Genomic DNA, 141,138 nt, shown 5'->3' with positions numbered 1-141,138 from the left:
ACAAAGGCAATGCCATGTTCACAACATGGACATAGCCTCTCTCCCTCAGAACAAGTTCTCTTGTGAATAGCAAGTGAAGATCCATACCTGAAGACCTTCCATATTCATTATACTAAAAGGACTTTCCTCCAGTGTTGTCCTCACATGTTGCATACAAGGATGAGTGCTTATGAAGGCTTTCACACCTTCTTTTGTGGAAGAAAAAAATATATGACTTTTCTGTGTGGTTTCTGCCCTGATTCTTTTGAGTTGAAAAAGTGACTTTTGCCAAATGGCTCTATTACATGTCTATTATCCCAGAGCTTCACACATAAGATTTCTTAAAATCATTTTCATAACTAAATTATGTTCCAAATCCTCAATAAAGGATGTTTGTGGGATGGGAGGGATTTGATTATAGTTTGTGTGCTAGTAACATTATTTTGTTAATGCTAAATTTCATCAGTGTATTAATGATATTTTGATTACAGAGGAAAATGTCTGTGGGAAGGCAATTCTTCATGGGTAGCTCACGTGTGCACATCTTACTCTGTTCTGGACTATGTCTCCAAGGATGTTTATATAACATCCTTAGAGCAGAGGGCAGGTTTTTTGTTGTTCAGTGTAATAAAGATAATGTCTCCCTCTGGGGCAAAGAACAAGCACGTTTGTTTGCAGCTCCTTAGAAAAGCTTGGGGCTCCAAGCTGTGATACAAACCCACTTCATGTCACCCCTGTAGGACTTGGGAGTCAAGAGGAATTGACAGCAATATGAAGCTTGTACTGCCTCCTGTCCTGTAATAAAGTCCTTGGTCTCTGACCCAGAAGTCTGGTGTCTTTGGCCAACATCCATGAAACTGTGGCAGGCTAACTTGTTAACCTATAAGTAGGGGGAAATCTCAGATCTTTGAGTTCCTGACAATGTCCTTGTTCTTAGGATAAATGTTAAAGAAGTCTCATGTCTGTAATGGCTCACCCATAAAATAAAATTATACACAAATGAAAAAAGCTGTAACTGTCAAAAAATGTTGACAACTGGTGAATCTAGGTGAAGGAATGGACTTTGGGAGAATTTTCCCAACCAGTATTATAAGGCCACCATATTCTTGAAACAATAACAAAAGGACAACATGAGAAAGAAAAACAGCAGGCCAATCTTACTCAAAGATGCAAAAATCCTAACATATTAGGAAGCCAGGAACAATGATGTGTAACTAATATGTGATGGCCAAGTTATTCAGGAATGCAAAGTTAATTTCACAGTGAAAAATCAATTAAAGTAATTTACCACACAAACATGTTAGAGATGTTACATGTATTCATTCACTCATTCATTCAACAAATACTTATTGAGTGCCTACCATGTGTCCTACCATTGTTCTAGGAGTTTTGAAATATATCAGTGAACAAATATAATCATCTCAGGAGATGCTGAACAAACATTTGATAAAATTCAACATCTGTTCATGAGAAAGGATGCCAACATCCTAGGAAAAAGAAAGAAACTTTCTCATCCTAGTAAAGTTATCTATAAAAATGTTACAGAGAACACCACACTTAAAGATGAAATATGAAAAAAAAAAAAGCCCTTTAAGATCAGGAAGAAGACAAGAATACGTAGGACTGGGCGCCTGGGTGGCTCAGATGGTTGGGCGTCTGCCTTCGGCTCGGGTCATGATCCCAGGGTCCTGGGATCAAGTCCCGCATCGGGCTCCCTGCTCCTTGGGAGCCTGTTTCTCCCTCTGCCTCTCTCCATCTCTGTCTCTTATGAATAAATAAAATCTTTTAAAAAAAAAAAGAATACCTAGGACTGCTTCTAGTCAATATGGTTCAAGTCCCAGCCAGAGGGCAACAAAAGCATAAGAAAGGTATACAAATTAAAAAGGAGCAGGGGAAATCTGCCTGTATTGGTAGATATGATTATCTACAGAAAACCTCAAAAGAGCTACACATCAGTTATTAGAATAAGAATATAGCAAGTTTGCTACAAGCCAAACTCAACACACAAAGAGAATTATAATCTATAAGGACCACAAGATACATATACCTCTAGCCCTTCTCCAGAAACCTTACATCCCGCTTTAGTTTGAATTACCCACAGCCTACGAAAGAAAAGCATTCAAGGTCTCACAAAAAGTCCAACAAGGCTTTTAAAGAACACAAGGAAGAGAACCAAATTAGGAAGTGTGGCATTGAAACTACTGAGTAAAAGGAGGAAGACCCTGAAAAAGACGACATCTCCAAGCTAAATAAATACCTCACCTGAATCCCAATAAATGAGCTAAAGAGGGTCATACTCTTCAGTCATGCACCTACTCCAAAAAGGATTCATCAGTTGAACTCACACATCATTTGAGAAAAGATCATGCTATTGTCCCCTACAAGGAACACCACTATTGCAAAGATGACTTCAAAGCTAAGTATTATGGACATATCCTACCACAATGGAGACTGTAGCTTGATTTATCAAAATGAATGCACAATGGAATCTCCTTCTATAATAGTTTTAGTGAGATATAGTTTACATACCATAAAACTCAACCATTTTAAATGTATAATTCAAATGATTTTTAGTGAACGTAGTTGTGCAACTATAAGCACAAACCAGTTTTAGAAACATTACTATCAACCCAACAAGATCCTTCACGCCTGTTTAATCAGGTTCCCAACCCCAGCCCAGGCAAACACGAGCCTACTATCTGTCTCTATGCCTTTCCCTATTCTGGATATTTCATATAAATGAAATCATACAATATGCGGTCCCTTGTGACTGGTTTCTTTCACTGAGCATGTTTCTAAAGTTCATTCATGTTGTAGCATGTATCAGAACTTCATTTCTTTGTATTGCCAAATAGTGCATTGTATGGATAGCTAGATTTTATTTACTTATTTTCCAGTTGATGGACTTTCAGGGTTTCCTCTTTTGGCTATTATGAAACATGCTATGAACATTTGTGGGCAAGTTTTTGTGTGGACATATCTTTTTCATTCTCTTGGGGGTCAAATGGTAAATTTATTTTAAGAAATCGCCAAACTTCTTCAAAATGACCACACATCATTTTACAATCCCACCAGCAATGCATGTTCCCTGAATGTTGGAGGCTGCTTTTTTCTGGTCCTTCTTTTCCCTCAAGACCCATGTTTGTCGGGTGCCTGGGTGGCTCAGTCATTAAGCGTCTGCCTTCGGCTCAGGTCATGATCTCAGGGTCTTGGGATCAAACCCCGCATCAGGCTCCCTGCTCAGCGGGGAGCCTGCTTCTCCTTCTCCCACTCCCCCCTGCTTGTGTTCCCTCTCTCGCTGTGTCTCTCTCTGTCAAATAAATAAATAAAATCTTTAAAAAAAAAAAAAAGACCCATGTTTGTCAATATAAATGCTTTTTTTAGATACTAAGAAGCCAATGTCCACACTTCATATTTTTAAGAAAATAACATTTTAAATATATATATTTATAAAATGTATAAAATTTTACTGAAAGACATTAGAGAATGACTAAATAAATGAAGATATTGAGTTTAAGGCCTGAAAGATTTAACAATTCTACCAGTACTGATCTAATGAAATGCCAATATGATTTTTTGTGGAATTGTGTAAGCTTATTATAAAATACATATGAAGAAATGAAAGGCACAGAAGAGAGAAGCTACTCTTGAAGAACAAGTTGTAGGGATCTGTCTCTCAGATGTTAAAAAATAGAATAAAGTTATTAAAGATGGTGCTATATTGGTACAGGATTAACAAATTTGATTATAACAGAATGGAAGGCCCAGAAACATAAAAACATGCACACAGAAACTTCAAACGGGGACTGACTTTCAGATTAGAGTTCTAGGAAAACTGGTTATCTACCAGGGAGGAAATTAAATTGGACCCCTCCTGATACTACATATAAAAAAATCAATAATGGAAAACAAAATATTTTAGAAGACATTTCAGAAGGACTTTTTAGAAACACTTTAGAGGACAAGAGAGTAGAACATATTTATGACTGCATGTTATTGCCCCAACACAATCACCCAAAGACTACCGGGACAAAATCTATAGTCTAACAAAGTCAGGTTTACTGGCTCATTGCAACAAGGGAGACCACACACCTAAGGAACCATGGGTATCCTACCAAACAAAGGAAGACCTATGGATATCATAAAATCTGGGGGAAGGAGAGAGTTCAGGTGAAATTTGAATCAAGTTGTATTTTGATAGGCTCAAAAAGGAAATCAACATTGTGAGTTAAAATACATCTAATAGAAACAGTATTTAGAATTAAACCAAAATAAAAATACCTTAGGTCGAAACCCATGTAATGTAGCTAAAGGGATATTGAGAGGATATCTATGGCCTTAAATGCTTTTATTCACAAATACGATCTGAAAACTAATGAGTTAGACTTCCATTTTGAGGATAAGACCCTGAAGAAAGCAATTCCGTATTTATAACGCTCATAAGGTTTCTCTCCTACCCTGAATTTCTTTGTGCAGGAACTGAAGTCCCCATGGAGGGCTTTCTTACACTAACAATATTCACAGAGTTGCTCACATGTGAGATCAACTGGGGCTTTCCCATGTGATTCTAATCCTAGGGCTTCTCTCCACTGTGAGCACTCACATGTTTCTTATGGGATGGGTGACTCCTGAAGTTTCCCACAGTAGCCGCACTGGTAAATCTCCCCTGTATGTACCCTCTTGTGAGCAGTCAGGTTAGAGCTCCTATTGAAGGCTTTTCCATGGTTGCTGCAATGGTAAAGCTTCTCCCCATTATGGGTTCTCATGTGTGCCATCAGATGCAATCTCCTGCTAAAGGCTTTGCCACAATCTTCACACAGATAGTCCCTCCCTGGTGTGCACTCTCTTATGCATGGTCAGGTTCCTGCTCCTGACGAAGCCTTTCCACAGTCATTGCATTTATACAGCTTCTCCCATTGTGTATCCTCTTGAGTATAGCAAGGCTCAAGCTGGATCTGAAGAGTTTCCCACATTGGTTAAACTCATACGGTTTCTCTCCAGTGTGGATTCGCACATGTGTCATAAAGGACGAGTGATGACCCACGAGCTTTCCCACGCTGAAAACATTCACAGGGTTTCTTGCCAGCATGAGATCACACATGGGTCTGAAGGGATGAAGGATAACTAAACACTCTCCCACATTCTTTACATTCATTTCATTTCTCTCCTGTGTAATTTCTCTTGGGCCAAACAAGGTTAGAATTGCTTCTGATCGCTTTTCCACACAAACTGTATTCATGGGGTTTCTCTCTGGGTTGAGTTAGTGCCTGTTGGTTAAGGGATAAGCAATAATTAAAGGCTTTCTCACTTTAATTGCACTCATGGGGATTCCCCACCACCACAGAAAGTCTGCACTAGGGATGCCTGGGTAGCTCAGTCTGTTAAGCATCTGCCTTTGGCTCAGGTCATGATCCCAGAGTCCTGGAATCAAGTCCCACATCAGGCTTCTTGCTCAGTGGGTAGCCTCAGTCGGTAGCTTCTCCCTCTGCCTGCCACTCCTCCTTGTGCTCTCTCTCTCTGACAAATAAATAAAATCTTAAAAAAAAGTCTGCACTGGGGCGCCTGGGTGGCTCAGTCGTTAAGCGTCTGCCTTCGGCTCAGGTCATGATCCCAGGGTCCTGGGATCGAGTCCCACATCGGGCTCCCTGCTCAGCAGGAAGCATGCTTCTCCCTCTCCCACTCCCCCTGCTTATGTTCCTGCTCTCGCTTTCTCTCTCTCTGTCAAATAAATAAATAAAATCTTTAAAAAAAAAAAAGTCTGCACTATAAAAAGCAAATTCCTACATGAGAAATTACTACCATTTTCAGAGCACATGTACCGCTCCTGCCCTATTTGAGTTCTTCCGAATTTTAAGTAAGGTGAATGCTCTGCCACAAGGTCCCATCATAGTCACAACATTCTAAAGCTGCTTATGTAGATTTTTCTTGATAAATACTTAAAAACTGAATTATATGTCAAAATTCATTAAGTCATATTAATGGATCTGCTTACTTACAGCAACTCTCCATAAATAAATACTAAAATTGGTTTAGAATGTTCCCCAAAGTCATGATACTCAGAGACTCTCTCCTAAGAAACAACTTCTTCTGGGTGAAGGTCACCGGACCCAAGTGTCTCCCCATGGTGGTCATGCTCTTCTTCCATAACACAGCAATCCCAGACTTCTTCTGCAGAGAACCAGCAATGTGCCCTCATGAGCCTTACCATTTCTCTGACAGTAGGTGTTTTTTCCAAACTTTATTCTGCTTTGCAGTGTTGTTTTTGGCTTTAAGTTGAAACTTTTGATCTGAAATTAATGGGGGAGAGGAGGGCAAACATTTAAGTTCTTAGAGAAATAAATGATGAGATAAAGTAATTAAAAACAAAAACGAAGAGCCAGGCCCATATACCTTTTATTCATAGACCGACCCTAAACATGAGACGTCAATGTGACAGTGAAGAATGCCCCAGCAGTTGGACAGACTTTAAGGATTTCAGCAATATGAAGAATTTGACAGTGACAGGAACAAGGGATGGAAATGCTAAGAAATGTTTTTGTCAAGAGTGAAATGGCTGCTAACAGTCTGACAGAGGGCACTATCAAAGTTTGGGGACAGTAGAAAAATGAACAAACTGGTGGGGTCATGTTCCAATAAAACTTTATTTACAAAAGTGGAAATGTTCAGAAAAAAAGGAAGCAGGACAGAGAGAGCTTTCTCTGGGAACAAAAGAAAGTTGGGGAGAAAAGGAAGAAGGAGAGGAAGCGAAGCCAAAGCTTCAAGAGAAATTCATCCCAAGTGGCCTGAGATGATTTCTCAAACAAGATAACATTTAGACGGCATTGTAATAGCAGTGTATGGTGACAGATGGTAGCCACACTTGTGGTGAGCATAGCATAACACAAAAACTTGTTGTGAGGGCGCCTGGGTGGCTCAGTTGGTTAAGCGACTGCCTTCAGCTCAGGTCATGATCCCAGGGTCCTGGGATCGAGCCCCACATCAGGCTCCCTGCTCCGCAGGGAGCCTGCTTCTCCCTCTCCCACTCCCCCTGCTTGTGTTCCCTCTCTCACTGTGTCTCTCTCTGTCAAATAAATAAATAAAATCTTAAAATAAAAAATAAAAAATAAAAAAAATAAAAATAAAAACTTGTTGTGTAACCCCTATGTTGTACACCTGAAACTAATGTAACACCGTGTGTCAACTATACCTCAATTTTTTAAAAATCATGACATTTTAGAAATTCCCTGAATGGAGTTCCTTTTGCCTGGGGCTCACCTACACTGGTTTCTTAGAGAGTCAGAACTCTCTTTTTCTTGGTCCCCAGCTCCTCCTGCTCTACCTAGGTGAGCAGGTCGGGTTTATGGAAATGACACCTGTGCACAGGGAAAGACACATCAAGGGGGATGTGCAGGGATGAAAAGGCAACTTCCCCTCAGAGTGGGGGCAACACTTGCAGAGGATGGGCATGTGTGACCCCATGAGCAATGAGGTGATGGTACCCAGGACTCACACAAACTACCTCACATCATGCCCTGTAGGGATTGGGGATCCCCAGCCCCAAGCTCAGAGACGCACTTCAGGAGCACCAAAGCTTCTAATCATGAAGAAAATAAAGTTGGCATAAAGATGAATCTTCAGGGGCGCCTGGGTGGCTCAGTTGGTTAAGCGACTGCCTTCGGCTCAGGTCATGATCCTGGAGTCCCCGGATCGAGTCCCGCATCGGGCTCCCTGCTCGGCGGGGAGTCTGCTTCTCCCTCTGACCCTCCCCCCTCTCATGCTCTCTGTCTCTCATTCTCTCTCTCTCAAAGAAATAAATAAAATCTTTAAAAAAAAAAAAAGATGAATCTTCATTCTCAAGGGAAGATGCTAGACTAGGGATTAGTGACTAGAGCCCGGAGTTAGCCACCTGCTTTTGTAAATACACTTTTTTTGGAACACAGCTCTGTTTACATACCATACTACACCAGGCACTGCATTAGCAGCATTGTGTCATTGCAACAGAAACTCTATGGCCCACTATGCAGGAAACATTTCCTCTCTGGCCTTTAAAAGAAAAGTGTGGCCACTCCTGTTCTACACTGTCACTCCTCAAGAGTGAGCCACATCTCCAATTCACTACTCTTTTCCCAAGACCAAAAACAGTTCCTGGAATGTAACAGATGCTTAAGAAATATTTGCAGCAGGGCGCCTGGGTGGCTCAGTCAGTTGAGCGTCTGCCTTTCACTCAGGTCATGATCCCGAACTCCCGGGATTGAGTCCTACGTCGGGCTCCCTGCTCGGCGGGGAGTCTGCTTCTCCCTCTGCCCCTCATCCCACTCTCGTGCTCTCTCTCTCTCTCAAATAAATAAATAAAATCTTTTAAAAAAATATTTGCAGCAGAAATCTACCAATGAAGAGATGAGGCTGACTGAGGCCAGTTTCCTGTAGTTCTTTAGCATCAGGTCTCTGTACTTAATTTTCTGAGCAGGGTCCAGCGCGGCCCACTCCTCCTGGGAGAAGTCCACCACCACTTCCTCAAAGGTCACTGAATCCTGAAACATCACACACATTCAGGCTCAGCCAAAGCTCATCTCCATTAGTGTCCCAGGAAGGCAGAGTGTGAGGAGGATGGCACCAGAAGACCAAGAAGTGGGAAATTCAGATGCGGGCAGAAAGGGTTCCTCGCTTCATCTCTCTCCACACACACATCCTCAGCAGTCTTGTCTAGCCTCATCGATTTATTAGCTCTTCAACAAGTGGTTGAACTTTTCTCTCTTCAACTAGTCTGTGAACCCATCTGGCCTGGGTCCCCTAGGTGAATTGCCACACAGCCCTGAGCTCATGGAAGCCTGGGACAAATACTTAGTAAATGAATGAATGATGTCTCCATGAATTCCTGAGACAAAGTCATCTCATAGCCTTTCTTGGTTTTCTGCCACAGCTCTGAAGTGACTACTGAGCTAATATGAACAAGGCACTGAAAAAAAAATTCACAAACACTGAGCATTCTCTGGGAAGTCCCTTAGCCACCATTCATTAGAGGCTAAGGGTCCTGAGGAAGTGTGGAGACAAGTCCTGGTCAGGTTGGAAGGCTCCAGGCCACCAGAAGGAGACACGGCCAACCTCAGGGAGGGAGACGTCACATTGGAAAGAGGGGGTTTCTGATTACCTGTAACCAGATTGTCAGCAACCCTGAGCCATCACTTCTGCCTCCACATTCCCTTCCTGGAGACAGGTAGTCTTGAACAGGCACAGCTAGAGGAAGGACAAGAGGGTGGATGTGAGAGGCAGGATATGCTCTAGACTCCAGCCAGCACATGCCTGGAAGCTGCATCACAAGACCCATGACCACACATGAAAACAAAGCAAATGCCGTATGCACACAGGTTTCCTAAAAGGCCGGGGGAGTCCTGTCTCTCACAGCCAGCAAAGAGCCTTGTCGGCCTTGCTGCCCATGAGGAAGCCTAGCAAACCCCCATGACTGTTAAGGGTACTCAAGTTCAGAGAGGTTTAGCAAGTCAATTGCCCAAGTTTATAAAAAGGTGCAAGGTATCATGTATTATTCCCCAAACAACCCAAACCCAGGCACCAACCCTGATGCAAGCAGATTGGAGGGCTCCTGGGCTCTACTCCCACCTTGTTCCTAGCCTTTGGAAGCTCTGAAGGAAGAGGGCCTCAGGAAAGTGAAAGTGGCCAGGGCATGATCTAGCTCCAGGCAGGTGCACAACAGGGAAGAAAGCCCATGCAGGTATGGCGGGAGCTTGGTGTGACCTGGGTGTCTGGAGAGGAAAGTGATGGGAGAGGGTGGCAGATGGGCCAGGAGCCAGGTCAAGATCAGGGCAAACAAGCCTAGATTGAATCTGAATTTACACCTTCTGATTGGCAGCTTCGCAGGAGTTCTGTAAGAGTTTTCCATTCCTATTTGTATTTTTAAAGATCAAAACTGGCAGCTGCTCAAAGGACAGAAAGGGGAAGGCAAGAGTAGAAGCAGGGGTGGGTGGTGAGGGCCAACAGCACAGTCCAGGTGACAACGGGGACTCCTTGGGAAGGGAGAAGCAGCAGAGATGATTGTATACATTTTGTAGGAAACGTCTAAGGATTTGCTAGGGACTTACACTAGGATGAAATGTGGGGAGAGAAGATGTGCAGCCAGTGAGAGAACTCAGAGAAACCACAGAATGATCCAGTCTTTACACTGACAGTGTTGAGCTTCACACCCAAACCCTGTGCTCCTAGAAAATTGTGATGGGTAAGAAATCCCCCAGCCCTTTTGTGTTCTGGGAAATGTCTAAATGCAATGAAACACCCTTCCCTATATGACTTAGATATCTAAGACAGGAGGATGACCCCTTACTGGCCAGGCACAGACTATCCAAATTCCCATTTTTGTCTAATGAATGAGTAGCTGAACTGTTCGTCCCCACTGAACTACCTAGATAAAATACCTTTGAATTTAATTTGACTTCACTGAACTTCGGTGGTTTCTCTCCTCCCCCAACCTACCCCTGAGCACTGGGACATAACAACCCTCTACCAGCCCCTCCCTGACAATCAGCTGACCTCCCTGATCAAAAAAATCCTATCACCCCACCCACTCGTCCCACTTCCCAGCCTTCTGAACTCCTTCCTATAAAAGAAAAGTTCTTTAGTGCCAGACTTTAGGGTGGGAGTGTTCTGCCTATGGCAATAGTCTCTCCTTACAGTACCAATAAACTGGGTAGGTAGTGGTGCTATCAACCTGAGAGGGAAAGATTAAGAAGAGGCAAATTTGTTCAAGGTGAGGTTTTACAGGGAAAAAAAAAAAAATATATATATATATATACACACACACATAGTATACGATATGAAAATTAATATGTATATATCATATACAATATACTTTATAAATATACACAGCATTTAACATATTTTACATACAGCATGTTAATGCTGTAACACTAATATTAATTAATACCCCATCAAATTAAACAGGGTATACAGCGACAGAGAGCCCAGGTACGAGGGATGCAGCTATCCATCTGACCATTGCCTCCCCACATCGTACACAAGAGGAAGGGGATGAGAGCTGGAGGGTTCAGGAAGGGAAGGGAAATTTCCTCCTGGGGCAGGGACACTCCCACAAGGTATGCTCCCCCTTAGAGAAGTTTGATAGGGCAAAGGGTTTTGGTGGGGGTTGGGGTTTTGGGGAGGATCTTTTTGCAAGAGGCATATCAAGGCCTGTTTTTAAGCTTGTGAGAATAATGTGGGTTGGCAGGAATAATTCAAAACATGTTAGACCAGCAGGCTGAGGCAGGGCTTCTAGGGTATATCTTATCTGGGCTCCAAGTTCAGGCCTCCTCAGCACTGGGTAGAAAAACTGTCTTAGCCACAGATGACAAAGGATGACTAGAGGCCTTTGGTAGTTGGGAGTGTCCTAGGGATATTGGAATTTATGTCTACAAAATTTTAAATAACTCCTATCCTTAAACCAGCAACTCATAGGATTATAGCCAAGAGAAATCCCGGCATCCCGGCATCGATGCAGAAAGAGAAAGAGAGATAGCTTGTCCACTACAAACTGATTATCATAGGTAAAAACTGGAACCAATCAAAATACACATTATAGCATTAATTATCATATATCGTACCATGGGATATGATTATGGTGTTTATTTTTTAAAGATTTTATTTATTTATTTGAGAGAGAAAGAATGCACAAGCAGGCAGAGGGGCAGAGGGAGAAGGAGAAGCAGACTCCTCACTGAGCAGGGAGCCCGATGTGGGGCTCAATCCCAGGACCCTGAGATCATGACCTGAGTTGAAGGTCTTAACCGACTGAGCCACCCAGGTGCCCTGATTATGGTGTTTAAAACAAAAACTGACATAGATCTGAAGGTAAAGTATAAATATATTTATATGACTTATAAAATATATATATGCAGAGAGGCATGTACCTGCATTAAAAATGACCATTAGGCAAAGAATTTGAATAGAAATTTCCCCAAAGAAAACATAAAGATGGCCAATAAGCACACGACAAGATGTTCAACATCACTCATCATTAGGGAAATGCAAATCAAACCCATAATGAGATGCCACTTCGTATCCATTAGGATGGCTATTATCAAAAAAATAAAAATAGAAATCACAAGTGTTGGTGAGGTTTTGAAGAAATTAGAACCCTTGCTCATTGCTGAGGGGATTACGAAACAGTGCAGCCACTGTAGAGAACAGTATGGTGGTTCCTCAAAAAGCTTAACACAGAATTACCATATGATTCAGCAATTCCATTTCTGAGTATATACCCAAAGAACTGAAAGTAGAAACTTGAACAGATATTTGTAAACTAATGTTCATAGCATGATTCACAATAGCCAAAAGATGGACAACCCAAATATCCATCAACAGATGGAAAAACAAAATGTACATACATAAGGCTGAATAACATTATAGTTGTGTTTATATATTATATATTATAAAACTATAGCACAAATAAATATAAGTGCATATATTTATATTTTATATTTATATTAAATATAACTATATATTTTATAATATAAAATGTTATAGAATATATATAAAATGCAAATATACCAAAAATATAAAATATGCAAAATATGTAAATATATAATGAAAAATATACAAAAATATAACATAATATATAAAATATGTAAACTATAAATACAAATATGTGACTATAATAAACATAAACATATATAATGTAAATATAATATTATTCAACCTTAAAAAGGAATGAAATCCTCATACATGCTATAACATGCATGTATTTTAAAACATTATGCTATGTGAAATAATCTGGACACAAAGGAACAATATTGTAGGATTCAACTTATACAAGGTACTGACAATAGTCCAGTTCATAGAGAAAGAAAGTAGAATAGAGAGTACCAGGGGCTGCGAGTTAGGGTTATGGGGAGTTACTATTTTTTTTTAAGATTTTTAAAAATTTATTCATTTGAGAGAGAGCGAGCATGAGCAGGGGAGAGAGGCAGAGAAGCAGACTCCCCGCTGAATCAGGAGCCCCCCCAGTCGGGCTCAATCCCAGGACCCTGGGATCATGACCTGAGCCAAAGGCAGACCTTAACCATCTGAGCTATCCAGGTGCCCCAGAGAGGTTTTGTTTTTTTTTTTTAAGATTTATTTATATGAGAGAGAGAGAGAGAGCCGTGCGGACGCATGCATGCACAAGAGAGGGGAGGGACCGAGGGAGAATCTTCAAGCAGACTCCCTGCTAGGGAGCCCACACAGGGCTTGATCTCATGACCCTGAGTACATGACCTGAGCCAAAACCAAGAGTCAGACGCTTAACTGACCAAGCCACCCAGGTGTCCTTGGGAGGTTATTTTTTAACTGGAAGAGTTTCATTTGGGGAAGATGAAAAACTTTTGGAGATGCATGGTGGTAATGGTTGCACAACAATATGAATGTACTTAATGCCAATGAATAGTACCCTCAAAAAAGGTTAAAAGGACAATTTTATGGTATGTACATTTTATCACAATAATTTAAAAAAAGAGGGGTGCCCAGGTGGCTCAGTCAGTTACACGTCTGCCTTCAGCTCAGGTCATGATCCTGGGGTCCTGGGATCAAGCCCCAAGTCGGGCTCCCTGCTCAGCCAGGAGTCTGTTTGTCCGTCTCCCTCTACCCCACTCATGCTCTCTCGCTCTCAAATAAATAAATAAAATCTTAAAAAAAATAAAAATAAATGAAAGCAAGGCCACACTGCTATTGGTAACACCAGAGGCCTCTAGAGAAAAGCACGACACTGTATTTCATGTGCACTTGGCAGGGAGAATGTGAAGGGAAACATTAACATTTTTACTCTATAGTTTTCTGAATTAGTTGAATGTTAAACAAGAAAAACAACACATCCATGCATCACTTGTGTAATCAAGAAAAATTAAACAGTCATGTACAAACAGAAATAATGCACGTAGCTGAATCATCACCTCTGCACACAGCTAATCTCACTGATCCAAGTGACTTTTACCTCACCTCCACACACACCAAATGCCTTCCATTTGGAACCCTGCCAACAGCATACTCTAGACCCACTCATTACTGACTACAGATTCATATTTCATCTATTTCCAATCTTTCTTTCCAACCAAGGAAGAGCTTTTTAATTTTTTTTCAAAGATTCATCTATTTGAGAGAGACAAAGGGAGAGGGAGAGAGAGAATTTCAAGTAGACTTCCCACTGAGCATGGAGCCCAACACAGGGCTTGATCTCACAACCCTGAGCTGAAATTAAGAGTCGGATGCTCGGGGTGCCTGGGTGGCTCAGTCATTAAGCGTCTGCCTTCGGCTCAGGTCATGATCCCGGGGTCCTGGGATCAAGTCCAGCATCAGGCTCCCTGCTCAGTGGGGAGCCTGCTTCTCTCTCCCGCTCCCTCTGCTTGTGTTCCCTCTCTCGCTGTGTCTCTCTCTGTCAAATAAATAAATAAAATCTTAAAAAAAAAAAAAAAGAGTCAGATGCTCAACCGATGGAGCCACCCAGGTGCCCCGGGAAGAGCTTTTTAAATCAAATATCTACAGCCTTATGAAATACATCCACATAATCTTACATTCTTTAGATGGTACAAAGCATACATCATTGTGCATTACAAAGGCAACATCATTGTGGTATATATATACAATGGAATATTATGCAGCCATCAAAAGGAATGAGATTTTGCCATTTGCAACGATGTGGATGGAACTGGAGGGTATTATGCTGAGCGAAATAAGTCAAACAGAGAAAGACATGTATCATATGACCTCACTGATATGAGGAATTCTTAATCGCAGGAAACAAACTGAGGGTTACTGGAGTGGGGGGTAGGGTGGGAGGGATGGGGTGACTGGGTGATAGACACTGGGGAGGGTATGTGCTCTGGTAAGCGCTGTGAATTGTGCAAGACTGTTGAATCTCAGATCTGTACCTCTGAAACAAACAATGCAATATGTTAAGAAAAAAAAAGAAGAAGATAGCAGGAGGGGAAGAATGAAGGGGGGGAAATCAGAGGGGGAGACGAACCATGAGAGACGATGGACTCTGAAAAACAAACTGAGGGTTCTAGAGGGGAGGGGGGTGGGAGGATGGGTTAGCCTGGTGGTGGGTATTGAGGAGGGCACGTTCGGCATGGAGCACTGGGTGTTATGCACAAACAGTGAATCATGGAACACTTCATCTAAAACTAATGATGTAATGTATGGTGATTAACATAATTAAAAAAAAAGAATAAATATACTATCTTACCCAGGAAAAAAAAAAAAAAAAAAACAAAGGCAACGTCATTGTATGGCAGAGAATGTGCCCAAATTGTGGCTTTTATCACCTCCTGCCTGGAAGATTCCAATGTTTTACAGACTGATTCCTTTGCTCTCTTGTATCTCTATGCCTAATAGTTAATAATGTTCCATGAGGTCAACAGAATTCTACGAGGGAGGAAAAAAGCCTGCAAATCTGATTGTGCCCCTTCCCAGTTTAAGAACTTCTAGAATGCCTCCTTTGGATACAGCACACAGTCCAAATTCCAATCTCAGCAGAGACTCTCCCACCTCTGGCCTTTCACACACCTGCCTTGCCCTCCCCTGGTGGGAATGCTTGCTGAATGAGAACGAGGAGGATAACCAGGGTTCTTCTGGCCTTAGTGCTGGGTTACTGGGAAAAAAACTCTTCTGAGAGCTTGCAAACGTTAACTCCACTCTCCCATGAGTATTGGTCCAAATCACAACACCTCTGTGGTCCAAACACCTCAGTCAAGGAACTAACATAAGCACAAGCACACAATTTCTGGAAAAACTCAGTTTCTACCAGGACATAGAAGAGACCCAGTCATGGGATTCTCAGAAACCGAACACTGACAGTAAAAAAACAACTTAAGTCAAGGAGCCACTGAATAATAATAGTTACAAGAAAGGAAAATAAGGAGCCCAACTCATTCATGAGCATAAGTGCAAACAGCAGAAAGAAGGTATTAACACACTGAATGTACTAGTGAGCAGGAGAATCTACCACAACCATGTGGGGATCCAAGTTAGGTTTAGGATCTTTATGAAAACACTTATAAGAATTCACTACATTTGTAGACTGGAGAAAAATCATATAATCACCTGAATTCATTCAGTAAAAGTATTCGATAAAATCACTATTCCAGGGGCGCCTGGGTGGCTCAGTTGGTTAAGCGACTGCCTTCGGCTCAGGTCATGATCCTGGAGTCCCTGGATCGAGTCCCGCATCGGGCTCCCTGCTCGGCAGGGAGTCTGCTTCTCCCTCTGACCCTCCTCCCTCTCATGCTCTCTGTCTCTCATTCTCTCTGTCTCAAATAAATAAATAAAATCTTTAAAAAAAAAAAATCACTATTCCATGGCTTTGGGAAAAAAAAGTTAAATAAGAAGGGAACATCTTGGGCGCCTGGGTGGCTCAGTCGTTAAGCGTCTGCCTTCAGCTCAGGTCATGATCCCAGGGTCCTGGGATCGAGCCCCGCTAGGGTCGCTGCTCGGCGGGGAGCCTGCTTCTCCCTCTCCCACTCCCCCTGCTTATGTTCCCTATCTCGCTGTGTCTCTGTCTGTCATATAAATAAATAAAATCTTTAAAAAAAAAAAAAAAGAAGGGAACATCTTTACCAGAAAACAGTTTTTTAAAAAACCTACGCCTTCCAGAATGTGGTAATTAGACTGAGGTTATAAAAGAGAACGTCTGTTTTTAGGAGACATATGAACACTGAGGTCTTCAGAAGTAAAGGGTTATGATTTCTGCAACTGACTCTCAAATAATCCAGCAAAAACAGTAATTATTATATGTACAGAGATACAAGAAATGTGGCAAAATATTAACAAATGCTGAATCTAGACAAAGAGCAAATGGGATTTCATTGTACTGTTTTGGTAACGTTTTCTCCTATAAGCTTCAGTGGTTTCCAAACAAAAAGTTTTATCTTAAAATAAGGAACTATAGCTTACCGGTGAAAAGTTGAAAAATTCCGGCTTTTAATCTGAGGAAAGACAAGGATGGCAGCTGTCACCACTTTATGTGGTGATGGTACTGGAGGTCCCACCAGGGCGATAAAGCTAAAAAAAAATGAAAAGTTTGAGGAAATGAAAAGTTTGAGGATTGGAAAGGTATAAACACAACTGTCATTATTCATAGATGACAGCTGTACATATAAAAAAAAATCCCAAAGCATCCAGCCTCCCTCTCCTAACACTCTCCCTACCCAGTCTGGTCAGGCCTCTCTTTCCTAGGTTCACCCAACACACCAGGCTCTCCTGCTTCTGGGATTCTGCACTTGAAGCTTCTTCCACCTCTCAAACACTCTCCCTCCACAAGCCTCTGCCTAATCAGTCCTACTTATCCTTCAGTTCTCATAAATCAGTTCTTCCTAATAGGTCTTCCCTGTCTGTCCATATTAAGCTCTCCTGTTTGGCACAGGACACCCTCCCCCCATCAATTTTATATCTGTTTCTGATCTAAATAGCCCACTCTCTGGGGACAGCACTGTGCCTCTTTTGATTGCCCAGGCCAGACTCATACCCAGTACTTAATGAGCTTCTGCTGTGGGCCCTGGAAAATGTTCATTTACAGCTAGATTGAGAAAGTGCACACCTCCAATAGAAACGCCAACACAGGGGCGTCTGGGTGGCTCAGTCAGTTAAGCGTCTGCCTTTGGCTCAGGTCATGATCCCCGTGTCCTGGGATGGTGCCCCTTGTTGGGCTCCCTGCTCAGCAAGGAGCCTGCTTCTCCCTCTCCCTCTGCTGCTCTCCCTGCTCATTCTCTCTCTCACTCTCTCTCACATAAATAAAATCTCTTTAAAAAGGGCGGGGGGGGGATGCTTGGGTGGCTTAGTCGGTTAAGCGTCTGCCTTCAGTTCAGGTCATGGTCCCAGGGTCCGTGGTGGGATCGAACCCCACATCGGGCTCCTTGCTCAGTGAGGAGCCTGCTTCTCCCTCTCCCTGCTGCTTCCCCTGCTTGTGCTCTCTCTCTCTGGCAAATAAATAATAAAATCGGAAGGAAGGGAGGAAGGCAGGCAGGCAATACAAACGTTAACACGTTAACTTAAATGCCTGTCACAATATAAACCACCAGTGTTATTTCTGAAGCTTTTAAGAAAAATTCTTAAAAGGCAAATGTGAGGGCGCCTGGGTGGCCCAGTTGGTTAAGCGACTGCCTTCGGCTCAGGTCATGGTCCTGGAGTCCCGGGATCGAGTCCCGCATCGGGCTCCCTGCTCGGCGGGGGGTCTGCTTCTCCCTCTGACCCTCCTCCCTCTCATGCTCTGTCTCTCATTCTCTCTCTTTTAAATAAATAAATCTTTAAAAAAAAAAAAAGGCAAATGTGAGAAACATTATTTTTAGAAACAAGTAGCCTGTGTTGCTGAACTTCCTCCAGAATTTTTCTTCCGACTTCCCATATGTGACTTTTTAACCTCACAAGAAAAAAAAAATCCATTTGGCCACCTCTTTTTAAAATTGGTAAATTCTAATTTCCGCTACTGGTATTAGGAAAGCTGCTTCCTCCTTTTTCCTGGAAATCCCTGTGTTTTAAAGACACACAATTTCATGTATTTCACTTATGCTTTAGACTTCTATTAGGCTTTAGCCGCAAGTATATGCCACCAAAACCCGTTTTAATAATATCCAGAGTGGGGGGCGCCTGGGTGGCTCAGTCGTTGGGCGTCTGCCTTCGGCTCAGGTCATGACCCCCGGGTCCTGGGATCCAGCCCTGCATCGGGCTCCCTGCTGGGCTGGAGGCCTGCTTCTCCCTCTCCCACTCCCCCTGCTTGTGTTCCTGCTCTCGCTGTGTCTCTGTCAAATAAATAAACAAGATCTTTAAAAAAATAATAATAATAATAATATCCAGAGTGGGGGGCGCCTGGGTGGCTCAGTCGTTAAGCGTCTGCCTTCGGCTCAGGTCGTGGTCCTGGGGTCCTGGGATCGAGCCCCGCATCGGGCTCCCTGCTCTGCGGGAAGCCTGCTTCTCCCTCTCCCACTCCCCCCTGCTTGTGTTCCCTCTCTCTGTCAAAAAAATAAATAAAGGGGCGCCTGGGTGGCTCAGATGGTTGAGCGTCTGCCTTCGGCTCAGGTCATGATCCCGGGGTCCTGGGATCGAGTCCCGCATCGGGCTCCCTGCTCCTTGGGAGCCTGCTTCTCCCTCTGCCTCTGTCTCTCTCTCTGTCTCTCATGAATAAATAAATAAAATCTTTAAAAATAAATAAATAAATAAATAAATAAATAAATAAATAAATAAATAAAATCTTTAAAAAAAAATAATAATAATATCGAGAGTAAGCGATCCCCATGTTTTAAAGCTCTGCCGCGGTGTCAGGCTCCCGAGGAGCTGCAGCCGACTGGGGAAGTGCGGAGCTGAATAATCTTTCTTCAATCCAAAGGCTTGTTGTTTACATTTTCACTTGCTCTATTTCATTCTCTTTTCTTGATTACACTTATTTATTGGCACTCGCGCTAGAATCCTGAGGAAGCATTTTCCCAAATGAATTTATCAAATTAACCGAAAAAAAGTTTTAAGATAGTCTCACCTCAACAATTTCCCACAAAAGCAAGCCGCAAGTGAAATTCTCTTGTGTTACGAAGGCAGAAAGGGACTTCCTTGATATAAATTTCACCAAGGCCTCTTACCCGCCGAAACCAACGGCATCCCCAGTTCAGAAAAACCGAAGCACCCGGAGAGGCGACCAACGGCCGTCGATCTCCTGGCCCGCGAGACCGAGACCCCGCGCCCGCTGAGGCCCCGCCCCTAAGGCCCCGCCCATAGCCCGTTGGGCCCTTCTGAGACCCCGCCCCCAAGAGCCCCACCCCCGATAAGGCCCCGCCCCCAGCGCCCCATTTATCCACCCTCACTGAGACCCCGCCTTCCGAGGGCCCCGCCCCCACAGAGATCCCGCCCCCGACCCCGTTTGCCCACCCTCACCGAAACCCCGCCTTCCCAGAGGCCCGCCCCCTCCCCGAGTCCCTTCTCCCAGCTCCCTCCCGGACCTTGCACCTGCAGCCACTCTTCTGTGCTGGAAGCAAATAACGAGAAAAACCGTGGTGCCGTTAGAGGGAAGATGGCGGCCGTTCGGGGGAGGCGCACCCCACTTCCGGTCTCGGGGCTTGGAAAGTAGAAGGCTCCCGCGGGGCCTAGGAGCGCAGAGGCAGCGGGAGGGGCGGTGGCCGCGTCCTCTGGCCTCCGCAGAGAAGTCCTAACGTTGGCCCAAGGCACTGCAGCTGGGCACGCCCCGCCGGCTCCACTCCAGGGACCCTGGGCAGGAGCCAGGCGGAAGGACCGGGGTGGGGGCGGGACCAGAACGGCCCGGAGTCTGTTGGGCGGAGCTTCGTGCCCACCCACCCCTGACCCGCCAGTCAGCTCCCTCTCAAAAAAATGCTCTTCTCTGAGTTCTCGCAGGAGCTTCAAGGATGTACTACGCTTGGAGGTGCTTTGTTATGCGGCAGTAGATACCTGATACATCCTTCCTCCCTATTCTTAAAAAACTTTCTTGCCCCTTCTCAGTTTTTCAGTATTATCTTGTTAATCTTGGGACTGTTGACTTTATTTTTTTAAACCTTTCTGTTTTTATATGACAAATAGTAAAGGACATTTAGTTTTTCCTTAGGTATGAACATGTTTAGATCTTTTATTTATTTCGATTGCTGGTTTTAGTTTTATGTGGTTACCATCATTTCCCTTAATAATGCTTTTCCTTTCATTCATTCATTAACTTGAGTCATACCTTCACAGAACTTTTGTTTCTATTGGGGAGGAGGACAGTTGGTAGAACTAACATACAAGAAAACATGCCATGTCAACGCCACATTGGAATATTTCTAGTATATTTACAAACTGAAACCTGTGGAGAGTCATTCAATCATTTCTTTTTAAACCATTCTTTAAAAAATAAGAAATACAATTTAAAAAGTGTTGACCTTAAAAATAAGTTATTTTACCAGCAAAGATAGGTTTCTTGAGGAATAGCCAAGAATTACAATTTGGGACAAGCAAACTGTGGCAAAACCATAGGCTAGTCCAACAAAGGAGAGGAATGTTATTCATGGAAAACAAGGAATAAGTTGGGAGGAGTTGTTTTGAATGAAAGTCAATTGGACAAAAGTAAGAGTTGAGAGTAATGAGGAGTTTCTCATTGGCTAGATTGCTTGGGTAGTCCATTTCTTGTAGGAGATGCTATGTACATCTTTTCCTGTTGGGGGACTATAATTGACAGTTCTTCCTATGGTTAACATGAAGTGGTACAGCATGAGACCTACCCCTTCTGGCCTCCTGACTCCATTTTAGTGAGGTTTCCCTTTCTAATTTTCACAACAGGAAGCAAATTTATAGTTTAAATTTTATTTTTAAAGATTTTATTTATTGTTAAAGATTTTATTTTTATTTATTTTTTTAGAGAGGGAGAGACAGAATCTGAAGCAGGCTCCATGCCCAGTGCAGAGCCCAACTTGGGCTCAATTTTATAACCCTGAGATCATGACCTGAGTCAAAACCAAGAGTTGAACACAACCAACTGAGCCACCCAGGCACCCCTAAAGATTCTATTTTTAAATAATCTCTACACCGAACCTGGGGCTCGAATTTACAACCCCAAGGTCAAGAGTCGCACACTCCACTGACTGAGCCAGCCAGGTGCCCCAAGATTTTATTTTTAAGTTCTCTCTATCCCTGCAAGCAGGAAGCCCAATGAGGGCTTGATCCCAGGACCCTGGGATCATGACCTGAGCTGAAGTGCAGATGCTTAACCGACTGAGCCATCCAGGTTGCACTGTTTTTGTTTTGTTTTGGTTTTGGTTTGGTTTTTTGTGGTTTTTTGTTTTGTTTTTTAAGTAGGCTCCATGCCCAGCGTGGAGCCCAACACAGGGCTTGAACTCATGACCCTGAGATCAAGACCTGAGCTGGTATCAAGGGTCAGGCGCTTAACTGACTGAGCTACCCAGGTGCCCCCCCGTGGAGACCACTCTTTAAGGGAGCCCTGGGTTAAATCACATAGGAGGTCAGCACACACAGCTAAGTGTAGCCCTTCCTAATACCCCAAGATGAAAGTCAGTGACTATGTAGCCATTCCAGATTCATCCATGGAGCACCAACCATTGTACCTGGCACCATGCTGAGAACTCCTTTCTTATGCATAAGTAGCTAGAACCAGGCTTCCCTCATTGGCCCCCTTCAGAGTTCAACATGATGCCAAGACTTGTCTAAGTGTCACAGCAAAGTAAAGGTCTGATTTTGCGTGAGATCCCCCTGAGATGTCTGGATCTGGCAGTAACCATTGTGCATGTGGTGTGATATGTGTATGACATGTGTGTAGTGTGGGGGTGGGTGGGTGGTGTATATGTGGTGTGTGTGTCTGGTGGGGTGCAGGGATGATGACATGGTGTGGTAGCGTAAGTGTGCAAATATGTGTATCTTTGGTGTGTGTGCCAAAGCATGGTGGTGTATTGTGTTTGTGTGTGTGTGTTGGTGTGTACATACAGTACAGTGTGTATGTAGTGTGTATGTGTATGGATATGTATGTGCTGCTGTACATACACACTCGTGCTTACTCCACCTGGACCAGTCCTGTTTCTCCATTCCATGGCCGGGCTGCCTCCTTGTCTTCCCTGTGCTCTGAATCTCTCTTCTGCTCCCCCCTATAGTTTAAATTTTAAACAACTTTTATTTTTTTATTTTTTTATATATATATTTTTTATTCTTATGTTAATCCCCATACATTACATAATTAGTTTTAGATGTAGTGTTCCATGATTCATTGTTTGTGCATAACACCCAGTGCTCCATGCAGAATGTGCCCTCCTCAATACCCACCACCAGGCTAACCCATCCTCCCACCCCCCTCCCCTCTAGAACCCTGTTTGTTTTTCAGAGTCCATCGTCTCTCATGGTTCATCCACCCCTCCGATTTCCCCCGCTTCATTCTTCCCCTCCCGCTACCTTCTTCTTCTTTTTTTTTTTTCTTAACATATATTGCATTATTTGTTTCAGAGGTACAGATCTGAGATTCAACAGTCTTGCACAATTCACAGCGCTTACCAGAGCACATACCCTCCCCAGTGTCTATCACCCAGTCACCCCATCCCTCCCACCCCACCCCCACTCCAACAACACTCAGTTTGTTTCCTGAGATTAAGAATTCCTCATATCAGTGAGATCATATGATACATGTCTTTCTCTGTTTGACTTATTTCACTCAACATAATACCCTCCAGTTCCATCCACGTCGTTGCAAATGGCAAGATCTCATTCCTTTTGATGGCTGCATAATATTCCATTGTATATATATACCACATCTTCTTTATCCATTCATCTGTCGATGGACATCTTGGCTCTTTCCACAGTTTGGCTATTGTTAAATTTTAAACAACTTTTAAAATGAGACCCCCACACACAACCCATGTACGCTTTCTCAATCACAAATTCCTGGCTCCCCACTTAAAAGGGAGCAGTATCCTGGGTTTTATGGTTATCACTTCTTTGCCTTTCTTTACACTTGTACCACCTAAGTATTCATTCCTGATTCCTAGTTTAATTTTGCATGTTTTTGACTTAAAGAAATGAAATCATACAGGATTTTAAAAATGTTTTGTGAGATTCATGCATATTATTACGTATACTTCTGTTCACTTAGTTTGGGGCTATTCCAAATAATGCGTATCTGCATATCCTTGTACTAGGACATATTTCTTGGTGCCCATGTGCAAGCATTCCTGTTGTATACATTCCAAAGAGTGGAATTATGGAGTCCTTGGGTGTACATATCACTCAACATAATAGGTCTGTTTTCCAAATGGATTATATTAGTTTTCCATGCTCTTTAACAAATTACATAAACTTTGTGGCTTACAACACACATTATCTCAGTTTCTATGATTTAGCTGGGTTCTCTGTTTTAGGGTTTCACAAGGCTGAGTTCATGTTATCCAGGGCTGGGTCTTCATCAGAGACTCAACTGGGGAATAAGGGTCTACTTCTAAACTCCATTAGGTTTGGCAACTTAATTGACAAACTTAATTTCCTTTGGCTGTACATTTGATGAGCACAAAGGCAAGAGAAATGTAGCTAAAATTAAGTCTCCTTACAACTTGCAGCCCACTGATAAATCCCCAAGATATGTAGAATGTGACATTCCTCAAGGAACTCATGGCTACTTTACTGTTGATGTTTCATTGAAGACTAAAAGCAACCTTATCTTAATAGCTAGCCCTCCAAGGTCCTGGAGACCTTGCTTTTAACATGCACAAATTCCTTAGAGATAATCAGTTACTCCTCACAATCCTAGTGTGGCTCTTTCTGACCATAGGTCCCTGTGCTATAATAAAAGCACCTTTTTGCACCAAAAACGTCTCAAGAATTCTTCCTCTTTTTTTAAGATTTTTATTTATTTGAGGGCGCCTGGGTGGCTCAGTTGGTTAAGTGACTGCCTTCGGTTCAGGTCATGATCCTGGAGTCACAGGATCGAGTCCCGCATCGGGCTCCCTGCTCGGCAGGGAGTCTGCTTCTCCCTCTGACCCTCCCCCTCTCATGCTCTCTCTCTTTCTCTCTCATTCTCTCTCTCAAATAAATAAATAAAATCTTTAAAAGAAAGATTTTTATTTATTTGAGAGAGAGCAAGAGAACACAGAGGGAGAGTGAGAGGAAGTAGCAGACTCCCTGCTGAGCAGAGAGCTTAATGCTGGGCTCAATCCCAGGACCCCAAGATCATTACCTTAGCCGAAGGCAGATGCTTACCCGACTGAGCCACCCAGGAGCCCCTCAAGAATTCTTTCTTAATCATTAGCTCACTGGCCCCACATCACTATTCATGAAAGCTTGCTGCTTCAATGCCAGAGAGAGGAAGACTCTAGAAACTACAGTCTGCTGGCAAGTTTTATATAATGCAGAAGAATTACAGGAGTGGCATCTGATCACCTCTGCCATACTCTGTTGGTTAGAAAGAAATATGATTGTGCAAATGTATATTCCCACACAGTGTATGAGCATTACTGTTCTGCATCCTTATCCATACTTGGTATTGTCAGCCTGTAATTTTTTTTTAATTTTATTTATTTATTTGTCTGAGAGAGAGAGAAAGAGCACAAGCAGGGGGAGTGACAGGCAGAGGGAGAAGCAGGCTCCCCGCTGAGCAAGGAGCCCGATGAGGGACTGGATCCCAGGACTCTGGGATCATGATCTGAGCTGATGGCAGACGCTTAGCCAACTGAGACACCCAGGCATCCCAGCCTGTAATTTTCAACACTCTATCAGGTGTGTACTAGCGTCTCTGGATGGTTTTATTCCCATTTCTTGATCACTGAAACTGAGCATCTTTTCATGTTTATTGTTTGGAAACCTTTTTTTGTGAACTGCCTACTCAAGGCTCTTGCCCATTTTTCTTCTGGAACTTCTGTTGTTTTCTTATGATAATGTAGAAGTTTTTCATTTATTTGGACAGCAGTGCTTTCCAAATACATATGTTACATATATCTTATCCCTCATAGCTTATTTTCCCTTTCTTAATGGTGCCTTTTTTTTTCTGAAGATTTTTATTTATTTGACAGAGAGAGAGCGAGAGAGGGAACACAAGCAGGGGGAGTGGGAGAGGGAGAAGCAGGCTTCCCGCTGAGCAGGGAGCCTGATGTGGGGCTCAATCCCAGGACTGCAGGATCATGACCTGAGCCGAAGGCAGAGGCCTAACGACTGAGCCACCTAGGCGCCCCTTAATGGTGCCTTTTTAAAAAGATCTATTTATTTGAGAGAGAGAGAGAGAGAGAGAGTGGTGGGGATGAGCTGAGGGAAAGGGAGAGGGAGAATCTCAAGCAGACTCCAGGCTGAGCATGAACCCTGACACAGGGCTCCATCTCAGGACTCTGAGATCATGGTCTGAGCAGAAATCAAGAGTTGGATGCTTAACCGAATGAGCCACCCAGGCACCCCATGGTGTCTTTTTGATAGAGTTCTTTAGTATATTCCAGTGGATCTATCTTTAATGTTGTGGTTACTGTTATTTCCTTATCTATAAATTGCCTATTTCCATGCCAATTCTCTATTGAATTGCTTGCCTTTTCGTCATTGATACATAGGAGTAAGTTGCATATCACATATGCCTTCTCCTGGTTTGCTTCCTATCTTTCAATTCTGTATTAAATTTTGATGTAGTCAGATATTTTTTGTATTTACATCTTCTTTTTAAAGATTTTATTTTTATTTATTTATTTGAGAGAGAGAGAATGAGAGAGAGCACATGAGAGGGGGGAGGGTCAGAGGGAGAAGCAGACTCCCTGCCGAGCAGGGAGCCCAATGCGGGACTCCATCCAGGGACTCCAGGATCATGACCTGAGCCGAAGGCAGTCGCTTAACCAACTGAGCCACCCAGGCACCCTACATCTTTTTTTGAGGGAGAGGGAGAGAGAGCGTGCATGCAAGGGGAGGAAGGGTGGAGGGAGAGGGAGAATCTTAAGCAGGCTCCATGCCCAGCGCAGAGCCAACAGCGGGCTCAATCTCACAACCCTGGGATCATGATCTGAGCCAAATCAGGAGTCAATGGCTTAACTGACCGGGCCACCCAGGCACCCCTCCTTTTGTATTTACATCTTTTTTTTTTTAAGATTTTATTTATTTGAGAGTGAGAGAATGAGAGAGAGCATGAGAGATGGGAGGGTCAGAGGGAGAAGCAGACTCCCTGCTCAGCAGGGAGCCGCATGTGGGACTTGATCCTGGCACTTTAGGATCATGACCTGAGCTGAAGGCAGTCGCTTGACCAACTGAGCCACCCAGGTACCCTACATTTTTTTTTTTTTTTAAGATTTAGTTATCTGATAGAGAGAGTGAGCACAAGCAGAGGGGAGGGTCAGAGGGAGAGGGAGATGAAGGCTCCCTGCCGAGCAGGGAGCCCATGCAGGGCTCAATCCCAGGACCCTGGGATCATGACCTGAGCCAAAGGCATACACTTAACCGACTGGGCCACCCAGACGCTCCTGTATTTACATCTTAAACAGGATTTCCATAAACAACATACCCTCCGAGTGTATGAGCTTTCCCCCTAACATTTTAATATCCAAATTTTCAAATATATAGATAGCAAATTTGTAAGAATTTTATAGTTAAACCTTATAAGCACCACCTAGATTCTACCATTAGCGTTTTCCTATAATTGCAATATCACATATTTATCTATCCTTCCATCTACCCATCAATCTTTTTACGTTTTTCAAAGTAACTTGTGACATCAGTACACATTTTCCCGTATTTTTCAGTATGTATATCATCCACTACAGTTTAATATTTGCATACAATATTTTCTTTTGAGGAAAAATTTACATAAGGTGAAATTAACTCTAAAGTGTGCATTAGTTGAGTTTTGATAAATACATCTATGTAATCCGATCAAGATATAATTATCCTCACTCGCAGAAGTTCATGTCCCTTTCAGAGTCAGTTCCCACCCAAAACTTCTGCCCAACCACAGTTCTTAAGTTTTGCACTACAGATTACTTCTTGTTTTTCTCAGAACTCCACCTAAACAGAATCATATAATATATACACTTGGGCAAGGCCTCCTTCACACAGCATGTTTAAGATCATCCATGCTCATGTCCTTTTAAAAGTTCTCATTTGAAACATAAAAGCACGCTCCTGTCCCCCTATACTTTTGGGTTCTAACATCAGCCAAGTGCTCGGGAGAAGGGGGCGAAGGAGCAACAGATGAGAACACTGAGGTCCAGAATCATCTGGGCACAGTACTCCCAATACAACCGAGCCACCCGCACCCCCGCAGGTCGGGAAAAGCCGTGGACCTGCAAGACTCTCGGAAAACGCGCCGCAGGGCCCGGACCGAACCTGCCCTTTGGCCCCGGATCCTTCCCGCCAGACCTAGCCCGCCGGCGACACCAGAACTGGGCGCGCCGGGAGCCGCGGAGGCGACACAGCCACCTGCAGGAGTCCAGCCGCCTGACAATTCTGCTTCCGGTTTTCTGAGCAGAAAAGGGGCGGGGCCCCAGAGCGCAGGCGGGGCGGAGTGGGAGGAGGGAGGAGCCCGAAGAAGCCCGCTTGGAAGGCTGGGTGCTGAATGGGCCCAGCCAAGGACTAGTACCAGGACGAGCGGGCGGAGCTAGAGGCGGGAACAGCCCCTGGGGGCGTGGCCTAGCTGGAGACACGGCCTGGGGCGTGGCCTAACTGGAGACACGGCCTGGGGGCGTGGCCTAGCTGGAGACACGGCCTGGGGGCGTGGCCTAGCTGGAGACACGGCCTGGGGGCGTGGCGAGGGGGGCGAAGACCAATCTTAGAAGGCGGGGCTAACAGTAAGCATAAGGGCATCGTGGGCAGGGATAGGTGGTTCCCAGGCTCGGGGGCGGAGCCCGGTAGGGAACTGGTGTGAGGGCAGTGCTGGGGCGGAGCCTCACTTCCAGTTGGCGGTCCTCAGGATGCCTAATAAAAGCTTTTTTGGCTCCTTCTCTCTGCCCTTCCGGGACCCTATGTGACAGAACACCAGGTGTACAAAGGTACCTGTCAGTCCACAAAGTGGATCACACCTCCATTCATCCTGTTTCTTCCTTAGGCCCTTCAAGTATTAAATTTTCTTCTTCAGTGGGTCGTATCTTTCAGTTTGATTTACTCCTAGACACTATATGTACATACATTTAATTTTTTTAAAGATTTTATTTATTTGTCAGAGAGAGAGCACAAGCAGGGAGGAGGGTCAGAGGGAGAGGGATAAGCAGGCTCCCCGCGGAGCAGGGAGCCCAATGCGGTACTCAATCCCAGGACCCTGGGATCATGACCTGAGCCGAAGGCAGACGTTTAAACGACTGAGCCACCCAGGCGTCCCCATATATTTAATTTTTTGTTTCATTTCCCATTTGATTGTTACTAGGGAGTTCTGAGAGATGAGGGACATGCTCTGATTTAAATCACAGATGTAAACTGGAGTGTCCAGCCAATACAGTAGCTGCCAAAAAAATACACTTTCCTTTCATTTTCCCTATTTATGAAAGGTGAAGAAGTATACAAATATTAGCAACTTATTAATTCCTGTACTGTGAGAGTAAAAATCATCTACATGACAAATTCGGTGACGTGCTGCCATCTTCTGGGGATTAAGGGTATTACATACACTCTGTCTCAAGCATCTGCTATTGAAAGCAACCACAAAACTGTACTTCCCTATTGGAAAGTTATGTGAAAATGAATAAAAGGAAACCTCATTTAGAATGGAGTCGGGAGACCATCAGGGAGAGCTTTCATGTCCAGCACTAGTTGTCAATTTTAGACCCAACGGAAGAGAGGGACCAAGGAGATACTAATTTGCTATACCTGCAGGAGGCAGGAAGATTTCTTCCTGCCCCAGCAGCAGCTCAGCCAATGAGAAACCACTATACTTCAAACTCCCAGTTTATTCCAATGGACTTTTAGTTTATAACAGCTCCTCCCTATTCCCCCTTTCTCCTCTATTAAAAAAAAAAAAAAAAAAGCTACGCTCCTTTGTTAGGGGGACTTATCTATGGTTTTGCCATAGTTTGCTTGGGCCTGGGGTAGCAACTTTTTGCTATCCCTAAATAAGCCCATCTTTTGCTGGTAAAATAACCGTCAGTTTTGTTTTTAAGGTCAACAGTTCTCACGTTAGAAAGCATTTTCTCTTACCACTATCCCTTTGGTTATAACATCTGCCTGGTGTTTGAGGTAAGGAGGAACAGTTTGACAGTTGAGAAAACTAAGGCCCAGAATCATGTACACACAGTATTTCCACTTCACCCCCAGCAATTTGGTGGAAGGAATGACTATGACTTTCTGGGGGAAGAATGGAAAGGCCCTGAGGTAGGACAGGTTTGGCATCTAAACAACAGCAGAATCCTGGTGTCTAAAATGTTTGAAGTGAGTTTGGCAGGATGGAGACTAGCTGGAAGAGAAGTCAGAGAAGTAATGGAATCATATAAAGCCATCTGGGCAACGGTAAGAATTGCGGGGTTTGGGACACCTGGGTGGCTCAGTTGGTTAAGCATCTGCCTTCGGCTCAAGTCATGACCCCGGGGTCCTGGGATGGAGCCCCATGTCGGGCTCCCTGCTCGGCGGGGACTCTGCTTCTCCCTCTCCCTCTGCCCTTCCCACCTGCTCCTGCTCATTCTCACATGTGTGCTCTCTGTCTCTCTCTCAAATAAATAAATAATATCTTTTTTTTTTTAATTGTGGGTTTTACCTTGAGTGCAATGCAGGAGCCCTGAAGGGTTTTGAGCTATAGGAGCAACATCATCTGATGTATATTTTTATTTTATTTTATGTTAAGCTTCTCTTTGTCTGGTGTGACTCTAGGAAGGCAAAGATAGAATCGGGCAGGACAATTAGAAAGTTGAGGCAATAATCCCAATGACAGATGGAGATAGCTGGACGCAGGTGGCTGGGAGGAATCGAAGGAGTGGGACCAGCTCTGATGCTAAAATTAAGGCAGAGCTGATGGCTTTCTGCTATCTGCTGATGGATTTGTGTAGTTTTAGGGCAAGGAGTCAAAAAAGACTCAAAGGATTTTTGTTTGCTTATCATCGTCAAAAATAATTCTGGACATTGGTAAAGAGAGACTTCATTCAAAAGGATTATTGCAAGAGGGAGAAAAGGCCTATTGAAATAACACTCCAACCATAAGATCTATAAGTATCTCAGAGGTTAGTTAGAAAAAGGCTCTTCTTTTATAGGGAGGAGTAAGTGAAGCCCAGAGAACATCTATTTAAGGAGGCACAGTGTAGGTGCCCGACATTAAGCTTTTGATTGAAGAGGAGTCCATTTTATGAACCTGAATAAAGGAAATCTCATTTAAAATGGAGTTAGGAGTGGGGTGCCTGGGTGGTTCACTCAGTTAAGCATCCAACTCTTGATCTCAGCACAGGTCTTGATCTCAGGGTCCTAAGTTCAAGCCCGGTGTTGGGCTCCATGCTGGGTGTGGAGCCTACTTAATAAAATAGGATAAAATAAAATGGAGTCAGGAGGCCAGAAAGGGTGCCATATCACTTCTTGCAGCCCTTTGCAGAATGAACAGGAAGAGACATACCTTGTATTCTCAACAGGAAGAAGCCAGCACATTTACTACCCCAGCAGTTGGAGGAAAGATTTATTCTGAGCTCAGTGACAGCCCAGCCAGTGAGAAGCCATTATACTTCAAACTCTCAGTTTACTCCAACGGACTTCTTTTGCTTATAATAATGCCTCCCAAGTCCCTTCTTTCCTCTATAAAAGAGCATTCCTCTCCTTGTTCCCCAGACTTGCCTATGGTTTTGCCATAACTTGCATGTCCTGAATTGTAATTCTCTGTTATTCCTGAATAAACCCAATTTTTTTGCTGGTAAAAGAACTGTTTTATTTTTAAGGTTAATAAAATTCACCAATAAAGAGTGAATCCACAAAACCCTAGGCCCTCCACCCCATCCTTAACCCCCAATAAAGACAGAACCCCAGGACTGTGCTCTCTCGCTCTTTCCTGGCAATCTTGGGTATGCCATGTGCCCTCCAGGACTTGTGAGTAATAAATCTTGTTTTTCAAAGTCATCTGATAGTTGCTGCTGAGGTGTGGTTTGCAATCATAATAAGAACCACGAGAGTGGGTCCAGCCACAACACTGGCTCCAGTCAGGGCAATGTCTGGGGGGGCCCACTGCCAGTTACTAGGGGCCCAGATGAGTGCCCCCAGGCATTCCTAGCCAATAGCATCACTATTACAGGCTGAGACTGACACAAAACAGGTATGCCTCTATTTTAGTCCATTAGGGAGAAAACGTCATTCCTCCGCCTTTCCATGTCCAAGGAGGGCATATGTCTGCTGAAGTGACCTCTGCACGTACACACCCATACTCTATATCTCACTAGCAGGTTTGGAAGAAAGAACTGAGCGTCTTCAAATCTCACCCTTTCTCTCTCCCTTTGGGAGGCTGTGAGACTCCAGAGAAGGGCTAGTTTGATCAGGCTGGGGCCATACGGTAAGCATCCAGAGGAGCTTTGTGGTTGACCAGCTGACCGTGCCCAAGTACCTTTGACAAATGCAGCAGTAAAACATCATAAGGCCAACGGGCGATGCAGAGCCAAACCGGCATGCTTCAATCCAGGTTTTGTTATTCATGAAGCTGATGTTTCCATCTCTAACTCCCGTGATTGGTCTCAAACTCAGAAGGGAGATTAAGAGATGTCATTGATTAGGGCGTGTGGCTGGCTCAGTTGGAAGAGCGTGTGACTCTTGATCTCGGGTTCATGAGTTTGAGCCCCACGTTGGGTCCAGCGATTACTTAAAAAAGTAAATAAACTTAAAAACAAAAAACAAGTAATGTCTTTGGTTTTTCTCCAAAGTCCCAATAGTAGACAAAATTCTATAAGATTATAAATCTAACTTCTCACAGTGATTTCCTCTGGGACCTAGGATTAGAAAGAGGTTCACTTTCTATAATTTTTAAATAAGATTTTATTTATTTAATAAATAAAAGAAGAGAGAGCACAAGTGGGAGGAGGGGCCGGGGGGGGATAAGCAGACTCCCTGTTGAGCAGGGAGCCCTATGCAGGGCTCACTTGATCCCAGGACCCTGAGATCATGACCTGAGCCAAATTCAGATGCATAACCAACTGAGCCACCCAGGTGCCCCTCACTTTCTATAATGTTAAAATTCTTTACAAACATGTTATTTTTTAATATCAGGAAAATTATTTTAAGAAAAAACATATGTTTAAACACAAATATCCATCAAAAGATGAATGGGTAGTGGTACCTGGATGGCTCAGTCGGTTAAGTGTCTGCCTTCAACCCAGGTCATGATCCCAGGGTCCTGGGATCGAGTCCCACGTCAGGCTCCTTGCTCAGCGGGGAGCCCGCTTCTCCCTCTGCCTGCTGCTCCCCCTGCTTGTGCGTGCGCTCTCTCTCTCTCTCTCTGGCAAATAAATAAATAAAATCTTTTTTTAAAAAAAAGATGAATGGGTAACAAATTGTGCTATTATAACCATATGACAGAATACTACCCAGGAACAAAGTTTTGATTCCTACAAGAGCCTGGATGAATCTCAAAATCATTATGGTGAGTGAAAGAAAAGACCCCCCCCCACACACATACAAAGTATATATGATTCTACTTACATAAAATTCTAGGAAAATAAAAATAATCTATAGTGACAGAAAGCAGATCAGTATTTGTCTGGGAACAGGGATGGAGGGAGGGTTAAAAGGAGCCACAAGGAAACTTTAGGGAGTTATGGAAATATTTGTTATCTTGATGGTTTCACTGGTCAGAACTCATCAAATTATGCACCTAAATATGAGCTGTTTATTTATGTGAATCATACCTCAATAGAGCTCTTCATTGGGCTGCTGGAAGAAGTCCATGCAAGAAGGACTGAGCATAGTACCTGACACAAAATAGATACTCAATTAAAGTTCGCTATTGTGATTATCCTTTACTTTCAATGGAGGGTGTATCAGTCATGTTTTTTTATTTTCTATATTTTGTGATGCTTTGACACCTTAGAGCCTTGCAAACCTGGGTAAGGACCACCCTTCTGAGGGGTGCCCCTGAGCACACTTTCATATGCAAAACAACCAATCCAACGACCTCCTTGATCTCAGTCTTACACAGCAAACCAATATTCCCTCTGCCCTAAATCACCCCAGAGCCAAGTAACAGACAACTAGGGACCACCTCTAAAGCCTATAGCCCACCCAAAGTACTCAAACTAGCCAATTCTAAACTTGCTCAGCTTGCCTACCCACCCCTCAGAGCTAAGCTCAGGGAAGGGGTCACTAAAGTTGGGTGAGCCTGGAAGAAAGACACCACTAACCAGTGGCATGCTGAAGTCAGCTCATGCCAGATCAGGGGGGTCAATTGCTAAACTTGCAGGAATTTTGTGAGCCAGTTGTTAGACTGCTGGTAGCTTGAAACCAGCCATGATGGGATACTTACACCCCAGAAATGGGCAAACACTACAAATTAGGGCTCCCCCACCCCATCACTACTTGCTAGCGATGTCCATTGAACACTTCCATGTTTACCACTGCCTCCAATTTCATACCTGCTGCTCCATTTCTGCAGGAAAAGCAAGAGGAAGAAAGGAAGGAAACTTGTTTTCCTCCTCGAGCTGCTCCAGGTGGGGCATCAGCAGCCTACTCCAGGACCACCGGCAGAGCCCAGTGTAAGACTGGGATTGGCAGGGGCGCCTGGGTGGCTCAGTTGGTTAAGCAACTGCCTTCGGCTCAGGTCATGATCCTGGAGTCCTCGGATCGAGTCCCACATAGGGCTCCCTGCTCAGCGGGGGGTCTGCTTCTCCCTCTGACCCTCTTCCCTCTCGTGCTCTCTGTCTCTCATTCTCTCTCTCTCAAATAAATAAATAAAATCTTTAAAAAAAAAAAAAAAAGACTGGGATTGGCGACTCCATCATACTCCCAACAACAGACCTCAGGTCTCCAGACACCCTTAAAAGAGATCTCTTTCCCTAACCTGAGACTTCTCCAGTCCCAACACCCCAGCCTGCATCAGTTTAAGTCCCCCAGGTGCCCTGGGCTGGAGCTGCCAGGTTTGATGACAGCATGGGACAAGCAGACCCTACCCACGGCCCCACTGGGGGAGTACTCATACCATAGTCCTCATGTGGCCTGATGGGGAATTTCCGCCCCACCCGCTAGTGGGAAAGCATGGGAGAGACACCCAGGTCCTCTGGTAAATGAGCTTGGAACAAGGAACCAAGAGTCCCAGCTCAGCCCTGTTTTCTCTTTTGGCTCTGCCCGCCACTGAGCAGGCAGGCTGGGCTGGTGGGCAGGCGGGGAAACTAGTCACACACGCCCTCCCACCCAGCTCAGATCAGAAGTAACACTCAACTCGAGGGCGGGTGCTCCTGCTCACTATCAGCCTGCCACCTGCTTTTTTCAAGTGGCTCAGACTTAGCAGGCAGGAAAAGAGTCGCTACTTACTGAACCCCTAAAACACGTGCCACCTGTGAGGAGCCTCCAACTTCACCCCCTCAGCTGACTTCACTTTCTATTGCTCACCCCTTGTTCCCTCAGCCACACAATTCTTCCTGATCCTGAAAAATGTCAAGCTCATCCCCGTCTCAGCGTCTTGGTCTTTCCTTTTTCCCAGCGCTTCCCAGAGTGGGTTCCTCATCACCTCTCGGGTCTCCAAACTTGAGCGGCTCATCCCGCCCACTCTACCAGACACAGGCACCTCCATCACGTGAGCCTGGTTTATTGTCTCTAAAACCAGTCCATCAATGCTTTCACCTGTTGATCGCCCAGCCTTCTACTCAGGGATTGTTTTGTTCACTGCTGTGGCCCCAGGGCTTAGAACACAGCCTGTGATAAAGTGGGCACTCAAGAAACGTTTGTTGAATAAGAAACCAAATGCCGGGGCGCCTGGGTGGCTCAGTCGTTAAGCGTCTGCCTTCGGCTCAGGTCATGATCCCAGGGTCCTGGGATCGAGCCCCGCATTGGGCTCCCCGCTCCATGGGAAGCCTGCTTCTCTCTCTCCCACTCCCCCTGCTTGTGTTCCCTCTTGCTGTGTCTCTCTCTGTCAAATAAATAAATAAAATCTTTAAAAAAAAAAAAGAAAGAAACCAAATGCTTTTTTGAAAAAAAAATTATTTTTCTTTAATAGCAAAATAATATATATTGTGGAAAAATTGAAAAATACAGACCAAGTACTGAAAATACAACTTAGAACCTTCATTAACACTTTTGATTATCAAAGCCTAAGTCCTGATTGGCTTCTCATGTCCCTCGTGTGCAAGTAGGTGTATCAATGGTGTGTCGGTGTGTGGGTGCACATGCATAGACAGTCTTTCCAGGCCTCCTAAGGGGCCTTGGCCCCTCAGGTCCCCCTAACTCCTAGCCCTACCCTTCTGCATCCATCCTGTTCCTGAGAACAACCCTTCATCAAGGACCCTTTTGGCCCAGGGCTGCTAAAGAGTTAAGGCTTTGCAACATAACCATGAGGTAGCTATGATCTTCCCCATTTCCAGATGTGGGGACGGGCCCTCCAGGAGGCTGGCTGATGCCACAGAGGCCAAACAACTGGCAAACAGGGATTCCAATTGTCTGGAGGCCCCAAGGCCTCGGTTCTCTCTACCTGTGGCTTTCAGGCCCTGTTGCCCTGACTACAGGCCCTCTGCAAGGTGCCATTCAGAGGATGTGGGGCTCCCCAATGAAAGCTGAGATGGACGGGTGGTAGTCACATCCACCAGTCCATGGACTCTTTGGGGCAGGCCCTAACGATGACCATACAGTGGGGCAGTCCCCTACACAGGATCCTCTCAGCCTCCTGACCCTCCCACCCTAGCCCCTGCAGCTCAAGGACCCTGAGCTTGGGCATGGCGAGGCAGGAAGAGAGGATTTCAGCTGGGGAAGGCATTTCTGGGGTAATGAGAGGGCCTAGCAAGCACAGACTCTCCAGGGCTGGCATGCCCTCCAAGACCGACAGGCCAGGGGCAGAGAGGCCCCTCACGGTCAGCCGGATCTTCCGCACATCCCGGAGGTGGCGGCTGATGGCCAGGAGGGTGCTGTCAGCTGAGAGGGTACAGCCTAGCACCTCCAGCCTCTGCAGGTAGCTCAGCTCCTGGAGGCCCGCATCCAGCCCTGTCTCTGTCACACGGTAGGTGCCGCCGAGCACCAGTGACCGCAGGGCACGAAAGCGTGTCAGGCCCTGCAGGTGCTCATCTCGGAAGGCAGGGACACGGTCCAGCACAATGCACTCGAGCAAGGGCAGCACGGTGGGGTCCTGCTCCTTGAGGAGCCAGGCCATGGAGATCTCACAGCTGTGCAGCTCCAGGGTCCTCAGGGTGCAGGGCAGGCTGGTGATGGGCACCATGCTCAGGTCAGCCACGTGTAGGCAGAGGCGCTTCAGGTTGGGGCATTTCTGGCCCAAGGCCCTCATCAAGGCAGGGGACAACTGGGGGGCCTGGGAGCCTGAGAACAGGTAGCCACCCATCCGCAAGGAATGGAGCCGGGATGCCATGTACCGGCGAAGGAGGTGCCACATGACTTTAGGCCGCATCTGTAAGAGCCAGAGAGGGGGGTGACAGGGTGAGGGATATGGAGACTATTCCAAGGGCCCTGCCTGCCTGGAGACAGACAAGCCCCAGCTGGGGCTCTAGTGTTCCCCTGGGCTTCTGCCCTTCCCCTGCCAGCCGCATCTGACCCTGCATCTCCCATTCATTTTGATTTCTAGGTTTGAACAAAAGCAATGGGGGAAAACAGATGCTCAGAATAGATCTGTCTTTAGCAACAGAGTGGATTCCCATTATCTGGAGTAAGTAAGAAAGCAAAGCCACTCACCAGCATTTTATCCCTTTCTTAATGACCACCGCCAGTAGAAGTAAGCAACACAAAACCAAGCTGAAAAAGCCTAGAACTGCCTAGAGTAAATTAGACCTATGTTTAAAAAATCATCATCATCATCATCACAACCTGGTAATAGTGAAAGCTGCAAAAATTAACCCTAGAAAGTTAATTACTAGAGAACAAAAATGTAACTGGAAGCACTGTGCATTTTAATGTAGGTACATTTTACCTTTTAAAAAAAAGAAAAAAGAAACTGCATAATGTAAAATTTGTGCATAGCATAAAACCTGGGAGGTTGTTAGAAATTCAGAATCTGGGGCCCCATCCAGTTCACTGAATCAGAATCAGCATTTTAACAAGATCCTTGGGTGATTCATATACACAGGCAAGTTTGAGACACTCCTTTACAACACTGTTTATAATAGTAAAAAGCTGGGGCGCCTGGGTGGCTCAGTTGGTTAAGTGACTGCCTTCGGCTCAGGTCATGATCCTGGAGTCCCGGGATCGAGTCCCGCATCGAGTCCCGCATCGAGTCCCGCATCGAGTCCCGCATCGGGCTCCCTGCTCGGCAGGGAGTCTGCTTCTCCCTCTGACCCTCCCACCTCTCATGTGCTCTCTCTCATTCTCTCTCAAATAAATAAAATCTTAAAAAAAAAATAATAGTAAAAAGCTGGAAATAACTAAATGTCTGTCAACAGGAAAATAGAGAAATTGTGGTATACTCATTTAACAAGTTAAAAGGAACGAACAAGATTTACGTGTCTCAGTTAAAATAAATCTCAAAAGCAGTATTGTGTGAATAAAGCTGGTTGCGGGTGGATGTACAATAAATAGCATTTAATTACCTAAATAGAATACCATTACTTAAATTTTAGAAACACATTAAAAAAACTATATATTGCTTCTCGGCACTCATGCAGGAAGTAAATAAAAACGTGATCGGAAGACTACAGATCCATTTTATAATAGTGGTTACCTCTGAGGAGGCTTTCAAATAATGCAACGAATATATCTATAAATGCTGTGTGCGCATATGTCTACATAAACCTTTGCATGAATGTTTCACATAATCTGCAGCAAAAATGACCGAAGGTCAAAATGGGTTAAATCTAGGTGATGAGTACATAGTTGTTTCAGATTATTACCCTCTACACATTTCTATATATATTTGAAACGGTTCAAACGAAAACAAGAAAAATAGATACGATGCAAATGGGGAAAAGTTTAAAAGGCTCGGTTGCACTACTCAGCAAATAAATTCTGGAAATTAAACTGAATCTGGAAAATGATTCCTCCAGGAAAACTCATTAATAGATAATGTAAGCAACTAACATTTGTCCTAGGCTCACTCTACGCCAGACTCGGCTCTAAGCCTTTCCCTGCACGAGCTCGTTATCCCCGTTTTGGAGATGCGGAAACAGGCTGCGGAGCAGGTAAGCCACGGTGCCGGGGTGCGCCCGGGACGGCCCGGCTCGAAATCCAGGGAGCGAGGGGGTGGGGCTCGCGGCCCAGACTCCCGACCGCGGCCCCGCGTACCGTGTACAGCGTCAGGTCGACATGTCGCCAGAGCCACCGGTCGTCCACCAGCCTCCTCCAGCCGTGACAAACCCTGGGGGAGGGGACCCGCCGTTAGAACAACCCCGGCCCCGCGGGAACCGGATCCGCATCTCAGGGGAAGCCCCACCCCCGCCCGCCCGTCCCCTCCCCCACCCCGCGGGGCGGGGCCGCACCTGGAGATGCGGATCCGGTCCCGGACCGGGAGGTAAGAGAAGATCTCCAACAGGACCGAGTCCGGCAGGTCGGCCAAAGTCGCCATGATCCGCCGACACGCACTTCCGCTGGCGGCTGAGGGGATTCGGGATCTCGCCCCGGGGGCGCCAGCGGGTGGCGGGGGTGCCGGCAGGGCGGTGGCCGCCGCCTCCGACGGCGGGCGGAGAGTTTCAGCTTTCCTCCGGCGGGGACATGGTCGGGTCCCGGCGACCTGGACCGAGCGCGGAGGATGGTCCTAGGAACCAAGCCCTAGCACGGAAGGCGTGGCTGAGGCTCTGACGCGACCCGGAGGCGGGGTTAGGGGCGCGGACGAGGCTGGGGGCGGGGCTAAGGGCTGGGACGAGACTGGGGGCGGGGCTAGGACGAGGCTCATGGGCGGGGCCAAGGACTGGGACTAGGATGGGGGCGGGGCTAAGGGCGGGGAGGAGGCTCGTGGGGCCGGACTGAGGACCGGGATCGAGCCGGGGAAAGGTAGCTCGGGCGGGGACGGGCGGGGACTAGGGCGGTGACGAGCGGCCCGGGGGCGGGGCTGGGGGCGGTGACAGGCCCGGGAGCGCGGCAAGCGTTGGGAGGGCGGGGCTTCAGACCCCAGGACCCAGCCCGGAAGGCGGGGTAGGAGCGCGCTAACGCGGGACAACCGGCAGTTGTAAGGGAGAGCGAGGCCCTAACTTTTTTACTTAATAACGCTTTTTGATGCCTATGAACGAGAATAAATTTGTAGAACCGAAGTAGCTTGTTAACAAAGGGCGTGTTCAATTTTTCGGTTTGATAATGCCAAATTGTTCTGCCTAGAGGCTGAGTTGACACTCCCACCAAATATATACTCCTCATTTGTTTTGTTTTATTTTTTTTTAAGATTTTATTTATTTATTTGAGAGAGAGAGAATGAGAGACAGAGAGCATGAGAAGGAGGAAGGTCAGAGGGAGAAGCAGACTCCCTGCTGAGCAGGGAGCCCGATGCGGGACTCGATCCCGGGACTCCAGGATCATGACCTGAGCCGAAGGCAGTCGCTTAACCAACTGAGCCACCCAGGCGCCCACTCCTCATTTGTTTTTTAAAAGATTTTATTTTTAAGTACTCTCTACACCCAACCTGGTCTTGAACTTACAACTTAGAGATCAAGAGTCGCATATTCTACCGACTGAGCCAGTCAGGCGCCCCATATCTTTTTTTTTTTTAAGATTTTATTTTCAGGTAATCTCTACGCCCAACACAGGGCTGGAACCCACAACCCCAAGATCAAGGGTCGCATGCTGCATAGACTGAGCCAGCAAGGTACCCCCATCACTCATTTTTAAATTAGCAATTCATTAAAAAATTATCAATTAATAAAAACTGAAATTTATTCAACATTCCTGTATTGATGAGTATTCAAGTTGTTTCCAGATTTTTTTTTTAAGATTTTATTTATTTATTTATTTGACAGACACAGCGAGAGCAGGAACACAAGCAGCGGGAGTGGGAGAGGGAGAGCAAGCCTCCCGCAGAGCAGGGAGCCTGATGAGGGACTCCATCCCAGGACCCTGGGATCATGACCTGAGCTGAAGGCAGTGGCTTAACGACTGAGCCACCCGGCGCCCCTGTTTCCAGATGTTACCACAAACAATATTTGAGCTAAACATTTATATATATATAATAACCATTTATATATATAAGCATTTATATATTATATATATATAAGCACTTGTATATAAAAGCATTTATATATATCTCACGTTTTTTCTACTGAACAAATAGAAATATATATATCTTTTATGTTTTTTTCTTTTTTTAAAGATTTTATTTATTTATTTGTCAGAGAGAGAGCGAGCACAAGCAGGGGAAGTGGCAGGCAGAGGGAGAAGCAGGGTCCTGGCTGAGCAAGGAGCCCCATGCAGGACTTGATCCCAGGATCCCAGGGAAGGCAGACACTTAACCCACTGAGCCACCCAGGTGTCCCTCTCACATGTTTTTTTCTATTGGATAAATAACTAGGAACCGGTTTGATGGGTCAAAGGACATGTGAAGTTTAATTTTGAGGTTTTGCTAAATCACACCCCCAAGAGCCCATAACGGCAATAAATGTTTTCAATACACACACACACACACACACACACACGGAGGCAGGATTTGAGATGTTGAAAACTGTCTTAAAAAGAAATGCAAAACTCATTAAGATGTATACATTAAATGTGTGCAATTTTTGTATATCAACAATACCTCAGTAAAGCTAAAAAAAAAATACATCTGTATGCTTGTGCTTATCCATAAATAAATAAAAAGTAAAACACCAGGGCTTTCATCTATCAGATTAAAAAAGATGAAGGAGCACCTAGGTGGCTCAGTCAGTTAAACCGCTGCCTTCATCTCAGGTCATGATCTCAGGAACCTGGGATGGAGCGAGCCCTGTAGAGGGCTCCCCACTCAGCGGTGAGTCTGCTTCTCCCTCTCCATCTGCTCCTCCCCCCTGCTCATGCTCTCTCTCAAATAAATAATAAATAAAATTTTAAAAAACAAAAGAAAACAAAACAAAAGATGAAGAAGCTGGAAAATATCCACACTGGCCTTGGTGTGAGGAAACAGACCCTTCCAACCCTGCAGAAGGGGCAGAATTGATTCAAACTCTTTGAAGGCAGTTTAGCAATATAAGATTGCAGCCTCTGTTGGGCCCAACAATCCCTCGTGTAGGATCTCAAATCGTTTAAAAAAAAAAAATGACGTAGGTCTTTCAGTGCTGTTTGAACAATCTCCAGGATACTGTTTGGTTTAAAAAGCAGAAGATGTAGAGATCAGTGAATATAGTTTGATCTCACTGGAAATACATACATCTCCAAAAAATGCACACACGATTTATTATGTGTTTCACTCTTCATACACGAAGGCCTGTATAAAAACTAAAACATTCATAGGGAGCCTGGATGGCTCAGTTGGTGGAGCATGTGACTCTTGATCTCAGGGTTGTGAATTCAAGCCCTACATTGGGTGTAGAGATTACTTTAAAAATAAATAAATAAAAAATCTTAAAAAACAAAACCAAAAAACCCTAAGTCATTTGTTTCTGTCCTTTGACATAAAATACTGTATGTTACTTGAAAATACAAAGTCTCTATCGCTATTGAAATGTGTTAATGTCTGAAAAGTTTTATCATTTTCTTGGGAGGCTCCATATCAGATGTTTGAAGCAGGAACTATCTCCAGAAAATGGCAACTTTTAATGGTAGTTGCCCCTGGGGAGGGCAGGGATCTGAAGGCAAGGACACTTTATGCTGCCATATATATACTTTTATACTGCCTGAATTTTTACCATGTGCAATTGTTACCTTAAAAAAGAGTAAGTTCCGGGCACCTGGGTGGCTCAGTTGGTTAAGCGACTGCCTTCGGCTCAGGTCATGATCCTGGAGTCCCGGGATCGAGTCCCGCATCGGGCTCCCTGCTTGGCGGGGAGTCTGCTTCTCCCTCTGACCCTCCTCCCTCTCATGCTCTCTGTCTCTCATTCTCTCTCTCTCTCAAATAAATAAAATCTTTAAAAAAAAAAAAAGAGTAAGTTCCAAATGTTTATTTATTTATTTTTTTAGATTTTATTTATTTATTTGACAGAGAGAGACACAGCGAGAGAGGGAACACAAGCGGGGGGGTGGGAGAGGGAGAAGTAGGCTTCCTGTTGAGCAGGAGCCCGATGCGGGGCTCGGTCCCAGGACACCGGGATCACGACCTGAGCCGAAGGCAGACGCTCAACGACTGAGCCACCCAGGTGCCCCCCAAATGTTTATTAATCAATCAAACCCCTTTAATGTTCTCCCTCAAACAAGAGCACAGAAAAAACTGCTTCATGCTTTGGCAGCCGTCCTGCAACTGTGGAAAGACCAAAAGAATCCCACAGAGGCCAAGTCACTTGCCAGGGCCACAGGCCCAGATCTGATGCCACAGCGTACCCCGCTACCACACTACCCATGGTCTTGAGTCCTTCTGTAAAGCCTATGCCATCCTATGTGGGGGATGCCTTCTTTGCTCCCAGCGCCTTGGGCTTCCCCCTCACAGCACTGTACTGAAGACCACTTCACTTGTCTTATTCTTCTAGCAGACTGAATTCCGGGGTGGTGGGTCAGCCTTGGTCACCGCTGTATCTCTAAGGCCTGCTGACAGGATGAGATGTTGGGAGAAGGAAATTCCAAAGCAATTCTCTCCACTCCTAAGATTATTTCCCCTCTGGCGATTCCTAGGTAGGGCGATTGGGGTTTTTTGTTTTGTTTTGTAAGATTTTATTTATTTATTTGAGAGAGAGAGCGAGCAGGAGGAGAGACAGAGGGAAAGGGAGAGAGAATTCCAAGGGGACTCGGCATTCAGCGCAGAGCTCAAAACAGAGCTTGATCTCATGACCCTGAGATCGTGACCTAAGCCGAAACCAAGAGGTGGATGCTTAACCAACTGAGCCATATCTGGGGGGCAACTGGGTGGCTCAGTCGTCAAGCGTCTGCCTTTGGCTCAGGTCATAATCCTGGGGTCCGGGGATCAAGCCCCACATCAGGCTCTCTACTCAGCAGGAGGCCTGCTTTTCCCTCTCCCATTGTGTTTCCTCTCTCACTGTCTCTCTCTCTGTCAAATAAATAAATAAAATCTTTTTAAAAATTAAATTGCCGGGCACCTGGGTGGCTCAGTTGGTTAAGCGACTGCCTTCGGCTCAGGTCATGATCCTGGAGCCCCGAGATCGAGTCCCGCATCGGGCTCCCTGCTCGGCAGGGAGCCTGCTTCTCCCTCTGACCCTCCCCACCTCTCATGTGCTCTCTGTCTCTCTCATTCTCTCTGTCTCAAATAAATAAATAAAATCTTTAAAAAAAAATTAAATTGCCAAATTTGGGGGCACCTGGGTGGCTCAGTTGGTTAGCGGCTGCCTTCAGCTCAGGTCATGGTCTCAGGGTCTTGGGATCGAGCCCCACATCGGGCTCCCTACTCAGTGGGGACTCTGCTTCTCCCTCTCCCTCTGCCCCCAACCCCCCCCATTCCTGCTCACTCACACTCACTCGCTCTCAAATAAGTAAAAATAAAATCTTTAAAAGAAATAAAAATAAATAAAATTGCCAAATTTGATTTAAATTGCACCCCTGGGGCAACTGCTTTAAAGTTCAGCAAAACCCAGCAAAATCCTGTCCCTGGGCTCAGTTACAGGAGGGTTCCTAAGAACCATCTCCTGTTGCATCAGCATACAGGGGTGGAGGGAGGGAAACCTCACATATAAACTCCTTCCTCTGGGTCAGAAACCCAGGAAACAAGGGGGCTGAGAGGCCCTGCCCAGCTTGCGTCTTGGGTTGTGACCTAGAACTCTCCCTCTTGGGAAGCACCTACCTCCTCCCCACCCCAGCACCTCTGACAGCAAACCTTCAGACAGGGGGAAGAGGGCTGTCCTTGTTCCTCGAGGGGCATTCACTGAGTCCTTTCATGGGAAGCTCCAACTTCTAATTACCAGGGTGTGGGGAGGTGTCTCTAAAGTGAGGTGTCATATCTCCTGAGGCCCCTCCCCCTCTTGCCTTAATCTGGGGGAGAGGGGGTCCGTGCAGGAGTGGCAGCCTAGTCCTGGGACTTCCCATTGCCCACCATCACCCTCAGGATGGCTTAGCCCAGCTGGGGTTGGCAGCCCCCCAGTGGATCCCCACCACCACCCATTGGAGCCCAAACCCTCAACAATCCCAGACTTAGAATCTCATTCCCTTTCAGCACCATCCCCCACGCCTTTCAATTCCCACCCCGTAGCCTGTAACTCAGCATCACGATCCTGTGCTTGAACGATCTTTGAATCAATCACTTAGAAATTAGAACTTCTTGTTTTTAAAAAGTAACATTTACTTTTTTCCCGATTACAAGAGTAATATATGTTCATTGTAGATAATCTGGGAAAACCACCAAAAAGTACCAAAGAGGAACAGGAGATTCAGCAATTCCACCATCTAGTGGTAGCCACCATCAACATCTTGTGTGACACAGTAATTCTGTGAATGCAATGCTGTGTTCCTTCCAAACTTCCTTAGGCACATCAGTCCCCTCAGCTCACCTTTGACCTTCCAACCTCCCCTCTTGCCCCATCTGTTCTTGCGCAAATTATTAAAGAACCATCAGAAGTTGGTCCAAGACCAATCCTTACTACAATCCTAGGGTGGGAATTGCTATCCCATTTCCATAGATGAGGAAAATAAGAATCAGAGAGGGTAACTGTCTTGCTTGAGATCATACGGTTTAATATTAAGGGGTGAGGTTGGGTTTTTCACTCATCTGTCCAAATTCAAAGCCTGTGTCTCCAACCTAAGTTTTCCATTCAGATTCCCTGCCCTCTCAAGCGCACTCAGAAGAACTCTCAGAGGAATGACAGGTCAAAGTTCTGAGCAGGAAGACCCCTGAGCCTAGTGTTTGTGGTAGGACCTCTTGAGCCAGCTCCCTAAGTCAGGTCAGCCGCCAAAAGGTCACAGAGCATCCGCCCTTTCCACAGGATGGCCCCTCGTGTCTTCTACCTAATCTCACATCCCAGTTTGAGAAGGTGGATTGGGCACATCAGAAGTGGAGGCTCATTTTCAGAGTGAATCCCTTTAGGCTCACCAAACTGGGAAAAGCCTGTCTGCTGAGAAAGAACAGCTGAATGGTTCCATTTCCACTGGCAGCTGTTTGGTTGAACTTAGGGGTGCTCCCTGTCCCACCAGCTCTGGAGAACTAGACCAGTCGAGGGGCTGCTTTGGGACCGAAAAGCAAGGTTGACATCTCGTACAAGGTGCTCCCAACCGGGCCGGAGCGATCTTCCTTGAAGACGCAAACCTGGGTGATTTTGCACTTGTGCCGTTTCCAGTTTACTTGCCTGTGAGGCTGGTTGGCGTGCAACTTGGGACTCCATTCTAGCAAGTGCTGGGATCCAGGACGAGATCAGGCGGCTCCCTTGCTAACTGACTGCAGTCTGCGCCCAGGTGTCCCGGGGCGTCAGGAGCGATAGCTAAAGGGGAGGGGTGAGCAAAACGCTTCCAAGGCCCGGCTCTGAATGAAGGTACGGGTCCAAACGAGATGACTGCACGACTCGACCCAGGCTCCCCATAGCCCTGAGGCTAGAGGCTCAACTAAGAGGCTTCGTCGCGCTCAGAAACGGGAAGTCACTACCCCCCACGGGACGTCCCCGGCTCCCCTGATGTTCCTACCAAACCCCACACCAGACGACGTCTCCCCACATCTAAGGGGCCTCAACCAACAGCTTCCAACGGACTGGGCGCCGGCCCCTGACCTCTTTCTTTTCACGCCCCTTCCCCGGCCACGAACAGACGGGGACCCCAACTTGGCTCCACGCACCGACGGGCAGGTAGCCCCTGCCTAAACCCTGCACCGCGAGCTGCGCCTGGGAACCGCAAACCCATCCCGGGCCTGGGACCGGAAAGAAGTCGGAGGGGTGTGGGAGGGGAGCGGGAAGCGGGGACGGGCGCTTCCGGTTATTCACTTCCGCTTCCGGCTCTTAAAGTCCACTCTGACCCCGGCTCCGCCCTCGAGCGAGGAGGTTGTGGCGTCGGCTGGTTCCAGGCGTTTCGAGGTGAGGGGCTGGGGAGAGATTTACGGAGTCGCGGAAAACTGATGGGACCCGGCCATCGGGGGGGTGCGCGCCTGCGAGAGGCGAGGCGGGGCCTTCAGGCGACCTGAGGGGGGAGGCGCGGCTGCCTGGGGTCCGTGGTCCTGGGAGTTGAGGCCCGGGAGGACGCGGATCCGGGAGGTTGAGGGGTAAACAGAAGACTCAAACCCGGGGTCAGGGTCCTGGGAGACCCCTGCAGTCCTGACTCTGCTGCCTTCCACCCCACGCTGTGTGTAGCTCCAGACAGGATGATCGAGGTTGTTTGCAACGACCGTCTGGGGAAGAAGGTCCGCGTTAAGTGCAAGTATCCACCGGCGGCCAAGAGGCAGTGGTTCCTGGGGTGCTTGGCAGGAGCCAGGCAACTCAGTCTGTGTTGTAGGGTGACTTCGGTTAAACCCGGGCGAGGGGGCGGATGGGGTCCCGGCAGAGTGCCTTCAGCCCTGGAATGCCCTCTTCCACGTTCTACCTCTCCCTTCCATTTTCCTTAACTCGTCTGCGCCCAGCACTGATGACACCATCGGGGACCTTAAGAAGCTGATCGCAGCCCAAACTGGCACCCGTTGGAACAAGATCGTCCTGAAGAAGTGGTGAGTGCAGTGTAGAGCTGGGGGCTGGACGGGACTAGGTCAGGTTTGGGTTGGGGAGCCCTGCGGGCTTAGGCAGAGCTTCCTCAGCTTGCCTCCAGGATGAAAAGCCACCGTAGACTTCTGTCTAAAAGGTTTCTATCCCGCAGGTACACGATTTTTAAGGACCATGTGTCTCTGGGGGACTGTATCCTTTGTGTGACTTCTTGGGCAGCGTCTACATAACCAGACTTGGTTCTCTTTGTTCAGTGCTGGGAGTCTGCATGAGATTGTGCACATAAAGTGTTTAACTTAGTATGCAGCACATGGTAAGCGTTTAGAAAATGGGAGCCATGTAGTTGTTTTGTTGGGGGAAGAGGGTGGTTGGTGAAATACTTTGACTTGGCTTAGAAGACACTTTATTTTTTTAAGATTTTATTTATTCATTTGACAGAGAGAGAGACACATAGTGAGAGAGGGAACACGAGCAGGGGGAGTGGGAGAGAGAGAAGCAGGCTTCCCGCCGAGCAGGGAGCCCGATGCAGGGCTGATCCCAGGACTCTGGGATCACGACCTGAGCCGAAGGCAGACGCTTAACGACTGAGCCACCCAGGCGCCCCTCAGAAGACACTTTAAGGTCAAAATATATATTACTGAACTCTACCTGAGTGTGGACAGGAGGTCAGTGTGGAGTGAGACTCAGGCGAGTCTGTCGTGCAAAGGGAGTGTGAACTTTTTTTTTAATAGTTTGGGATCAAAATGACCCAGTTCCAAATGGCTTCCTTGGCCCTGGGTGGAGTCCTCAAGCCACCCTGACCTACCCGTGCAAGATGAGAGGGGTGGAGATGGAGGCCACAGTGAGAATTCCTTAACACCTTTACTTCAGATGAAATCCATGATGGGATGAACCTGGAGCTTTATTACCAATAGAGCAGAATTCCTTCTCCTGGACATGCCCTGCCTTACCCTCTCCTCTTCTTCCGCCCATCCCCTCCTCTCCCACCCTCACCCCCACACTGGAATGGATGCTTGTTTTTAAAAACTCATGTTAATAAAATCTTAGAAGTTGCTTCATTGTTGTCATTTTTGAGTGAGGCCTTGTCTGATGTGGGGAGGGTTGACATCTGGTTGTCACTATACTCTCAGTACCCAGCTGCTCAGTAAGAGCTCAGGATCAACTGGATGCCTGAGGGAAGAGTAAGCCAGCAGCCTGGGAGCCTGAATGGAAGCCCACCTACAGCTCTGGGATTTGCCATGGGTCTGTAAAGGTCAAGAGATTGTGGGATTATTGTCATCCTAATAGACCAAGGGGTGTCTGGGTAAGGACAGTAGATACAGTAGTTAGGAATACAGGTTCTGGATTCAGACCGACTATGGTTGGAATCCCAGCTCTGCCCCGATAGTGATTCTGAGCAGGGTAATTAAATTCTCTACGACTTCATTTCCTTATCCAAACTGGAACTGATAGTGTTTACTTCATTGCCATGTTGTGGAATGTAGATGAGCCAAAGCATGGTTAAGCATCCACAGTTCCTGGACTCTTGAAATCCTAGGGGACAGAGTGAGAGAGCGTGGCATAGGCTGAACTTTGGTCTTTAGTGGTGGGATTTGGGGAACCCAGCCTCTTTGATCCTCGTTTTCCTACTCTAAAAAGGAGCACCATGATGACACCCACATCTCAATGAGATAATGCGGTTAAAACAGCAGGATGTCTGGCACAAAGTGTTTTAAGCTGTCTCCAACCTTCCCCCAGGTGGGAGTAGACAGGACACCAAACACCCCATCTGTGTTCCCCGTGGCCGCAGATCCCAGGGTCGAGGTTGGCCTTTCCCCAGAGCTGCATTCTGGAGCCGTTCTCAGGAGCTTCGCCCAGAAACTTGCCCCATCCCTTTTCCCCTCTCTCGTATTGACCTGGCTGATGTCTTGCAGTACATTAACATGTTCAAGTCTAGCCTACTGCTCCTCCCCTTCCCCCTAAGCCCCGCCCAGTCTACTGCCTTCACTTCACTACCAAGCTTCTTGGGAGGTAGACCTGCCTGCTGCCTAGGGTGCTGCTGGCCTGTAGTTCATGGAGGATGATCTTTCCTTGGTCCCCATTAGACACCTTCCTACCTGCCCTCTTGGCTTCCCTTCTGTCCTTAGGACTCAGCTCCCTCCTGATGTCAGAAATGTCTGTTTCCTGATACCTTGCTCTTCCTACTCTTAGAGCTATCTCCCCCCATATTTGTCTACTTAAAAATAGATCCAACAAGATGTTTTTTTTAATACACCATAGCCTTGTCAAGGTGGTTACTTGTTAATTTCAAATCAGCATAGAAAAGTACGGGCTGAAAGTAAAACCCTTCTTGTCCCATTCTCTCTCCTGAAGTCAGGTCTTTTCCAATACATTTATAGAAACTCCATTTTTATTTTTTTTAAATGGCCATGCTAATATCTGCTTGTAAAAACAATCCAAATGTTTTGTTAAAAAATAAGTTTCTTATTAACAGCACCCTTCCCACCAGTGGCAATTCTTAACATTTGAGTAAATCAGTAATTTTCTAAAATACAATCTATAATTTTTATACAATTGGGATAATTATGCATTCTGTAATATATACCATTCGGTGCTTTTTTGTTTGTTTTTAAAGTAGGCTCTGTGCCCAATGTGGGACTTGAACTCATGACCCCAAGATCAAATCACATTTTCCACCGACCAAGCCAGCCAGGCACCCCAGTAGCTTGCTTTTTTATGCTTTATTTTTCACCTTTCCATATAAATTGTCTCATTCCTTTTCATTAGTTTATTGGTACTTGCTTGTTTTGCTTTTTTTACGTAAAAAGGAAGTATGGAGGGATTTTTGTGATGATGGCACGCCCCTGTGTAGAACTGTAGTGGTGGATGAAGGACTTTGCTTTTGTCAACCAGGATGTAGGAAGAAAGATGGAATGCAGGCTGTCAAATGAATCTGCCTGTATTGTAAGTGAATCACATGACCACACCAAAAGGGGTTGGGAAGAAAGGAGCTAACTTAAGTAACTTTGGAAAAAGTTTTTTTTTTTTTTAAGATTTTATTTATTTTTGACAGAGAGAGTGTACAAGCAGGGAAGCAGCAGGCAGAGGGGGAGGGAGAAGCAGGCTCCCTGCTGAGCAAGGAGCCCGATGTGGGGCTCGATCCGAGGACCCTGGGATCATGACCTGAGCCAAAGGCAGACGCTTAATGACTGAGCCACCCAGGCACCCCTGGAAAAAGTATTTTAACTGGATACTGTAAGGCTAAAGATAAAAAAGAATTATACATAAACCCTGTACTCTAATTAAATAAATTCCTCACAGCATTATGATTAAGCAATTCTGGAACTACTTTTGTACATATATAACCACACACACACACACACACACACACACACGGTTGAATGAATGGGTAAATATACTGTAGATAGTGAGAACCAGATTTCTCACTGCTAGAGGAAGAAGTTACAAAGAAAACAAGGTGGGATGAAAGGAGGTAGCTAGAATAAACCCTGTGAGGCTGGATTAGAGTTGGAGGCATCAGTATGGACTCATACTAAAAACTAAACTTTTTAGTTTAGTATGTATACAGACATGCAGAAATGCAGATATGTATGTTTATATTTCCTTGCTTTATCCACTTGGACCAGAAGCAGTGACACCCCAGTAACAATGGGCATACCCAGCACCTAGATCTTGGTTTCTAAACACCATTCTCCAATGAAAGGAACCAAGCCTTATAGAAGTGATTGGTTCCCAGAACTAGAACAGAGAATTTACAAGCTGAGCCTGGAATATCTTGTGATGCCACGAAGTAGGAAGTGCTCAAATAGAAAGGGTGAGAGCGTGTAGAAAGGGCACAGAAGCCAACTTGTGAAAGAGCTCTCAGTGGCCAAATTGGAACAACCTGAACAACCAAATAATAATAATATTGGACTATGATCAAAAGAATAAATATCTTTGAGCCCATGCTCGTATCAATAAATAATTGAATATGTAAATAAACGGGGGAGAAGGGACAATTCTTTATTACAAAAGAATTGCAGTTAAATGTAGAAGGAAAGAAGGAAATAAGAAATCACCACTGCATCACCATAGTAATAATTGCTGTAGACAAAGAAATATTGATAGATGCTAAAATTGGTGGGCAAAAGTTTAAGCAGAAGTAGTCTCAAAGTATCTCTCAAAAAGAGGAAAATAGTAAGTTTACAAAGAGGAAGAGGAAAATAGTAAATCCATCACAAAGAGAAAAATAATAAGTTTAGATACTGCCTTAACCAAGTGATCAAAGTTAATAACCATCACAAGTGGGAGGCAGATTGTTAAGGTGGTCCCTAATGATCCTCTTGTCCTGGTATTCACATCCTTGTGTAATCCCTTCCTCTTGAGCATAGACCAGACCTAGTTTCTAACAAATAGAACAAGGCAAAAGTAATGGGATATCACTTCTGAGATTAAGTTGCAAAGAGAATGTGGCTTTTGTCTTGCTTTCCCACTTGTTCATTGATGAAAGCCAGCTGCCTCATGGAGAGGCCCCCAGCTAAAGCTAGTGAGGAAATCTATTCCTCAGTCCGTGATCACCTTAGCAACTAAATCCTGAAAGCAACCACATGAAGGAGCTTGGAAGTAGATCCTGCCCCAGTCAAGCCTTCAGATGAGACCACAGCCATTCCTGCGGACACCAGCTAAACTGTGCCTGGATTCCTGACCCATAGAAACTGTGAAATAATAAATGTTAATCCACTAAATTGTGGGGTAATTTGTTACACAGCAAAAGATGCCTTAATACAAGTAAAACAATGCAACATCATTGATCACCTGGTATGATGCACTGAGAAGGGCACATTGTCTCTGTGATATCCTTCCCAATCACATGGAACCTCAATCAAATCATGAGAATATCAGACAAACCCTATCATGGCAAAATATCAGAATGAGGGACATTCTGCTTTCTGAAAGTATGAAAGGTCATGAAAGACAAGAAAAGACCTAAAAAATGTCATGTACTGGAGGAAACTGACAATGACAATGTGTGTCCTGGAACATAAAAAGAATGTTAGTGGGAAAATGGGAAATTCTTTTCTAAAGTCTAGTTTAATTAATAGTATTGTACTAATGTTGATTTCCAATAGTATTTACAAATGTTTGATCATTATTCTATGGCAGGGTTTCTCAGCTTTGGCACTGTTGACATTGGGGCTGGATAATTCTTTGTTGGGGTGGCTGTGCATTGTAGGATGTTCAACAACATCCCTGGCCTCTACCCACTAAATGCCAGCAGCATCTCCCTATCCACCATTTGTGACAACCAAAAATGTCTAAGATATTGCCAAATGTACCCTGGGGGGAAAAATGACCCCTGGTGATCTCTGTTCTATTATTATTTTTTTAAGATTTTATTTATTTATTTGAGAGAGAGAAAGAGAGAGAGAGAGCACAAGAGGGGGGAGTGGGAGAGGGAGAAGCAGACTCCCCGCTGAGCAGGGAGCCCGATGCGGGACTCGATCCCGGGACTCCAGGATCATGACCTGAGCCAAAGGCAGTCACTCAACCAACTGAGCCACCCAGGCGCCCTGTTCTATTATTTTTTTAAGACTTTATTTTTAAGCAATCTCTACACAGGATGTGGGGTACGAACTCACAATGCCAAGATAGAGAGTCCCATGCTCCACCAACTGAGCCAACCAGGAGCCCCACCTCCATTCTGTTATTATGTAAGGTGTTAATATAAGGGATGGCTGGGTAACGGGTAGATGAAAAATCTATACTATTTTTGCAATTCTGTGCTAAGTTGAAAATCATCTTTTAAAAAAAGATTATGGAGGGGTGCCGGGTGACTCGGTTGTTAAGCGTCTGCCTTCGGCTTAGGTCATGATCTCAGGGTCCTGGAATCGAGCCCCATATCAGGCTCCCTGCTCAGCAGGAAGCCTGCTTCTCCCTCCCCAACTCCCACTGCTTGTGTTCCCTCTCTCGCTGTCTCTCTCTCTGTCAAATAAATAAATAAAATATTTAAAAGATAAAATAAATAAAGATTATGGTTATGATTTGTAAAAAAATTAAAATGTTATATTGAAACTTACATTCCTCAATTTTTCCTTCACCTGAATTACCAGTGGTAGTCATTAACATATTTGAATGAATCCAGAAATTTTGTTATATAGTTTTTACACAATTGAGGTAATTATACATATATTACTCATACTGTTCAGCAGTTTCCATTTTATGCTTTTTTAATGCTTTGATATCTTTCTATAAGGGATCTAATTCTTTTCAATTAATTGTTGTTTTGTTTTGCTATGCTTTCATACATACTATAATTGCTATGCTGTACTGTGACTAGCTTTTGTTTTCACCCATCAAACATATTCTTGCTATGGGCCACTTTTGAGAGCATTCTACAAATTAACGCATTTAATCTTTGCATCAAAGGTATGTATAAGATATATATTCTTATCCTCATTTGCAGAGGGAGAAGCTGAACCACAGAGATTAAGTAATTTGTTCAAGGTCATAGCAAATGGAGGGCCAGGCTTTGAACCCGGCAATCTGGCTCCTGAAAGCTCTTAGCCTACTACATCCTGTCTCAGATTTTTTGTAGACATGTTTCCCTGTGTTTCATATGACGGCGCCTCATTCTTTTTAATGGTCACATAAGGGTCTAGTTATAGATGAACTATCATTGAACTCTTCCCTGTTGGTGTCTTTGCCTCTCATATCTCCAGCCTGTCCCCAGGCATCTCCTCGGTATCCCATAGGTGCCACACTCAATTTTAAATCGATTCAAACTGAGTTCATGATCCTCCTACCGGCACGTCCTCCTGTGTCCCCAGCTAAGTGGCCCTGCCAACACCCACCAGTCACCCAGGACGGAGGCAGGAGCCAGACTGAGAGGGAATAAGTAAAGTAGGTTCCAAAGGAAGTAGAAGATGTTTGGGTCAGTGGCATAGGGAAAGGGTTAGTCTTGCAAAAGAAAAAAAAGTGGGGGCATAGCTTTGGACATCTGGAGGAAACAGGTGGGGAGAGGGAGGATGGAGGAGCCAAATTTAGGCTTCTGGGTTCTTCGCTGCTCATCACCAAGGCAACTACGTTGCTACGGCAACAGCTAAGGTAGCACCGCCTCTTTCAAGTACCTCGTGGGCTGCGGTCACCGCCAAACCACCCAGACACTTCCGCATGGAGGGTGCGGGCCTCTGGGAACGGTTTAGGAAGGCGGGAATTACTGCCGCAGTAGCCAATCGGATGGGGCCTGCGGCGAAGGACGCAAAGGAGGGGTCCGGACTTCTTTGATGCTCACCAAAGGGTGTCGAGAAGGACGGGCTCCAGTCCCCTCCCCACCAGTTAGGGGCAGAGTGAGGAAGGGGGCGGGATCCGGGTGAGGCAGTACGGGGGCGGGACCCAGGTAAAATGCGGGGAGGATCCGCCCAGTCTCGCTGTTACCCAATAGAAAGCCTGAAAGCCTCTCTGGACTGTTAGGGTGCCCAATGAGCATCGTCGCCAGGCCCCGGAGCGAGGCGTACCGAGCCAATCAGCGGCGGCGGTGGGCGGGCGCGGGCGGCATAGGCGGTGCGGCGGAGGCGGAGCGGGCGCTGCGGCAGGAGGGAAGATGGCGGACGAGGAGAAGCTGCCGCCCGGCTGGGAGAAGCGCATGAGCCGCAGCTCAGGTGCCGCGGGGGTCGGGGCTGGGGCGGGGCCGCGCGGGCCCGCGGAAGCAGGGCTCGAGCTCGCCCCTCGGGCGCGGCGGCGCCGCCCGATTCCCGTGGGGTCTTGGCTCCTCCGCGTCTTCCCAGGGTAACGGCCCGGGCCCGCCCCGTGGGGGCTGCGAACCTCAGCAGCGGGGATGCCGGAGGAAACTGAGGCAAGGGGCGGGGCCGGAGAGACCCAGCGCGCTGCCGGGGTGGTGAAGGGCTGGTGATCCCCCTGCACTCCCCTGGGTGATGGCCCTGGCCCTGCCGATCCGGCTGACACCTTTTGGCCTGATGGACCTGACGTCCCCGGGGAACGTTTCTGCACTCTGCTGGGCCCGGGAGGCACCCCCGGGGAAGGACACCCCAACCCCATGCTCAGGGCGTGGCCCCAGGGTGTTGCCCGGCCTCGGGTCCACAACCTACTCCTGCTAACCCGCCTGCCATCCCCACCCCATCTAATGCTGAGTCTGCCGGATCCGCCCGGTGGTATTCTGCCTGAGGATGGACCGTGTGCTGGGAGCCCGATTTAAGGCTTATCCACAATAATAATATCAGTAATAGGGCACGTTCATCTCACCGCCCAGCATTGTGCCAAGTGTGTTTTAAGTGTGTTCTCTCTCTGACCACAACTCTGGGAGATAGGTAGTTATTACCCCCATTTTGCAGGTGAGGAAACTGAGGTCGGAAACTTAAGGAACTCACCCAAGGTCATTCATTCCAAGGGGGTGGGGGCTGGATTAGAAGTCTGACTGCAGAGCCCCCTGCCCTTGTCACTGCAGACTAGTGAGGGGGGCCCAGCATCTCACCGCACTGCCTCCATAACCCATAAAAATCACAGTCACAATGATTTCTGTTAATTGAATGCCAGGCCCTCTAGTGAGCACTTCCCGTAGATCATCACTATTCTCCACATTAACCCTGTGAAGTTATGTCCTTAATTCTGCCACTTCACCCCCACTTTTCAGATTAGAAAACCAGGGTTCAGGGAGATAGAGGCCATTGCTAAGTTTTTAAAGTCAGTCACTGGCTCAGCTCTCACCCAGCCTGCTACAGCCCTGCTCTGTGGCTGCAACCTGCAGCATGAATCTGATGCCCTACCCAGTTCTGGGCCCCCTCTCTTGCCATTTATGCTTGATTCCACCCTGGTGGTTTTCCTCAGGGGTGACATTCAGCTCTTCACGGTGCTGGATGCAAGTCATCCATGCAACCCAGGCAAAATCTCAGCCTCTGGAATGATGCCTGGGCTCTCCTGGGTCCTACTTCAGTCTTCTCGCTTGCAGCCTTCACCCCTACTGCTCCTCAGGCCCTGGGTAACGTCTGGCCCCCAGGAATGCTGTCCCTAGTTGTGCAGCCCCGTGCACCGGGTGCGGGTTAAGAACAGAGCTTTCGTGTTTGACAGCTTGGGTATAATTCCTGCCTCCAACCATGTGTGCCTGGAGTAGAGTGTACACTCAGGAAACATTACCAAAGACGTGGAAGGTGAGGCCTCGTTTCTGTCATCTATAAAATGGAGATAATAGCTGTCACACTCCTAGTGTGTCCTAGGCACTACCCTAAGTGTGGCAAGAGCTGTGAGCTCACTCAGTCCTTAGAACAACCCTACAAACAGGGACTGTTGTTAATCTACATTTTACAGGTGACAAAATCGAGGCCCAGAGAGGGTAGCTCACACGGTGAGTGACAGAGCCAGATTTGAACGGGCAGCCTGGCCACCTCGTACATGCTGCGAACCACTCCCTGTCCCCCGCGGCTTCCTCTCTCCTGTCACTCTGGGTTCTTTTCCTCCTTGAAGTCTCCCAATAACTGAAGTTACTACATTGTCTTATTTGCTTGTTGGGTGCCTGTCTGTCCCAGCACCTAGAGCGTCAGCTCCCTAAGGGCCTGTGGCACGTGGTGGACACAGTGGATTTGTTGAATGAAGGCATTCCATTGGCCAGTGCCTTGTCTTGGCCTCAGGGTGGTGTCCTTTGAGCAGGTCCCCACTGAATCCCTGCCCCCCCCCCCCCCCAGGCCGGGTATACTACTTCAATCACATCACTAATGCCAGCCAGTGGGAGCGGCCAAGTGGCAACAGCAGTAGTAGCAGCAAAAATGGACAGGGGGAGCCCACCAGGGTCCGCTGCTCACACCTGCTCGTCAAGCACAGCCAGTCACGGCGGCCCTCGTCCTGGCGGCAGGAGAAGATCACCAGGACCAAGGAGGAGGCCCTGGAGCTGATTAATGGTGAGCAGGGCTGGCAACAGGTTAGGGGGGAGGGTGGGGGTGGGGGGTGTCCTCTCCTTGGGAACCGGAACCAGCCTCGTAGACCTCACACCAGATCCTGCACCCCAACCAACACAGCCGTCAGCGTTGGCCGACACGGAAGTGCCTGAACATGACATGAGCCTGGGCCACACAGCTGCCTCTCCTTTTTCTTTCTGTCTGGCATCTGAGGGTGAGCCAGGTTAGGAGGGGAGGACCCAGCCTTGGGGGCTGGCAGACCTGGGTTCGGATGGTAGCTATGCCCCGTAAGCTCCAGGACCTTGGGGGACTTGCGTAACCTCCTTGAGACTCCGTTTTCACCTCTGTAAAATGGGCGTTGTCCCATACCTGCCCCCGAGGCCCATCGCGCCAATCCTGCGAGGTGAGGGTGTTTGGTGCCCAGTGGGCCCTCAGTCATTGGGAGCTATTGTTGAGGGTAATGTCATCGAGCAGGGTTCTGGGGCACCTAGGTGGGTGGGGAGGGAGGGAGGTTGGAAAGGTAGCAACGTAGAACTTGCTAGCAGGGTTCATGACTTACCTCTGCCCTGAGAGAGGATGCTGTTCCTGTCTCTGTTCTGTTTCCTCCACAGTCTAGAGCACTGGTGAGAACACAGACTTTTTCTTAAAAGGCCAGATGGTGAATACTTTAGGTTTTGAGGCCGTACATCTCCGCTTTGTAATTGATAGCAGCCTGAGATAATATGTACCCAAGCGGGTGTGGGCGTGCGTGTCAATAAAACTTTATGAAAACAGCAGCATGTCGCCCGTTACGGCTGTCCGTTGCAGATCCGTGGTATAGAGCTGCCTGGCATGGCCACCACTACCTACACGGGGCTGTTTCCGTTTAAATTAATTAAAACTAAGTCATATTAGAGATTGGTTCCTCACACACTGGCCACACTTGAAGTGCTCAGTAGCCACATGTGGGGAGCGGCTGCCATCTCAGCGCAGACCTAAAACATTTCCATGCTTACAGGGAGTTCCTTTGGACAGTGCTGGTCTGGATCTCACGTGTGGTGTCATCATTCAGGCTCTGCCACCACAGACCCCAGGCCCCTCCTGGGCTGCTCTTACCACACATGACCCAGTGCCTCACCCAGACCCAGCTGGCCTGAGTGCCCATCTGGCTCTGCCCAGCCCTGGCTGTGTGACCTTGAGCAAGTTACTTAACATCTCTGAACCTGTCTTTTCATTCGTAAAATTCATGTTTTGATAATAGAACCTACACCTCATAGGGTAGTTGTGAAGACTCTGACCTAATGCAGTGAAGCTTGAATAACAGTTCTGGTGTCTAGTAAATGTTCTGTAATTGCTAGCGGTCATGATGATTGTTGTAATGAGCACAGGCCTGGCAGAGTGCACAGTCAGTCAGTATTGGCTCTTGTTTTACTGTCACATCCCTTGGTCCAGTATTTGGCCTCCAGGATATTACTTAAACCCACCCACCACCACCGCCTTCCCCCGTACGGTGTCTGGCCTCTGTGAGCCTCACACCTCAGCATTACAGAGAGGAGCAGAGTTCATGCACAGAATCTGGAAGGCAGATTAAAGAGCTCGCCTCCTGAGCTCCGTGAGGACAGGGACTGGCTCTCTTCCCACCGTATTCCCACCGCTCTACACACAGCCTGGGCTACAGTCAGTGCTCACAGCCTTGTTTCAGGAACCAACGGGAAGTGAGAAGGATTCCTAGCAGAGGAAGTGGCAGAAGTAAAAGCCTGGGGCAAGGCCATAGCCAGGACTCCGGGGAAGGCCGCACGGGCGACTGAGGGGGGATGAGACCCTGCAAGGGCATGTCCCAGCAAGGTTGAGGGGGGCCCCAAGTGAGGTGAAGAGTTTGGGTCCTTTCTGGAGATGGCAGGAAACATGGCCACATATGATGTCAGGACGGCTCTGCAGTGCTTTGCTTTCAGGAAAGAGCTGTGTGGCCGGAGTGTGAAGGGCCAGGGAAGCTGGAGGGCCCAGAGCCCAGGTGGTTGGGTCTAGCAGTGAGCGATGAGGGGGGTCTGGCTGCCCGAGGGGAAGAGGAGGAAGTGGGTGGGGAAAGCCCAGAGAATCACGCGGTGACTTGGGTCTTCCCAGCTCAAGTGGTCCCTGTTCTGAGGCTTTTGGACCCACAAGAGTGAGCAAGAGGCAACAGGCATTTGGAGATTGAGTCTCCACTGGTGGAGGGGACTTGGGAAGAGGCGCAGTCTGGGGAGGGACTCATTAAGTCTGAGGGGCCCAAGGAAGAGCCGTTGGGGGCCAACTGGGAGAAGGTCTGGATTCAGCAGAGCAGCCAGGCCAGAGACGGAGACCTGTGGGGCAATCCTGGCAAGAGATGGCAGGAGGCTGAGGCAGGAGGGCACGGGGAGATCTGAGCGTGCGTGGGAAGGGAGGCTGTCAGGCCATGGAGATTGCCTGAGAGGGGAGGTGAGGGTGCCGCCCCATCTCCAGGATGGACAAGTATGCGCCCGGTGAGCTGATACTGTGGCAGGAGCCTGGGGGTGCTGAGGTCAGCTTAGGTCTTAGAGAAGGGGGATCGGGGAGGTGCTCTCAGGAAGCAGCCGGGCCCTGGGGCCTAACCCTAAGTCAGTGCAGACTCGGGCGTGTTAGCAAGGGCTGGACTCACGGACCTGCACAGATGGCCTGGGGGAAGCTGTGGGAGGACCTGATGGGCCAGGGAGGGGTGGGGGAGCAGATTCTGGAGAGGTCCAGGGGCAGAATCAGGACTGGATAACAGGTTAGCTGGGCAGGGGAGCGGGGGTCAGAACCAGTGTGGCTCATCCTGGAGTCCCACACAGATGGAGCCTGGTGCCAGCCATGTGGCCTTGGGCAAGTGTCTCAGAGCCTTGGCTGAATCATCTGTAGAACGGGGGCAGGACGGCCATGAGGTCCAGGGGCCGGCCAGCGGCGGACTGCCCAGCAGAGCAGTGGGCTCAGTGCCAGGTGCTTGCTGTCTACACGGGACCCCGGTCATTGAGGCATGTGTGTTTGGCGGCCAAGGTCAGGACAGAGCGTCTGCTGCTTCCCTGAAAGAGCTCTGGGCAGCCTGGTGGGCTCCCATGTAGACCCGACAGTGATTTTGGCCTGCTTACTCAGTGTCTTGAGATGGGGCTGGGTTGGGGAGGTCATTAGGAGAGTGCAGTGAGACGGTGCGCTTCGTAACCACTCACTCATGTGCCGTGTCAGCAAGCTTGGGGTGTCCAGGCCTGCTTTTCTCTTCTGTGAAAGAGGATGTTCCCTCTGTCCTGGGCTAGTTCCAGGTGATCAGGAGATCAGGATTGGGGACTCGAATCTCATCAGTACCCATTTAGGTCCAGTGCTCCCCACTGCCCCGAGGGGACAGGCTGCCTGCAGTAGGAACCAGAGTGTCCGCATTTTCTGCTGAGGCTCCTTTTTCTCTGCAGCTGCTGGGCTGTGGCCAGGCCCTGTCAGGGATCTGAGGACCAGCTGCCTGTCATTGCCAGTGTCCTTGTCTAAGGAGGCCAGGCTGTGGAGAAGCCCTCTCCACCTGCTCCCCATCCCTCCAGTCCCACAGGCCCAGGGCCTGAGTGTCCCAGGGAGGCCCTGGTGGAAGGAGCAGCTCCCTCAGCACACAACCATGCTGAGGACTTAAGGGTCCCAGGGAGGCCCTGGTGTGAGCAGCAGTCCTCATACCCAGGGTCTGAGGGTCAATGAGCACCTTTGGCCTAGTGTCCCCACCCAAGATCAGTGAGTCCCTTCCAGCCTGCTGGCTTCAGGCTGGGTCTCTGGTCTCTCGGAGCCCCTCCCACTGGATCTTGGGTCGTCTGGGACAGCAGATCTAATCCTGTCACCTCTTTCTCTGTCCAGGCCCCTTCCCTAGTTTGTCTCTAAACCTTTTTAGGGGCGCCTGGGTGGCTCAGTCAGTTAAGCATCCAGCTCTTGATTTCAGCTCAGGTCACCATCTCAGGCTCGTGAGATCAAGCCCCCTGTTGGACTCTGCGCTGGGCGTGGAGCCTGCTTAGGATTCTCTCTCCCTCTCCCCCTCCCCTCTAAAAAAAAAAAGAGACTCAGAGACCACCCGATTTGTTTACTCACTTTCCCCGAAATAACTGTGGTGTATTAGCTCGGGGTGCTATAACTGAATACCACAGGCTGGGGATTTATTTCCCACAGTTCTGGGGCTGGAAGTCTGAGGTGAAGGTTCACACCAATTCAGTTTCTGGTGAAGACTCTCTTCCTGGCTTATGGATCGCCGCCTTCTCGCTGTATGCTCATGTGGCCTTTCCTTGGTGTGTGCACATGGGGAATGAGACATGGAGCTCTCTGGCGTCTCTTCTTGTAAGGACACTAATCCTGTGGGATCAGGGGCCTCCCTTATGACCTCATTTAACCCTGATCACTTGCATGAAGGCCCATCTCCAAATACAGTGACGGTGGGGATTGGGGCTTAACGTATGAATATGGGGGGACACAATTCAGTCCCTAACACAGGGACGGACAACTAGTAACTATCAGGAGCTTGCGCAGAACCAGGCACTGTGCCTGCCGGAACTACCCCTCCTGGTAGCCCTCCAAGGTGGGAGCTGCTATCATTAGCCCATTTTACAGACCAGGCACGTAAGGCTCCAAGAGGCAGTCAGCCACCAGGGTCACTGAGCTCAGGAGGGGTAGAGCTGAGGTCTGAATGCGGTAGCGGGAGTCCAGAGTTTGGCCTCCTCGGCCTCAAGAGACGCACTGAGCAGGCCAGCCTGTGATCTACCTGCTGCGACAGGTGCCCTTCGGTCATTCAGCCAGTTTCAAGGGCTCCTGGACTCCCCGAAGCAGGTGGGAGTTCCTTGCTTCAGACTCGGAGCTCCTTGAGAGGCCGCCCCCAGGTCTGCCTCTCTCTCAACCGGAGCCCCGTTGGATGGGTGCCGTCTTGGTGAGGGGTGCTGAGGCAGGCAGGCCAGGCCAGGGCATTGCGGTGGGGAGCGGGGGGCGTGTGGTAGGTGCTTCCTTTTCTCCCCCTCTTGAGCCTTTTGATGTGAGGTGCACAGGGAAAAGACATGAGGCTCCAGTGTTCCTGCCTAAAGATCGGAGGGGTGGATCCCACTCCCGCCTTCCCTGTGGCCTGTTTCTGTCTCATTTACTCATGAATCCCTTCAGCGTTAGCGAGCACCTGTTCTGTGCACAGAGCAGGGTGCCGGGAACGCAGCGGTGAGCAAGGCCAACCGGCCCTGCCCTCCCAGCGTGAGGCGGGTGACAGACACACAGGACACTGGCAAACGCAGGGAGGCACCTCACACAGCGGGGTCTTGGGAAAGGCTCCTGGGTGAGGCCAGAAGGCAACATACGCGCTTCCTGCGGGAAGAGACCATTAAGCAGAGGCCTGGAGGTGGTGGGGGCAGAGCAGGACTGGGAGAGATGTCCCGGCGGAAGGGGTAATCCTGAGCCCACGGGAGGCACAGGGGTCTGCGGGTTCCCTTGCATCTTGACTTGTGGCCAGACTCCTAAAAATCAGCTTCTAGAAAGGAGTGGGGTTTTTTTGTTTGTTTTCTAATCACTTGAGGCTTCTCTCCAAGCAGAATGTTTTCTGAGTTGGCTGGTCAGAGGAAGATTTGGGGGCTGTGAACGATGGCGGGCAAAGGCTTGGCCAGGCCGTCTAGGCTCCGGCGGATCCGTGCTGACTCACGGCCCCGCCCCTGGAGCCTGCGCGCCCCGTGGTGCTCGTGCGGGGCTCTGGGCGGGGCCAGGCGCCGCACGTGCTGGGCATGCGCGGACAGGGCCCGCGGGGAACCCTGTGTGCTCAGGATTCTCCGGCCCACGGATCGGGGTCCAGACAGAAGGGAGAGGGGGAGAGATCTCGAGGCTGCCCAGGTGAGGCGGGCAGATGGCCAGAAGTCCAGGGAGCGGAGGGGGAGGGGGGTGTCTTGGTGATGCCCGCTTCAGGGTGGATCGCGGTGGGTGCAGCTGGCACAGGGGGGCCCCCCAGCAGCCCAGGGGCTTGTGTCGCGTTGGCGAGCCTTTCTGACCAGGCAGCGTATCACACTGACGACCAGACCAGACAGACGTCCAGGCGAGGGGGCCCAGGGATGGGCAGATCACACAGACACAGGGGGATCCTTAGCACTGAGACATGCAGCCCTCATGGAAAGGAGAATGTGACGTCTGTCAAGGTCTCCGAGCCAGGCACTGTGCTGTGTGTCACTGTGGCCTGCTGGCAAGTGACTGATGCTTCAGAGGCAGCGGGATGGCCAGGACATGACAAGAGTGACAGGGACATGGGGAAGGCAGGGGTGACGCGGGGTCAGCCGTGGAAGCAGCCAAGCAGATCAGATACCAGGACACTGGTTGCTGACATGCTGTGCAGCAAGATGGGCCGGTAAGTGTGTTGTCACGGTTGTGATGTTTCGGTTGTGGTCCTAGCGAGGTTCGTCCTAGCTCAGCTTCCAGCAGATGGCCTGGCTGGGTGTCTGGGCCTCAGAGCACCAGGTAGATTAGCCAGCAGTGTCCCCGTGGTGCTCAGACAGCAGCGGTGGACAGAAGTGTCATGGTGGTGTTGAGAAGTCCACGGGCAGGTATGCCAGGGTGACCCTCACGTCCAGTGTGGGCTGGGTGGGTGTGTGGAATGTCCCTAGGAGAGTAGCTGCCTGGGAAGCCATGTGGGACCAGACCGAGGTGAGGGGCTATTCTGGTGGTCGGGGGCCAGGTGTCCTGGGAGCCCACCCAGTGGCCGCTCATTCGGGTGCTAGGGCAGCTGGTTGGAGCAGAGGAGGAGGCCCTTAGGGAGGAAAGGATGGGTTCTGGCTCCAAGGGCTCACACCTGAACTCAAGAGCAAGTGGGGGCTCTTCCCTGCCGGGCACACACAGTCCTGCGCGCTTTGCCCCCCGCATGCTGCCCCTGGCGTCCCTCTCCCCTCCGGGGAGAATCCGTACCCAACGGGGACAGTTCGTGCCACACAGAGGGTGAATCCAGAGTGATGCCAACACAGCCTTTTAGGGCAGCTGGGAGAAGAACTGTGTCAGGGGCCGTAGCCCGTGGGAATGACACGTGTCCCATCGAGGCTGCCTTGTGGTCTCTTCACGACGCCCCAGGAAGCAGCCTGGGCCTTGCATTGGACAACTGAGGCCCAGGGACTGAGGATTCAGCCGACTCCTGTGGCAGAGCTGGCCTGGTGCCCTGGCCTCCTGCCTTTCTCCTAGAAGCGTCTAGAAAATTTCCCCATCACCACCCTGGGAGATCTGGGTGGGGGCCCTGGGTCCCAGCATCCCTCTTCAGTGTCTGCCCTGCCTTCTGCTCTCCTCCCCAACAGAGCCTGGAAGTAGATTTTTTTCCCCCAAAATATGTGTTGGGGGGTGGGAAGAGGTCATGCTATATTCATGTTGTGTTGAGGGGGGGAGCGCTAGGAGTGACAAAGGGAGCAGGGGTGGAGGAATGGGGTGTGAGACCAGCATTGACCACCACGGGGTCAGGGTGTGCACGCATGCGGAAGGCATTTCATGGACACGTGTGACTGTGCACACATGTTGGGGGGGTGGCATTCATGGACACGTGTGAGGCGAGTGCTCACACATGCTCGTGTGCAAAGTAGGGCAGGGGTTGCAGGCCCCCTGTGCCGAGTGAAGAGCCACCCTCCACCTGGAGCCCTGCACCCCATCCTGCCCTGCCTCTGATGCAAGGTCTCCCTGTATGTCCCCGTGTCATGTGTGTCCACAGGCTACATCCAGAAAATCAAGTCAGGAGAAGAAGACTTTGAATCTCTGGCCTCACAGTTCAGCGACTGCAGCTCGGCCAAGGCCAGGGGAGACCTGGGTGCCTTCAGCAGAGGTGCGCAAGGAGCGGGCACTACCTAGCCCTAGAGGAGTCTCTGTCCCGTCAGTGGGGGTCCCCCAGCCAGACGGAGGTTGGGAGGGACAGCCCCGGCTGCACAGGCCTTCAGGGTCCACCAGGTGGCAGCACAGTCCCGCAAGCTTCAGAGGGAGTCGCCCTGCTTGGGGGGGCGTGGCGGGGCTGCTTCTGCCTGGTGTCCTTCCCTCCTGTGGTGGGGAGTCCGTCTGGGGGTCTCTCTGTGCAGTTGTCCCCATCATGGACCCAGCAAGGTAGGTACTGGCTGCCATTTGCCTCTCCTCTGGTTGAGGGGTATAAGGCTGGGTCCCCTGAGAGCCCCAGGGCCTGTCTCCAAGAATGCCCCTCCCAATACCACCCTCAGGAGTGGGGAAAGCAGGGGTGAGGAGAGGAGAGTTCAGATCGGCAGCCCTGAGTTTAGGCCTGTCTGGCTCAGGCAGTGGGAAAGGAGGAGCAGAGCGGATCAGGCCACCTCCTCCTCCTTTCCCTCCTCTTCCCCCTCCATCCTGGAGGTCTCCGGAGCATCAGGGAGGGGCCCAGGATGGGGTGAGGAGTGTGGGGAGAGCCAGCAAGGGGCTGTCAGCTGCCTGCCCGCCCCAGGAGGCAGGCGGGACAGATGATGCGGCAGGGGCTGGCAACGGGGGCCCGGGGAGACAAGTTCATCACCGAGATGTGCCTCCCAAGTGCCCAGCGGCAGAAGCCGCTCTGCCTGCCATCCCTCATGCTGTCCTTGGGCTTCCTGGGGCTTCTTAATGGCCCCGCCGCCCCACTGACAGGGCCATAAGCCGCATGATGGATGAGCATAGGGCTCAGCGCAGGTGGGAGCCCCATCTGCCTGCCCCACCTGGTCCTGGCCTGCGGCCGGACCTTGACCCTCACACGCCATCTTCACGCTTCCCCAGGTCAGATGCAGAAGCCATTTGAAGATGCCTCCTTTGCACTGCGGACAGGGGAGATGAGCGGGCCCGTGTTCACGGATTCCGGCATCCACATCATCCTGCGCACGGAGTGAGGGGTGTGGGTGGCTCAGGCCTGGCCTGCAGGGTCGGGTGGGGCGGGACGGGTGGCTGGGCCCATAGACTCTGCTCCCTGCTGTCAGCCGGCCAACGGGTGCCCCTCCCTGCTGATGTCACAGTATTTATTGTTCCCAAAATGGCTGAGGGGAGCTCTTCACCACTGGGGGCTCCCTCTCTGCCCCCAGCTGGGGCTGTCCCTGCCAGACTCCTCTCCCCTTTAGGAATTGACTTCAGAAGGGCAGGTGGGTGGGAGGCTCCCAGACTGAAGGGGTCAGGGTGACCTGTCCCAAAGAGACGGCCTGGTCAGCTGACGGCCCCTCTGTCTGTCCCCGCCACCCAGGTCCAAGATGGGGGCAGGACGGCCTTGTTTCTGGTTATGCTATGTTCCTCTATTCAACTGCAAAAAGCAAATGCTCCACATGGGGCCCAGGCTGCCCACCTCCTTGGGGCCCTCACTGAGGGTCAGTGCAGCCCTCTTCGCACCCTCGATTAAACTTGGAACCACTACTCTGCTGTCTTGTGTCTCGTTCCCTCCCCACTGAGGTGAGGGGGGAGCTGTCAGGAGCAATTCGTCTTCCGCCGTCCCTAGCGTCCCACGTATCCAGGCTGCATTTCCTCCCTGAGAAGCCTCCCTTCATCCTGGGCCCGGGGTGGCGGTGGGGGTCCAAGCAGGGAAGTGGGGCGCCAGTCAGTGTCCATGGTCCTCAAACTTGGGTGTTTAAGAATGTTCTAGAATGCTAGGGCAGTGCCCTGATGTCACATCTCTGGATTCAGCAGGTCAGGGTGGACACACACACACACACACACCTACACCCCCCACCCCCACTCCCCGGACGCAAGCCACTCCGCTCCCAACTAGAACAAATTACACCCAGCACCCTGAGGCCTGCTTTCCTGTTACCACAAATGCTTCTGGCAGGTTCTTCTGGATCCTGCCTCCTTCTCAGATGCTGTTACCTTAGCAACAGGGGACTAGCCAGGAAGGGAGGGGGCTACTGCCAGGTGCCTCTGAGAGTGGGGATCCTACCCAGCCCTCTGGGGGAGGGAGGCCCTGTACTGGACCGAGGAGAAAGGGCTGTCTTGGAGCAGAGGGGATGCCTATGGCAGAGCCGGTCGAGGCACCTCCCGGGTGGCCTGTGGGTGTGGCCCACCTGCTTTCTGTCACCTCCTCATAGCTACCCCTGTGCCGGGGCCTGGGCTGGGGGCCCAGTTCAGTCAAGGAGTTTATGGGCTTAGCCCACTCTGCCCCTCTCATTTAATGGGAACCATCCCAGATCGGGGCGGGGGGAGGGTGGCAGGCTAGCAGGGCTTGGGGACCTGAGCAAAAGAAGCCCTGCCCAGCCCCGTCCCAGGGGAGGCCCCTAGGGCTGTGTCTCATAAACAGTCACTTGGGCCAGCTCCCATCTGGCTGGTTTCTAGAGCGATCGTGCTCTGCTTGCTGCCTGCCAGAGTGTTTGTCGTTAAGGTTTAATGGGCCTCCTCGCCACTCCGCAGGCTGGAGGGGGGGCCGGTGGGCTGGCTGCACCTGCGGGCAGAATCTTCCATCACCTGTGGGGGCCAGCAGGCAGGCAGCAGCACCCCCGTTCGCACCAGCAATGCTGTGGGGTCGGGAGCGATCACACCCCTGCTGACCCCTGGAGCCTCTGGGAAGGAGCAGAAACAAAGGGGGTGGACAGGGGGCTGAGAAGCTGCTGGGGGGTGTTGTATGTTTTCCTGTGTGGGGTTGGCAGGAACATGGTCTTTGCGGCATTCTGTCACCTTGGGCGTGTGTGTGCCCAAGCATGCGTGTGGCCGTGTGACTCTAGTTATCCCTAGGTGTGTGTCCTGTGTGACACTAGGGAGGCCCCCTGACCGGGTGTGACCACCTCCCCCTGTGGACCTCCTCCTCCCTTTGTCTAGCTGTGCAGCGGCCCAAAGACAAAGACAAAGGAATGCCACCGTTAGCTAAACATGCCCCCGAGTCCACTCAGCGTCAGCGTGATTCATGAAGTAGCTCTGGCTTCCCTCACCTGCTCCACAAGCCCCACCCACCGCCTCCTGCCTGGAGGTGGGGTCGTAAATCCCAGGCCTTCTGGATGGTGACAGCGGTGCAGTCTTCCCTCCTGTCCCCTGGGTCTGGCATTTCCCTGCCCAGAATGCCTCAGGGCGGGGGCGGCGGGGGAGAGCGGTTTCCAACCTTCTGCCACGTGCACCAGCCCAGGTTTCTGTGGCCACGCGGCAAGGCTGGGGTGGATCACCTCCACTTGGGGTAAGGCAGGCACTGCCACGGGATGGGCTACGAAGTTCCCCACTGTAGCCGGGCCCACGTCCACGAGGGAGCAAGGCAGAGGTGGCGGCAGGCAGCCTAAGGCGCACAAGGATCCTGGCCTGGGTCGGGAGTGGACGGGCATCCCTCCTGCCCATCCTTGGTTGGAACAAAAGCCACAAACGCAAAAGGGTAAGGAGCACTGGCCCTGCCTCTGTGTGTGAGACAGGGACAAGGAAGTTAGGATGCCAGGCGCTTTGGGCATCTGCTGGACGACCGGCGTGCAGAGGTGACCCGCACACCCGCACCCAGCCCTGCGTTCTGTGTGCGTCTCCAGGGCTGGGTGGGTTTGGACAAAGACGGTGGAACTCAGCAGGCCTCTATCCCCGACCTTACTTTGGGAGTAGGAGAGACCAGTGAACTACTCTTCCACCTGCACCATGCTCATTTGGGGGATTTGCCTGCAAATAAATACGGATAGGAGGGCTGGGCTGCAGAGGTCCTAAGTGGCCCCTAACTCTGTGCCCTTTTTTTTTTTTAATCAGGTACAAAGTGCCTCAATGGGCTTATCCGGGAATCAGTTCCTTTTCAGTGTCAAACTTGTTAATTTAAATGGAAATTAATTGCTTTTCTTGAAGATTTCTTTAAAAATTGGTTTTAAATGAATGCATTAGGCAGTTACATTTATTATTCATTGGTTTCATTTGCAGTATGGTCCCCGTGTCCCGCGTTCCCGGAGATGCCAGCACAGAGCGGAGATGATTTAATCAGAGAGGCCATTAATTAGACATGGGCGGGGGAGGGTAGCTCCCAGAAGAGCTGGTGTCACTTCCTCCATGGTCTCAGTGGGGTGGGATCTAGGCCCCTGGGGTTCTTTACATAATATTCCTCCCCAGATTGAGTGGGGGCCATGTGGTGGGGCCAACGTGGGGGTGGCGGTCAGCATTACCTCTGTTCCCAGCCACCGGCCCCAGGGGTGACTCTCCCCACTCTTGCAGTCTGTCTCACCTTGGCCACCAGGGATCTGGCCAAAATAAGGTCCTCATCTGTTCTTCCCCTTCTGTGCCCCCCACTCCCCACCTTAGTCACATCACCAAGGCTCCTGAGGAATTGGCCTCTGCTTCTCCGGCCTCTTTCCGGCTCCCTCACGCTCCTTCCTGCCTCCCATACTTCCTAGCATGGCCGGTTCTTCACCTCCAGGAGCTGTAGTCTTCGTGTTGGGGCCCATCTCTGCCCAAGCCCCTTCCAGTGAATGGGCTCCAGGCGTGGGGTGAGGGTATGTTCAGCTGAAGGCACCCAGTGCCCCCTTCAGGCTGTTTCTACCTTTTAAGTAGTGAACTTAGAACAGGTGCGACTCATGTAAAATGATTTTGAAATTACAAAGCAAAAAGAGAAAAGGAAAAATATTGTGCCCTACTCTCTCATACCCAAATTCTTAAAAGCAGCCAAAGTGTTTAAAAAAAAATTTTTTTTTTTTAAGTTGCCAGATGGTTCAGTGATGCACCAGCGTGATCAATGAGTGAAAAACCAGTGATGGAGAATATTCATTGGAGGCCTGTTTTCATTGTTGTGATAGAATTCTCCGTTGTTTGGATCAAACTGCCTTCAAATTGTTTTCAAACAAAACAACTTTGGCTTGGGTCTCCTCACCTGTCTTCCCGAACGGCTCGCCCTGCCATGCAGCCCACCTGGCCCCCAGGCTGGGCTTGTCTGCCCCCGGTGCCCACAGCTTGTGGCCTGGGACAAAGGGGGCCCAGCCGGGATGGGTCTCCAGGCTCACACTTAGCCTCCACCTTGCCTCCTCTGCCCCACTGCGACACACAGAGCAACCAAAGCATCAAATGTCAAAGGTCCCGTTTATTCCAGCAACCCGGAAAGAAAGAGTGTAAATTAAAAAAAGAAACCGATCCATGCACTCAACTCCTTGAAGGGGAGGAGGGGGCTTGGAGGGAGGGCCTGGGGGGATGGGTGGGAAGCAAGGAGGGAGCGGAAGGAGAGAAGAGAGAGACTGAGTGGCAGACAGGGAAAGAACTGGAGAGTCAGATCCATGAAAAGACAGAGACAGAGGGACATCAATAAAAAGGCCGAAAGAGTGAAGTATCAAAATCAGAGACCGACAGAGGAGAAAAGACAAGACACAGAGAGAATGCACTAGTAGAAATACAGGCGCAGAGAAGGAAAGCCCGGCAAAAAGGGAGGGAGAGAAGAAAACGGACAGGAGAGGGGAGAGAGAGGGCCCGACGGAGACAGGAAGCGAAAGGGCCCCGGGCGGGCGGGGTCGAAGGGGCCCCCGCCCCGCCCCCCGCCCCGCCCCCCGCGGCCCTCGGGCGGCAGCCGGAGCTCCCGCAGCCGCTAGGGGTCCCCCGCGGTGCTGACGACGTGGAAGAGGGTGACGTTGTAGAGCACCTGGTGGCCGTTGTTCCAGGTGTAGAGGGCCCGCTCCCGGGGGTTGTAATCCAGCATGGAGATATGGGAGTACTGGTTGTGGAAGGGCACGTCCGTGTACTCGTAGCTGGACGTGTTGGTGAAGTAGGCGAAGTAGACCTTGGCCCCGGCCAGGTGCGAGTTGGTCACGTAGAGCACGCCGCAGATCATGAAGGCCTCCCCGGCGCTGCGCTTGGGGTAGCCGGTGTCCCAGGAGCGCACGACCTCGAGGGTGTGCGGGTCCAGCCGGCTGACCACGATGTTGCCCGCGTTCTGGTTGGTGGTGTACACGGCCCAGAGCCCGCTCTCGTCCACCATGAAGTCCATGTCCGAGAAGCCGCCCCAGGAGTAGGGGAAGGTGTTGTTGTAGCCGGCCCCCGGGAGGCTCCTCTGCACCAGGACGGAGCGCGAGCGGAAGTGGTACTTGACTACCACGTTGCTCTGGTACTTGTTGTAGAACAGGGAGCCGTTGTACACCACGTGGCCGGTGCCTGCCCACGGCTGCGGCAGCAGGTGCTGGATAAAGTTCTGGCCCTTGATGAAGTCCCCCAGAGTGCGGAACTCCAGGACCCGCCGGCCCTTGTAGTAGCCATCCATGTACCAGACCTACAAGAGAGCCGCGCGTCGCTGCCCAGCGGCCCGCCGCCACCCGAAGGCCCCAGCAACCGCCCAGGAATCACCCGTGGCCATTAGGGGTCCACAGTCACTTAGTGGTCATGAGTCAGTCCGGATGTCCAGTGACCATTCGTGACCGGCCATAGTCCCAGTCATGGGATCATTTGATCAGGAAACACCATGGGTCTGAAAACAGACACTTGCTACCTAAGGATCAGGGCATATCGCGGTCCCTGGTGGGCTCCCGGGGCCCAGGAATTTACCGCTCATTGGAGATGGGATGGTTAGCGGTCACTGGACAGCCCTGGGGTGACGAGGTCACTTGCATTCACCCCCGTAGCCACAAGATGACCCGGCCTGTCAGCAGCGTCTCCTCGACCGTCACCATGTCAGTCAGCAGGGGTGCGTGCCCTCACTAGGGCTGGTTATTGGGCCAAGCATCTCGAAAACTTTCACGCCAACATTATCACGACCATTTTGAAGATAAGGAAATTGAGGCTCAGAGACATTAAGGAACCTGCCCAAGGTTCTCTAGCTAAGAATTTGGTGGCAGCCGGATGCAAATCCAAGTCTGATTCCCAAACCCAAGCTCTTCACCACTTGGTTGAACCCCCATAATCCCTGGGAGGCCAGTGATCATAGTGAGACAATGGCTATTTACTACCTCTAGTCGCTGTGTCACTCAGTGGCCACCTACTGACCGATATCAGTCACTAGGATAGTCACTGGGCAGTTAGTGGATGGTTCCTGTGGGTCAGAGGTGATGGGCAATCATGACCATGGAGACCACTGGAAGTCCAAACGGTCAACAGACTTGGCTATTCTCGGGGCTGGAAGGTCCTCGGTCACCTGGGGTTACTAGACAGTCGAGAGGAGGGCCAAGGGCTCTGGAGATCCTAGGACACTTCAGCCTACAAGAGAGGCATTGGTGTGGAATTGCTGGGCACCTGTGGGCAGCCACAGGCTGTCTAACCCAGGCTCTGACCCCTGGGGTGGGCACAGTCACTCACCCGGCTATCCGCACTGGGGGCCATCGTGTCGGTCATCCAGGAGCCAAAGCGGGACCCCATGGCCCGAATGGTGATGGGGTTACTGACCCCAGTCAGCTTCCCACAGCCTGGGAGGCAGGAAGAGGGTAGATAAGGGTGGAGGATGGGAAGAGCCCGAGCGACACAGGGCAAGGATGATGTGGTGTGATCAAACTGGGAAGAGCTGGGACCAGGGGTGAGGGAAGATCCAGAAATCTGGTCCCAAGATGGAGTTAAGTTGAGGGTAAGGGGACTGGGAGTCAAACCCGTCAGGGGCATTTCCAGTTTGGGGGTCTATTTTAGGCCTTGGGTAGAGAAGTCAAAGGTCAAAGTTTAGAAGTTAGAGGTCAAAACCATGCCCAGCTTCTGGGCACATAGGTGGTATTAGGGTTGGGTGTGGAGGTCAGGGGTCAAAGTCAAGGGTCAAGGCATACCCAGCTTCTGGGCGCAGGCATGGAGCCGGGCCTCCAGGGCCATCACCCGCTGCTGCAGGTCCTCGTACCCGTAGGCGCCCATCTCCTCCTGGATGGCTGCAAGGCTGCTGGAGAGATTCCTCACCTCCTCCCGCAGGTGCAGGATGGTGCGAGTGTCCGCCTTGTACTGCTCCAGGACTGAGCTCAAGGGCAACAGCTCCGACATCCTGTCCTTCAGCTCCTGCCCACCAAGATGGAACCCTCACTGATCCTAACCCCTGAACTTTGATCCAGTCCTGACCCCAGTCTTGGACCCATAGCTTCACCCCCTTATCTCTGATGCACACCTGGCCCTTGACATTTGTGCATACTAGACCCTGGAACCCAGCCTACCCTTGGTCCCTCCCAGACATGACCCCACTCTCAGAACTAATGGACGCCGATCCCAACTCTTCCCTTGGCCTCTGACCTGACCCAGAGGGACCCACCTGGAAGCTCTTGGCTGAGAGGGACCCATCAGCCGCCCGGAGTCGTGCGTCCAGGCTTCGCATGAGGGTCTCCATGCTGCGCACGTACTGGAGGTCACGGTACGTCCGCAACTCAAGGACCTCCATGGACTGGGAGACGTTCTGGACCTAGGAGCTTGGGAGGGTTAGGGAAAGCCGGACTCCTGCCCTCCCCAAGCCCTGAGATGTCACAGATGAGGCCTGGCGGAGCCGGAGGCCAGCACCCAACCAACCTGCTCCCCTGATCTTACCGGCAACCTCCCCGCCGGGCTGGCCATTACCCCCTCTCACCTCCCACCCCTTCTTCCCTGGTCTCCAGGCTTACCCCCTTGCCCTGCCCCGCAGTCAGTTCTTCATACAGCAGCCAGAGGGAGCTTTTCAAAAGGAAGACCCTGCGGCCAGTCCTGCCTCCTCTCCATGTTCATCCACTGCGACCCACCAGCCCCCTTTCCTCTCACAGACTCTAAGCTCCTTCCTGCCTCAGGGCCTTTCCACCTGCGGATCCCTCTACTGGGTGCACTGTTCCCCTCGTCCTGCCATGCTGGCTCCCTCACCCTTCAGGCCTCATCTCCAGCATCACCTTCTCAGAGTGGCCTTCCCTGACCCCCTGCCTCCTGTAGCCCTCCACCCTCTCTCCCTTACGTGGTTATGTTCTTCCTAGCCACAGCTACTATCTGGAACATTCTCATTCATCAGCCTCCTTCAGGTGAGATCCTCACGGGCAGACCCAGTGTCTAGCTCATCCACAGCGAAATCCCCAGTGCCCAGCACTGGCCTAAACTAGATGCTCAGTAAGTGCTTTTCAGCTACATGATCGAACTGAATTCCCTTGCCCTAGCCTCTCCTAACCCCGAATGAGGACCCCCTGGTTCCCATTTCCACCTGCCTAAGGTGAGCTCCACCTGGTTAAGGTAAACTCAGAGACAGCACTGGGTGCTTGTGGAAACACAGATTTTCCTGAACCCCTGTTCACACGACACTTGGAAGTTCTCAGAAACCCAACAGCCCAACACCCACCCTGGATGCCACAACACATTTTTATAACCATTCTCAACAATCAGGGGATCCCACGTGGGTGTCCCAAACTGGCCAAGCAATGCTGGTGTTGTGGGCAAGGCAGGATCCTGCAGAGTTCATGGGTGGGAGAGTCCAGGGCTGACCGGGATCTCTTCTGTTCTCACCAATCCCTCAACTTCCTCTTCCATAGGATAATGATGGTTAACTGGTCCCTTTAGCTGACTAATGAGCAGTTCAGCTGGATAGTGTCAAGGGACAGCAGTCAGTCTATAAAGGGCACCAAAACATCCTCAGGGATGTTTTGAATGGGGACTGTTTTATATCGACCATAGTCAGAAGGGGATAGAATCTTGTATGTGTCTTGGGTTGGAGGGTGAGACCCCTCCCCAAGGGACACAAGACATTTTTCTCAGCAGGTGAGTCTGGTGAGTTAAAGAGCTGAGTAGGGCGTGCATGGTGGGGCCAGAGATCACACACAGGAGACTCAGATGCTGCCTCCCTGTCCGCACACAACGCTCAGCTTTCTCCAAAGAAGCACTGAACACATATTGACTAAAATATCCACCTGGAGGGGAGCCAGGTTATCCACCAGCTCTGGTGGATATATGGCTATATCTGGCCCCCAGCTGGCCTGGATGGGGGCCGAAGGCAGGGTAGAAATTGGGAGATTTTCACAGTCTTCCCGGGGCACATGGAAGGTTCTTACCTTCTCCATCAGCTGCCGCAACTCCCGGCTCCGACCATCGCGGGAGCAGGTGCTCTGTGCCGGGATCACAGCCGTGCAGATGCATTTCCCGTCGGGGGCCTGGGCTGAGGTATACAGCTGCCAGCCTTCCTCCGGGCTCTGGAAGAGGGTCTGCAGGGAAGTCAGGGGTCAGAGAGCAGGAACCCAGTGGGGGATTCACCCTGCCCATGCTGGGGGAGAAAGAAGACCCAGGAAGTGACAGATGCCCTGGAATGTGCTGGACCATGTGCTGAATGCCTAATGCATGTAATCTCAATCCCTCCTCAAGGAAACCCATTTTACAGACGATGAGACTGAGGTATGGGGGGATTAAGGAACACGGCAAGGAGTTGTGGGATTCAAGCCCTTCCACAAGACAGGAATTTATTCTCTCGCGCATGTTCACATACATCCATCATTGCCTCCATGTGTACGAGTGGGCACAGACCCACGTGTACTGATCCCCAAGCCTGGACCTCCCTCCCTGCTTTCCCAGCCCACTGTGAAACATGGACTCTGGCTATACCCCAGGAGGCACTAAGTACAACCCTACTGTTGTCATCTCCCACCCCACCCCTGCTCCTGAGAAGCCCAGGTAAGGTAATGGCCGAAGGGTGACAGAATCCTCATAGGGACTTCAAGGCCCTTGAAAAGAAAGCATCGTTGCACACTCCTAAATTCAACTTCAGGTCAGTTTATGATGCTTAGGTAATTCAGGGATCAGTCATGGCTGTTTCCCAAGCCATGCTCCTTGGAACACTGGCAATCTTTCCAGGCATGCTCGGTGATCAAATAAATTTGTGCCTTGTTGGGTGAAACAAGTTCCTTTGATGCAGGACTTATCAGAGCCCCTGAAATGCTGATGTGCATCAAGAAACTCCAAAATTTTCTACACTTATTGGAAAATATGAGTGCTCATTCTACGCCTGGCATAGGGTCTGGGATAGGGCTAGGAAGAGAGAGGTGAAGAAAACATCTGGCTGCTGCCCATGGATGGAGGAGACAGACATCAAACATGTAACCCCACTGATATTTCTAGAACTATTTATTGCAGTGAATGCTCCACAGAAAGTGCAAGGAGTAACAGGGGGTCTTCCTCAGGCTGGGGATTTCAGAGGAGGTACCCCAGAGAAAGGACACTGAAGTTGAACTTGAGGGATGAGTGCCAGGAGAAGGGCATAGGGGAGGGGACACTTTTGACAGCACAAATTCAAATCAATATCTGGAGGTATTTGAGAAACATTGTTCAAAAAGCATTGAGTAATCACCGGATGGAACATGGTGGGCCCCCAGATTAGGCCCTCTTGAGCTTCCCCAGAACATACTGGACTTAGTCACAACTCTCAGTCTTTTTGTTTTTATCAGGGCATGATGGTCTCCTTTGTTCAGGAAATATTTGGTAAGTTCCTACTGTGTGTCAGGCTCTATTGTGGACATTGAAAACACAGCAGTAAATAAAATGCACAAACACAAAAGCTCTCCTAGGAGCTTATGTTAGACAAAGACAGAAACAGACAAGTAAATGCCAAATATTTAAAGGGTGATGAGTGCCATAGAGATAAGTAATATAGGGAAGGAATGATGGGGGTGCGGCGCTGTGGTTGGGGGTTGCAATTTTAAGGTGGCCTGGGAGGGCCTCCAAAAAAGTGTCATTTGAGTCAAGACCTGAAGAAGGTGAGGGATGAGCCATGCAGATATCTGGGGATGTTCCAGGCAGAGATAAAAGCAGGTGCAAAGGCCCTGAGGCAGTACCATGCCTGATATGTTTAGGAAACATGGAGAAGGCTGGCATGGGTGGAGCAGAGTGAGAAAGGTGGTGGGGTGGGGGATGAGGGCAGGGAGGGGACAGGACAGCATGTTCAGGACCTCTGGGCTATAGGAAGGACTTTGGTTATTCCTGGGGGAGGTGGGAGCCACAGAGGGTTCTGAACAAGGAGGGAGGTCACTAGACACAGGCGCCCTCTGATGGCTGTGAGAGAGACAGACTGGGGAGCAAGGACAGAACACCAGGGCCAATGAGACTGCATAGGTCCAGGTGAACAGGATGGGTGGCCATGGAGGTGGACAATGGAAGATTCTGGACCTAACCAAGATGTGTTCCTACATACCTGGAAGAAATTCTGATAAAACCCAAGTGTTTTACAGAGAAACAAAGCCCCACAATAATTATTCATTTGGACAGCTGTTAACTGATCGCCCCACAGAAGCTGTTCCCATGAGCCGTAGCAGAGATAAGCCAGGCTGTGAGTTACGAGCAATCCTGGAGATGCCAGCTATTAGCCCACCTTTTTTCTTTCCCACTCAATAAAGTCTTTTTTTTTTAAGCTTATTGTAATGTGAGCAAGTGATATAATTGTACAGATGAGCTTGACTCCTCCACTAATTTATAAGAAAAACAAACCATTCATAAACGCCATCTGAAATGATTGTAATTAGTCATTCTTTGAGCCTTATGTTCACCCTTTTGAAGTTGGGGGATCCCCCTTTTTGCCAGTCCACGTCTCCTCCATGGAGCAATGAAGTCACCCACCTTGCCAGCCTTTCTTGCATGCAGGTACGATTCAGGTAGAGCCAACAGTCATGACTCCCCAGGCCTACAGTGCAGAAGCATCCAGGATCCGCCCCCCCAAAGCCCACTCTGCCTTTGCACTGGGCAGGCAGCAGAAGCCCCCTCCACTACCACCCCAGCAGTCCCCAACAGTGCCACATAGGAGTCAGTGATAGATATCAGTAGCCCTCTCACCTCTCCGGTAGGAGGGCCCTGAGGGGCATGCTGCAGAAAGTTCGCCAGGGGAACCCACTGGGATCTTTGCTCCAGGTGCCCACAGCGGCGCCCTGCTCCTTAGCTCACCCGGCATGGGAGTCCTTCACTTCCCCTACCAGTTCCTGGTGGTATCACCTCCCAGGTGAATACTCGCACTCAACTCCCCACCAGTTCTGCTTCTGAGGGAGTTCCACCTAGACAAGAAGGGGGGACCCAAGAATGCCTTCCACCTTGATTCCAGGAGGATGTGAGACTAGCTTTGTCTCCTTTCATGACAAATCCGGTTCTTTAAAACAAAACAAAAAAACTTGAGTCTAAGCACCCCCATCCGTGTCCCCCTGGCTCTGATCTCCAAGCGATTTGGACAGAACACCCCCCCCCCCAACCTCCAAAGGTTCTCATTTGTGCAGAGACAATGCAGCCCAGTTCAACATAATTAACATCTCCTTTCTACAATTCCTAGTGTATCCTTTGAAACAAACAAGCCATTTTCTCTCAACACGCGAAATATTGAATTGTAAAAGAGAAGCAAGATTTAAGTGGCAAGGAGAGAAGGCCTCCACGGCTTTCCTAAAATAATTGTCTGCGTTGGACGCACCTCGCTGAAGTGTTCTCTGCAGCAGTGTAATTAAATGCCTGGGTCTTGGCTGCCAAATCTCAGCACAGCAGAGATCCGGAGTTTTGCCTAGCAGGTTCAAGTTCAAATCCGCAGTCAAGTTCATGTCCCCGGGAACCACTGGAAATGTCCTGGAAGGCTCACTGGTTGGAGAGTGCAAATGTCGGCTCTCTAACTGGGTTTAGCTTGGAACATAGGTCATGAACTCTTGGAGGTCACAGTCCTAAGAACAGAGAATGGCCTATCCTAAGAAAAATGCTTATGACAGCAGGTGTGAGAGCCCAGGAACTGTCCAGGTACAGAAACCTGCGATCAGGTGGCCGGTCTCACCTCAGATGTGGCAAATGTGCTGGAGAAGCTAGCTGCTTTCTTGGCTGAGCTGCTGGCTCTGGAGTTTAATATTCCTGCTAATGGGCTCTAAGTGGGGAAGCTATGTGCTCAAGTAGCTGTTTCTCAAATCATCTTTTCTAGCTGGGATTTTTTTCAAATACTTTCACTGAGGATGCTGCCCCAATTAACCAGCAATCCCCGTTAACAGGTCCAGGATTGACATGCAGGAAAAATTTTTCTCGCTGTCACACCCAGGACCAATCATCTCAGCCTACAGCTCTACCACCTACATCTTGGTTCCGACACAATTCCTGGTTCCCCCAGGGGTGGAGGGACGGCCACAGTATCTTGGGGCAGCCATCCATGGAGAACTGGCTCTCGGGGGTTAGCCAGCAGGAAGAGAGCAAGCAGCTGCCTCTTAATAAGACAAGGATATTATTGCATTTGAGGCCAGGTAATTTAATCAGGAAGCAGAAGAGGCTTGGGGCATAAGGTATAGAATTATCAAATCACTATGTTGTACACCTGTAACTAATATAGCACTGTATATTTTTTCAGTTAAAAAAACTTATGACAGGGGCACCTGGGTGGCTCAGTCAGTGAGGCGTCTGCCTTCAGCTCGGGTCATGATCCTGGGGTCCGGGATTTGAGCCCCGTGTCGGGCTCTGTGCTTGGCAGGGAGTTGGCTTCTTCCTCTCCCTCTGCCTCTGGCTTATCCCAGAGGACTCCAAGCGATTTACAAGCGATTTATTTGTAAACTACCACACGATAGCTCCAATTAGGAGAGTAGGAATTCGATGTTTCTGGAGGGCAGTCTGCCAATCCGGAGCCAAAGCCTCAAGATTTCTTCATTTGCATTTAACCCAGCCAATCCCAGTGGGAGAATTTAGCCCAGGAGAATTGTGCAGACGAGCACTTGATCGCTACAAGGATGCACATTAAAGGGCTGTTACAAATCGGACCACTGGAATGTGCCCCCTCCAGTTGCTCGACAGTAGGGGGCTTGATTTCAAAACTTAAGGCACATGCATAGGAGGGAATACTACACAGCCAAGAAAATTAGAGTTTAGTGGGGATTTTTATTGTCATCTTCAGATTGGTCTTATCTTCTAAATTTCTCAATCCTTTAAATTTTTTTTTCTTTTGCAAGGGAGACAAGGAAGGAAGGGAAAAGTGGGGACATAGACAGAGTCAGAAATTAGGCTAAGAAAAACTCATGCTTTTAAAACCCGAACAACCAGCATATGGTCAGGCCATAAATTTGGCTCCAAGTTCCTTAGCAGCCGACTCAAAAAGGAAAAGCTGGTCATTTATGCGGTTCCCAGTGTCCTGAAACAAAAGCACAGCAGATGCTCAGGAGCAAGCTTAACTATTTTCAGTACCGAGAACAGGCAAGGATCTCTCCCACGATCCTCCCAAAAAGCAGTCCCTGTGATGTCACCAGCATCTTTCCAGGCAACATTCTTACACTGGGTAAGGAGGGGGGTGTGGGCAAAATAGGTGAAGGGGATTAAGAGGCACAAACTTCCAGTTATAAAATAAATAAGTCACAGGGATGAAAAGCAGAGCATAGGGAATGTAGTCGATCTATTGTAACAACATCGTATGGGGGACAGATGGTGACTACACTTCTCGTCGTGAGCATTGCATAAGGTATAGAATTATCAAATCACTATGTTGTACACCTGTAACTAATATAGCACTGTATATTTTTTCAGTTAAAAAAACTTATGACAGGGGCGCCTGGGTGGCTCAGTCAGTGAGGCGTCTGCCTTCAGCTCGGGTCATGATCCTGGGGTCCAGGATTTGAGCCCCGTGTCGGGCTCTGTGCTTGGCAGGGAGTTGGCTTCTTCCTCTCCCTCTGCCCCTCCCCACTGCTTGTGCTCATGCGCGTGCATGCTTTCCCTCTCTCTCTCTCTCTCAAATAATAAAATCTTTAAAAAAAAAACTTCTGACAGAAAAAACTCATTTCCTTTGGATGTTTCTTACTCCTACTTGGATGGTAGAGTAGAGGCAGGTGGTTAAGAGCAGAGTCTGGGGGTCAGGCTGCCTGGGTTTATGTCTTTGCTTGGCCACTTGCTCATTGTCTGAAGCAAGTCACTTCATCTCTCCCTGCCTCGGGTTCCTCATCTGGAAAATGGACACGATAGCTGTACCTACCTCACACGGCTGCTGGGAAGCTTGAATGAGTTAATGCCCTCTACGTGCGAGCGATTACAACAGTCATCAGCATGTAGTAAGCGCTATGTGTTTGCTATTATTATTATTATTATTATTATTATTATTATTATTATTACCCTCGTGACTCTAAAGCCAGTTCACTAACTTCCTGAAATCAAAACGGTCTATCTCGATGCAGGCACAGAAGTGAGATGGTCTGGAAGAACTGATGAGAGTCCCGTGGAACTGGGGCTGAGGCCACAGGACGATGAACAGTCCCAAAAGGCCGATGTTGGAGAGGAGTAAGCCCCGTGGAAGATGAGTGGAGATGCTTGCTCTGTCCTCATCCGCATGTGGCTCAGTCGGCTCCCTGTCCCGGAGTATCTCCTAGATAGAATTTGACGGAGGGGAGTCCTGTCTCATCGTGGCTGGCCGGCAATCAACAAGTCTACACCACTGGCTCTTGTCTCTGGCCCAACCTCTGGTCTTCCTGGAACACCCTGCTTGTCCCACCTCCATGTCTTTGCCTTGGCTGGACCCTCTGCCATCAACACTCTTGCCCCATCTCATGGCCGGACTAACCCTTCCCATTCCTGGGGGCTCTTGCATAAATGTCTCTTCCAAAAGCAGCCTTGCTGTCCCTGCCCCATGTTACCCACCTCTCAAGGCATCCTGTGCTGGCCTCCCCTAATACCTCCACTTCTTCCTCGATGTCAAGCGTTGTTCTAAGCATTTTGTAAGTAGGTGATTGGCAGGGACTGTCATTTGGGCCTTTGATAGGGGAAGAAACTGGGGCAGAGGGTTCAGATCTCTTCCCCAGAGCTTCACAGCCTGCAGTATGGTCCTAGGCTTGAACGCAGGCCATCTGGCTCCCCCCACACCGTACCTTCCCAGTGCTCCTTCAAGGGCTGATCACAGAGGCCGTTAGGACCTCACGGGTGTGACCACTGGCTCAAAGCCTGCCTCTGCCCCTGTATGTTTGGCTCATTGACTTCATTCCCCGGGCCTGGCATGCCAAATGTTTGTTGAATGAATGACTGAACAGTGGGTGGCCAATGGGACAGAGAGCAAACCTCTTGACAGATCCACCATGCATTTCCCCTTCTGCCACCAAACTAGCTTCTGTCTGTCCTAAGGAGGGATCAGGGATTGTGTGGTATCAGGCTGGAGCCAGGCACCTGGCAGGCTGAGGGGCAGCCATGGCTTCTCCCTGACTGCTGGGATGGCAGAAGGGCCGTGATGAATACACAGGGACATGCCTGTCTGCCACGTCTGAGCGTCCCTTTGGAGGGCTTGAGAAAATAGCAGGCTGCTCCTGTCAGACCTCAAGATATTGGGCAAATGCCCCCTGAGTGAGAAACTTGACAGGTCTTAAAGACGGTATCAGCTCACCCATGCCTCCACAGCCTAAGCAGCTGGGGCTTTGCCTGTGAGAGCCTGTGGCTGGGGGTGACCACGAGTCCATTCACTCATTCATTCCCTCACTCATTCATTCATTCATTCCCTCCCTCCGATCTTGCCCTGAGCGGCTATCCAGTCTAGCAACACAGCACAACCTCTTACCCTCTGAAGCCACTCACACCTTGGGGACAGAAGACCCCTAGCACCGCTTGAGCCCCAGTCAAAGCCAATACTAATGTTCTAGGATGTCTTAGGCTCTGCCATCCCAGTACCAATGTGGACCAATAATCAATAACATAGACTTCCTTGGGAAATGCAGGAGGAGACACAGGTCTTTCAGTTTGACTGACCTCCCCTGCTCAAGTCCAAGGAAGATATGGAGAAGGCTTGCCTTGTGCAAGTATTTACACACTCAGTCCATTCCGTCCGAGTGTGGCCCACACTGTGTTGGAACCACCATGAATCCCTGCAGACAGCTCTCAAAGTAGGGTGTATGGGCAGGTGTTTGCATCATTCAAGGGTCACGCCAGTCATCAGACAAGCTTGCTTTGAGAAAGTCCAAGTCCCCACCACCCCCGCCCCTAAAACTCATGAACACCCTATTTGAGGAGACCTTTCTGGGAGGGAACAAACCTCCCGAGCCTGCTGAGTCTCCCAGGGCTCCTTTCAGGTCCTCCATGACTCCTGAGCTCTTTATCACCCCAGGGCCTTTGAACTTGCTGCTCACCACACAGTTGTCCAGATGAGCCATAATGAGGGCCTCCCCAGGGTAGATGCAATTGGGATGGACAAGTCAGAGTTCACAGGATTTGCAGAGGGGCCAGACATGGGTGGAAGGAAAGAGGAGGGAGATGAGCGATAGGGTGGGTGGATGGGAGTGTCATTTGCTGAGATGGAGAAGGCTGGAGGAGGGGCCTGTGTCAGGGGCAAGGGCAGATGCGGGGGATGGAAATCAAGAGTCTGAGATGTTGGGGCACCTGGGTGGCTCAGTCGTTAAGCGTCTGCCTTCGGCTCAGATCATGATCCCAGGGTCCTGGGATCGAGTCCGACATCGGACTCCCTGCTCAGTGGGGAGCCTGCTTCTCCCTCTCCCTCTGCCTGCCGCTCCTCCTGCTTGTGCTCTCTCTTTCTCTGTCTGTTAAATAAATAAATAAATTCTTAAAAAAAAAAAAGAGTCTGAGATGTGCATTTGGGTGCCGCCTGCAGAGATGGAATTTAAGGTCACAGAATGGATGGAGGAGCAGACACCAAGCACCCCCACTGAGGCCTCCCATTTTATTTAACACTTATAGAGCTTGCCCTATGCTATGGACTGAATGTTTCTGTCTCCCCAAAATTCATATGTTTGAAACCCAACCCCCAGTGTAATGGTATTTGAAGGTGAGGCCTTTGGTAGCGAGATTGGTGCCCTGATAAGAGGCCTCAGAGAGCTCCCTCCTCCCTCCCACCACGTGAGGACACAGTGAGAAGACAGTCCTATGAGCCAGGAATCTGGTTCTCTTCAGACACTGAACCCGCCAGCACCTTGACAGACTCCGCAGCCTCCAGAACTATGAGAAATAACTGTCGGTTGCTTAAGCCCCTCCATCTATACTTCGTGTGTTCGGCAGCCCAAACAGACGAAGACACTAAGCTGCTTTACAAACGCGAAGTCCTCTTAGCCTCCCCTCACGCAGTGGGGTAGGTACTAACACTAGCTCCATTTTACAGACGGAAAAACTGAGGCACAGAGAGGCACATCAGTCGTCCAAACTCACAGTGCAGATAAGTATCCAAGCCGGGATTTGGACCCTGGCCTGTCAGACTCTCAAATCCTTGCTCTTAGCCATGACGCTCAGGGGAGAAGAGCCTCTCCCTCCATGGAAGCTTGGCCTCAAGACTTACAGCTCTGATCCATTCTCCCAGAGAAGCCAGAGCTGGCTTTTGACATGTCACTTCCACATCAAACCCTTCGTAGCTCCAGGTGCCCTCCGCATAAAGCCAATCACTAGTCCTGCCCCATGGAGCCCAGCTGAATTCTCAGCCTCCCCACTTGCCTGTCTCCGCCCCACACAGTTATTTTAGTTCCTTTTTCCTGCCTCTGGACTTTCATCCAGAGCTCTGTGCTTTGCTTAGGATACTCCCCTCCGCTCCCTTCACATGGGGAAAATCTGCTCAGGCCTTCGCAGAGTGGGGTGCTCTGGTTTCGATGCTTTAAATGGCATTTTTAGTATTGCCCCCAAGACATAAACACAGAGAGTCCTGTGACCATGGGATATGCCCATTCTATGCAAAGAGAGGTCCTTCAGCATCACGAAAGTGGTAGTAGTAATAATAATAATAATAATTAATAATAGCATCATCATCATTATCAGTAACAGCTAACACTGATGGCGCACATCCTGTGAGCCAAGCCCTCTTCTGGGTGCTTTGCAGCTGATTTCTCACCAATCCTCATAAGAACCCTATGCAAGTCCTGGATAGGCAGCTATTCTTTTGTGAGATCCTAAGCAGATCACTTGGCCTCTGTCGTTTGTAAAAAGGAGATCAAAACTGCTCTCTGCTCTCTGAACACACACACACACTTGGTTGTAAGCTGCTGGACAGCTTCCCCTGCTCCGCATGGTTGGGAACTACATTTCCCACACTGCCTTGCTCTCTGGCTTCCGGGAAGGTGCAGCCAATGAAAGGCATTCAGGGAAGATCTGGGGGCAGGACAAAGGGAGAAGCAGTAGTATTTTCCCTACAGTTACATCTCCTCTGTGGCTTCAGCTTTTCACTAATAGTTCTACTCCTGGGCTCTGTTTGTACTACTTTTTCTGTTTGACCCCAAGTCGTAAGGGATAGAGGCTCTCTGCTGTTGCTAATCTCTGGGTTTCATCTCCAACCCTTGTTTAGTTTTACATCTCTTCCATCATCTTTGTATCCAGTTCCCCAAATTAAAATCCCTACAATTCCTCAAAGAGATGTTTCTTTAGTCAGACCCTGAATGAGACAGTAGTTGCTCAATAAACACATGTGCACAAACAGGCAGCTCTAGAGTTTAACAGCACAGGCTGACTTCAGTCCAAATTCTGATCTGTTCCTTCCTGTGTGACCTGGGGTAAGTAGCTTAACCCCTCTGTGCCTTTCTTAACCTCTCTGCTTTCTCATCTAAAAGTTGTGATCATAATAGCCAGGCTTCATACGGCTGTCATCAGGATGAGGAGTTAGTACATGTCAAGAGTCAACTGCAGTGCCTGGCACGCTGCATGCTCAGTCAGTAGGACCTTTTCTAGATAATTTTTTTTTATTCTGGAATAATTTTAGATCTACAGAAAAGTTGTGAAGACAGGATGGAGAGCTTCCATACACCCTCCACCTGATTTCCCCTGTTGATAACATCTTGCATACCCATGGCACCCTTGTCACAACTAAGAAACCAACATTGGTGCACCACTATGATTAAATTTCAGACTTTATCAGATTTCCCCAGTTTTTCCACTAATGTCCTTTTCCTGGTCCAGAGTCCCATCCAGAATCCCACATTGCATTCAGTCCCCACATCTCCTTCATCTCCTCCTTCATCTCCCTCATCTCATGTTGAGATGTGATCGTTTCTCAGCCTTTCCTTGTTTCTCAGGACCTTGACAGTTTTGAGGACTAGTGGCTAAGGACTTTGCACATGCCCCACTGGCTTTCAAGGGCAGGAACCAGGTCTTAATTTCTCCCCGTGGTTCCCTGGCACACCCCCCGATGCCTAGCACACAGTAGCTGCTTCACAGACACTTCCTAAGTGAATGAATACATGAATGGCAATCATTTATTTCTTTATTCTCCCACACCCCGTGTTCTGTAGGCGTCCCTGCCAGAGGCTAGATCTAGAAAAGTTCACAGTGAAATAAAAGCTCTTCTCTTTTCAGAAGGGTTCCTTTTTGATCCTTTCTTTGTAGACATCAAGGATTCTTTTCTTTAATATTTAGGGGTTTTTTGTACCAAAGAGAAGCGGCTACATTTGCATCAGACGTCTCACTTTTCAAGGCAAGGGAGAGAGATCTTTCCAGCAAGACGGATTTCTTCCTTCCCAGAGCTGTCACTTGATTTCTCTGCCTCTCCCTCCCCGGCCTTTGGGCCGCTGGCAGGGGCCGGTGGGGGTTTGGGGCTCTGGAATCATCCACACTTTGATGTCCTCTCTGTCACAGCCCAAGGAAGCTTAATTAGAACCCCACAAAGTTGCCGAGACTAAGCCAGCCTCAGGAACTGGTGCAGGAGCCTGGCTGGTGATGGAGATGAATTGGAAGCTTTATTTCCTGTCCCTCTGAATGGCTCAATATTTGCCACGGGGACCTGGAAGCCTGCCTTTGGGTACACAGAGTGTGCCCCTTTTCTAACATTAGCAGGTCAGCAATGGGAACTCCCTTTAACCATGCAGGCCTGCGGGTCTGGCTGCTTTTTATTTCTCAGCCCTGGCAGGCGAGGTTGAATGCAGGGGCATGAGAAAAATGCCCCCGTCGAGGTCATTCCCCACCCCCCCCCCCACAGTCCCTGCTGCTGGAAGACACTGGCCCGGGTTTAATCTCTCACCTGAAGTTTGTCAGAAGTAAAAATGAGCCTGGGTGAGCTTTCCCGACACTTCCCTCTACTTACAGGAATTCAATTTCTAGACTGGGCATAAATTTGCAGCCATCAGCGCCTGCGGTGGGGGCTGGGGCTGGGCATATTGGCTGGGGATGGATTTCTGAAATCAATCCGTCGGCGCATGGAAAAGGTCGTCATGGGGAAATTTATCTTCCGTGGCTGGCTGAGGCATTTCATGCCGTTAGCCATGGACGCCCCTGAACAAAATGGAGGTGTTTGCTTCGAGGCTCCCAGGTGGGGGCTGGAGGGAGGAAACCTTGGAAGGCTGGATAGTGTAGTCAGGAGGTGACAGGGGACCAACCTGCCAGCTAATAAATCACAGGGACAGCCAGGGGCCAGCACTGTCTGAAAACCCAATTCCACTGGCTCCGTGTATTCCCCGGGGGGGGGGGGGTGCGGGTGGCAAGTTAATGTGGGGTCCAAACCTTTTGCCATTTGGCTGCATCTTTGACAAACATCCTGGGGTTTCGAGGAAGTGAGTCGCAAACGCACTCAGTTCCTCCAGCCGAGGTGAGGCCACAGAGCATGGTCACTGAGGGCTCTTGACTCTGGAGCCCATCGCCTAAGTTCAAATTCCAGCTCTGCTGTGTGACCTTGGGCAAGCGACAGCCACCCCAAGCCTCCATTTCCCAAATTGTAATATGGGGTTGGTGTTTTGAGGGTTAAGGGAGCTAATATATTTGAAAGACAAGTGAAGGGGCGAATGTAAAACAGTAGGACAAGTGTCATGTTGGGGGCAGTATAGGATGCTGTAAGAAGAGCCTGGCTATGGATCCTGGGTTTGAGGGTTCAGGGACAGCCTTCTGGAAGAAGCCATAGCCAAACAGACTGGATGAATGCGCAGGAGTCAGCAGGGTGAATGAGAGGGTTCTAGGCAGAGGGAGCAGTGTGGGCAAAGACCTGGGTCGGGGGGAGAACTGAGCATCCCACCAATATTTATTGAGCACCTACTATGTGCTCAGCACACTTTAGGTACTGGAGACACAGCAGCAAATGAGACAAAGATCCCAGCCCTCATGTCAGTCCCACTCTGGTAGGAAGAGGTGCAGCACACTTGAAAGTTGTGCAGTGGGGTGCCGAAGCTCAAAGCGGGAGGCGGGAGGTGAGCTGGGTATTCTGCTAGTCTGTCCAGATCCTCTCTCCCCACGCCTCCATCCTCTCTGCGCTCTGGGAGGCTGACTCCTGCAGCCCTCGCTTCCCGGAACCCCTGCCCTCCAGCGTCCGGTGGAACCCGGTCAACGACGGCAGCCATAGGAGCCAGGGGGGCAGAGGAGAGAGAATTTGGTGGGGGGACACAATTCAGCCCGTAACCATGTGTGAGTAGGGAAGGATCTGGTCGGGAACATCGTGGAGGATGGACTGGCCCGAGCAAGACAGAGAGGCAGAGAAATCCACCAGATGAACACATCAGAGGGCTGACTTGGCCCATCCTTGTGAGTTTTCCAGAGCTTTCAAAGAAAGGAATCTCAAAGACAGAAAACAGTTCCAGCCATGAGACACATCCTCCTCTTAGAGGGGAGGGGGCAGTGACAGCCACCAGGGTCACCAGAGCCCTTTGTTAGCGAGAATGGGCCACTTGAAGGGAAATCGATCCCAGCTAAGCGTCGAGCAGCTGCTCCCAGCCAACGCTGCCAGAGACAGTCCCTTTGCCCCTTCTCCTCCAGGTCTGGGACGGGAGCCAGCAGGAGCCTGAAGATTGTTCTGCCAGGTGGCAGGTCTCAGAAGAGCCTTCAATCAGCATGCATTGTGGTGTCCATCCCAGCTGGCATTTCAGCATCACCTCCAGCCTCGGTACTAAGCAGAGACCAGCTCCACATGTAATGATTATTATTGTCCCCAGCCTTGCCAAGCACCGCCTGGGTGCCAGGCACTATGCATGCACGGTGCATGCACAAGGGACCTCCTAGTGTCACTTCCTAGCCACGTGACCTTGCACAAGTGACTTGAACCTCACCATACCTCGGTTTCCCCATCTGTGAATCAGGGTTGTTGTGGAGGTAAATGAGTGCCTATGTGCAGAGCTTCGAACCATACAGACTAAGAACCGTGTAAGGTGAGGGGGAAAAGTCATGAGGTGGAGCCTGATATGGAACAGAGGGGAACAGAGGTCATGCTAGATGTTTCCATGGAGGGAATTTAGTATGGCGAGTATGATACTGAGGAGCCAGAAAGGCTGAAAGAGGGAAGTGGGGGGAGTGAATGATCAAAAGAGTAGTAAATGCAAAAAGCTTCAGGGCTGGCAGGGCAAAGGGAGGAGGGGTGTTACCAGAGCCCAGGAGCCAGGACCACTAAGCAGGAATCGTGGCAGGTGGGAGCTGGACCCAGGGAGGAGACAAGGCCACAGCCTACAGCAAAGAAAGGAGGGGAGAAATCCTCAGACTTCTTTCTTCCTCCCGCCTCCAACTGCCACCACAGCCTCCCATTGGCTGAACCAAACAGGAAGCCAGTGAGCAAGGGAACTTGGGAGATGTAGTTTTCAGGGGTCAACTGCCCCGCAATACAGAGAACAAAGGAAGGGCAAGGAATAGATTTAAGGGACACCAGGTAAGTGGCCAGCCCACAGGACTGTGGCCCCACACTGACTCTCCCTAAAGTTGTCTTAACCACCAAGCTACAAACTTACAGAGCATTTGCTCAGGTGAACTGTCCCATTTCGTGCCCCAGAATAAGTCTGATAGGATAGTGATAATGCTGGATCCTTCTTGTCCATAGTTAAGAGCTAAGTTTAAAAGTCACCTCCTCGGAGAAGCATTCCCCGATTACCTCCTTAAAGAAGCCCTTTTCAGCCCCCATCTCCCTGCCTGGCACTTGTCATGGCAGACACCTTACTATATATATTTGTTAGCTGGTGTAGCTCTTTCCCAAAGGGAAGTAAATGTACAAGTACAAACACCTCATACCTTGGCCACTACCAGATTCCCAATGCCTAGAACAGCACTTGGCACATAGTAGGTGCTCAATAAATGTACAATGTTTTTTACAATGCTGCTTCTTTTTTTTTTTTAAAGATTGTATTTATTCATTTGAGAGAGAATGAGAGAGAGCACATGAGAGGGGGGAAGGTCAGAGGGAGAAGCAGACTCCCCGCCGAGCAGGGAGCCTGATGTGGGACTCGATCCCAGGACTCCAGGATCATGACCTGAGCCGAAGGCAGTCGCTTAACCAACTGAGCCACCCAGGAGCCCGCTGCTTCTTTTTTTTTACAATGCTGTAATTCCAGGGGCTGGAATTACAAATGCAGGTCTGTGGGGCTATACAGATGCTGGTATTTCTACTCTTCTGCCCTCCAGCCAGCTACCCCAAGACTCTCCAAACTCTGTACCTCCTCCAGGGCTGAGAGTAAACATCACTGCCTGCTAATCCCTGCTCCATCCCTGAAGCTGCTCCATCCCTGAAGATAGATCAGGGACCTGCTCCATCCCTGAAGATAGATCAGGGACCTCTCCCATGGTGTGTCTCCATAGTTCTCTACCCCTTACCTCTCACAAGGTTCTTATATTTTATACCTTTCCTTGCCTGGGTGGGCGTCTGTGTGCCCCTACTAAGCTGTGAGCTCCACAAGCACAGGGCTGGATCTACTTTCCCACTTGGGCCCCAAAACCAGCGCATGCTAGCCTCATCAGGACATGAATGAATGAATGAATGAATGCCTCCTGCACACTCCAAGTCCTCCATGGGACCTCTTTCTCCCACCCTCTGTGCCTACCCTCTCTCAGGCTCACCTCCCTTCTTCCCCTTCCTTCTAAGGGTGGGTACAAAGGCTCTGGGTTTTGAAGGAGTCATGGGGTCTAAGGCAGTTGGGGGCAGCTTGGGAGCACATAGACCCCTGGAACCTAAAAACTTGAGTTCAAATCCTGGTTGCTCCACTTTCTAGCTGTGTGACCTTCAGCAAGTGATTTAACTTCTTTGTGCATCCATTTCCACATCTGCAAAATGGGCACCATAGCAGTGTCTTTCGATAAGACCATGGGAGAATTAAATGAGCTGTTCTGACCTGCCTCAGGGCAGCATCTCTTCCTCTCAGTTCCCATCTGCAATTCCCAGACAACTCTGGGAAGCAGAGGGCTGAGCCTCCGGCAGTTAATGAATCCAGAAAGGATCTCAGATGTTTCAGGGTAGCCCTGGCGCCAAGTTGGCCTGATTTTCATCCCGAGAGAGCTGAGAACAGGTTCTGGTGTCAGACATCTGCGCTATGATTGGCATAAATGCCTGGTGCTCCTGTGACCCTATTCGTTGGAGCCTGGGGGTATAGGAGATACTCTTGGGTCTCTGCCCCGCTCTCCTCACTGGGCACACCCACCCCACAGATGCTGAGAGTGGGAGCTCACAGCTAGCACCTGTGACCTTTTCTGGAGACCTGCCCTTGGCTTTGGGGAATCACCACACCCTGCAAAGGCCTGCGAGGCATCCCCCACCCCCAGGAGCAGCTAAAACAGGATTGACACAGTGGTCCAGAAGCCCACCCCTCTGCAATGCAAGTTACATTCCAGAGGGACCTCCACCCCCGTGGAGCAGGCCAAGCCTGGAATTTACCTGAGACCTCATCCATCCCCTCCCCACTCCTGCTTCCCTTACCCTCCACTCACAGTTAATCATGTGCCCCAAATCCCTGACTTGGGTTCTGCTTCTCGGGAACCCAACCTAGGATGGGGGGGGGACAATGAACATTCAACCTAAGGGTATCCATGTGGGTGTCCCTTCAAAGCTCACATTCACACCCAGGCACCAAGGTCTGTCATTTCCACATGCAATCCACCTGCCAATCCCGAGAGCAGCTCTGGCTTCAGAATGCATCCCGAGTTGTGCCCAGTCCAACCAGTGTCCATGTGCAGCGCCCATCACTACTCTCCAGGGCTCGCTCTGTTGCATTTTCTACATAAAAATGCACTATCTCTTTTTTTTTTTTTAAAGATTTTATTTATTTATTTGAGAGAGAGAGAATGAGAGAGAACACATGAGAGGGGATAGGGTCAGAGGGCAAAGCAGACTCCCTGCCGAGCAGGGAGCCCGATGCGGGACTCGATCCCGGGACTCCAGGATCATGACCTGAGCCTAAGGCAGTCGCTTAACCAACTGAGCCACCCAGGCGCCCAAAAATGCACTATCTCTTGATCCTGCATTAAAATTTATCTTGTTTCTTGTCTGTCTCCCCCATGATACTGTCGGCTCCCCAAGGGCAGGGATGTTTATCGCTTTGTTCATCGCTGCATGAACAGTGCTCTGCACATAGTACATGCTCAATAAACATTTCTGGAATTAAAGAAGGAATCCTTGAATGCATTAACTTAGAGACAGCTTTAATCGTCTCTTTCTCGTACAGCTTTACAATTTCTTTTTTTTTTTTAAGATTTTATTTATTTATTTGACAGAGAGAGACACAGCGAGAGAGGGAACACAAACAGGGGGAGTGGGAGAGGGAGAAGCAGGGGGAGTGGGAGAGGGAGAAGCAGGCTTCCCACTGAGCAGGGAGCCCGATGCAAGGCTCAATCCCAGGACCCTGAGATCATGACCCAAGCCAAAGGAAGACACTTAACGACTAAGCCACCCAGGCACCCCATAGCTTTACAATTTCTGATTCTTCTACTCCTCCCCATCTCAACAGTCATCTCCCCAGGGAGGGTGCCTCTGCCCAGGCAGAACCTCAGGCCATATTCTTCGTCTGTCCAGAACCCTCCATGGCTCCCACCTCCTCTGGGCAAGATCCTCACCGCAGCCCACAGGGCCCTGCCTGATCTGCCCCGTTCCCTCCCTGCCCTGTCTCTGTCCCTCTCCCCCTCCCTCACTCTGCTCCAGCCCTGCGGGTCTGCTCCCTGTTCCTGCAACGCCTGGAACCTGCTTCTTCTCTATCAAGTTTTTGCACTGGCTAAGTCCTTCTGCCTGGAATGTCCTTCCATCTCCCTCAAATCTTTCCTTCAATGTCACCGTTTCCAGAACCCTTCCCTGATGGCTCCCACCCCGGTCAAAAGTACAAGTGTCTCAGCACTACCCACCCCCTCTCTACCTTACCAACTTCTGACACCTTTGTGCACTGATTGTGTGTATTATTATTCTTTTTTTTTTTTAAGATTTTATTTATTTGCGAGAGAGAGAATGAGAGACAGAGAGCATGAGAGGGAGGAGGGTCAGAGGGAGAAGCAGACTCCCCGCCGAGCAGGGAGCCCGATGTGGGACTCAATCCCGGGACTCCAAGGTCATGACCTGAGCAGAAGGCAGTCGCTTAACCAACTGAGCCACCCAGGCGCCCGTGTGTATTATTATTCTTCCCTCCAGAATGCCAGGCAGGGATTTTTACCTGTTTTTGTTCACTGTTATGTCGCCAGCATCTACAACAGTACCTTGCCCAGAACGGGTACTTGGTATTGGTTCGTTAAAATTCTGCACAAACACCCTATGAGGTAGGGACTTGAAGAGTCCGCTTACACAGATGAGGAGACCAAGGCCCAGAGGGGAAGCCACGGGTCAGGGAGGGGGCCCATGCGCTGGGGCCGCAGGCGTTTCCATGGCGTGTGAGGTTGAGTGTGACTGGTCTGAGCCCATGGGGCTGCATCTGCCTGAACGTGGACACAGGACGGTGCCCGGACATGTTCAAAGAGATTTTGCATCTGAGATTCTGCATGCAGAAGGGAGGCGGCGGGCCAGACCACAGGCAGGTGCTAACACATGTCTGCGTACTCGCTGTGGGTGTGTGACAGTGCGTGGGAGGATGGGAATCTGTGCAACCATAGCCAAGCTGTGTGCCTGGGCGTGTGAGTGCGTGTGCGTGTGTGCGTGCATGCACGCCTGGGTCTGGGAGGCTTGGATGGGGTTGGAACTGAACTTGAAGGAATGTGGTGGGTGAGGGAAGAACCCCATCAGCCACAGGCCTGTTATTTATAGACGGATCTCGGTTCATAAATTCCAAGTGTTTTTTTTTTTTTTCTCTCTCTCCCTGCCAGGCCCCTATAAATATTCATGAGTTTCCTGCCTTGGAATATTTGAGTAGTCGAAAGGAGGAGTGGGTGGGCCATGAGGGGAAGGAGAGGGTCTCCTGTGGTGTTGGGAGGACATGCGGGTGGGGAGAACGGGGGTCTCTCTGGATTTGCCTTCTCCCCTCGGGGCTCCCCTTCCAAGCTGCAGCTGGCAAGATGGGGAAGGTTCTCAGCCAATACAGAGATCTCCCAATGCCTATTATTATTCTTCCCCAGCGTCTGTGGAAAAATACCGCCCACTCCGGGGGCAGAGAAGGTGTCTGCGCTGCCTTCTCAGCTTGGGCTTGGAAACTCATTACCCTGGGACCCCCGTCTCAGGAGGGAGGGGGAGGCCCCTCAGATGTGCCAGGAGGCAAAGGAGCTCTGCAGGCAAGCCACGGGAGGGCATGTGCGGCCCCCTGCCTGGCCCCAAGGAGAGGGACGGGTCGTAAAGGCTGGTCCATACAGGCGGAGATCAAGCGTGCGTGTGTGATGCTGTGGTGTGAGCACGTGACTCCCTGAATGTGTAAGCAACTGTTCACAACTTTCCCATTTCTTCTCTCCCTCGGGCACATGATGATCAAGCTGTGCTTCCCCGGCGTGGCCCTGTGACTCCCTCCAGCCAGCGCTCTGTGAGTGTTAGTGACTTGCCGCTGACAGCTTTAAGAGCCAGTGCGTGACTTGCCACGTGCGTGACTTGCCACGTTCCTGTCTCAGCAGTTGTGGCAAAAAGTGTGTGTTGACGAGAAGCCTCTGGCAGCTGGGGTCCCCAAGCGACCACACAAGGCAGAGACCCCTGTCAACTGCGTGAGTTCATTTGAAAAGTGAGGTGGATGTGTGGCTCGTGTGGGTGGCCGAGAGCACGAACTGCGCGTAGCCGTTTGTAAGCCCAAGTGGGTGAGCATCAGCGAGTGCATGAAATTACACATAGGCACGCGTAAGCCAGGGATCGAGTAAGACTGTGCAAGACTGTTGGGGAAACACCGTGAGTGTGAAAGGCAAGGCGTTGCACTGCACACCGCCAAGGGGTGCTGTTCTCAGAGCACACCACTCGCCCTAGAATCATGCCACTGTCACAAATATGACAGGGTCATCACGGGGGAGGCTGTGCCTGAGTGTGGTGCCTTGGTCGGCTGACGGTGTCTCTGAGACTGGGACGCGGTCCGTGCATGTCGTGCACGAGGATTTGTGCGCGGCTGCTGTGTCCATCTGTGCAAAGCATGTTGCTGTGTGTTTGAGGCACAGGCGTGGGTTTGGTGCTGTGTGTGTGTGTGTTGCCGTGTGAATGTGTGAGCCCCTGTGCGTTATGTGCCTGTGTGGAATACAGGGATTGCTCTAGTCTGCATCAGAGGGGTCACGGTCCACATGCAGGGAGGCACGGCCACCCTGGACATTCCCAAGCTGTCAGCTCTGCTGAGCACGTTTCCAGGCTCATGGGCCTGCGCTGGCTCAAACTCGGGTCCCAGGATGACCCTACGTTGGAAAATAAAATTCACGTCCCTTCATTAGTCCTGGGATATGCCATGTCATTTGCAATGGCTATTAATCACAGAGGTACTCAACAGTTTGAGGGAAGAATCTCAGCAAGTAGGGAGATCCCCACAGGGCAAACCTGCTCTCCCTCAACTCCCCCCAAATAAGACTATTTTCTGTTTCTGTCGTCCTAAGCACTGCTCTGGTCCATCCCAGGACCTGGGTTTGGCCTTGTCTATCTCAGGTTTCCACTATAGCCCTGGTGCACTCAGGACCTGGATTTGTTCCTAGTCTCCTGGGACCAGGCTTATCTTTGGTCTTTCCCTGGACCCAAGTTCAGCCTTTGTCTACCCAGGGTTTGGGGCTGACCCTCCTCTGTGTCAGAGCCAACCACGGAGTATCTTACGATCTCAAGGATGTATCCCTGTTCTGTCCCAGGACTTGAACTAATCCCATCTTGGAACCTGAGTTGAGCCTGGTCTATCTCAGTATCGGGTTCCACCTTGCCTGAGCTTGACCTTCATAACTGGCTGAGAAATCCATTAGCTGAAGCTTCCTCTTCCTGAGCTGAAGCTTCCACAGGCCTCTGAATGTCCACTGCAACTGACTGCTGTGTCCCAGGATTAACGAGGGTAGGGGGACTGTATTTTCCAATGACATTTCCTAAAATTCATCAAAGTGGATTTTATGGGTCTTTTCCAAGGATTATTACAAAGGCTTTCTTGATGGGCTGTTACAAACGGCATTAATCTTCAAGAATGGGGGACTTTATGAGAACCCATCACAAGTCTTACCTCGTAAATACTGGAGTTGGACATCTGAGCTCTATCTAGGCTCAGAGGCCAACCCTCAGGCCAGGAGTTCAGGAGGGGACCTTGAAGAAGGCTTTCTTCATGGTTGTGTAGCATGGGGAAGGCACACTGTCGTGGGGCCACTTGAACTAAGCAGAAAGACTCTAGACATTCTCCACTCTCCTTTAACCTTCCCTGACTAACCAGGGAAAATTAGAGCCATAAAATAGAATCCCCCTTCTCCTGTCATCATTTATAAACTTCTTCCCCATCCTGGTCCTTACTTCCTGTTATGGCGGAGGAGCTGCCCTTCCTCTTAAGGTTCGTGCAGCTGTTCTTGTTCCGTCCCTTTCTCCCTTCTTGGGAGTCTTATACAATCAATATCCTGTCTTTGTGTTGCATATCCAACTTCTCCCTTTCAGGCAGAACTTTCTCCTTAATTTTTAAATGAACTCGTCTCCCCTATTAAAAAACCAAAATACCTTAACTTGATTCCTCCTTCCATCTGTCTACCACTTCTCTCCTCTTCCTAGTTGCCTACACTAACTCCCTCCTCCACCACTCTTATCTAGTTTTTGACCCCATCGTATCACCGATGGCCTCCATGTTTCTAAATCCAATGGACATTTCTCAGCCCACCATCTTTCTTGACCTCTCAGCAGGATTTGACTCTGTTGAGTGCTCTCACTTTCTTGATACATTTCCTTCCCTTGGACACTATGATACATGCTTGCATGGTTCCCTCCTACCTCACTGCATCTCCTTTTCTTCTTCCTCCACCTAGCCATTAAATGTTACTCTAAACCAAGGATTCTCAACCTCAGCACTAGTGATATTTTGGCTGGGTAACAATTCTGCACCCTATAGGATGTTTAGCAGTTTCCACCCCCTAGACAGCTCCTCCCTGTTGTGACAATAAATGTCTCCAGATATTGCCAAATGTCTCCTGGATGTGAAATCACCTCCCAGTTGAGAACCACTTACCCTTGGCAAAGCTTCCATCACCACCTGCAAGCATAAATGTCCTCAGAACTCCAAACCCATATATGCAGCTGACTTTTTGACCTGCCCCACTTTGGATGTCTCAAAAGCATCTCAATCCTAACATGCTCAAAATGAAATGCAAGATCTCCTCTCTTGAACCTAGTTCTCATCATCTTCATGGCACCTCCTCCTCCCACTGCCATCAAGTCAGTGGTTCAGATGCCCAGGCATTATCCTCACCCCCATTTCCCTTCCTTCACCAAGTCTTGTTGATTTTAACTCTTCAATATTTTGTGTTCATGCATGGTTCTTCATCTTTTTTTTTTTTTAAGATATACTTATTTATTTGAAGGGGGCAGAGGGAGAGGGAGAGAGAATCTCAAGCAGACTGCCTGCTGAGCACAAAGCCCGATGTGGGGCTTGATCCCACAACCCCAAGATCATGACCTGAGCTGAAATCAAGAGTCAGACACTCAACACAGTGAGTCACCCAGGTGCCCCAGTTCTCCATCTTTATCACCACTCAGTAGTCCAGTAAGTCCAAATGGTCTACTCTCACAATTCAGAAAGTCTACCTGGTCTACCTTGATCGACCTTTTCTCTTGCCAGTCCACTCTACACATGAGAACCTCAGGGCACTTTCACAATGCACATCTGATCATAACATCCTCCCAACTGAAACCTCATTGGTAGATTCCCTTTATTCTTAGGATACAGACAAAACTCCTTAACACAACCATAAAGCCCTGCAGGTCTACCCTTTACTTACCTCTGCTTTCATCCCACACAGTCTCTCCCCTGCAAGGTCTTCTTTAATCTATCATACTGTCCACACTTTCTCTCACCCCAGGGCCTTTGCCTAAGAAGTTCCCTCTGCCCAGAGCACCCTTTACTCTTAGCTTTGGACCCCAGCTCTTGCTTCCTCCAAATTAGATCAAATCCCCTTATTAAACTCGGATAACACCAAGGATCTTTTCCTGAAAGCTGTTAGCAGAGCCGCCATTTATATTTATTTGTGAATATTTTTTAAAGATTTTATTTATTTATTTGACAGAAAGTACAAGCAGGGGGAGTGGCAGGCAGAGGGAGAAGCAGGCTCCCTGCTGAGCAGGGAGCCCGATGCGGGGCTCGATCCCAGGACCCTGGGATCATGACCTAAGCCGAAGGCAGCCACTTAACCGATTGAGCCACCCAGACACACATATTTGTGAATATTTGATCATTACCTGTCTCCCCATTTTGAAGGATGCCCCGTGCACTCTGCCTGGCTCACCATCTTCTCTCCTGTGATGTACCTAGTAGGTCCTCAGAAGTACTTGTTGAATAACTACATGGATGGAAAAATGGCCCCACTGGTTTCAGGATGAAGTTTGAGTGTCTTGCCCTGGCACTCGAGGCTCTCCATCTCCTCGAGGACTGAGCTCTCAGTCTATGTAAAAGGTCAGGGCAGACACCAAAGGGCACAAGATGGCCAAATGGAGAATAATAATTCAGCAGAAGCAGGAAGTTGAAGACAAGGATGACCAAGAGAATATAGGTCCCCCTGGGAGGGGGAAATCTTGGGGAGACACTGGCTTTTGATAGAGCACAGAACAGGGTGCAGACCATTATCTCTTCCTGGCTATTAAGAGGCAGGATGACCCAGCTGTCATCTGGTCTGCTCTGGTCCCCACTTCTTTTAGAAATTCTCCTTAGGGGGTGCCTGGGTGGCTCAGTCGGTTAAGTGTCTGCCTTCAGCTCAGGTCATGATCCCAGGATCCCGGAATCAAGTCCCATGTCGGGAATCCCTCTCAGCAGGGAATCTGCTTCTCCCTCTGCCTCTGCCTGTCCCCCTGCTCGTGCTTGCTCTCTTTCTCTCAAATAAATAAAATATTTTAAAAAGAAAGAAAAGAAAGTCTCCTTGGGCCTCATGTTTCTCTCCAGCTACCATCCCATTCCTATTTTCCTTTTTCTCACCCCTCACATATGATCCATCAGTAAGTCCTGGTGGCTCTACTTAAAACATGCGCCAAATATGCCCACTGCTCATCATTCTGGAAGCTTCTATCCTGGCTCAGCCACCGCTGGCTTTTGCTTGGACTATTGCAGTTACCTCCTCCCTCAGCTCCCTGCTTCCACCCTCACTCCCTGAAACCCATTGCCTAACAAGGAAATTAGAGGGATCTTTAAACAACGTGAGTCAGATCATGGCACTCTTCCCCACTGCAACTGGTCCAGCAACTTCTCGTTGCACTTAGAATAAAAACCAACAACTCGGATGCCTGGGTGGCTCAGTCGGTTGGGCGTCTTCCTTCGGTTCAGGTCATGATCCCAAGACCGGATCCAGCCCCGCGTCGGACTCCCTGCTCAGCAGGGAGTCTGTTTCTCCCTCTCCCTCTGCCCCTCCCCTCTGCTTGTGCACACACACTCTCTCTCTCTCAAATAAATAAATAAAATCTTAAAAAAAAAAAGTTGCTAAGAGAATAGATCTTCAGTTGTCACCACACATACATATGCACACAGGTAATTATGTGATGGAGGTGTTAACTAACCCTATTGTGGTAATCACTTCACAATATATATGTGTATCAAATCATGCCGTTGTATACCTTAAACGTACACAATGTTATATGCCAATTACATCTCAATTAAGATGGAAAAAAATGTCACCTCCCCAGAGAGGCTACCCAGATGTCCTGACAAAATAAGGCTCCTGGTTACTTCCTTTCCCACCTCCTCGTTGTCTTTACAGTGCTTATCTATCTAAAATGAACTTGTTTATTTATTTGCTTACATGTTTACTGTGTGTCCAGTATAAAATACACATTGCAAGACTGAAACAGATCCATCGTATTCACACTGTCTCAGCACCTACAACAGCACCTGGGACTCTAGACACTCAGTTTGTCCAGTGAATGAATGAATGCATGAGTAAATGATGGGTGTCTATTATTGCCTCCCCTCCCAGGCCCCCTTCTAAGAGAAAGCTCCTATCTGTAAGTCCCTGCTGAGAAAGAGACTTCCATAACAACGTGTTCCCAGGTACCCAAGGTGTCCAGTCTCAGCAAACTGGACAAGTTGATTCCTGATACACATTGAAAGAGGCAAATTCTCCTCTTTCAATCTTCCAGGGAGATGGAATTGGAACATGAAGGTCAAGGCAATTAAAAGGCATGGGGCCATGGAGCTGAAGGTGCCCAGGGGATCAGGGGCTGCTGGACTGAGGGGCACCCGGTGTGGAGGAGGACAGGAGAGTGGGGATTTGCTCCTGAATCCAAAGTAGCCCCGTCTCTGCCACCATCCCTTGCCCTGGTTTAACTCTCAGCACAGTGCTATTACAGGATTATAATTTCTCCCCGTTACCGCTAAAATGCCAGCTCCATGAGAGCAAGCCGCTCATCTGTCTTGTCTACCTGGTGCATAGTAGGTGCGCAGTAAGTATTTGCTACTGAATTGAAGTGAGTGTGTAAGTGATGGCTTTCCAAAGTCCTGGAGCCCCAGGTACTGGGTTTTGTGAGATTCTCTGCACTCCTTATCTATAGCTCCTCTTGAACTAGGCCATTTTAGGGGGCTTTCTATTCCAAACACATTCTCTGACACCCACCCATCCCCAGGCAGACAGACCAGACTCTGATGCTTAGAGGCAGATGAGAACAAAAAAGAGATGTCAGGGAAAAGCCAACCAATGAGAAAGGAAACCATGGCTTTCAAGGACTGAAATCTCTCAAGCGAGAGCAGGAGAGAAACAGACGAAGCTGGAAGGCTGGAGGGATGCTACGGTGGGTGCCAGGACAGGACAGTCGGGAGGGGGATGAGAGAAAAGTCTGGAAAACTAGACACAAAGGACAAGGATCTCTTTGCATTCCAAGGAGACTATTCATAATGGTAATAACGATTCTACTCAATGATAATTATGGTCCCTAATATTCACTGGGCTCTTCCTTGTGCCAGGCACTCCAAGCCATTTGCCAGCACTGGCCACCATAATTAGCTCTGATGGGAGGAGGGCGTCAACAGGGGAGAATCTCAGCTGAGACAGTCTGGGGATGGAGGCTGAGCTCAGGACACTATATTCCTGGATGGCATCGCCGGGTCACCCAGGTGCCCATGTGACTCTGGATTTCCCCCTCCCTGTTCTTCGAAAAGGACCTGGGGGTTCCAAGGCCAAAGGCCATTCCTATTGGCTTTGAGATCTCACTTTGCCAGGAGTCCAAGGAACTGAGGGGAGAGGGGGAGCTTGGTCATTCACTTTCCAAAATAGTAGCATGTGGAGGGATGCCTGGGTCGCTCGGTCAGTTAAGTGTCTGCCTTCGGCTCAGGTCATGATCCCAGGGTCCTGGGATCGAGTCCCACATCAGGAATCCCTGCTCAGCGGGGAGTCTGCTTCTCCCTCTGCCTGCCTCTCCCACTGCTTGTGCTCACTCTCTCTGACAAATAAATAAATAAAATATTTTTAAAAAATAGTAGCTTGTGGATATTGGGGTACACAGGAGTTCTGTGACTGTGTGGATATCTGTGTCTATCTATAGGCACCTCTGAGCACCTATGTTCTGGACACATGTGGAACATCTGGGCTCATCTGTGACTAGTCATGTCTATAGGCGCACATTCGTATAAATCCAGGCAAAGGCTGGTGTGCATCAGTGGACAAGTGTGCATGTATGTGTGTCTTTCACTGTCTCCCATGGCCATGAACATTCCCTTCACTCTGAAACGGTCATCAGCGTTCTATTCCCATATGCTCTGTGCCCAATTCATGAGCCCCCAAGTCAATCTGCACAATCGGTCTTTATATGTGCGCACCAGGTATGTTTGTGTCTTTGCCTTCTCCATGAGCGTTCGCGTCCCTGCACAGCTCCAGAGCCCGAAACGTAAATGCCTGTCTACGTTCACACGGGTGAACGCCTCCCTATAAATACCCGTGGCCCTCTGTGTGGCCCCACGTGCATGTCTCCCCAGAAGCCACAAACATGTCACACATCTGTGTCCATCCAAGAACACCAGGTAAAATAGGTGAAAATTCTAAAAAAGAATACTCACGCCCTTCCACGTGTAATTCTCTATGTCCGCTTGCATCCACGAACATTCCCGCCCTTCTCTCAGGAGGGACTGACATCTGTGTACATTCTGTCAGCGGCACTCTTAGGTCTGGTCTCCCTGACCAACTCATTAGCTTTGCAGTCAGTCCTGAAATATTCCTGCAGAATTGATGCTTGACTAATAAGCCCGGTGTCCTGCTGAGGTCGCATGGCATTTGCAAGGGCTAATGCCAGGGTTGAGGAATCCTGGCCTCCTGGAATAGCCAGGGAATGCACTCACCGTCATGAGCAGACTCCTCTCCCTTCTCACTGCACCAAGTGTCCCAGCCACTGCCTGTTGAGGTACGTTTATGGCCCCAACACTACCCTGGCATCACACAAAGGGTTGCATCTCCACATTTGTCATTGTACAGAAGGCTGGATCATGGGGCGCCTGGGGGGCTCAGTCGTTAAGCGGCTGCCTTCAGCTCAGGTCATGATCCCAGGGTCCTGGGATCCAGCCCTACATTGGGCTCCCTGCTCCGCGGGAAGCCTGCTTCTCCCTCTCCCGCTCCCCCTGCTTGTGTTCCCTCTCTCGCTGTGTCTCTCTCTGTCAGATAAATAAATAAAATCTTAAAAAAAAAAAAAAAGAAGGCTGGATCACTCATCAGGGCACTACACTAAGGGCTGCATTAACAGACTTGTCATTATACTGTGGGCTGCATGACCTTATCATGCATTACGCCGAGGGTAGCATCATCCAACCTGTCTTTATATGTGAAGACGGAATCATCCTTTCGGTCGTAACACTGAAGGCCCCAGTCCCAGGCTGAGCATTATACTGAGGGGCTTTGTAGCCAGAAAATAAGACTTGAGAAGCAACATTTTCCCTTTTCATTGATAACTCCTCTGAGTGAGGTTGCGAAGTAATCCCAAGGGAAGTGGTAGGACCACAGCAACGGGGGAACTGGAAATCCTGAAGTGAGGCACTGGGGAAGGGAAGCTACAGAGGACAGAGGAGCAAACAGTAGTACATCAAGAGCTGGAATTCAACGCTCCTGACCCGGCAATGCTGAAGGGGCTGGGGAAATTCAGAGTGTGCAGCCGCAGGGCCGTCTGACTAATGCCTCCTGGAAGCTCTAGATACTGCCAGGCCTCCGCTGTTCCTGCCAGGGAGGTCTGCAAGACATACCTTGCCATGCCCTTGAGGACAGGTGCCTCACCTGCCAGTGCAGAGCTCCATAGCACAGCATGTGAGCCATGCCATGACAGGCCCCGTCCTGTGCCACATCCTCTGCTGGGCTCCGTGTCCTATTGCCCCCCGACACACGCAGGCGTGCTAGGCTCAGACGTTCCCATATGAGAGACGCGTTCTGACCCGCTCCAACACGTCCCATGGGCTCGGGCATGCCCGGCTGCCATCAGGTTCTCCTTATACAAAGGGGCATGCCTGCCATGAAGACATGCCCTGACACGTTCAAACATACTATGACACATCCCAACATATGGGGCCGTCTCCAACAGACATGCACGTGCCCCAGCAGGCTCTGGGGGCCTGGCAGGTCTCTAGCCTCTGCCCCTGAGTCTACATGCCTGTGGCCACCTTGCCCTTCCAGATGGATTGATGGGGCAGCAGGGAAAAGGCTGTTATAAATTAAACATTGAGACACTGCCTGAGCACTAGATTCCTGCCATCTATTCACTGGCTGGTTCTCTCCCAGGAGGCTGCAGGACCACGGGGTGGGGGAGAGGGCAGGGGAAGTGGCTCATTTAATTAATTAGTCCTAATTGAGATATCTTTGTAAATATCCCTTTATTGAAGGACACGATCCCATCATTTCCTAGGAATTTGCCGTCTCTATTTGTCTCCAGCCCCTGAGTATCGCAGAAATGACAAGAAAAGAAAGAGCAATCCAAAGGGCTGCTTGAACCCTAGCCGTGCTTCTGACAATGGCAGCAACACTGAGGGACAGGCAGGGAGGCTCAGAGAGACACAGAGATCCAGGCAGAGTGGCAGGCAGACAGACAGAGAGATACAGGCAGAGAGACATGGGGAAACTGCAGGGGACAGGGCAGGAGACAGGACAACAGGCAACAGGGGGGGTCACGCAATGCCAGCAGAATCAGGATGCAGACCCTGAAATGCGGGAAGAGGGACAGGCTGCCAGAGACGGGAGGAGAAACTTCACGACAGGGAGACCAGAAGTGGGGACAGATGGACCCTGGCCAGGCAGACAGACCTCCCTCTGCCTTTTCCTGCCTCACCTGGTCTCCCCATGTCCTGGGCAAACTAGCCACTGCAGCAGCAGCAACAATCAAGCCTGATTCCTCTTTGGCCCTTGCTACTCTCCCCTTCTCTCTCCCTCCCCCAGTCACCCCTGCAATCATCTCCCTTGTTCAAAATGAGCTTCTGCAGCTGCAGCCCAGACAGCTGTTCCATCCTCGAGCCAGTGCTGGGGCCTGATGGCTGGGTCCTAGAGGGAGGCCTTCCTAGGTGGCAGCGGGGGAGGAAGGGAAGTGGAGGGAAGGGGCTCACCTGGAGCTTGGGCACCCACCCACACCTCACCCTGGGCTCCCATCAAAGCTTGGCTCTAATCCCCAGACCCCCTCTAGGGCCTTCAAGGGCTCACACTGGTCTGGCTCATCCTGTCCCATTCAGGAATCCTGCCAACACCCACCCTGGCTTCTGGTTCTGTCCTGTCTCAAGAGCCCTCTCAGGTCTGAGAATGCTGGTCTCTCCCCCAGCTCCTATCAGAGTCCTGGACTATGATACAGCAACTATGGTAACACAGAAACAGGATCCCAGAGAGAGAGAGAGAGAGACAGAGACAGAGACAGAGACAGAGACAGAGGCTGACAGACAGACATAGACCTAGAGATAGGGATGGAACAGATATAGAGACAGAGACACCAAGAGACAGAGATGACAGAATCAGAGACAAAAGAGACACACAGAGACAAAGACAGAGACACACAGAGGACTTAGGGACAGACAGAAACATAGAAGACAGTATGACAAAGAGAGGCAGACACTGAGACACAGGCAGACAGAGATAATCATCAACATTCACTCAACAAACATTTACTGAATGTCAACCATGTGTTGTAAAAACACAGTTAAGACAGAGAGAGGAAAATATAGTTTATGAGACAAAAATACGAGAAAGAAACAGACAGAAACAGAGACTCAAAAGACAGAGTTTAAAAACGGTGAAGCATCAACGGTGAGACAGAGAGAGACAAGATTGGGAACCAGACTGCCCCCCTAGGTCTCCAAGTGGCAGCCTCTTCCCTCCCACACACAGACAGACCCAAGCCCACATCAAACTCTCTCAAAACACCTGGGCCTCCCCCAGATGGCTGCTTTCCTTCCTTGCCCAGCTTTGTGGCTGCTCCCCACTGGTGTTTCACAAAGCGGCGTCAGCCATCCAGAGTCAGAGGGGAGAAGGATGCTGGGGACATGAAAGACACCAAGAAGCAGAAACCAGAGCTTCCCTCTGGAAGAGGAAGAAGACAGTTTTAGTCACAGGTCAAGTGGCCCTAAAGCCTAGACCACGTTCCCTTCATGGCTGTCCATGGTGCTGACAGTAGAGACACAGGCTGCACCTCAAGCCATTTCTTATGTTGGCATCAAACTTGGGGTGGACGAGGTCGAGGGTGGTAGTCAGAAACACCTGATGGGCTCAAGCTGCTACCTACCTCATCAGCTCCTCAGAAACACCACCTGCCATCCCACCCCAACACCTTCACACACCCAGTTCTCTTGGTCTATCTCCCTCCACCTTACCAGCTCAGCTCTGCCCAACTCTTACTCAACCTTCATGTCTCAGGGTAAATGTCACCTCTTCAGGGAAGCCTTCCCTGACCACCCCTTCCCAATTACATGTCTTCATGGCTCCATATCTTCTCCTTCATGACCCCTACCAAACTGTGATTATATAGCCAATTGCACAATTCCACATTCACTATGTCTCCCTACGAAGCTTTAAGAGAGAAGAAAGAGTCTCCCTTGTTCACTGCTCTATTTCCAGTCCCCAGCACAGGACTTAGCATATGGAGGGACTCAATGATTGCTGGTTGGGAATGACTCTGCTCTCTGGTGGCAAGATTACTCCATGCCTTGATGTGGGAAGTTGGCAAAGTGCACATTCGTCAGACATCCGTTCAAACAGAAGGTTTGAAAAACAAGGGCACATGAAAAAAAGCTTTAAGAAACAGATGCTTCTGGGATGCCTGGGTGGCTCAGTTGGTTAAGAGTCTGACTCTTGATTTCAGCTCAGGTTATGATCTCAGGGTCATGAGATCAAGCCCCACATTGAGCCCCACATCAGGCTCAGTGGGGAGTCTGCTCGAGATTCTCTCTCCCTCTCCCTCTGCCCCTCATCCTGCTTTCTCTTTCTCTCTCTCAAAATAAATAAATAAATCTTTAAAAAAGAAAAGAAAAGAAACAGACACTTCTGATCCATAAGAAAAGATTCGGGAATCACAGAAATACTCATCAAAGTTCAAAGGTGCCATCAGGAGGAAGAAGGGGCAGTAGTCTCATGGGGGCAGAAAGAACTGAGACCGTTCAGGACATACCTACTGCCCTAAAGGAGAAGATCCCAGTAATAAACAAAAGGGACAAAGTGCTTACATGGCACTTCTATTCTGTTGGTGGCAAATAATTACCAAGATGATTTCAGATAATTATGAGTGCTGGGCAGAAAATAGAACAGGTCCAAATAACAGTGTGGGGACATTCTAGCTGGGGTGGTCAAAGGAGGTCTCTCTGAGGAGGTGACATTTGAGTTGGGACCTGAGTGGTGAGAAGGAGCAGGCTAGAGGAGGTTCCCGGAGGATGGCACAGCAAATGCAAAGTTCCAGAGGCAGGAACAAGAAGAGGGATGGAAGAGTGGTCCAAGACCTGAGACTCGGGCAGGGAGGGTCTTGTAATAATAATAATAGCAATAATAATTACAATAGCTAACCTTTATAGGCACCTTCCATATGTCAGGTACACAGCTAAGCACAGTGTTATATGGAACATTCCACCATTATCCCCATTTCATGGATAAAGAAACTCAGGCTTAATGAGTTGGACCAGAGTCGGGAGTTTAGATTTGGTTCAAGTGAGGTAGGCAAAAGTTCAAAGAAGGCAAATTTCACACTCACAATCTAGAAGGATTTTCTAACAACTAGAGGTCTCTAAAAATGCAACAAGCAGGGGCGCCTGGGTGGCTCAGTCATTAATCATCTGCCTTCGGCTCAGGTCATGATCCCAGGTCCTGGGATCGAGCTCCACATCAAGCCCCGCATTGAGCCCCACTTTGGGCTCCCTGCTCGGCGGGAAGCCTGCTTCTCCCTCTCCCACTCCCCCTGCTTGTGTTCTCTCTCTTGCTGTGTGTGTCTCTCTCTGTCAAATAAATAAATTAAATCTTAAAAAAAAATGCAACAGGCAGGGGTGCCTGGGTGGCGCAGTCAGTTGAGGGCCAACTCTTGATTTCAGCTCAGGTTGTGATCTCAGGGTCATGAGATCGAGGCCCGTGACAGGCTCCACACTCAGTGCAGAGTCTGCTTGAGATTCTCTCTCCCTCTGCCTCTGCCCCTCCCACTCATTCTCTCTCTCTTTCTCTAAAATAAGGAAATAAATCTTTTTTAAAATGCAATAAGCAACTTCATATTCCTTTTCTGCTCCAAATCCCTCCAAATCTCCCATCCTTTGACACTCAGAATGAAGTGCAGACACCTCCGGCCAAATTCCTTCATGACGTGGACCCTTCTGGCTACTCAGGCCACTTCCACACTCCTCCCAGCATGGCACATAAATCTCCAGGAACTCTGAATTGCTTGGTCTCTCTGTGCTCACCAGGATGCCCATTGCCTCTGAGCCTCTGTTCATGCTGTTCCTTCTTGCTCTGTCTTCACCCAGCCAATTCCTTCTCAACTGTAAGACTCGGTGTGAGTACCACCACCTCCAGGAAACCTCCACTGTACCCTGGCTGGTTTCAGTGTCCTCCTCTGCACCCCTATAACACTCCAGAAATATCCTTATTACCACACATACCATGTCGTGTCCCAAGTACTGTTGACAAGGCTGCAATCTGATTGAAGTCAGGGATGTTATTCATCTCTATGTCCCATAGTCCAGGAAACTTCCCAGTACAAAGTAGGTGCTCAATAAATGTTTCCTCACACTTTGAAGTGTTTGAGCAGAAGCTGGAAGTCCACAATTTAGGAGCAGGTAAATATGGTCGGTGGGGGTCAAATCCACAATATGCCTACTTTTCTCCACCCCTTTGGCCCCTACCTTGGTCCAGCCCCCATCCTCACTCACCTGGATCAGTGCAGTGGCCTCCTCCCTGGTCTTCTGGCTCCTGCCCTCATCCGCCTCAGGGACCAGAGGGAAACTGAACACCTGAGCTAAGTCCTGTCCCTCTTCTGCTCAGAACCCTCCCTGGAATTCCATTTATTTGCTTAACAAGTATTTATTGAACACTTACTATTGCCAGGTCCTATGCTAGGCACTAGGGCTACAACAGTCAATAAAAGTTTTTAAAAATCTCTGCCCTCGTGGAGCTGACATTATAGTGGGGAATGAATCAGAAGACAACAAGATAAATAAGTGGACTATGCAGAGTATATTAGAAAGTTAAAAGCGCAAGGAGGAATGGAAAGCATGAGGAGTTACAGGTTAAAACTAAAATCCCTACAAGGTTCCCCTACCCCTGAACAGATGCAGCTTCCCTGCCACCTCCCCACCCTCAACTACAACTGCTTTCCCCCCTTTGCTCACTCTGCTTCAGCCACTCGTTTCCTCACTGTTTCTCCAACATTTCAGGCACATTCCCACCTCAGGGCCTTTGCACTTGCTCTTCCCTCTATTTGTTAACTCTCTTCCTTTAGAATTGAGCCCTCTCTCACTTCCTTCAGATCTCTACAACTCCTTCTTACTGAGCACCTAGGATGTGCCTAGTAACTTCCATTTGTTCTCCCCAACCCTGAGGAAGGTGGATTTTTTTTTTAACAATTTTATTTTTAAGTAATCTCTACGCCCAACATGGGGCTTGAACTCACAACCCCAAGGTCAAGAGTCACATGTTCCACTGACTGAGCCACCCAGGTGCCCCAGGAAGGTGGATTCTTGATTTAGACACTTTACAAATATTTATTCTGTGCCTACTATGTGCTTGGCTACCACGGCAAATGAAGAAACCCCTCCTTACTGAACACCTACTATGCTCCCAGCCATTTGTTTCCACTTGAAGGTGGAATCCATGAATCCTTATGAAGATGTCATTGTTGGTTCAGTCACTTGACAAATATTTATTGTGGGCTTACTATGCATCAGGTCTTAGGGTTTAATAATGAGCAAAACACAGATGTTCTCGGTGGTTCCTCATGGATCCTATGGTCTAATGGGGACTCTAAACTCTCCTTGACTAATGAGGATACTGAAGCTTAGAGAGGTTAAATAATTTCCCCAAGGGCGTACTGCTAGTAAAGTGCAGGGCCAGAATTCAAACCCAGATATGTATGACTTAGAGTCCTATCATTAACTGAGCATCTACTATGTCAGGCACTAAGCTGGAGCTTTTAAGCATAAACATGCTTGACATAGAGGAGGCAATCAATAGTTCTGCTGAATAAACAAAATGGATGGAAGGATGGATATATAAAGGATAGACAAAGAGATTGCTGGATGATGGATGGATAGAGAGATGGATGGATGGAGGGATGGATGCATGGAAGGAGAGGTGGAGAGATAGATGATGGATAATGGTTGGCTGAAGAGACGGATGGAGAGGTGGATGGAGAGATGAATGGGAGGATAAAGAGATGGATGGATGGATCGTGGAGAAACAGATGGAAGCACAGATGAGTGGGGAGCTGGACTATAGATCTCTGTTACTCACAACAGTTCTGTGAGGTAGGAATTATCATTCCCATTTTATATATGAGGAAACCACAGCTCAGAGTGGTGAACTCACTGGCGCCCAGAGTCAAGAGCAAGTCATAGAGCAAGGTGGGGGAGAGTGGATCCCAACCTTGGTCTACCAGACTCCCAAGACCATTTCTAGAGCACTCTCTCGTGACAGTTCCCCTTCAGGTCCTATTCTAAGTCTCCTGGCATCTCACTCCACAGAGTCCTTGTGCAAGGCTTAGTGAGACTGAGGGATGGGATGGGGATCAGGGATGAAAGAAATACTAGCTTTCAGCAGGTAATTTCATGGTAGCACTAGATCGTGGTCCTATTAGCTACAGATGGGTCAGAATGGAGACCAGTTCTGTTTGGGTACATGTACATGTACACACACTTACAGAAAACACATGGTTCACACAGGAATCCACCCACACGTATACAAGGTAGGCACACACACCATTCATAGATACACACATATGCACACACACTTCTGAAGACATACATGTCTACACTTACATGCACACAAACACACACGTACATAGTAGCACAAACAAAATCATAACTCAGAGACATACTCTTCCACACTTATGTACACCTTCCCCACACACCATATGCAATACATATTACATGCACACATTTACACAAACTCACACTCTGTGAGGGTGGGGGAGGGGAATGTGGCTTCTGATTTCAATCTCTCTTCTCCCTCAGAAGGCAAGAGCTAAAAGGCTGTCACAACTCATATGTGCACATGCAATCATTTAACACACACAAGCCCACAGTCAGGGACATAGAACTGCAGATATACACTTAGACACATCCACACCCGGACACACTCACACTCATTCGGGGACATACCTTCACACACAGGAAGATACACTTGGACCCTCATGTTGGCAAAGCTCATAATCTTTCTCCCTCAATTCACACCCAACCCCATTTACACACCAAAACTCATGCCTAGATAAACACACCAGAATATACTCGAATCATATCACTCGATGTGACAGACATGCAGAAAGACATTGTTTCACATATTATCTTCATGTTTGAGAATTTGGACTGAAAGCCCTCACCAGTGCCAAGCCCAATACCATTTCCCCCCAGGGGTGGGACAAAGCCTGGGCACAGTGCTTGGCATTCCCCGCCCCCCTCCACTTGCCTCCCACCCTTGGGAGCAAAGACTTCTTTTCCTTTCAGCAAGGAGAAAGAAAGAAGTGGTGTGGTGGCCACTGGAAGCTGAACAAGGGAGCTGGTGAAGTTAGGGAAACATTGAGCAGGAGAGGGAGCTCCATGCACCTATTGGGAGGAGTCCCGCAAACAGATTGAAGAGGGGAAAAGATGGGAAGGGAGGGCCATATCTTGAGGAGACCGAGGGAAGTTTGCAGTGGAGGCTGCCTTCTCCCCTTTCCCCAGGACACCAGGAACACTGTTATTGATCATGATTGAGTCTCCCTGCCCCCTCCCCAAAAAAGCTCTGTGGCAAGAGGAGCTGGAGGATGAAGGTGATAGAGGAGGATAGGATGGGATGAGGGAAGGGGCAATCCCGTGCTTCTGGGGGCCGGGCCAGCCCTTGCCCCTGCCCAGTCTTGAGAGCCATCTGCCTCCTAGAGAGAGCGAGTTCTGGGAATAAATATTCAGCACATGGTGAAGCAGGTAACCAGGAAGGAGATGCTGGGGCGGGGGGGCTGCAGGGGAGAGAAAAAGACAGACAAAAAGAGATACAAAGTCAGGGACAGTGCAACAGAGATAGAGACAAAGACAGGGAGAGACAGAGAGAAGCAAACCAGAGGGGAAAGAACAGATAGAGACGGAGAGAAAAAGAGAGACAGACGGGACGACTCAGAGATACACAGACAGGCAGCGATCCCGAAGGTGGAGACGCTCGGAGACCCCGTGGTTCCCCCATTCAGAGGCAACGTCCCTTCCAGCCTTCCGAATCCACCCTCCCGCTCCGCCCCACTCAGCGGGACCGGGCTCAGTTGCGCAGCCCTTGCCGCCTGCGCGGGGAGCCGAGCGAGCCTAGTACATTGTTGCCCCTCGGACACTGCTCACTAATAATGAGAAGCAGTAATAACAATAACAAGAATAAACGGCGCGGGGAGGGGATCGGGATCCCGGGGCTCCTCCGCGTCCAGCCCCCAGCCCCGGGAGGGCGCCCCCCCGACCAGGCGCGCAGGGAAGCTGGGGGGCGGGGGCCCCCGGGGGCTGCGGCGGCGGCGGCGCGGGCACCACGCCCCCCGGGAGTGCCCCCCGCGCGGCGGCCACTCACGATTTTCTCGGAGGCGCCCGCACGGGACACGGTGCCGTTGAGCCCCACGAGCGAGGGCAGCGTCTGCGACATCCAGTTGGTGACCATGGCCATGGTGCTCAGCACGGCCCCGATCTTGAGCAGCGGCACTGACATCGCGCCCCCGCCTCATGCCCCGCGGCCGCCCGCCGCGCGTCCCTTCTCCGGCCCGCCGCCTGGCGCTCGGTCCCTCGCCACCCAGCCGCCCCGGGGGCGCGAGCGCAAGCTGGGGGCCGGGACCGGGGCCGGCAGGGGGGCTCGCGGACGCGGGCTGCGGCTCGGCGCGCCTGGCGGGCTCCGCTTATAAAGCGCCGGCTCGGCCCCCCACCCCCTCCCGCGCCTCCGCGCCGGGCACTTCCAGCCGCCGTGACGTCACGGCTCCGGCCCGGAGCCCGGCGGGGGCGGGGGGCGCCCAGACTGCCCGCCCTCCCCAGGCCCCACCGCTGCCCCGCGGGGACCGCCCCCCTGGGTGAGGGCCCCCTGCGGTGGCGTTCCCCACCTGCCCCACCCCCACCGCCGCGGTATTCCCAGCCCCGCCCCCCAGCGGTGTTCCCGCTACCCCCCCCCCCCCCGGCACTCCCGGGCCACCCTCCGCGCGCAGCCCCTTTCGGAGCCCTAGGCCCTCGACAGCCCCCCGGGCTCAGTGGGCGGCCGCCGCACGCGGACCACCCGAAGCTGGCAGGCGGCCGGAGTCGCAAGCCCCCACCCTCCTACGGTTAGGACACCGACCCCGGCTCTCTGGAACCCGGGAGCGCAGGCGTCGGGGGCCGGGGGGGCTAGACCCGTGGGCACCCCTGAACCGGGCCGCACAGGGTCTCCTTTCCCTAGGGGAAGAGACTTCCCCGATACCACTCTGGGGACCCCCCTGTGGTTTCGGGACCAGGGAAGCCCAGAGTGGCGGGTCTAGAGCCAGTAGACGCGACTGCTTGGATGACGGTGCGGCAGTGGGGGGGGGTCACCCGGGCAGCCGGGAGGATTTCCCACTACACCGAGGGGCGCATCGTAACCCGGGGCGGCTGAGACGGAGGAGCCAGCCTTTTGCAGACTAGTCCCAGGCGGGTCTCCACTCACAACTCGAACTTGGGGTGGGGGCGGGGAACTGACACTTCGGACCTTCCTCGGGGCCCCAGGGCTCGGGGTCCGCCCCTGCGGCGGCGGGGGAGTGCAGAGCGGCCCCCCACCCACCCACGCACCAGCCGGCGGCGGGGGTGGCGAGGCGGCGGGGAGGAGCCCCCGGCGGGTTTTAATATCCTCTGTTTTCCCTGCACTCACGCCCCCTCCCGGCGTCCCCGCATCACCTCGCGCTGCCGCCCCGGCCGCCGCCGCCGCCGCCGCCGCGGTCGCCCGCAGCCCGCGGCCGCCGCCGTCTGGAGGCGGCGATGACTCAGGCCTTTCCTGGCCGTGGCCGCTAGCCGAGGGCTCGCCGCCGAGGGAGAAGCGCTGGACAGGGCGGTAGGGGTCTTGAACTGCCCTTTTTTCTGAGCTTAACACCGAGAGGCAGGTGCTGACCCTGGTGACCCCCAGCAAAGACCTCTCTGCCTCAGTTTCCTCATCTGCAATGTGAGTGGTTGTGAGGACCCATGTACCTAATATGTGTAAAGGGCTTAGGTGTCCTGAGAATCAAGTTAAAGATTTACTGAACATCTACTATGTGCAACGCACTGTGAACAACAGATAAAAATGCCTTTGTGGAGCTGAAAATTATATGGGGCAAGACAGACGGGGGGTGGGGGGAGTAAAATACATAGGCTATGGGGAGGAAGGGGCATCCAGGCTAAGTAGGAGAGTAAACTTTAGGATGGTTGGAGAGTGATATCTGGGCAGAGACCTGAAGAAGGTGAGGGAGGGAGCCATTTGGATATCTGAGGGAAGAGTTACTGACGAAGAGAACAGCAAGTGCAAAGGCTCTGAGGCAGGAACATAAGTGTTCAAGGAACAGGCCAGTGTGGTTGGAGCAGAGTGAGCTGGGAGAGCATGCATGTGTCTGGGAGAGTGGGTGATGTGCTTATAAAGTACTTTGCAGGGTGTCTGGGACACGCTAAGCATTTCATAAATAGTAGCTGCCATTGTTATTATTTGCGACTGATGATAAGCTTTAAAAAATGAGATGAGTCCTTGCCTCCTTGTACTACAGCTTGCATTTACAAGTGCTGAACACTTTGCAAATGTGCTGGCTGAGCACCAGCTGCAACCTCCCATGAAAAGTACAGCAACATCCCTATTTGCAGGTGAAGAAACTGGGCTCAGAGAGGAGAGGGGACCAACTCAGGGTGACCCAGCAGGTAAATAGGGGCTCAGGATTTTAACCCAGGTCTGTCTGATTTCAGACTGCAAAACCACTGGGCTCCAAGGTGTCCTAGCTTAGAGAATTTTGAACCCACTGATACTCTGTCATTCTCTCACCATCGGTGCTGTGGGAAACTGCCCTAGCTCCTTCCAGTCAAACTCCTCCAAGGAGTGGTCTACACTCACATCTGCATTTGCTGTCTCTACTGCCTCACCTCCTACCTCCTCAATGCTTCCAAACTCCTCTCACCAAAGGCAGCAGTGACCTTCCAATTTGCCTGTTCCACAGCCTCACATGAGCCCTCATTTAGTTACCCCACAGGTTAGTCTTCATGGATCATTCCCTCTTTCTCGAAAGTAATTTCTCTTTTGATTTCAGAGACACCTTATCATTTCCTAGTTCCACTCCCACCTCTCTGGCTGCATCATCACTGTCTCCTGCCTTCTCCCAAAATGTCTATGTCTCACAGGGTTTTGTCCTGAGTCCCCACTTGTCTCATTCTGTATACTGTGCCTGGACCATGACACCCACTCCCAAGGCTTTGGTTCTGTCTGGCACATTCCCACCTCAGGACCTTTGTACTTGCTGTGCATTGCTGTCCACTCTACCCAGAACACTTTTTTTTTTTAAGATTTATTTGTTTATTTGAGAGAGAGAGAGTACATGAGAGGGGGGAGGGTTAGAGGGAGAAGCAGGCTCCTTGCTGAGCAGGGAGCCCGATGCGGGACTCGATCCAGGGACTCCAGGATCATGATCTGAGCCGAAGGCAGTCGCTTAACCAACTGAGCCACCCAGGCACCCCCACTTTTTTTTTTAAGATTTATTAATTTATCTGAGAGAGAGCACGTGCATGCACGTGGGGGGAGAGGCAGCAGGAGAGAGAGAGAATCCTCAAGCAGACTCCCCACTGAACTTGGAGCCCAATGCAGGGCTGCATCCCAGGACCCTGTGATCATGACCTGAGCCAAAATCAAGAGCTGGACGCTTAACCGACTGAGTCACGCAGGCACCCCCCCCAGAACTATTACCACAGATACACATATAGCTGTTCCTTTACTTCATTTATATCTCTGCTTTATCACTGTGTAGGTCAGAGGCATGCCCTACCTTTCTCCAGAAAACTACATTTCCCAGGTTCCCTTACACATTGGCATCCTATTAGGTTTATCCAATGGGAGGCACTGGAAGGAGACTGGAGGGTGGGAAGGAAGGGAGGATCCACGGTATTTCTCCCCGCTCTTTCTGCTTGGGGTTGTGATGCATTCAGATGGTGGCTACATCTCCTCCATGGTCCCAGCTCCCACACAAGAGCCCCCTCCTCATCACAACACCCATTTGTCAGGTCCCTCAAGCAGCTTTGTACTGTGGTTTTTGCTGGATTCCCTGATCATCCCATCAGCTTGGCTTCTCAACTCTTCCATCTTATGCTTAACCAATTCCCTGTATTAAATTCCCTCTCTGAAACACCTAGAGTGGTTTTTTTCCCTAACTGAACTCTGAGTGATATGGTCATCATGTCTGAAGGACCTTCCCTGGCCACGTCATTGATGATACCAGCCCCCACCACTCTCTGTCCCTCACTCTGCTCTATTTTCTCAAACAGCATTTATCCCTATGTGACTGACATTACTTTTATTTGTTTATGGTCTGTCTCCTCCACTAGACTTTCAAGTTCACAAGGGTACCTACCTGGCTGTATTTTTCACAGCCAAAACCCCAGGGCTTAGAACTTAGTGCTTGGCACATAGTAGGTATTCAAAAAATGTTGTTGATTAGTGACTAAATGAATCTACAGCTGAGGTTCCCAAAGGTATATCTACAGCTCAGATCTCCAGCTGGAGTTCAGACCCCTATGCCCATCTGCTTCTTGGACATTCCCACTTGTGTTTTCCAGGACTCACAGCACATGATGCCCACCAGAACAACCTCAATCAGAAAGACAGGCAGTGCTGGTGATGATGTAGAGAAATGGGAACCTATTGCTAGTGGGAATAAAAAATGTTGCAACCACTTTGAGAAACAATTTAGCCCTTTCTTAAAAAGTTAGACAGGGGTGCCTGGGTGGCTCAGTTGGTTGATCATTTGACTCTTGGTTTTGGCTCAAGTCATGATCTCAGGGTCATGAGATAGAGCCCTGTGTTGGGCTTCATACTCAGCATGGAGTCTGCTTGAGATTCTTCCCTCTTTCCCTCTTCCTCCTCCCTCACCGCCCCCCACTCGCACTCTCTCTCTAAAATAAATAAATAAATAAATAAATAAATAAATAATAAATAAATAAATAAATAAATAAATAAATAAATAAAATCTTTTTTAAAAAGGTTAAACAGAAACTTACCATAAGACCCAACAGTTCCATCTACCCGAGATAAATATGTCCATTGCAAGACTTGTATGTGAATATTCAAGCCAAAATTTTTCATCATGAATGAAACCATCCAAATGCCCATCAACTAGCAAATGGATAAACAAATTGTGGTACATCCATAAAAGGGAATGTTATTCAGCAATAAAAAGGAATAAACTGTAGATATATGCTACAACATGGATGAACCTTGAGAATATTTTGCTAAGTGAAAGAAACCAGATACAAAAGGCCACATTTTGGGGCGCCTAGGTGCTCAGTCAGTTAAACATCTGCCTTCAGCTCAGGCTGTGATCCCAGGGTCCTGGCTTTGAGCCCCATGTTGGACTCCCTGCTCAGGGGGTGTCTGCTTCTCCCTCTCCCTCGCCCTCTGCCCCTCCCCCAGCTCCTGCCCTCTCTCTCTCTCAAATAAATAAAATCTTTTTTAAAAAGGCCACATTTTGTATGATTCCATCTATACAAAATGTCCAGAAAAGGCAAACCAATAGAGACAGAAATTAGATTAGTGATTGCCTGGAACTGAGGGTGGGTGTGGGGATGGACTGCAAATGGGCACGAGGGATCTTCTGGGGGTGATGGAAATGTCCTAAAACTGGATTGGGGTGATGTTTGCACAACTCTGTAAATTTACTAAAAAGTCACTGAATTGCACACTAAAACAGGTAGATTTTATGGCATGTAAATTATACCTCAACAAAACTGTTAAGGGGGGGCATTCTTAAATTTTCCCTTCAAGCCCCCTCCCCTGAGGTGCCCTGCAATGAATGAACTGATGTGAGAATGAGTCCTTAAATTTTGTGCCCCAGTTTCCTTGCTTGCCTCCCCCTGGTCCTGGCCCAGATGTACCCTCAGTTAGAAACTACAGATTGTGTTCCCCTTTACTTCCTTCTCCTTCCCTACTCCATCCAAACCAGCACCAATGCCCGCTGATCTTGATGCAGAAATGTCTCCAGAAAGTATCCCTTCTTTCATCTATACATATATTTTTTTAAGATTTATTTATTTATTTTAGAGAGGGAGTAGGGGAAGAGGGAGAGTCTTAAGTAGACTCTCACAACCCTGAGATCACGACCTGAGCCAAAACCAAGAGTCAGACTCAACCAACTGCACCACCCAGGCGCCCCTAATATTTATTAACTCACAACCTGAGATCAAGAGTCACACACTCCTCCAACTGAGCCAGCCAGGCGCCCCAAGAAAGTATCCCTTCTTTCCCATCACCATCATCACTTTAAGCATTGTGTTGGGGAGTGCCTTAGGTTGAAAGTTTGTGCACCGCCGCCCCCCCCCCCAAATTCCTATGTTGAAACCTAATCCCCAATGTGATGGTATTTGGAGATGAGGCCTTTGGGAGATGATTGAGTCATGAGGGTGGCTCCACCCTCATGAACAGGTTAGTGTCCTTATAAAAGAGAGCTCAGAGAGCTCTGTCTCCCTTCCACTATAGAAGAAAACAGTGAGAAAACACCCAATCTGCCAGCACTCTGATCTTGGACTTCCCAGCCTCCAGAACTGTGAGATATACATGTCTGTTGTTTATGAGCCACTCAGTCCATGGTATTCTGTTAGAGCAACCTGAATGCGCCATGACCAGGAGCCATGGAAAGAAATGGTTTTTCCCTGACCTGAAAATTCTCTGGAGGGAAGAAGTTGACAACTGTCAGAAATAATAACCATGGTTGCTAAAGTTTACTAAGTACCTATCCCATGCTAGGTATCATTAGCAGCAATGTACTTATAATAACTCACTTAACCCTCAGACTATCACTGAGTAGAAGTAGATAGGATTACAATTCCCATTTTTAAAAATGAGGAAACAGAGGCACAGAGATGCTAAGAAATTTCCCGAAGGCCTCCAGGATACAATCCCAGATGGTCAGGCTCCAGAGTCTACATGGTGCTTGGTCAACTGGGTCTATTCACAGGGGAAAGAATAAATGATCCCTACCTCATATCCTATGCAAAAATCAATTCCAGATGGATTGTACATCTAAATATGAAAGGTAAACAATAAATCTTTTAGAAGAAAATATAGAAGAACATCTTCATTACTCTGAGGGTAGGCAAAGATTTCTAAAACTGGGCCCTAACAAGCACTAACCTTAAAAGGGGAAAAATATTATTTGAACTACATTAAAATTAAGAAGGTCTATTGATCAAAGACTCCATTAAGAGAATGAAAAGACAAGCCACAGAGTGGGAGAAGATATTCACAATCCTTATGTCCAACAGAGAACTCATATCTTATTTAATCTATATGAGATCTGTATAGATAGATGCAGATACAGATGTAAAATCTGGATACACAGGCACACATATATTCCTACAAATCAGTAAGAAAAAGGTAGGCAGCAGAATAGAGCATTTAACAAAATGGAACACTAAGTGTCAATAAACATGTGAAAAGGTATGTAATATTAATCATCAGGAAATGTAAATTAAATCCAAAACATGCTACCACTACACACCCACTGGAATATCTAAAGGAAAAAGGAAAGACACCACCAAGGGCTGGTCACGATGCGGAGCAGCTGGAATGCTCAAATACTACCGGTGGATGAGTATATGGGAAAACGGAAGAGTCTTTGAGACTTTGGAAGACTGGCAGCATCTCCTAAAGCTCAATATATTCCTCCTCTACAACTCAGCAATTCTGCTCCTCGGTACATACAGTGGAGTCTCATTATTTGTGGATCCCATATTGGCAAACTCGCCAACTCACTGTGATTTATTTGTAACCCCAAAATCAATATTCATGGGGCTTTTGTGGTCATTCATGGACATGCATGCAGTGGCAAAAAAAAAAAAAAAAAGAATGGAGTCACCAACCCGCAGATTCCCAACTGAGGTCCAACACAACCATGTTCTGCCTTCTTGTTTCAGCTCTTATAACTGTAAACAAGCATCTTTTTCACTGGTTATTTGGTGCCAAGCTTTTCACATTTTTTTGGTGTGCTTTTTATTAGTGATTTCACTATTTTAAGTGGCCCCCAAGCATAGTGCTAAATGCTGTGTAGTGTTTCAAAGTACAAGCAGGCTGTGACATGTCTTTGGAGAAAATACATCTTGTCAATAAGCTTCATTCAGGCGTGAGTTATAATGTCTTTGGCCATGAGTTTGATGTTAACCAACCAACAATACATATTAAATAAGGTGTTTTTTAAGTAGAAACATACATAAAACTAGGTGGCATCTTGTTTGGTTAACAAAAATGTGACCAGAGGCTTACAGAAATCTAATCCAGCTATGATCCAACGCCATGAATCAGGATTCCGCTAATATCCAGCAGAAATGCGAACAAGCATCTGCTGAAGACAGAGTGTCAGAATATTTATATCAGCACTGTTTAGGTCAGCCGCAAACTTCACCAGCCCAAATGCCCAGAAACAGTAGAACGAATATTTCATGGTATAGTCACACAATGGAATGCCATAAAGTGATGAAAACGGGCAAGGACCACCAAACAGTAATATGGCGGCATCTTACAAACATAATGTTAAGTGAGACCAGCCAGGCCCCCACAACTACATACCTCATGACTTCATTAAGTTACAAAGCTGGCCAAACCCGTGCATAGTGAGAGACAGACGTTAGCTTAGTGGTAACTCTTGGGGAGCAGGTGGCTAGAAGAAGCATGAGGGGGACTTCGGGATATTTGAAAAGTTTTGTTTCTTTACCTGGTACTGGTTACACCATGTCACTTCAAGACAATTTATTGAGCTGTACCTTTATAATCTGCGCACTTCTCGGTAGATATATTTTACGTCAAGAAGAAAATTTACTCAGATATATGAATTCAGGTGTAAGTTCCTTCCCTGTTTGATGTGCAACAGGTAAAAACGATGGAAACTGCCAGTAGAAAAGCTAAGAAACACAAACCCAAAAGAAAACAAAAACAAAACACAAACCAAGAGAAACTAAGTGTCCTTTGCAAGAAGACCTGTGGCCTCTTTCATTCACACACAAGGCATGAATTCATGTCCCATACACACAGAGCTTTGCACGCCTCAGAACACAAATGGCGTTAATCTTCTAGCCTGTGCCTACTTTCAGCGTTTTGCTTGGTGACAGCAAGTGTTTGGAAATGGTGTTGAAACATGTCTCGCTTTTGTCTCCCTGAAAGTCTGGGAGCCCCACGCCCCTGCTGTCATCTCTGTTTTCCTGCCTGGTTCAGAATTCCAGGAGAAGGTTGGGAAGGAGACAGTTGTCCTTGTTAAGGATCCCAGACAACGAGAGGTTCACTCCTTCCATTCCCCAAATGTTAGTCCTGCTAGGCCTCTGGCTGCCACCAATTTGCCTCAGGCCTTGCCAACTCCTGAGGTAATGCTGTCTTCATGCCTTCACTCTCCCAACTCCAGTGTCTTCCATGTTATAGCCAGAGGCTCTGGCCCTCACTCAAATCCAACCAGGTCTCATTCCTGGCTTTAAAATCTTTTACTTAGGGGCACTTGGGTGGCTCAGTAGGTTAAGTGTCCAACTCTTGATTTTGGCTCAGGTCATGATCTCAGGGTGATGAGATCAAGCCCCACATCCTTGCTCAGCGTGGAGCCTGCTTAAGATTCTCCCTCTCCCTCTGCCCCTCCTCCCCCTCACTCTCTCACCTTTTACTTAAACAACAGAAAACCACCTGATTTTAAAATGGACAAAAGACTTGACATTTCTCCAAAGAAGATATACAAACAACAATAAACACATAAAAAGAAGCCCAACATCACGAACTCTTCACAAATTGCAAATCAAAACCACAATGAGATCACATCACACCCATGGGCTAAAGTCAAAAAGTCAAGTAGTAACAACAATGCCGCTGAGGATTAAAGAACCTGGAGCCCAGGTTCTTTGGTGGAATGTAACATGGTGTGGCCACTGTGGAAAACAATATGGTGGCAATCCCTCTTCCAGGCATATGCCCAAAAGAGTTAGAAGCAAGGTCTCAAATAGATATTCGCACCTCATGTTCACAGTGGCATCATTCACAATAGCCAAAAGGTGGAAGCAACCCAAATGTCCACTGAAGGATGAATGGATAAACAAAATGTGTTGCATCCACACAATGGAATCGTGTGCAGCCTTAAAAAGGAGGGAAGTGATGGGGACGCCTGGGTGGCTCAGTCGATTAAGCGGCTGCCTTCAGCTCAGGTCATGATCCCAGGGTCCTGGGATGGAGCCCCCACATCAGGCTCTCTGCTCAGCAGGGAGCCTGCTTCTCCTTCTGCCTCTCTTCCTTGCTCATGCTCTCTCGCTCTCTCTCTCTCTCTCTCTCTCAAATAAATAAATAAAAATAAAAGGAGGGAGGTACTGACTCCTACCATGACATGGGATGAGCGTTGAGGACACGATGCTGGGTGAAATAAACCAGTCACAAAAAGACAAATACTGCATGATTCCACTTATATGAAGTACCTAGAGTAGTCAAATGCATAGAGACAGAAAGTAGATAGGGGGTTCATGGGGTCTGGGAGAGAAGGGAATGCGGGGTTGTTTAATAGGTAGAAGTTCAGTTTTGCAAGATGAACAGAGTTCTGGGGATGGATTGTGGTGATGGTCACACAACTATGTGAATGTACTTAACATGAGAGAATTGTACATTTTATTTTTTTAAAAAGATTTTATGTATTTATTTGAAACGGGGGCGGGGGAGAGCAAGCAAAAGCAGGGGGGAATGGCAGAGGCAGAAAGACTCCCCACTAAGCAAGGAGCCCAATGTGGGACTCGATCCCAGGACCCTGGGATCACGACCAGAGCCGAAGGCAGCTGTTTAACTGACTGAGCCACCCAGGCATCCCCAAGAATTGTACATTTAAAAATAGCTAAGATGGGGGCGCCCGGGTGGCTCAGTTGGTTAAGCAACTGTCTTCGGCTCAGGTCATGATCCTGGAGTCCCAGGATCAAGTCCCGCATCGGGCTCCCTGCTGAGCAGGGGGTCTGCTTCTCCCTCTGACCCTCCCCCCTTTCATGCTCTCTCTATCTCATTCTCTCTCTCAAATAAATAAATAAAATCTTTAAAAAATTAAAATAAAAAATAAAAAAATAAAAAAATAAAAATAGCTAAGATGGTAAATTTTATGTTGTGTGTATTTTGCCACAATTTTAAAAAGTCTTCTATTTAAACACACACACACACACACCCTTACTTAGTCCTGAGAACTACTCCACGGTGGGCTGTGTCACAGGCTTGTATGTGCTCACTTGGTGTCTTTCACATAGAAATGACTAGAGACGTTAGGAAGAGAAAGAATCTGGTTTATCATGGGTGTTCACCATGTATTTTTCTTGGGAACAACCAGGACTTTCTCAGGGTCAAAAAGGTGAGGAGTGGGGCGCCTGGGTGGCTCAGTCGTTAAGCGTCTGCCTTCGGCTCAGGTCGTGATCCTGGGGTCCTGGGATCGAGCCCCGCATCGGGCTCCCTGCAGAGCAGGGAGCCTGCTTCTCCCTCTCCCACTCCCCCTGCTTGTGTTCCCTCTCTCGCTGTGTCTCTCTCTGTCAAATAAATAAAATCTTAAAAAAAAAAAAAAAAAGCAAGAAAAAGGAAAGAAAAGGTGAGGAGCTATTTGCCATTTCACCCAGTGGCTTCTACTGACTTTGCCTTTTGGTTTCTTTCTTCTCTGGCTGTGACTCCCTGTCTTCTGTCTGCTAAGCAGGGCTGACATGTGAGCTGTCCAGGACGGCCAGAACTATGTGTAAAGTAAGAGTAAACAGGCCCCAAGAGAGCCTACTGGGGCTCCCAAAAGCAACACAAATAAGCTTCCACACACAGACTTCATTGACTCTATTCTGACTCCTCTCTGTTCTTCCTGGTTTCTCCTTGGTTTGTGGCTGAGCCCTGGGTGGGTGAAGCTGTGAGATGCACCAGCCTTCCACTCAGCATGAAGACATATGGGTGTTCTCAGACAAGAGTTCCCGAAAAGCGGGACAAGTTCTCTCACTCCTGTCACAACCCCCTTCTTCCCAGCACAGCCAGACTCAGCTTTGGAGGAGTTAAATCTTCTATCCCACCCCTTAAGAGCTCATGCTGTCACGTAGGCCTTGGTGTCTGGTGGGAGGCTCAAAATGCAGAAGACTCTCAATGAGCGCTTTCTAAATGAGCACAGGAGTACAAGAATAAGTGAAAACAGGGGCGCCTGGGTGGCTCAGTTGGTTAAGCGACTGCCTTCAGCTCAGGTCATAATCCTGGAGTCCCGGGATCGAGTCCCACATCGGGCTCCCTGCTCAGCAGGGAGTCTGGTTCTCCCTCTGACCCTCCTCCCACTCATGCTCTCTGTCTCTCATTCTCTCGCGCGCAAATAAATAAAATCTTAAAAAAAAAAAAAAAAAGAATAAGTGAAAACAGCAAGTTATCGCTTCCCGGGCACTGACGCTGAGTTCTGGGGACAAAAGTCATTGCCCACACCAGTTGCCAGGCTCATGAGAAACCCATCCACATGCACGTAGTCAACCCACATGAAAAGAGTCACTGTGGACACATACCCACAGGATGTGATTATGGCACACACATGTCCCTGTGCCCAGCTCGGTCAATGCCAAGTATGTGGTTCTGAAACATACAGCCCCATGGACACTACAGATGAATTCTTGTAGGGCCAGGGGTCACAAGGCAAGTGACATGAGTCACTCAAGTGCAGAATGAGTTCTGGTGTTTATTTAAAGTTTTGATATTTTGTATCACCAATTTTTTTTTGCATTAATTTTGATTTTGTTAAAATATTATTTATCTTGGTTTCTGACTTTTTGGGGGGGAGCATCCCTTCAATTTTGCATCTGAGGCTAGTGCCTCAGTTGCCCCACCCTGGCCCAAGGCATTGACACACTTTCTGCCTGCACACCTTCAGCGAGCCATGCGGACACACGCAATCTCTGCACAAACCTCATCTTACCACTAGGTGTCACCCCAGCTCTTTCATCTTGAGCCCGGGTTCCCCCCCCCCCCTTCCCTAGGAAGAAAATGTCCAATTCACTTATCTGAGTATCCTCAAGACTTCCTTTTACTTCCCTCCACCTGGGACATTTACATTTTCTAAAGGAGCCCAGGAGAACAGGATGTTAACCCCAAATAGTGGTGCCCTATAATGGAATTGAGGCACAGATGAGGAAGATGGGTTTTCCTGATGCCTCCAATCCAGGAGCGGAGGTTGACTTGAAATGGGTAGGGGATGGCCCGAGGGGACAGCTGTTCCTTCACCCGTCCTTTGGTACAAGAGTCCCGCTGTTTGAGAAAGAAAGAGACTCTGTGGGAGGAAGAGGGAGATTCATCCATTCATTAAAGTTTTCATTTTAACAGATGCTTGTTGAGCTCCTACTGGGTGCCTGGCTCTGTTGCAGGCACCAGAGATACAACAAAGTCCACTGGACCCTGATGAGCTGCCACTCTAGGGGGAGACAGACAACAAATGAATAAACAAATCGTGGAGAAGGAGTGACAGGCTATGAAGAAAAATAACAAGAGTAAGAGCTCAGAGAGTGGCCATAGGGAGGTCATTTTAGATGGTTGGTCAGGGTGGGTCTCTTGGAGGAGGTGGCATTGAAGTAGAAGGAAGGAACAGTGTCCCAGGCAGAGGGAATGGCAAGTGCAAAGGCCCTGGGGTATGCAGTACAAATTGAACTACTCCTCCCCTCCCATCCTGTGGGGAGCCCAGGGAAGAGACGACTTCAAATCCAGAGAGTGGCCGGTCCAGATCTACAGCTAGATCTTAGGGAGGACTTCCCAGTAGTTGAAAGTGGGCATCTTTCCCACCGGGAAAGCTATCTGGTAGTCTCCAAGGCATTCACAGGCCAGACCCAGAAGATCTGACACAGACCCTGGATGGATGAACAGATGAATGACTCCTCTGACAGGTGCTACTCCCTGTTCTCAGAGTCAAATCCAAACTCCTGTCTATAGCCCACACATTCTCACTTGGTCTGGCCCCTCCTGTCTTCCCTGGCCTCAACTCCCAGCAACCTCCCCTCCCCTCACTCCTCTCCAGACACACCAGTCTCCTTGTCACTCCTCAAACATACCAAGATGTTCTCACCTCAGGGCCTTTGCACTTGCTATTCCCTCTGCCTTGAATGCTCTTCCCCTGGATCCTCGGAAGGCATCTTCTCTGACCTCCTTCAGGGGTCACCTCAAATACCACCTCCTTAGAGACATCTCTGACCACAACCATTAAAATGGCCGCCCACACCACCACTATCCCTCTTTAATCCCGTTTTTTATTCTTCACGCCACCTGCATTGTATTATATATTCATTTTGTTGTTGACACTGTATTACATATTTATTCAGTTCTTGCCTGTCTCTCGCGCCAGAAGATCAGCTCTAGGAGGGCAGGGATTTGATAACTTGATTCATGGCTGTCTCCCCAGTGCTTAATTGCATCTGTTGATCGAATGGACAAATGAAGGATTTCTAGCAAGGACCCCTGGTGGAGCCCAGGACCCATCAGGGACTGAGAAGGGGGCTCTAGGGAAGAGATGGGGGGTGGACAGGGAAAAGAGCATTCACTCTTCAGAGCCTTTCCTTCTCTGGGGCGCCAGGCTCTGTGGACGGCTAGGGGCTGAGACCAGTTTATGACGCTGTAGTGCCCACGGTGGCCGCCTGGGGGCACTGCAGTTAGTTGCAGGACCCCACCAGCCCCAACAGATTACCCCAGTTTAGCCCCGCCCCATCCACCCTTAGCCCCGCCTTCCCAACACAGTTTAGTCCCGCCCCCAAGCAGTCCAGCTTGGCCCCGCCCCCAAGCAACTCCCTCCGCGTCCAGGGGGTCCGTAAACTCACCCCCCAACAGCACCTTTCACTGCACTCTCCTGCACCACTAGCCAATCTTGGCAACAGGTCAAGAAATCTAGACTTTCCCAGAGGCTAGCAGGGCGGGAGGAGAATCCTGAGGTGGTGATTCCCAAGGGTCCTTCTTGGAAACCAAATTCCCCTTCCCTCCTGGTTCATTTTTTGCCAGCGTTCTCTCAACCTTCTGCCTCTTTTGGTCTCTCTTTACTTCTCTCTGGCTGACATCTCAATTGAGCATCTACTGTGCGCGGCCTGATGCCAGGCACTGATCACACTTCCCATCCCAGCCAGGATGTGGGTCCTGAGATGGGAAACCAAGAAATGAGGGATGGGACCCCATGACCTCTCCCTATGGCCTCGGAGATCCTATTGAGAGTCTGACCTCCAGCCCTCCCATCGCCCCCTGGGGTGGGCATAAGGGTCTGATTCCTTTCTTCTCTTAACCAGGAAAGAGAAGGTGCCAGGACTGTTTTTCCTCTGAGCTTCTACCTAAAAAACTCTTCGAGTTTCTACACAGACACTGTCCACACCCATGGAGTGGATGATTTAACAAGAAGGTAAATGTGTGGGCTCAGGCACTGGACTGCCTTTGTTCAATCCTAGCTCTGCCACTCCTGAGCTGTCTCAGCTTGACAAGTGACTTAACTTTTCTGTGCCTCCCTTTCTTCATCTGCAAAATGAAGGTAACAATAACGCCCACTAGTAGGTGCCAGGGGGGTTAAATGCTTCTTTCATGTTGGGTGCTCGAAACAGTGCCCAGCACATAATAAGCACTTAGTAAATGTTAGCTGTATTATAATTATTATTTTAGATTCCAGCTTTCCTCTAAGCTCCTGCAGATCTGAGAACTTGAGGGGCCTCCCGTCTCCAAGATGGAGGAGGAAAGAGGTTTCCCAACAGCTGAAGAAAACTGGGACACTCCACCCCCATTTTGCAAGGCCCCCCAAGCCTGCCCAAGAGATGGGGGTACTATGAGGAGGACGACTTTCTTCTGTGAAAGCATGAATGGGGTGCACAAGGCACCAAATCACACATACACACACACACAGATGCATGGATGTGCACGTTTGTACACACAGCTTCTGCTCTTCACCCTCCCTTTTAGGGTGATTTGCTCAAAGGCACAGAATAGCACATGGTCACCCCAAATTCTCACACAGCCACACACCTGCTCACACACATTTTGTACAACACCCAGGCAGATGAACAGAATCGTGGGGACACACAGAGATCTTTATACACGGACCTTTACACACGGCTTCAGTTGCCCAAATACCGCCAGGATTAACACAATCCTCACTCGCTGTCACACCACTGGTCACACAGACACACAACTCCAGGGGGCAGTCTCACAAGCCTCGCAGTCACATCAACCCTCCAGCCACAGCCTCCCACTGTCACACACAGACTCTCTCTCCCTCACGTACAAACACCCTCTCCCATCACACCCCAACTCATGCACAGCCAGACACACAAACTCTCAGTCACACCCAGCCGTGACACACACACATTTACCCAGCACCCCTCCCCAGCACCTCACACACGTCCCCATCAGTCACTCACACGTGAGTCCCGCCCCCTTCCCCACACTGGGGGTGCAGGTGAGGAGCGGGGGGGGCCTGCAAAATTTGGGCACCTCCTGCCATAATGGGGGGAATGAAGGGTCAGCAACACCCCAAGGCCCCCTGAAGTTGCCCCCGCAACCCCACTCAGCTTCAGTGAGATGGCGGGTGTGGGCTCCGGGTCACCGAGAGGTTGAGAACCCCGAAGCTGGGGTCAGACTGTCCCCCAAACCATCTCAGCTCGGGGCTGGATGTGAAGCCCCCTTTTCCTTTCCCCAGCCAGGGTGGACATCCCAGCCCCTCCCCCGCTGCGACCCCCGCCCCTCTCAGCTCCGGGGGTCTTATGGAGCCCCAAATGGCGTTTCTGTCGGGACCCTCTAAGACCCTCTCCCCTCCTGGCGCCCCTTGCGCCTGCACCTGCCCGCCGGGCCCCTACCTGTCCGGCGAGGCCTGAACACAGCAGCAGCAGCGGCAGCGGCGGCGGGACCGTGAGCGGCCACATGACGCGCCCCCGGCCCGGCGTCCCGTCCCCCCGCCCGCCCTAGCGGCGCCTGGACGCGGGGACCGCCACCTTGCGCGACCCCGCCCGCCCGGCTGGGGCGACCCTCGCCGCCGCCTCCCCCGCCTCGCCGGCGGCTGGGATTCCGCCCCAGCCCCGCCCCCGTCGCGCGCTCCCAGTCTTTGTTGCGGGCTCCGCCCCCCGCCCCGCCCCGCCCCGCCCCCAGCTCGTCTGCGGGCGCAGAGCCGGCTTGGGTCTGGGGGCGGGGAAGGGGGAGGTGCTGGCACTGGGGAGGCGAGCTGGGGACGAGGCCCGGCAGTCCCCTAGGCCCTATGGGGGTGGGGGCGGGTCACGGAGATGGGGGAGGGGTTCCGTCACGTGCTGGTGAATTTCACCCTCCCAGGACCTTTCTCACGTTGAAAATGGGGTTGGGATGGGGGTCAAGGGGCAGGGGGGAGTAGGAGGAACACCTGGTAACGAAGAAGAGAAATTGAGAGGCCCCCTCCTAAAAGAACTCAAGAATCAACAGAGAAACTGAGGCAGAGCTTATGAAATGGGACGTTGAGGGAAGGGGGTCACTGCCGGGACAAGGGGGTGGGACAGAGATGGAACAAGGAGCGAGAGACCAGTGACCGAGGCGGACGGCCAGCTGGGTGGGCCTGGCCCCCAAAGGGGATACCTTGTCTTCTCTCTCCCTCTCCCACCCCACTCTCCAGGCCCCTCTTCCTCAAAGTCCGCCCTCCCCCGCCACACCCGAGACAGTTTCTCACTCCCGTTTCAACGACCCAAGACGGGAGACCAGATCCCGAGAGGATCAAAATATTTAACAAGGCCTCCAACGAGAATCCATCTGCATATGAAGGGCGTCCTTGTTCTGCCTCCAGCCTCTCTCTGCTTCTCCCTCCTCTCCGCAGTGGTCTTCCCCGCCCATAAGCCCTCAGTGGCTTTTTGAGGTCAGGGTTACAGAGGAATCAGCCAAAACATATCGGGCGGGGGGTGGGGGGAGGGCTGGCCTTTTCCTGACCCTACTGTATGCCAGACAGATAACAGGGTATGGAGGGTTTTGTCCAAGCAAGAAAAGAGCTTGTTGTCCAATAGAACTGGGTTTGACCCTGGTTCTGTCACTTCTTGGCCATGCAACTTGAGGCGAAGAGCTTTCCTTCTCTCAGGAGACCTGTTTCCTCATGGAGGTCCTTGGGGAGACAGCTGTGACTCTTGAGCAAATAGAGCACCCAACCAGCACTCAGTCCAGCGAGGCGTGGAGAGCATTACCAGTGAGGCGTGGAGCTGAGAAGACTTGCCATGGGATGTGGGACACAGAACAGAATCTGAACTAGGGAAGGCATCTCATCCATCCCTCTACCTCCTCTCCCCAAATGGAGGATGTTCCTTTGCTGACTCCTCTGACCCAGCCTGCAGTAGGTGTAGAGTAAGAAGGGTTGTTATGTTAGTTGGTATGAACCACAAGCTTTTGACCAAGTGTGGGCTGTGGTCAACACTGAGAGCAGGGGGTCCCTGCCACCTCTCATCGTGTCAGTTTATCACAGCGTGGTTCCCTTATTAAGCTGTTTCAGGACCATGAACAATACCCTCTGCACTCTGAGATGGTCATTGTCATGGTCAAGCATGGCCTGTGTTATGTGGTTGACATTGGTCAATGTGCCCTTAGGTCCATTTCCCATCCTTCTCCAGCTCTGCTCTGTTTCAGGGGTGGGGCCCCTGAAAACTACATTTCCCAGGCTCCCTTGCATCCGGCTAGACTCAGCCAATGGGAGGCCTGAGGAGAGGTTGGGGTGGGGAGTGGGGAGAAGCCAGAGTGTTTCTCCCTCTCTCTCTACCTTGGGCATCTCTGGCAGGGACAGTTGTGTCTCCTCTGTTGTCTCAGCCCCCCTGGGATGGGAGTCCCCACTGTGGTTCAGCTCCTGCCGGGTGGTAGCAGGCTGTGGACTCTGGTAACTTCTTCCTTCAGCTACATCAGCTCTTGGGAAGATGGTGGTTGGCTACTCACTCTAGAGTCAATTCACCTCCCATTTATTCTTAAAGCTTAACTAACATCTCTGGGGCCAAATCCCCATATGAAACTTTGCTATGGAACCACCCTGTGTGAGCTTTGTTTTCCTGACTGGACCCTGGCCAATACATTCTATGCTGTGGTCATGACCACAGCCGTGGTCAGTAGCAATCTGTGTCCCAGTGATGCTGTGGTCAGTGTCCTATGGACCTGGGATCTGGCTGCCATCAGGATCCTGGTTCTACTGGGGTCAGCAGAGTGGTCCGTCATCCCCGGGTCATTCCTGGTTGTATTGCGGTCAGTGTGATGGTCAGTTTCCTGGCTGTAATGTGCTCAGAGTCACAATCACTGTCCTGTCATGCTGTAGTCATTATTCTGACCTTGTTTTGGACAGTGACCTGGCCATGCTATGGCCAAAATTATGGTCAGGTCACACACCGTGATCGGGGTCATACTCAGTGTCCTGGTTCTGCTGTTGTCAGCTTCAAGATCAGCACCATCATCAGCCCTGTGATGAGCACAGGTCTCCCTTGCTCTGTGGTTAGTGTAGTGGTCAGAATCGTGGACCATCGCTGAAGAGAGATCAGCTTCTCAAGGACCTCGTGCGGCGAAACTGATGGACCAGGTGACTCAGGGGCTGGCACTGGGCAAAGTCTGCTCTCCACAATATCTGGAGGCAGGGCAGAGGAACATTGGGTCCCTGCCAACTCTCACCAGCTCACCATTGGCTTCTCCTAATTGGTGCTTGGGCAGCCCTTGGCTTTACTCTCCTGTGACCCCTTCCTGTGTCTAGCCAGAGGAAAACACATCCAGGCCTTTGTTTTCCCATACTCTGCACAGGGCCCGACACAGAGATGACCAAAAGGAATCTAATGAGTGAATGAATCTATGCCGTGTGTGTCTACACATGCCTTTGCTCTTGCAGATCCCTCTATGTATTATTCAGAGGTCCTTTGGTAGCAAGTGGCAGAAAAGAAACTAGAACTGTCTTAACCAAAAAAAAAAGAATATCAGCTCACATAACTGAAAAAAAAATCCAGGGGTAACTGACTTCACACATGGCTGGATCCAGGGGTCCTGTTACATCATCAGGATTCTGTCTTTCTCCATTTCTTGTCTCCAAAGCATTATGCTGGGTTATTTGTTGTGCATCTTTCCTTTCTCATTAAATCCACATAGACAAATGAGGGTCAGTCTTGCCAGGGACCCTGGCGAGAGAGCATAGAACCTGCTCCTCACAGCTGTCTCGCCTGAGGGGAGAGAGGTGGGTGTTTGTTCTCCAGGTCCTGCATGTTGCTGGGGGAGGGCTGTTCCCAGGGGTGCCCGCTCTTCAGCATTCCTGGCCTGGCCAGTGTGTGAACTGAGACAGCCCTGGAGCAGGAAGAAGTGTGCACAGGAATGTGTCAGGACCAAGGGGATGTGGGCAAGGCACTGACCTCATCTGCCTTTGTCCCATTTTTCAGATGGAGAAATTGAGGTTCGGAGAGCTTAAGATACTGGCTGAAGGCCACAGAGAGGATGCACAGCAGAGCTAAGACCATAATTTGGCTCATGTCTGAATCCAGACATGAGGCTCTTTACGCTGTGGTTGCAGGGGAATACCCAGGCCAGATCCCGCGGTGTCCACATGGCATTGAGAAGACTCAGCCCCACCCAGGTGAGCTGAGCCTCCCAAGCCCATGCATCTCCACAGGGATCATTCCAGTTCGCTCCAGGTCCACGGCTCCCAACCCCGCACTTCCAAGTGCTCACACAAAATGGAGCTCAGCCCTCCTTCCATGTCCCAGAAGAGGTTCCCGAGCTCAGCACTAAACCCTGGGGGCTCCCCGCAGACTGTCTCCATTGTTCAGCCCCATTCTTTCCTTCTCTGGGCCATTTCTTGTTTGTTGTTTTTTTGTTTTGTTTATTATGTATTTATTTGAGAGAGAGAGAGAGAGAGCAAAAGCAGGGGGAATGGCAGGTTGAGGGAGAGGGAGAAGCAGGCTCCCCACTAAGCAAGGAGCCCGATGCGGGGCTCGATCCCAGGACCCTGGGATCATGACCTGAGCCGAAGGCAGATGCCTAAACCAACTGAGCCACCCAGGCGCCCCCTCTGGGCCATTTGTCACTGTGAAACTGTAGCCACCCCTGGGACTCCTTCCCTTCTGGGCTTCACACACACACCATGGACATACAGTCACCCAGGGACACCATACCAGGATACATGGTCCAGGCATAACATCACACCGGGACAGAATGATGTTATTCAGAACCAACACACAAAAGCACATGCAACACACAGCCCAACACACACATCCAAGGCCCGAGGGCACACAGAAACACATACCCACGGTCAGATGGTGGAAGAACCTCAGAGGCGAACGGGTCATAATTACCCAAGACCTGGCAGTCATGAATACAGTGGGCCCAACACACACAGACCCCCCCCCCGACACAAAAAAATGCACAAAACCCACAATGCGGGCACACGGCTCACACACGCAGATCCCCAGTGTGGACACGTAGTTCACGTATCAGCACAGCATAAAGACAAACACAACGCAAACACGGCGTTCCGTGTGGCCATCTGTAAAACAGCACATAGTTCATGCGGGAACACATACACCAGCCTACAGGACAGTCACACCCGAGAGGCAGGCAGTTCCAAGCACATGAAAGAAAAACACAGTTTGGGGCACCTGGGTGGCTCAGATGGTTAAGCGTCTGCTTTCGGCTCAGGTCGTGATCCCAGAGTCCTGGGATCAAGTCCCGCATCGGGCTCCCTGCTCGGCGGGGAGCCTGCTTCTCCCTCTGCCTCTGCCTCTCTCTCTCTCTCTCTCCCCGTCTCTCATGAATAAATAAATAAAATCTTAAGAAAAAAAAAAAAAGAAAAACACAGTTTGTACAAGAAACACCCAGAGACCTGTGAATCAGACCCGGTCACACACACAGATGCACGGTACGAGGTACATAGTTCTCACACACACAGAGACCCACAGGGACCCACAGACACCCTCTGACACGCAAAGCCCAGGCCAGGGCAGCGTGGGAATGAGGTTGTGGGAAGGGGGAGGTGGACAGAATGACTAAGGAGGCCTCTCTGGAGGAAGCGGGGGGGAGAAGGAGGGCGGGTGGGCCTGCATCCAGCACATGTGGTTCCCATTATTGGCCTGGGAATTGAGGGATGAGTTGGCGGGACAAGGAGACCCAGCATCGCCTCCCAGCCCTGCCAAGCCAGGAAGGAGCGAGGCCCTAATCAAGGTTACAGGCCCGGAACTTGGTTCAGAATCACAGCAGCTCCTACCAAGAAGGGTCGACCCTCAGCCAGACCTGGCGAGGGCTCACTTCAACCCCTGCAGCAGTCTGGGGAAGGGTTTCATAGGAGAGGAAAGTGAGGGGCTCAGAGAGGTTAAGCCACTTGCCTGAGATCACACAGCTAGGAAGTGATGGAGCTAGGATTGGAGTTCAGGTCTCTGGGCAGCACTGGCTCAAGCCCCAAAGTAGACGCAGGTGTCCTCCATTCATCCACAGTAGAGACAACGTACTCACTTCAGGCCCAGGCTGCCCTGAATTTGTGGCTATGAGCAAGAAAGCCTCTGCCCTCAAGTAATTGAGAGTTTGGCGCATGCACAGATGGGCAGAGTTCTCTGAGCTCTGAGTATGTTTGGAGGGCCCTGATCTAGCCTGGGGGTAGGATAAGTCAGAGCCAAAAGCTGCGTAAGAGCTGGCAAGGGCTCAGCGGGCAGAGAGAAGAGCAGATGCAAAGGCCCTGAGGCTGGAGAGTGCAGGAGGTTAGCTCTCCTGTTTAAGGATGGTGACAAGTGAGGCCAGAGCTGCCAGACAGAAAGACTTGGGGCCCGATAGGGAGTTCTGGAAGCTTGGAAGGGTGGTGAGCAGGAAGGGGTATGGTGTAGTTTGGCCAACTAGCATGAAGATTGTACCCAGGACAGCTGAAGATGTGCCTTCCCCATAACCCTGACTTTCCATTCGTCTGTATTCATGCACCCCAGAGACATTTATCCATGTGCGCAAAGACACATGCCAGGATGTGTGAATGGAACAAAATGGAAAGCACCTAAAAGTTCATGAGTACAACAGATAGCTATGCTGAGGTAAGCATTTAAAAAGACAGGACTAGAAATACTTGTGTCTGCACAGAGAAGTTGCAAACGCCTCTGGCTGAGCTAGCAAGCCAGTTGCAAAAGAACATGTTCAATATTGTACCAGCTAGAGATAGTTTAAGAACTTGCCAAAGTATGTGCATCATCCATGGATACAGCTCCCCTGGATTCAGTAAACATGGAGAAATACTCTGAGGACAGAAGTTCCTACATTCAAGGGAAGAGAGAAATCGGGAATCATGTTTAATGGGTATGGAGTCTCAGTTCGGGAAAATGACACAGTCCTGGAGATGGACGGTGGTCATGGTTGCCCAACAATGCGAATGTACTCAGTGCCCCAAACTAGACACTTAAAAACGGCTAAATGGTAAATTTTATGTGAGGTATATTTTATCACAATTAAAAAAATTTTTTTTTAGTTTACACTCATTTGCCCATAGTGGGGAAAGGAAAGGCAAACTATGGCAGAAATGTATACAGGGGCATCAAATGTGTGTATGATGCTTTATTTTTTTTTTTTTTAAGATTTTATTTATTTATTTGACAGAGACAGATACAGCGAGAGAGGGAACACAAGCAGGGGGAGTGGGAGAGGGAGAAGCAGGCTTCCCGCTGAGCAGGGAGCCCGATGTGGGGTTTGATCCCAGCATCCCAGGATCATGACCTGAGCCGAAGGCAGACGCTTAACGACTGAGCCACCCAGGCGCCCCTATGATGCTTTATTTTTAGGCGGGGTGGTGGGCATGTGTTTATTATAGAGTTCTTGCTATATGTTTTTTTTTTCTTTTTTCTTTCTTTTTTTCTGAGAGAGAGAGCATGTGCGTGCATGCACACACACACACACACACACGAGTGGGTGGGGGGCAGAGGGAGAGGGATCGAAAAAAATCTTAAGCAGGCTCCACGCCCAGTGTGGAGCTCAAGGCAGGGCTCCATCTCATGACCCTGAGATCATGACCTGAGCTGAAATCAAGAGTCAGACACTTAACCAACTGAGCCACCCAGGTGCCCCTGCACTATATGTATTTTTTATAATAACACTCACACAACCTGATGCTTAGGTGCTATTATTCACCCCACCATCACAGCTGTGGAGACTGTGGCTCACAACAGTGAAGGTCACACTCACCCCAGCGGAGGAGCTGAAACTGGACCAGATGGCTTGGCGCTAGCCAGGATACCACACCGCCTCCATACCCCTTCCATATTTCATTCATCGGCTTTGTAACACTAGAAATGTATCCAAGAAGAGGTGGTGTCTTGGAGGGGGCATGGGAAGGGACACGAGGAACTTTCTGGGGTGCTGGAAACAGTCTACATCTTGTTTAGGGTATGTAGACATTTGTCAAAACTCGTCAAATGGAACACTTAAGATCCATGCAAACAAATGTTTAAAAAGAAATCTACCGATCCAACAATCCCACTTCTGAGTATAAGTCCAAAAGAATTGAAAGCAGGGTCTACAAGAGATATTTGCACGCTCGTGTTCATAGCAGCATTATTCACAGTAGCCAAGACTTGGAAGAAACCCAAGTGTCTATTGATGGGTGAATGGATAAACAAGATGTGGTGTACATGCTAGGTAGGAATAGCATTCAGCCTGAAAAGGAAGGGAAACTCTGACACATACTACAAAGTGGAAGACCCTTGAGGACATTATGCTCAGTGAAATAAGCCAATCACAAAAGACAAATACTGTATAAGTCTACTTATATGAGGTCCCTAGAATAGTTGAATTCACAGAGACAGAAAATAGATGGTGGGTGCCAGGGGCTGGGGGAGGGGAAATGAGGACTTGTTTACTGAGGACAGAGATACAGGTTTGCAAGAAAAAAAAGTTCTAGAGAGGGGCACCTGGGTGGCTCAGTCAGTTAAGCATGGGACTCTTGATTTCTGCTCAGGTCATGAGCTCAGGGTTGTGGGATAGAGCCTCACTCAGTGGGGAATCTGCTTGGGATTCTCTCTCTCCTTCTCTCTCTGCCCCTCCCCCTGCTCTCTCTCTCTCTCTCTCTAAATGAATAAATAAATCTTTTTTAAAAAAAGTTCTAGGGCGCCTGGGTGGCTCAGTTGGTTAAACGACTGCCTTCGGCTCAGGTCATGATCCTGGAGTCCCAGGATCGAGTCCCGCATCGGGCTCCCTGCTCAGCGGGGAGTCTGCTTCTCCCTCTGACCCTCTTCCCTCTCGTGCTCTCTCTCATTCTCTCTCAAATAAATAAAATCTTTAAAAAAAAAAAAGTTCTAGAGGGGCACCTGGGTGGCTCAGTTGGTTAAGTGTCTGCCTTCAGCTCAGGTCATGATCCTAGAGTCCTAGGATTGAGCCCCACATCAGGCTAACTGCTCAGCAGGGAATCTGCTTCTCCCTCTTCCCCTCCCCCACTCATTCTCTCTCTCTCTCTCAAATAAAAAAATAAATAAAATCTTTAAAAAATGTTCTAGAGATCTGTTGTACAGCAATGTGAATTTACTTAACACTAATGAAGTGTACACTTAAAAATGATTAAGATTATAAATTTTGTTATATGGGGCGCCTGGGTGGCTCAGTCGTTAAGCGTCTGCCTTCGGCTCGGTTCATGATCTCCGGGTCCTGGGATGGAGCCCCGCATCGAGCTCCCTGCTCAGTGGGGAGTCTGCTTCTCCCTCTCCCACTCCCCCTGCTTGTGTTCCCTCTCTGGCTGTCTCTCTGTCAAATAAATAAGTAAAATCTTTTTTAAAAAAAAGAAAAAAAATAACTTTTATTATATGTTTTTTACTACAAAAATAAGATAAAATAAAATAAAATTTATTATTTATTTATTTATTTATTTATTTGACAGAGACACAGCGAGAGAGGGAACACAAGCAGGGGGAGTGGGAGAGGGAGAAGCAGGCTTCCCGCCCAGCAGGAAGCCCGATGTGGGGCTCGATCCCAGGACCCCGGGATCATGACCTGAGCCGAAGGCAGACACTTAACGACTGAGCCACCCAGGTGCCCCTAATTTAATTTTAAATTAAATTTAATTTAATTTTTAAAAAAAAGGAGATCTACCAAGAGAGGGGAAAGCCTGTATAAAGACAAGACCAGCACCAAGGAAGGGGCAGGACAGCCTCTCAAGATCAATCTGGTCCTCTGTCTGCTCAGCTTCCCCCATCTCCCCAGTATCCCCATTGCCACTTAGGGTAGAGGCCCACCCTCTCAAAAGGAAACTCTGGTGTCCGGGACACTCTAGACACAGGGCACACATGTGCTCTCGTGTGGACAGGCCCTTGTAAGCTTGCATGGCCTGTGCCTCTTTGTGGGCCTAGACCTTGTCGTCTGTGTCTCTGGGCCTGGCTGTGTGAGAAGTCACACGACACCTTCCCCCTTTCTGAATGAGCCTCTGCTCCAAGGATGCCTCCTCCATGCAGCCTTCCCTGACCACCCCGTCTCAAAGAACACCTCTTCTTGTCCTCCTCTCTGCCTTCTTTCTCGTCATAACACCATTTGACACATCATATATGTATTTGCTTACCGCCTGTCAGCCCCACTTGAGTGTTAACTCCACGAGGGCAGAGATCCTTGTTTGTTTCCCTGCTGGATCCCCAGACCCTATTAATAGTGCCTGGCACAAGTAGGTGCTTAATAAATATTTGTTGATTGACTGAATGGATGAATGTGTGGTGTGGGGAAGGGGATCTCAGAAACATCTACGGCACTAGCTTAGCTGAGCCTGTGAGTGTAGTTTTTGTTGGTGGCATGTCTGTCCGCGTGGGGCTGTGTGTCCCTCTGTCTGCCTAGCATGTAGCAGACCCCAGGATGCAGCAGTTCTGGGTGTGCCAAAGGGGGTCTCAGGTGGGGCTGCGCATCTGAGTGTGGTTTATGGACATGGCTCTGTGTGTATGTGCGAGGGCAGCTTTGGTGTGGGTCCGGGCACAACTGTGTGTGTGGCCTGCTGTGCGTGTCAGCACGTCTGGGTCTGGCTGAAGGTGAACGGGCGTGTTTAACGTGGGTCTGCCTCTCTGAGTCTGCCTGTGGGTTTGGGATGTGACAAGATGAGGGTCTGATTCTCTGGGCCGTTGGTCGGTGTATGTCGCTGAGCATGAATATCTCCAATGGTGGTGTGCGTATGCGTAAAATTCACCTCGCCACCCACCTCCTCCTACAGCCATGAGTGAAGCCAGAGGTGGCTTCCACACTGGCTGCTGTGCCCCAGCCCCAGTTCAGAACACACAGGGTGTAACTGCTCAGGGAGCGCAAGTGGTGTGATTAATTATGGCCGCTGAATATGCAAATCAGCTGGGGGTTTTCCCAGCAGCCACCTGGGTGCTGGCGATGATGCTGGGTAAATTCACAGAGCTGAGCGTGAGGCCCAGAATTCCCTCCTTACCCCTTTGTCAATTACCTTAATTTAGTAGGGCCGAGATTCTAATACTTCAACCAGTTTTTAGCTAATTAGAGAGTACTCATTACACTATTAATTATTCCTCCCCTCCAAAATACCTGCACCAGGGTGGGCCTGGAATTGCAAAAGCAGAGGCCAGTGGACCTGCACTACCAGATGTAATTATTTATTTTTATTTATTTATTTACACACACACACTCGAGGCGGTGGCGGGAGAGGGGCAGAGGGAGGAGAGAGAGAATCCCAAACAGGCTCTACACCCAGTGCAGAGCCCGATGTGGGACTCAATCTCCTGAACCTGAGATCATGACCTGAGCCGAAATCAAGATTCAGACGCTTCACTGTCCAGCCAGCCAGGCGCCCCAGATATATTTTTTTAAAAACGATGGGAAAAATTCCCCTAAAGGAGAAGATGGCTTTTTGTTTAGCAAAGTCTCTAGTTCTAGACTCTGGGCAAGTTTACTCCACCTTTCTGTTACTGTTCCCTTACCTGCAAAATGGGGATAATAACAGAACCTTCCTCAAAGGTTGTAATAAAGAATACATTAATTCATTCAGGGAAAACATTTGATGAACAGGACCTGCCATGTAGATGCTCAATCAGTGGTCATTGTTATTAATAGTGTTAGTTGAACTAATCATGGATTGTGTGGGTACGATGATTTGGTCTACAAGAAATGTTCTTCATAAGAAAGTGAGATAAATTTGATCTAAGTGTAGACAGTCTTAGAGGAAGGGAATGAGGAGGGTAGGCAAGAAGAGGAGTCAGGGAGGGAAAGATGGAAGAGGGCAGCAGAATCGTGGGAAATCCAGACTGGGGCGGGGGGAACACACCACCAGTGACAAATTTATAATGGTGAGGACTTTTTTAAGATTTTATTTATTTACTTGACAGAGAGAGACAGTGAGAGAGGGAACACAAGCAGGGGGAGTGGGAGAGGGAGAAGCAGGCTTCCCGCCGAGCGGGGAGCCCAATGCAGGGCTCGATCCCAGGATCCCGTCTGAGCCGAAGGCAGACGCTTAGCCAACTGAGCCACCCAGGCGCCCCATGGTGAGGACTTTTAAGGAGAAGGATATTCAACATTAAATTCTAATCTGTTGATGTTGCTACAGTGGGACCTCCTGGTTTGCACACATGCTTACATGCTGACCTTCAGTGAAAACTGGATTCGTTCACTGTATTAGTCAGGATAATTAATAATAGCTGCTGTAACAAGCAACCCTTAAACATCCCAAGGGCTTAATGCAATCAAGTTGTTTGATGGAAGTCTCCTTGTAGCATTCCTCCAAGCAGTAGCTCAGAGAAGTTGGCCCCTTTCTAGTTCCATATGAGACACTCCCATCTTACTTACAGATGTGATCTCCAAGGTCATCACAGACTGAAAGAGCTCAGAAGATCAAGCAGGAGGTTTGTGGCCAAGACCCAGGTGCATGCCCCAACCTAACTGCAAGGGAAGCTGGGAAATGCGTTCTCAATTAGGAGTGCTCAGGAAGAGGAAAACAACACATAGCTTTGGTGTTACCATATGTGTTGAGTTAAGAATGTTTGGAAGAGGAACTAAATGGGAAGCAGGCCTGGGTGTACATTTGGATTGACAGAACAGTGTGAAAAAATCAGCAAAAGCAACAAATCAGCAGAAGAGGTAACCAGGGGAAACACCATCCCCTCAAGAGTAATCATCAGTATTTTAGAGTTTCTGGATTCTTCACTGTGTGGGGGATACTTCCTCAAATTTCACATGGCTTTTCCTCTCATCCTTCAGGTCTCTCTGCTCAAATATTACCTCTTCAGTGAGATCTCTCCTGACCACCTGCTTTCAAATATCCACCACTCCATCACTCTGTATCTTGTTTGATTTTCCTAAAATCACACTACATAGCTATGTTTGTCTATTCTCTATCTCCCTCGGAGTAAGATCCTGTAAGGAGTAAGAAAGACCACATCTTTCTTCTACCCTAGCATTTGGAACAGTGTGTGGCACTGAGTAAACCATCAAGAGAATGAAACAAGTGAATGAAAAATAAATGCATCAATCAATTCGAGCCCAACATTCTTCACAGAGTTAGGACCCAGTAATGTTTATTGAATGCATGAGGGAACCCAGGACAAGCATTCAGATGGCCTTATGGGACCTGGTGGCAGAGGTAGTAGGGTAAGCCCTGGCTTTTGGGGAAACAATCCACCCCAACC

General features: G+C 49.5%; 4 protein-coding genes and 1 long non-coding RNA gene across 15 annotated transcripts in view; 2 read left to right on the top strand and 3 right to left on the bottom strand.

Annotated features, from left to right (window-relative positions):
- LOC123834116 (uncharacterized) overlaps positions 1 to 20,180 on the bottom strand; it is a 21,777-nt gene extending 1,597 nt beyond the window's left edge. Inside the window, exons 1-5 of one of the 2 annotated variants that reach the window (XR_010405319.1) lie at positions 19,914 to 20,180; positions 16,885 to 16,992; positions 9,107 to 9,192; positions 6,185 to 6,266; positions 1 to 5,246 (exon numbers count right to left, since the gene is read on the bottom strand). The exon at positions 1 to 5,246 is cut by the window's left edge and continues 1,597 nt beyond it. This is a non-coding gene — a long non-coding RNA (uncharacterized LOC123834116). Of the gene's footprint in view, positions 5,247 to 6,184; positions 6,267 to 9,106; positions 9,193 to 16,884; positions 16,993 to 19,456; positions 19,644 to 19,913 lie in introns of those variants that run through there. The other variant, XR_010405323.1, reaches the window with a different exon arrangement.
- Positions 20,181 to 35,464: 15,284 nt separating this feature from the next.
- FBXL12 (F-box and leucine rich repeat protein 12) lies at positions 35,465 to 39,235 on the bottom strand. 3 transcript variants are annotated; one of them, XM_045863060.3, is made up of 3 exons: positions 38,910 to 39,234; positions 38,716 to 38,788; positions 35,465 to 36,892 (listed from the first exon to the last, which is right to left on the bottom strand). In XM_045863060.3, exons 1-3 carry the CDS (start codon positions 38,993 to 38,995, stop codon positions 36,071 to 36,073), a joined length of 981 nt encoding a protein of 326 aa, XP_045719016.1. In that variant the 5' UTR covers positions 38,996 to 39,234; the 3' UTR covers positions 35,465 to 36,070. The 3 variants fall into 3 exon arrangements, with proteins under 3 accessions (XP_045719016.1, XP_045719017.1, XP_064427628.1); XM_045863061.3 differs by lacking the exon at positions 38,716 to 38,788 and having other exon boundaries at positions 38,910 to 39,235; XM_064571558.1 differs by lacking the exons at positions 38,716 to 38,788; positions 38,910 to 39,234 and adding an exon at positions 38,512 to 38,652.
- A 7,115-nt stretch (positions 39,236 to 46,350) lies between these two features.
- Positions 46,351 to 48,147, top strand: UBL5 (ubiquitin like 5). Its single transcript, XM_045863894.3, has 5 exons — positions 46,351 to 46,478; positions 46,752 to 46,818; positions 47,018 to 47,101; positions 47,248 to 47,285; positions 47,964 to 48,147. The coding sequence occupies exons 2-5, from the start codon at positions 46,763 to 46,765 to the stop codon at positions 48,005 to 48,007; spliced, it is 222 nt and encodes a 73-aa protein (XP_045719850.1). The 5' UTR covers positions 46,351 to 46,478; positions 46,752 to 46,762; the 3' UTR covers positions 48,008 to 48,147.
- Positions 48,148 to 54,525: 6,378 nt separating this feature from the next.
- PIN1 (peptidylprolyl cis/trans isomerase, NIMA-interacting 1) lies at positions 54,526 to 66,286 on the top strand. The gene is made up of 4 exons (XM_045863058.2): positions 54,526 to 54,730; positions 56,765 to 56,977; positions 64,635 to 64,745; positions 65,666 to 66,286. Exons 1-4 carry the CDS (start codon positions 54,673 to 54,675, stop codon positions 65,773 to 65,775), a joined length of 492 nt encoding a protein of 163 aa, XP_045719014.1. The 5' UTR covers positions 54,526 to 54,672; the 3' UTR covers positions 65,776 to 66,286.
- Positions 66,287 to 69,863: 3,577 nt separating this feature from the next.
- On the bottom strand, positions 69,864 to 133,247 carry OLFM2 (olfactomedin 2). 8 transcript variants are annotated; one of them, XM_064571526.1, is made up of 8 exons: positions 101,833 to 102,349; positions 78,114 to 78,354; positions 77,495 to 77,801; positions 74,734 to 74,883; positions 72,993 to 73,139; positions 72,526 to 72,745; positions 72,074 to 72,180; positions 69,864 to 71,054 (listed from the first exon to the last, which is right to left on the bottom strand). In XM_064571526.1, exons 4-8 carry the CDS (start codon positions 74,740 to 74,742, stop codon positions 70,377 to 70,379), a joined length of 1,161 nt encoding a protein of 386 aa, XP_064427596.1. In that variant the 5' UTR covers positions 74,743 to 74,883; positions 77,495 to 77,801; positions 78,114 to 78,354; positions 101,833 to 102,349; the 3' UTR covers positions 69,864 to 70,376. The 8 variants fall into 8 exon arrangements, with proteins under 8 accessions (XP_064427596.1, XP_064427600.1, XP_064427605.1 ...); XM_064571530.1 differs by lacking the exon at positions 77,495 to 77,801 and having other exon boundaries at positions 101,833 to 101,990; positions 102,112 to 102,349; XM_064571535.1 differs by lacking the exons at positions 77,495 to 77,801; positions 101,833 to 102,349 and adding an exon at positions 111,986 to 112,120.
- Between the last annotated feature and the right edge of the window lie 7,891 nt (positions 133,248 to 141,138).

This window comes from Mirounga angustirostris, unplaced genomic scaffold (assembly GCF_029215605.1).
Source record: "Mirounga angustirostris isolate CCGP_5_RB_7025 unplaced genomic scaffold, mMirAng1.0.hap1 SCAF_1, whole genome shotgun sequence".
NCBI lineage: Eukaryota > Metazoa > Chordata > Mammalia > Carnivora > Phocidae > Mirounga > Mirounga angustirostris.
Note: the sequence above shows the minus strand (reverse complement) of the source record. Positions and strands in the feature narration are given on the sequence as shown.

What these genes read in the sequence shown, in the direction of transcription:
- FBXL12 (XM_045863060.3), bottom strand. Translation starts at nt 38,995, where the DNA reads ATGGCGACTTTGGCCGACCTGCCGGACTCGGTCCTGTTGGAGATCTTC. An exon ending in GACCGGATCCGCATCTCCAG is followed by an intron (nt 38,789 to 38,909) that starts GTGCGGCCCCGC and finishes CCCCTCCCCCAG; the next exon opens with GGTTTGTCACGGCTGGAGGA. An exon ending in TCGACCTGACGCTGTACACG is followed by an intron (nt 36,893 to 38,715) that starts GTACGCGGGGCC and finishes TGGCTCTTACAG; the next exon opens with ATGCGGCCTAAAGTCATGTG.
- UBL5 (XM_045863894.3), top strand. Translation starts at nt 46,763, where the DNA reads ATGATCGAGGTTGTTTGCAACGACCGTCTGGGGAAGAAGGTCCGCGTT. An exon ending in AAGGTCCGCGTTAAGTGCAA is followed by an intron (nt 46,819 to 47,017) that starts GTATCCACCGGC and finishes GTCTGCGCCCAG; the next exon opens with CACTGATGACACCATCGGGG. An exon ending in CCATGTGTCTCTGGGGGACT is followed by an intron (nt 47,286 to 47,963) that starts GTATCCTTTGTG and finishes CCTTTACTTCAG; the next exon opens with ATGAAATCCATGATGGGATG.
- PIN1 (XM_045863058.2), top strand. Translation starts at nt 54,673, where the DNA reads ATGGCGGACGAGGAGAAGCTGCCGCCCGGCTGGGAGAAGCGCATGAGC. An exon ending in GGCCCTGGAGCTGATTAATG is followed by an intron (nt 56,978 to 64,634) that starts GTGAGCAGGGCT and finishes GTGTGTCCACAG; the next exon opens with GCTACATCCAGAAAATCAAG. An exon ending in CCTGGGTGCCTTCAGCAGAG is followed by an intron (nt 64,746 to 65,665) that starts GTGCGCAAGGAG and finishes ACGCTTCCCCAG; the next exon opens with GTCAGATGCAGAAGCCATTT.
- OLFM2 (XM_054504933.2), bottom strand. Translation starts at nt 112,120, where the DNA reads ATGTCAGTGCCGCTGCTCAAGATCGGGGCCGTGCTGAGCACCATGGCC. An exon ending in TGCGGCAGCTGATGGAGAAG is followed by an intron (nt 73,140 to 74,733) that starts GTAAGAACCTTC and finishes CCAAGCTCCTAG; the next exon opens with GTCCAGAACGTCTCCCAGTC. An exon ending in TGCCTGCGCCCAGAAGCTGG is followed by an intron (nt 72,181 to 72,525) that starts GTATGCCTTGAC and finishes CCTGCCTCCCAG; the next exon opens with GCTGTGGGAAGCTGACTGGG.